The following is a 144,179-nucleotide window of genomic DNA, read 5'->3' on the forward strand; positions in this document are numbered from 1 at the left end:
TACGCTCCAGCCAGGTGTGACTCTGTTTACCGCCCCCTTTGTGCTTATGAACTTTCCATGAACTTCTAAGGTAACACTGTTGTGCTATAAAGGATCATACTGCACCCTTGATCTCTGCCACATGCTCTGAATCTCCCAGAGGGGGAGACAGGCGCTGTGGTCAGCTGGCCAGCTTAATAAAAGGCTCTTAAATTTAAATTCTGAGTCAGTGGTCTATCTCCTTGAGCCAACCCATAACACAGGGACGCCTCTACCCCGCCCATGGTTCCTCCGTCCCTCCGTAGCGTGGGTTAAACCACTGGGACGCCAGCCTTTAGCCCCGCTACAGGCCACGGGGATCGAGCACAGGGGGAATCCAAATTCCAAACCTGACCTGAGCACACCTTTAGGGTGCCAGCTCGCCGATCTGGCTAATGAAAACGGGACCCTGACTTTACCGTCACACCGATCTCAGTAATTTCTGCCAGTGAACTGGGAAATTTGCCCAAGTCTCTCTCTCTCTCAGCCTCTCCATCTCTCTGCGTTCCCCGTCCCTCCCCCAAAGTTCCTTCCGCCATCTCTTCTCCTCGCTCCTCCCTTCCTCCTCCCTCCGGGCTGTCCCTGAGCCGTGCCGCTCCCCGCACCACTGAGCCCGCGGTGTGTGTGGTGCATGTGGGAGTGGATTCATGTGCTGTGTGTGGGACGCAGCGACGGCACCGCCATCGTCTCCGCGTCCCCCCACCCCCTCCACCAGAGAACTCCACCGGAGAACTCCCCCAGCGAAAGGCGCCGCTCTCCCACCGGCCTCGTGCCCTTGTCCATCAACACCCTCTCTCCTCCTCCTCCCTGCCGGACCCTCCTCCAGCCACGCCTTCTTCCACCTCCTGACCCCGCCTCCCTTCTTCTGCCCGCCCCATTGCGGCCGAAACTCAAACCGCCTTTTACAACCCCAGTCCCTGCACGCTGCCGCCGCCACCGCTAGCACTGTGCCCCTTTCCCCGTTCAGCTGCCGCGCACCGGGTCCCTCCACGCACCGCTGCAGCCGCTAACGCCGTAGCCGCTGCGGGACCTGGAAACTCAAGTCCTCTGCCGCCCCTGCCCCTGCCTGCTTTCCCAGTCAGCACACACGTGTCCATAGGCTCTACCTTCCTTCTGTCCTTCCTCCTCCGTCCTGCCCCTGGGAGGTTGCGCCTTTTAAACTCAACTGCCGATACCTCTCCCAAGCCCACTCAGGCCACCTCTCCCGCGCTCTCCCCTTCCCTTACAGCCTGCCTTAGTAACCTGTACCCCATGCAGTGCCCCCTGTAAGGTTTAACCGCCCCCCTTCCTCTGTGCGCTCCGCCGAAACTCCGCCACCATGACTGCCAGCACTTTAGTTCACAGGTGGCCGGCCAGTTCCCTTTGCGAGAGGTTGCAGCTGTGCTCTCTTCAGACCCTCTTAATGAGAAGCTTCCTTCTCCCCTAGAGCCCAAATCCTAAGAATGTCGGCTCCAAAACAGCCTCTTCCATGTCTGCACCCATTCTACCCCTGCCATAGTCCCGTCAGGAGCTGAGGGTATAGTCTGAATCTATGCCCCCCCGCTCTCTAACACGACCTTTAAGGTCTTTATTGGTCCTCAGACCCAGGTCGGAGATCGAGTGAAAAATGGCCTTGAAGGTTCTTAATGCCATGGAGGAGCAGGCACAGTCAGAATGGGATGCCTACCTTCCACAGGAGGTAGACCTGCAGACACACCTTAGTTGTGGCCCTGTGGTTGATGCTGCCGCCATGGCCCTAAGGGGGCTGTGAGCGGTGGGGGTGAAACGAAAGGAATGCCACCAGAGAATGCTTCAAATGCGGAAATGAAGGCCACTGGGCAATGCAGTGCCCCTGGCCCCGAGCTCCGACCAAGCCCTGCCCGGCATGCAGTCAAAATGGTCACTGGAAGAGTGACTGCCCCTGGAAAAGTGGCGGGCCCTCTACGCCTCAGCGTGGGGGGACCACCCTTCCAGGCCAGGACGCACCGCCACTGGCCATGCTGGGACTGGCTGAAGACTGAAGACGCCCAGCCTTGATGACCCCGTCATCCTCGCCATGCTCAGGGCTGCACTGAAGGCCACAGGTCACCTTCCCGGTTGACACGGGGGCTGCCTTCTCTGTCCTGCTCTCCTTTTTAGGGCCCCTTTATCCTTCCAAGATCTCGGACATGGGTATTGACGGCAAATCCACCTGCCCTCTGGCCACCGGACTCCTTCCCTGCCTCCTTGATGATAGCATGCCCCTTGCCCCTGTCAGGAGGAGACATCCTCACCATCCTAGTGGCCACTCTGCAGCTCACTCTGAGCCCTTCAGCTTCCCTGCTCCTCCCACTCCTGGCCCCCTCCCTTTACAGGGACACCGATCCTCCACTGCCATGCGTCCTGTCATGGGGCCCTGTTTTCCCAGACCACAGTAGCCTAGCTCAGGCATCGCCTACCTCAGTCTTCACTGTGAACGCCTTTTCTCCTTCTCTCCACCATGAATGTCCCCTCCTCTGAACTGAAAACTGCTCTGACCTCGCCCCATCCCACTTCACCCCTCCCAAAGGAAAAATGAGGCAGTTTTAAAATCCAAGCGGCTAGAGGCCTGGGAACAGGCTGCGCAACCTGCTCCCTCCCTCTCCCCGCCTTTTCTCCAGCCTTCAGGTCCCTGGCTTCCACTGCTCCTTCCATTTTCCCTTGGATAACAGCGCATTCTAACATTTTCTCCTGTTTTCGCTGCAATACCTACCTCTCTCAGGCTCACCGAGTGCCTCCCACCATCCCCGAAGAAGATTCGGCGAGACCATCCAGGACCGGATCACCCATCATTCCTCACAGGCTCTTACCTGGCAAGGGACCCTCCGATTCTGCTCAGGTTTTTCATATTTTCAGGTAAAATGGGACGTGGAATGATGAGGGAGTCATCAATTCTACTGTCTGGATGGGAAATCCTCTAGTGTCACTCTCTATTTACAAACCCTGGACCTACTCTGATGCCCACTCTCATCAACACAACTTTCCATCTACTCTCTGACATCAGTCCCTCCTCCTCTACATCCTGCTGGATTTCTGTCACTGGCTCGAACCCTCATCATAGCCACTCAATTCCAACCTATTGAACCATCTAACTAAACTCTCTCTAGAAACTCGCAGCTCCTGGCCGGACCTCCTGCCCATGGCCCTGACCAAACTCCGGCTACACCAAGGAGCCCCATTTTCTTGAGCCCTTTTGACTCTTCTTGCTCAACCACCGTCTTCTTACTGATCCCCCTCCCCTGGGTACGTATTTCCCATATCTGTCTTTAACCAGGCAATTGCTCCGAGAACATGAGAACAGGTTTCTGCCCAAGCCAGAGCCGACTGACCAGGACTCCCAAGACCAGCCCTTCACCCTGGTGACTCGGTCCTCCTTAAGAACCTACAACCACAAGCCTTGGAGCCTAGGTGGACGGGACTTCACACTGTAATCCTCACAGCCCCCACTGCGGCCAAGCTGCTTGGCGACCCCAGCTTGACGACCTGTCCTGGCACCGCCTCTCCAGACTCAAGAGGACCCCGGAGCAGCATGACTTCTATAAATGTGAGATGTTGGGCCCCACTAAGGTCTGCCTTAACCGCCCTCCCCTCCTCCTTCCTTCTCCTCCCTGCCGTGTGCAACCTACACCCACCTCCACCCGCTTATGTGTGGAGGTTCAAGGTCCGTGAAACCTACTACCAGAACGGCAAACAAGTTACCCGGCAGGTCTTTGCTGGCTGCTGTCCCACTCACGACTTCTCCAAGAACCCAAGGGAAAGGTGAATGTCAGCCTCCCGTGGCTGGCATTCCCCTTTGGGAACCCGAAACTCCAGAGCCCATCCTGCCCCCAGGGATGTGCTACCAGACCAGTAATCCGGTAACCGGAGGGCAAGTCACGTGGAACTGCACCCAGAACTACACTGCATCCAGCCCCACCAAGGCCAGCCCAGGTACCTTCTTTTGGTGCAATGGCACCTTAAGCAACTGCATGAACTCCTCTGACCCCGGGCCTTGCTTCGTGGTCACAGTAGTTCCCCAACTAACCTTGTATGGAGAATCGGAGCTCACTGGTTGCTCCCTCCATCCCATCCCTGGACCCGCCGGGCTGCCTTCCTCCCTGTCATGTTAGGGGTGAGTATTGCTGCCTCAGTAGGCCTCACTGGGGGGCCCTCGGGAACAGTCTGGTCACTGCTCAGGACTTTAATGACAAGCTCCAGTTAGCCCTGGAGTCCACTACTGCTTCTTTAGCTTCCCTACAGTGGCAGATAACATCAATAGCCCAAGTAGCCCTGCAGAGCCCGCGCCTTAGACCTTCTGACTGCAGAAAGAGGAGGAACCGGCATATTCCTTCAGGAAGAATGCTGTTACTACATCGAGCCAGAGTAGTGGAGCAAAACGTAAATGTACAGACCCTGACTAAGCTGACTGAAGAACTACATGCAGGACACTTCCAGGACAACTCTCCTTCCGGCTGGTTCCAAAGCCCCTTAGCCACCTGGGTCCTACCCATGATAGGGCCCCTGATTCTCATCTGTGTCTTTTTTCTCCTAGCCCCCTGCCTCCTCAAGTTCATCCGCTCCCGGATCCCAGAGATGTCACGAGTGACTGTGAATCAGCTCCTGCTCCATCCCTACACTCGGCTCCCCTCCGACCTGCCTCTGCCTAACCCTGGCCTTTAAATGCCCCCCCTTGTCGCCCTTGGCCAGCTGGAAGTAGCTAGAAAGAGTCGCCATCCCTTATCACCAAAAGGCCAGGATGTTAGGTTGGAGAGAGCCCAGGATCAGATACATGTGATGAGACAATGGACTTCCCCTGGGATTTCTCACAGATCAACGTGCCAGACACAGATACCAGCTTCTTCTCCCTGAATCCACATACCCCCACACCCCCACCCATCCCCTGCGGCAGAGAATTCCTCAGCTCATGTCCCCACCCCTCACCCAACTGCAGTATAAAAAAAGTGCCCCCCTCCCTGTTGGTGTGAATCCACTTGCCCTGTCCTCGGGGTACATGGGTCTCCCGGGGACGCAGAATAAACCTTTTCCTTTCCTTTCCTTTTCTGATTCACTGGACTCTATTTCTTGCACTGCCTCCTGAGCCACCTAACCTAACAAGAACCCAATGATAAAATAATAATTATTTTTAAGACTTACTATGATCTAGCTAATATGTTTACAACTTTATTGTCATCATCACACTTAATCATTGAAATTTCTCCATGAAGTAGGCATTGTGTTCATTTTACAGGTATAAAACCAGCGAAAGGTAGGGCCACACAGGTACCACATGGCAAACATTTGACTGGGACTCATGTCTCCCTGACCTCACTTCCTGTGGCAGTGACAAGTACACTGCATGGCTTCCTCAACCCCATTCAAGGATCTGGCTATGGGAAGTGGAAATGTGTTCTAGAAATCCTAAGAAAAATCACAGGACTACGTGTGCATGGGTTACAGGGGATGGCGAGGATAAAAGAGGAGTAATGGATAGAGTGGAGCTTCTGTTCTAGATTCTGCAAAAGGAAAATTTGACTGATATTATTCACTGCACAGTAAAATTCAGTACAAAATTAGCCCACCTGGCATCTTATTAAAAGGCAGATATCCCTCGAGTGTCTGAAAGAACTTACGCCCATCAGATGCTCTGCTAAGGTGCTGAGGTTCCCTGTATGCACTCACATCTGTAGGAGAGTCCAAGGGGAAGGCATGCCAGGATCTCAGTGCCCCTTTAGTCCAGCCCATTCCTTTAAAATAAGTGGAGATGGAGGCACAAAACGAGACACTGACTGGCCATGTGGCATACGACTGTTCGACTGCTTGTGGTAGGTGCCAGACTAAGTGGCAATTTCCATTACATTATGAACCATGACACAATGGCAGGAGCATGCACTTTAGATGCAGACAGACCAGGATGAGCAACCTCTAGGGGGCTGGCCTGACACCTGCAGTCTGCAGATCTCCTGTTGACACCCTCTGCATCTCTAGGAGTGCAGAGAGCTTGCCCCTTCTAATTGACACCTTAACTCAAGTTAATTCACCATATTCCACTGAAGGTAATTACCACTGGCACAGTGCTTTATATTCTACAAAGCACCTACCACAATGGTTATTGTTCACATCTAACAGAGAAGGAAGTCTGAATGAAAAGAAATGAAGGGATTGGATCGAGGTCACCCAATAGGGCAGTGCCCTTTCTCCCACCTAGAAATGACTCCCAGTAAAGAAAAGAAGCATCACATGAGTTCTCATGGTTCGCCCAGCAGTGCGTGCGCTTTTCTTCCTTGGCGCTTTCACATACCATGACTAACATTTTCCTGCCACAATGGCAGAGCTGAAGAGGTGTGACAGAGACACATGATATTCAGCAACCTGAAATATTTATCATCCAGCATATTACAGACAAAGCCTTTCATGAGCCTAACACCTGTTCATGAGTCAGCGTCATTTCCAATTCCTGCTGAACAAACCTCCCAATTTCCCAAGTCAGCAGCGTGAAGTGAATTCTGTTGTACTTTCATTAGAAAAGTTTGAGTTCTTAAGAACAAAAACTTCATACTGTATTTATTCATTCAACAAACATGAGTGCACTCCTAAAATGTTTGAGAAGTTTTACCTGATTTTCATAAATTCTTGCAAGAACCCTCTGACATGAGCATCATTATCTCCATGTTGCACCTAAGTAAACTGAGGCTCTTCAATGGCTAAGTAACTAATCGAATGTCATAGTACTTGGCAAAGTCAGAACTCAAACGGCTGTGCTGCTCCTTCCTCTTAGGATGTTTTATCAAATCATTATGACAATGCAACAAAATTATTGGTCAAGTAGAATGATTCCCATTTGACCAATGAGAAAACTAAAATACAGAGAGACAAAAGCACTTGCTCAAACCACATAGTTAGTAAACTGTGTGCTAGGGTGAGGCACTGCGGCATGGAAGGGTTACAGAATGTTACAGAATGTGCTGGGAGGGGGGACTGATGTATGGAGGATTGTGTCAGGGTTAGGAACCATAGAAGACTTATACTAATGTTAACTATAGCCCCCTGCATTTTTAGGTCGATAGCTAACATGATTCAAGCCAGGACTCAGGACCTTAAGATCCTTGCTCTCCGTGTCCAGTACCAAAATCTCGCTATGGACAAGGAGAGTGAGAGCGAATCAAAGGTTTGATTCCCCCGTAAGAGGAGTGGGGAATGAGATAGAAATCGCAGGGTGGGGGGCTCAGCCAGGGTGGAAAAGTACTGAACATAGCTTGTAACTTGAATCAGACATAGGGGAAGACTAGACTTGAAAAACAAGTCAAGATAAGGGTGCCGGTTGGGGAATGAAGGAAGTTGAGCAAAGCCTGTCAGAGAAGAATAGCTTTAGCAAAACAGCAGGAATTCCGCCAGAGTGGCATCTGGGGAAAGAAGGAAGGTGGGCAAAGCCTGAAAAACAGCAGGAATTCTGCCTGGCCCTTGCCCGGGGGGTGGGCTGTTAGTTCAGTAGCCAAACAATAGGAATAGGACAGATCCGCCAAGGTCGGGAGGGGTGATAAAAGGAGGGACTGCCCCTCCGCCCTTCGCCCAGCGATTGCCTGCTGCTGTGTCAGCTAAGGCAGGGGCCCAGATTCGAATCTGTAATCAATAAATGTTTGCTTGCTCTAACTAATTATGAGTCGGTGGTCCGTCTCTGGGGAACTCGCTCCGTAACATGCCTCAGTTTATCTTTTAAGAGGGGATACAAACAAACTTTATTTAACATTTCATGAAGCACACAGTCTTAGTCCCAAGGGTCAGAGAAATGCAAGTGTGGCAGGAGTCTGGAAGTTTTCCTTCTATCCTTTGATAAAGAATAAGGAACAAAGAAGAGAAAATAGAAAATGAATAAGGGATATGGAAGTAAATACAGAGTTCTGGTCAGTGGCATCATTTGGAGGGACCTGAAAGTTATCCAGCTATAGGTTTGCTGACCTGGCATCCCAGGCAGGAGCGGCTCCATCTTGGGCCTAGAAATTTATTTCATCGTTAATTTGAATAACAAATGGTATTTTTATACCTTCCTGTGCAGCCCATAGTTCTCCAATTTCCTACATCTGAATATTTAGTTTCAACTTTATGTAATCTACCCTTGACCACAATAACTATCACTGTTCCCAGCCAAGTAAATAAATAAAAAAGAATTGCGTGTATAATTTTCTTTGCTTCTATCTTTAATGTATATGGTTTAAGGCAGTTTTAAGTTGAAAGTGGAATGACATACAAATGGAAAACATTTACCTGCCCCGACCCACGGGACAACAACGGGGGAACGAAGAGACACCCTAGGAGAATGAGACAAACAAGGGACACGAAAGAATGGAGGCAAGACAGTGCTCTGATCAAGCCTCAAATTTTATTCTCACAGCGGCAGGATATATACTGTTTTAGGGACGGGGGGTGGGTAAAGGGGTCTATGGGCAGTAACATATTACTAGAGATTTATTAGGCTCCTGATGGCTGTGCTTATCAGCGGAGATATGTGATTTAGCAGCTGTGTGAGGGTAGTTTATCTTTAACTGCTGGCCAATTTGCAAGACACAGGTGGTTTCTGGTAATTAGGAGTTTCTGGAGGAACCAGAAACTTATAGTTCTTAAGATGGCTTTGTCTAAGCCAATATCTTTAATGGCTCCCAACAGAATGACACACAAATGGAAAACATTTACCCTCTCTGTGAAAGAACAAACCCCCATTTTCTTCCCATGGCATCCATTCCTGAATAGCTGCCACTTATATGCAAAAGAGAGGCATGGACTGTTTTGGATGAGAGACAAGTATCCATCAATAGAAAGCAAATCATAGTGATAAAATGAGAGCAGTGCAAGTGCTGCAAAGAGTGGCCACTGAAAGAGAAATTGGCATATTTCATCCATGAAACCTAACTCGTAACTTGAACTTGGATTCAGTGTGCATTTCATTCCAATAATTTCAATATCCTTTAGATATTTTCTAATATATTTCTATCCCATATTTTGAAATGTTCTTTACTTTTTGTGTCTCATTACTGGGAGACAATCTCACACTCTGATTTTGCTTTTCAGTGTGAATTTATTTTTAAAGCAATAGAAAAACTGTCGAGTGAAACCCTCTATTTATGTTTTTTTCCTCTAATATACTTGCAAATGAGTCAAAGGAAATATAGTCAAGAGCGAATGCTTTAATTTTTTAATTTTAAGGGGTTGATATTTTAAGCTATTTATAAATATTTATTCATACAGAGAATAAAACAGTGCATTTGATAAATTTTATTTTAAAAAATCAAATTGTAATAGTCTTTATGATACTTAAAAAGATGAATAAAACTCAGTCAACCTTGCTTTATTAAGGCTTTAGTTCACATATATTATTCATTTTAAAAAGCAAGTGCATCAATAGTCCCAAAACATGAGTAATTTTTTTCCTTGTGTTAATTCTGAAAAAACCTGTCCAAAGTGAAGACTAGGAAGCAGCTCCTAATACAAATGAAGTAATTCAGCTTACCCACACTAAACTTGAGAGAGAGCTCTCTGAAAATGTTATTGCTTTCTTTGCCCTGCAGTCTAAGTTAAAAGAGATTGGTTGGCTCCAAAAATAAACATAATATATACCCATCTCTCTGGCATTGTCAAAAGCAATATGGGGAGGCTGATGAGGGTTCTTCTACAGAGTTTTAATGAACCTCCTTTTTTCTTGATTCAGGTCTAGTATCATTTATTTTTAAAGCAATTGGTCACCTCCTTCCACTAGGTTAATGGTCTTCTGACTGATTCTACTGAAATATAGAACAGTAATGGACAACAATTCCAAGTTGGAAGCCAGTGATGAGCTAAGTATGTTGTACCAAGTTAAAAACATGAGATAGAAAAGTGAAGTAGAGTATGAACTTAGTTCTATAATTTAAAGTACCTATTACCTGAGGATCAAAGAGAGTGAATAAATAAAAATGCCCTTACTCTTACATTACAGTTTGTTCCCATCTAGTACCTCCATTGTCAGGCAGACCTTTTGAATTACACACTTCCAGAATGCCTTAAAGCCTTTCTTAAAAACCTAATTATGTCCACAAACACAGAAATGTGAGATTAAAGTTCTATGATAAACTAGTAAGCACTCACCTAGACTGCATTCTTTGAGAATAATGTCTCCTAGCCATCAAGGTGGCTAAGAAACTTAGAACTAACCCATGGATAGTTTCTGAAATGGTCTCAGGCACTCAGTAGTACTGATAAACGTAATTATTAGTTTTACTTTCTGGATATAAATTTACCTAATTATTTCTAATTACATTTATAGATGTAAAGTTATGTTTTGGTGACATTTCATGATATTTGTAATTCCCTCAAGAATATCACCCCAATAAGTTCAATAATAAAAAGGAAGCACAATATTCCATCAACATCAACCTGAGTAGGGATGAAGATAGTGGTGTTCCCTGTGAGAAGCTGTACAGGGCCCAACAGGCACACGTCCCCCATTTGTATGTAACTGGTTATTTAAGAATGAAAAAATAAAAAATAAAACAGAATTGCTTGCATAATTTTCTTTGCTTCTACTTTAAATGTATATGGCTTACAGCAGTTTTAAGATGAAAGTGGAATGCTACATAAATGGAAAACATTTACCCTCTCTGTGAAAAGACAAGGAATCATTCCCCAGTATCTGTGTTCTCAGGCTGTATGTAAATAACTCACAATACTCCCCATTATAACCTATTTCTTTTTCTCTCACAGTCACTTTGCTCTAGCAAATGTTGCCACACCTTTTGGTACTATTCTCACTGCATCAATCCATAATTTGATTTTACTTAAAAAAATAAAAAAAAATCATCTTAACTTTAAATCACAAATACAAATGGCACTGCATTCCCAAAACAGTTTTGTTGGGGAGTGTATTTAATTAATTAATGGTATATATGAGCATCTCAATTTATCCACATAATCAATGTGCATTACATCAATTCATTAAATTAAATTTACATTCCAGTGGGCATTTACTGTTGTTTTTTTATAATACTATTTTATGTGAGTGTAACAGCAATTGCCTCCCCATAACATCATTAGAATTGAAAGAAATCTTTTAAAAATGTGAGATACATTTTTACTGCCATCATTTGTTCCTACAGATCTGATAATGGAGTACTGATAAAGTAAATTCACAAACAAAAACGTTGGTTCTTGAAGTATAGGGATGTCTTTAGTGACTCTTGTATGGGTACATCTGAGTTAATTTTTGAAAACAAATGATGGATTGGTTCTGAGTCATCCACACTCAGCCTTGAATCCATTGTGTATGGCTGTCCACACTCAGTCTTTAAACCACTGAGTATGATTGTCCACACTCAGTCTTTTAAACCAATATGAATGGCTGGAGCTATAAAACTGCCTATGAAAATCTAGCTTACTGAAAAGCACCTACCACTGCTTGGGAAAAGTAACATGCTTTGAAGCAACTCCCTCAATCACTTCACCAAAAATGTTTGAAATTATATCTTAACATCCTTATTTTAGATCAGTATGGAACTTCTATGGACCAAGAACGACGCCATGAGCCAGGGAAATGGAAAGCACAGCCCTAACTTCAATAAACTCTCAGTCAATTAACAGACGATTTAATGTTTATGTAATAGTTGCCATGATGAGAGCTCAGTGGAGGGACATCGGATTAAAAAGATGACCTGCTGAGGATGTGGCCTGAGGTAGCCCTTAAAGAATAAGAAAAGTTAAGAAGGAACAAGTAAAGCACTAAATGCATACATATACAGGATGTTCCAAAAAATGAATACATACTTTAACAGCTGATAGCTCAATTTTGAAAATGAAACATATTTGAATAAACACTGCCTTTATAATTATTCAAAGTGTGTATATACATTTTGGGACACTCTATATATATGTTATATATTTTTGAAGGCAATGATTTATCTTATAAATTAGTTTATTTACATTATTAGCCCAATATAAGTTCAATAATTATTAGAATTATTAACTAATTACTGCTTCAACACAGGAAGAGTTGCATTAATTAAAGGATAAATCAACACAGATACTAACAGAAACTAAGGAAAGCAAGAAACACAGTCAATTCTTGCCATTTGAGAAAGTTATGTTCTATGAAGTTGTTGTGAGAGCTGGCTGAATGAGCAATACTGGTCTGCTGCTCCTAGGGGCAGAAGTGTTAAGTGGTTTGCCTGAGGCCACTTCACTAACAGGCACTAGAATTAGGGTTCAAACCTAAACAACTGGCCCCAGCAGGACTTTTTGCCCTTCACTGCCTCCTATTTGCCTCTCTCATTTAGTCATCTCTGTACAAGTGAAATAAGAAAACAGAGCATCTCCTGTGCCACTTCAGCTGGGAACATGTGAATGAGGTAACTCAAAGTCTTATCCACTTTGCACATCTGAAAATTACCGTGAAAACCTGCAAGTATTGATTTTGGGGTTAAAAATAAATGTTAGTGAGCAGGTGAAATCTTGAATAAGGAATAGACAAATATTGAGGATCAACTGCAATATCAAAGGTCAAGCTACACTGAAATAATGGGAAGTATCAGGAATAACCACAGAATAAATAATAATTTAAAAAACTTCAGAATGTCATATTAATCATAAAACAAATGGGAAATATATTGTGAAGAGTATTAAACACTGAACTGGAAAGTAAAGAAAGAAAACGAAAAGAATACTGAAACCTTACCTACAAACAATGACAGTGTCTGTTTCTGTAGAAATATTAGGCAAAGAATACTACTACTATCGGGCAGCAATGATACCAAGTGTGCCCACAATTTATTGGGGAGGAATTATGCAATGGGATACAATGCCTGCATTAATTAGGTTATTATGGGACACTGTCTCAAATAAAGCTCAAATACTAGCTGTTTAAGGGATACAAGTGTTTTGTTTGCTTTTTTCTCATTAACATAACAGTTCAAGGCAGGTATTCTACTTGATGTAGTATACATTTCTTTTCTATGATAATTGAGAAACTTGGGCCCTTGAGACTTGTGGGACTACCATCCCTCAGGACCTTCTGTTTCTCTCTATCCCCCTGGCTGAAGAGAAAAAGAGGTTTCAGAGAGCACATCTACTTCCTAAAATCTTTGGCCAGGAATAATATGTGGTTTATGCTCACACTCCGCTAGTAAGAACCAGGTCATTAATTCAAGGGAATTGAAAAATGAATTTGCAAATCAGGGTGGCCACTGCCCAATATCAGTATGATAATATGAAAAAGGAAGTGTTCATTTTGAATTTAGCATTGACATTAAACTAGACATAAAAATATTGTTTAACATAAGTCCATAGTTAAATCTCCTTAACAGCATTTTAATTTTTTCTTCTGGTCCAGAATTCTCACCCAGGATCGTTGATAGACTCATATTCCGTCAGTCACCTTTAATCTAGAAATGTTTAGTGTGACTCTGCCATTTTTTTCTTACAAAACAGGTCTTCAAGCTGCAAATTACCCAACCAAACAGGATCATTTTAAATGGAAAAATGAAAACAATTAAGACACATCAGTTTCCTAGAGAATTGAAAGTTTATCAAAGTAACTCCATTTAGTTTACTAGTTATTCTTATGCAAATGAACTCATTAATCCATGAACCAGTTAGTGACTGAATAAGTATGTTGGTAAGTAATTTCAACACCTGGATAATGAAAGTCACCAAGTATCATTCATAGAATGGAGAACAGAAGATTAATGTCTAAGCTTGGAGACAAGAAAACTTGCAGATATGCAGTTTATGCTATTTCATGCTGATGATTTGTCATCCGGCAAAGAAAGGCAGTAGACTACAGAGATCTCAATCAGCTGAAAACATGCAAGTCCAAAGAAAATCCTTGTCACAGCAACCATTTCCAACTAAATTGCTTATCTTTACAAAGCAACCCTCCGGGGGCCATTTATTGATATGTTTCCTATCACCGGGAGTACAATTCTCAATGTTATATCACTTCTTGGGGAATCATTTTTCCTAAACACCAATCAGTACTTCCTCAAGTCTTATGTTGTTACCGCCCCACATCCAGCCCTTACAGTCCAAAGTGCTCTGGATGGTATCTACTGCTCCATTCCTATAATCCAGCCTATCAAAGAATTGCCTCAAGAAATAGCCTATTTAATATAAAGCTCCTCCAAACTTCATAACTAAAAACAAAATCTACCATACAAACTAACAGTTATTTATTTACTTTTAAATTTTATTTTATTTTTTTAGAAAGAGAGAGAGGTAGAGAGAGAGGAAGAAACATCAATTTGTTGTTTGAGTTATTTATGCATTCATTGGTTGCTTTTTGTATGTGCCTTGACCCAGGATCAAACCTGCAACCTTGGCATATCAGGAAGATGCTCTCACTAACTGAGCTGCATGGCTGACCAGGGCAGAAAATTAAATTTTAAAAATCATATGTGTACCTATTATATAAGTGAACATTTTTACAGATCTTATATTCCATGAACTTAGGGGTTCCAATAATTTCTAAAGTGAATGGCAATAATTTTATTTGTGTATTAGTGAATGGTGGCCACATGAAGACTATCAATATAAAAGGAAATTGTAAATTCAAAATAATGTGAAGAATTCTACTGTCTATGCAGAAACTTGGCAGGTATCAAAATATCCAAGGTTTTCGAAGAGGATAATACTGGTACCTGTGTTAGTGAACACAAGTGGCAATGAAGGAAACCTAGTTAATCTAGGAAAGACGTACATCTCAGATATAAATGACAAAAGATCACAAAGTTAACCAAAAATGAAGATGAAGGTAAAGTGGACATTTGTTTTTAAACAAGAGTAATTTTGATCTTTATCCTCCGAGTCAAGGACTGACTCCAAACACTTCAACAGGCAAAGGAGTTAGAGATGCTCCACCCCCAGAAATTAAGAGGTAACATTAACAAACAATAACATTAATGAACATAAAGTTAACCCATTCTTTGAACACCTGAAATTGCATCGTCTAACTGCAAATAGCATCATGGTTATATATGTGCATCTGTACAAACACAAAGCTTTTTTAAAATTATACATATTTTAAAGTTAGCATTTTTTCAAAATTAAATTCTAGAAGACATTCAGAGAAAGATTTTTCCCACTTCATCGGAGGGATAATTTCTACATCAATATTGACTAACTGCTGATTAGTGATTAAAACAACTAATAGAATATCAACACTCATTCAACTGTTGATTTTCGAAGGATAAAAAAAGATTCTGATAACTATCAGGCATCTTTCTTCGCAATATTTTCTGTGAATTAAAAAAAATCTAGATATTTGTTTGCTTCTTTACTCAGTAAATTATCACATACAATATCTGCATTCTCTGCCATCAAAATATATTGGACACACCTAAGAGCTCTTCAGTCTAAAAGCTTTCTCCACACTTCTTAGCAGGATCTAGTGCAGTGATGGAGAACCTTTTGAGCTCAGCGTGTCAACATTTTGAAAAACCCTAACTTAACTTTGGTGCCGTGTCACATATAGAAATTTTTTTGATATTTGCAACCATAGTAAAACAAAGACTTATATTTTTGATATTTATTTTATATATTTAAGTGCCATTTAACAAAGAAAAATCAACCAAAAAAATGAGTTCACGTGTCACCTCTGACACGCGTGTCATAGGTTCGCCATCACTGACTAGTGCAAAAGTCAGCAGCACAAACCACAAGATGTCTCTGTCTGCAGATCATGGCCTTTCGTTGGAAAATGTGAGGCAGGAGATGTGGGAAGCTCTTCACTAAGGATGAATGGCGAGAGTCTCAAGACAGAATGCATAATGCCACATGTGTCAGATTCCATGGTTCCTTTAGTACACTCATTCCTGCCTGTGTGATTGTGAGATACACAGCCCCTGGGTATGGAGCCTGGGTTTGAATGTTTTGTTTCTTGGTTATACTTCCTTTCAATCCCTTACCATTAACCATTACTATAAAGTCACTCAATCATAGTGAAAAATAAAATTACATATTGTCTATAATAAGGTCAAGATTCTAAAGTCATTTCCCTCTTAATAAAATTTGTTTGTAACTCTTAGAGAATACGTTATAAACCAGCCAGCCAGTTACCTTGTGTGCCATGTGGTTAAACAGGAGAGCAAAAGCTTACTGCCATCAAATAAATATCCCTGGCTGGCACTACTTCAGTAATTTACCTAGCCTAAGGTCATTCTAAAGCAGTTTAAATGCATCATTAATCCACAGTCCTCTAAAATACTAAAATGCTTAAATAAATTACAATGGAGTAGGAGTAGGATGAGCCTGAAGAGAGGAAAAAACTGTCAAGATATGAGACATTTAAATGATGCCAAAAAAAGTCTCTAAGACTCATGAATAAATTATTGCTAAAAGGAAGGGCATAATAAAGAGCCTAAAGGACATGATATATCCAGCTTTATTTGGTCCAGAAAGATTTAAGGAAATGAATCTTGGATTTCATCTTTTTGCTTGAGCATTTTCATTCATTTAGTATTAACCTTGGTAGTTCAGAATTTTTGTGTTCATTTTTATTACATCCTTTTTCTTATTCCAATCCTTGTTATTCTTTGATTGCTCTCCTTTTATTACTAGTGTTATGCAGTAAACATCAATTATGCCTGTGTGTGTGCATGTGTGTGTGACACATTTATGTGTGTGTTTTGAAAGTGGGAAACATAAGCAGGGTTACCATGATCAAAGTTCACATACATGTAGAATTAAGAAAGAGACAGTAAATTGAATATATAAATGTGTGAAATATAATTTTGGTCACCAAGGACTTTATTTTTACTTAAATAAACAGACACCCACAAAATATCTTATGATGTCTTGCCTTCCAGATAAATTCCTGACCCATCCATAAGGCAGTTAAAAAATCAGAAATTGTAAAATCATATGCAAATTGACAAACAAGCATAAAAAATGCATTAAGGCATGAACTCTGAGGAGGCAGATTTTAACAGGACTGGAAACATGCAGTACTGAACGAGTACTCGCTCATTCCCTAAATGATGATGTCAAGACTGCAGCCTTGCTCCTTTGTTACATGTGCCACCCACATGCCCGAGTCTGTGAGCCTTCCTCTGAAGTATGTTGTCTGAGTTAATACATAATTTTTTTCTTTTATTTCTTATGTTTGAGTCACTTAAATTGGTAGGTCGTGGCCTGGGCTTCTACAGACCAGAAAACTCAATATAGAGCAGGGAACCTGTGCCTGAGAAAAAAGAGGCTGGCTTTGGGTGGCAGAGGGTGGACCCTGGAGTATTGATGCAGCTCCGCCTGGCACAGCAGTGCAGAGAGTTGACTGGTGGTTGCCAGGAGTTAGGGGAAGAGGAGAAAAGAGTTGTCATTCAATAGGTATCAAAGTTCAGTTTTGCAAGATGATATGTTGTACAACAATATCAATAATATTGTGCCGGTAGTTAACAATATTCTATTATGCAGTTAAAAGTTTAAGATAGATCTCACAATAATGATAATAATAACAATAATAATAAAGCAACAGTGCCTGTGCTGTCTTTACTCCTGTTACTAATAACATATTCCTTACTACTGACCACCAAACTCTGGGGTTCTCTATAAAGAACTAGGGATCGCCCTAGCCAGTTTGGCTCAATGGATAGAGTGTTGGTCTGTGGACCAAAGGGTCCCGGGTTCAATTCCAGTCAAGGGAATGTGCCTTGGTTGCAGGTTCCTCCTCAGGCCCAAAGCCTGGCTGGGGCTCGTGCCGGAGGCAACCAATCGATCTGTTTCTCTCACATCGATGTTTCTCTCTGTCTTTCCCTCTCTCTTCCACTGTCACTAAAAATCAATGGAAAAAATACCCTCGGGAGAGGATTAAAAGAAAAAGAAGAAGAAAGAATTAGGGATCAAGGATATGTGACCATTCTATGTTCATTTCATGTTTATCCTTTATAGTGACAATCTTCCAACCTGGACCACCACTTTGTTGCCTAAGCTAACTTCTTTATACCTTATGAAGTAGGAAAAATGTACACAAAAGAAACCCACATCTATTATACATAAGAGCATATATTCATGTGATTTTGCCACAAGGTATAACAGTGGGATATATTTCACTCAATAGCCGTGTGTTCAATATATATGATGTGCATGACACAGGGGAAAGAGGGAAAATAATAATATATTTATTGTTAAATGCCTTTGTAGCTTCTTAGCAGAAAAATATATAATGAAATAAAGATAAGAACAATGGATTTTCACAATAAAAACAAAAAAAATGCTAAAAGAGTAAAAAGATAAACTATACAAAAAACTTTTAATAAGAAAGTTATATCAAATTAGCCTGGCATCTATCTTGGAATTTAAAAGGAAGAAAAATGCTTTTCTGAGAGCAATTTCTCAGGTATCATTTATGGGAGAGTTGAGTAAACTTTCCTAAATGGAAAATGCAATACATAATTAATAATATCCTCAGGGACATTTTTGCTTCATATTACTTTGAAACAATCCTAAACTTTGGGATAGTTGCGAGTACTTTACAATTATTTTCCTCTGCACCATTTGATAAGTTTTGGACATGATATCCCATGACCCTGAATATTGACATTCTCCTACATTATCAATATACACCCATCAAAATCAGGACCTAATACTGATTCATATCAATCATTGAAAGCACAAGTCCAATCGAATTTCACCAACTGCCACCCACAATACCCTTTATAGATAACCTAATCTTAAAAAAAAATGCATTGCTTATTTATCTCTTTTGGTCTGAATTAAGTTCTAGACCTTTCTTTTTACTTTAATTTATTGGGGTGACATCAGTTAATAAACTGATACAGCTATGCAATTCTATAATACATCATCTGTATATTGTATTGAGTGTTCGCCACCCAAGTCAACTCCCCTTCCATCACCATTCATTTCCCCTTTACCTTCTTCTACCTCCTCCAACCCTGGCAATCACCATACTGCTGCCCTAGACTTTTCTTGATTTTTATCATGTTGACTCTTCTAAAGATTTTAGGCCAGTCATTTTATGTCACTTTGGGTTTCTCCGCTGGTTCATGATTCAGTTCAGGTTATACATCTCTGGCAGAACTACCACAGAAGTAACTGTATTCTTCTAATGGCATCCTATCAGCTGGTCCACAATTTGAATTTTCTCCATTTCTGGTGGCAATTGTAATTGCTTACTAATTGTGGTGTCTGCCAATTTTCTCCACTGTAATATTCCTCTTTTTTTCCCTTTGTAATTATGAAGGCTTTACATTCACATGATCACATCTAAATTCATTTTACGTTTGTATTACAAAACATGCGGTCACACTGATATCTTCAGTTCCAACCAAACATCTCAGGATTCACTCTAGTTGTTTCCCCTTTACATATAAACTTCATTAAGTTATCTCCCCCTTTTCTTAATAAAAATATAAGTTTAATTCTCTTTTATATAAACAATCTTCCATCATAGCCCCTATCCAACAATACTCCATGGTCCACCACCTCTCCCAGGTCCTAACAAGTCAAGCCAGGTGGTACCAAGAATGGACGTCCCATCATTTGCGTGGGCTCTGAAATCCTGTTCGTGGCGGAACTAGGAAGGCACCAATTCCACTCTGCTTGGACTACAACAGCCTGTACGAGGCCATATTCCATACCTGGAAGAACACCCTCCTTCATGCTGCTTAGGATCTGACACCCTATGCCTAGCTTCTACCTCCTCTTGTAGGAGTGGGCACCCTTCTCACTCTGGAAGGGTTCTACCACGCTACTGTGCACAGTGCTGCTTTTCTCTACCTCAAGGTAATGCCTACTTTACCAGGCCCTGTCAATGCCTCTAGGTCTAAAGTATTTGGAAATGGAAAGTGGAAAGGAAGGAAATGGAAAGAGGAAGGTAAAAAGGAATCCTTTATTAGGATTTTAAAGAAATAAATGATGAACATATCCTAATTTTGTTCTTTTTAACTATCATTTAACCTCAGTAAATTCTAAGGGTATAATACTATATATTAAGTAATCAGAGTTCCAGAGTGCTGTGATTTAATTGTGTCCCTTCCTCATTGTATAATCAAGAATTTAATTGGCTTTTGTTTCCTGTTCCTGGGATGCAGCCTCAAAACTTTCCCAAGTGACAGGAGTATGTTTGTTACTCATGGTGAGCCCTGATAGATTGGGTGACTTTTCTCAGTCGACAAAACTCTGCACATTTATTAGGCCAATAGGATAATATGCCCTGACTCTATGAGAAGATAACAGAAGCTTCATTTTGGGGGATCCTCCCATTTCACATATGTGTCTCTCCTCTTGGCTAGTTCTAATTTGCATACATTTGCTCTAATAAAACTGTAATCAAAGGTATAACTCTTCCCCGAGTTCTGTGAGACATTCTAATAAATTACTGAACCTTGGGGGGTCGCAGGAACCCCTGAATTTCTAGGTAGCTGGTTAGAATTGAGGTGGCCTCCAGACCCCTGATCTTGAAGCTGCAGGTGCCTGAAGCGAGCACAGTTTTGTGGCAGACTGTATCCTTAATTTGTAAGTTTTGCCTATTTCTGGGTAGCTGGCGTGAGAAGTCATTTCACAGATAATTTGAATAAACTTTATATAATTCATAAATATATATGGTTTTGCTCCTACCTTCAGAATATGCTTATCTTACAAGGGCTATCTAAGTAGAACATTTGAAAACAGATTAACAAAGACATTTTAATAATAATATGTAAAAAAACATTAAGCATGTGTTTACATGCTTAAACATAGTAATTATGGGTGAAATGTAATAAAAGTAACAATAAATATTTATGTACATTAAAAAAACTGCTGCACTGATATATTCACATCTTATATAAATATATGTAGACTAGATTATAGATCATAAAATCCATGGGGAAGCACTAAATACACATGTCTTTTTGTGCAAATTTCTTAACCTTGCCATATTTATATAGTAATTGTCTTTACAGATTAAAGATATATGGTGCAAATCTATGATTTCTTACAAACTCAATTGAAAGTAATGTTGGAATTAATATGGTTTGCAAGTGTCTTTTGGGACCAGAGCCCAGTACATGTTTAGAGAATGCATATATATAACATATTGAGTTGTCTTATGGATTTAGGGCATTAACTCTCAACCCTGAGTACAGCTTAGAATGACATTGGGAGCCAAATAATAAAATGCCACTGACAAGATCCTCTCCTAGATACTATAATTTGATTGATCTAAGTGAGGCCCTGGACATTGCTGTTATTTAAAAGGTTCCCTAGGTGATTGTGATGCACCTGCAGATTGAGATGCAGTGCTCTACAGAAGAATACTTTCTATCAAAATTGTCCACCTTAAGGCTCTGTGATTAGCGATTGTTTTATAGGCACCAGATTCATTCTTTAAGTATATAAATAATCTGGAGGAGTCAGAAAAGAGGCAGAAAAGTGATAAGAACTGGGAAGTCATACCTGTAAAAAGATATAAAGGTCCAGAATGATATAGACCTAATAAGAGAACAATAATCTATAATAATAAAAGCCTAATATGCTAATTAGACCAGATGACCTTCCGGACGAAGCCGGGGCTGCAGCTGTGGAATTGAGGCAGCCACCGCGGCTGCGAAGGCCTACTCATGCACAAATTTTGTTCATCGAGCCTCTAGTACAAAATGAAAGGATAATGAGTTAATAATCTAAAAATAGAAAATATGTATTTTGCAAATTTCATTAATATTAGAAAGCTTTTCTAGTGTAAGCAAGTGATTATGACACAATTATCCCAAGTTTTCACTTAATTCAACTTCTCTATGGGATATTAATAACATCTTTAAATGGAATTTTAAAGTAATAAAAAACTAGACTAGTTACTTTTATTATAGGATAACAAAGTCCTGTCTATGTTCTAGCAGATGCACTACATCTACACTATCACTTATGCTGAGGTAAAATTGACCTGAATTTCAAATATTATAAGATATTTTGTATCCTATCTAATAAAAGAGAAACATGGTAATTAGCTGTACATCCGCTACCCTTCCCATTGGCTAACCAGGGTGATATGAAAATTAACTGCCAGCCAAGATGGCGGCTGGCAGCCAGGCAGCTTGAAATGAACATGAGGCTTACTTGCTTCAGTGACGGAGGACTCCAACATTCCCTGCCTGCTGCTGCCGGCCTCTGAGCTTGCAGTTTGAAACATTGTTACAAATATAGAAGCTAAACAAAACCCCAGAAACCTGCTTTCGGCCAGCCGGGATCTCAGAGCTGGAGTTGAAACAGTGTTTCGATTATAGAACCCAAACAAACCAGATACCTGCTTTCAGCTGTGGAGGCATAAGAGCTGGAGCCAAGCCTCACAGCTAAAGCTGGCCCAGAATAAAAAATAAAAATAAAAAAAAAAAAGAAAAGAAAAAAAGGAGCGGTTGGGAGTTTCAGTCACCCACCAGCCTGAAAACAGCCCTCAGCCCTTCACCCAGACTGGCCAGGCACCCAGTGGGGACCCCCACCCTGAAGGGTGTGTGACCAGCTGCAAACAGCCATCATCCCCTCATCCAGGCTGGCCAGGCACCCCAGTGGGGACCTCGACCCTGATCCAGGACACCCTTCAGGGCAAACCAGTTGGCCCCCACCTGTGTACCAGGCCTCTATCCTATATAGTAAAAGGGTAATATGCCTCCCAGCACTGGGATCAGCAGAGCCGTGGGGCGTCCCGGCACCAGGGTCAGCATGACAGGGGGCAGCATCGAAACCCCCTGATTGCCCTGCAGCTCTGTGTGTGACAGGAGGCAGGACCACAACCTCCCTATCCACCCTGCTCTGTTCGTGACAGGGGAAGGCACCCCAACCCCCTGATCAGCCCTGCTCTGTGCCTGATAGGGGGGAGCTCCCCAACCCCCTGATCACCCTGCGGCTCTGTGTGTGACAGGGTGCGGTGCCCCAGCCACCAGATCAGCCTTGCTCTGTGTGTGACAGGGTGCGGCGCCCCAAACTCATCCCCCCTCCCCCGCACGGGCCCTGCTCTGTGTGTGATGGGGTAGAGCCATAACCTCCCACTCGGCCCTGCCCTGAGTGTGAGAGTGGCGGCGCCCCAACCCCCTGATCTGCCCTGCTCTGTGGGTGATAGAGGGCGACGCCCAAACTGCCCCCATGGGCCCTGCTCTGTGCGTGACAGGGGGAGCTCCCCAACCCCCTAATGGGCCCTGCTCTGTGTGTGACAGGGTATCGAGCCCCAACCCCCCTGATGGGCCCTGCTCTGTGCCTGATAGGGGGCAGCGCCCCAACCCCCTGTATGGCCCTACTCTGTGTGTGACAGGGTACGGAGCCCCAACCCCCCTGATGGGCCCTGCTCTGTGCATGACAGGGGGCAGCGCCCCCAACCCTCTGATTGGCCCTGCTCTCTGCGTGACAGGGTGTGGTGCCGCAACCTCCCCATTGACCCTGCCTTGAGTGTGACAGGGGGCGGTGCCCCAACCCCCCAGTCAGCCCTACCCTGAGCGTCTGAGGGTGGCATCGTTACCTTCCAATCCGCTCTGCTCTGTGCATGACAGGGGGCAGCGCCGCAACTCCCCAATCGGCCCTGCTCTGAGCCCGACCAGGGGCTGCACCTAGGGATTGGGCCTGCCCTCTGCCACCCGGGAGCAGGCCTAAGCCAGCAGGTTGTTATCTCCCGAGGGGTCCCAGACTGCAAGAGGGCACAGGCCGGGCTGAGGGAAACCCCTCCCCGCCGAGTGCACAAATTTTTGTGCACCCGGCCTCCAGTTGATATATAATTATACATGCATATATGTACAAATAAATCATAACACTATGGTTAAGTATTAAAAGATGTCCCATTACAACTTGAACAATACTGTAAGCAAACAGTAGAGTTGAGGAATAAATATAAAATTTCTTCTTAGCCCTGCCAATGTGGCTCAGCAGTTGAGCATGGAACTATGAAGCAGTAACTGTTCAATTCCCAGTCAGGGCACATGCCTGGGTTACAGGCTCAATCCCCAGTAGGGGGGTTGTAGGAGACAGCCAATCAATGATTCTCTCTCATCATTGATGCTTCTCTCTCTTTCTTTCTTTCTCCCTCCCTCCCTCCTCTGAATTCAATAAAAAACATATTTTTAAAAATTCTCCTTAATATTGTATATAAACAAATGTTATATAAAATTTATAATACGAAAATGTACTTAAACAAACAAAAACTTTTGAAGTGAAAAATATGCAGAAATCACCACAGACATAGCTTGGAGCTATTGCAGGTTCAGTTCTAGATCACCCCAATGAAGGGAATATTCCAATAAAGCGATTCGTACAAGTTTTCTTTATTTCCCAGTGCGTGTAGTCTATTGACTGTGCAATAACATTGAGTCTAAAAATGTACATACTTTAATTTAAAAGTACTTTATTTCTAAAAAACGTTAACCATCATTTGAGCCTTCAGCAAGTGGTAATCTTTTTGCTGATTGAGGCTCTTGCCTCAATTTGATGGCTGCTGACTGACACAGGTGGTGGTTGCTAATGGCTGGGGTGGCCATGGCAATTTCTTAAAAATAAGACAACAGTGAAGTTTGTTGCCTAATTGCCTCTTACTTTCATGAACTGCCATCTCTATAGCAAGCAGTGCTGTTTGATACCATTTTACCCATAGAATTTCTTGTAAATTTAACCCTCTCAAGCCTTGCCCCTGCTTTATCAACCAAATTTATGAAATATTCTAAATCCTTAGCTCTCATTTCAGCAATCGTCACAGCATCTTCACCAGGTATAGATTCTGCCTCAAGAAACCACTGTCTTTGCTCATCCACAGGAAGCAGCGCCTCATCCGTTAAAGTTTGATTATGAGATGGCAGTTATTCAGTCAGCTCTTCAGGCTCCACTTCTAATCCTTGTCATTTTGGTATTTCCATCACATCTGCAGTTACTTCCTCCACGAAAATCTTGAACTCCTCAAAGTCATCCATGAGAGTTGGAATCAACCTCTTCCAAACTCCTGTTCATGTTGATATTTTTACCTCTTTCCATGAATCACAAATGTCCTTAATGGCGTATAGAATGGTGAATCCTTTCCAGAAAGTTTTCAATTTATTTTGCCTGGATCCATCAGAGGAATTACTACCTATGACAGCAATAACCTTACAAAATGTATTTCTCAAATGACTTAAAATCCAAATTATTCCTTGATCCATGGGCTGTGGAATGAATGTTGTGTTAGCAGGCACAAATCATGAATATTGTTGAGTGCTTAGGTGCAATGTAAATGAGCAGTAATATTTTGAAAGAAATCTTTCCTTCCTTCCTTCCTTCCTTCCTTCCTTCCTTCCTTCCTTCCTTCCTCCCTCCCTCCCTCCCTCCCTCCCTCCCTCCCTCCCTTCCTCCCTCCCTCCTTCCTTTTTTTCTTCTGAGCAGCAGGTCTTTATAATGGGCTGAAAATATTCAATAGCCATGTTGTAAACAAATGTGCTGTCATCCAGACTTGGTTCCATTCATAAAACACAGGCAGAGTAGATTTAGTAATTCTTAAGGGCCCTGGGATTTTTGAAATGGTAAGTGAATAGTGGTTTCAACTTAAAGTCACCAGCTGCCCCTAACAGGAAAGTCAGCATGCCCTTCGAAACTGAAGCCAAGCACTGACTTCTCCTCTCTACCTATGAAAGTCCTAGATGGTGCCTTCTTCTAATACGAGGCTGTTTTGTATACATTGAAAATGTGTTGTTTAGTGCAGCACCTTCATCAATGATCTTGGTTAGATCTTATGCATAACTTGCTGCTGCTTCTACATCAGCACTTGCTGCTTTAACTTGCACTTCAATGTTATAAAGATGGCTTCCTTCCTTAAACCTCATGAGTCAGCCTCCGCTAGCTTCAAACTTTCCTCTACAGCTTCCTCACCTCTTTCAGACTCCATAGAATTGAGGAGAGTTAGGGCCTTGCTCTGGATTAGGCTTTGGATTGTGGCTGGTTTGATCTTCTCTCAAGACCACTATAACTTTCTCTTTATCAACAATAGTACTATTTTGCTCCCTTATCATCTATGTGTTCCCTGGAATAACACCTTTAATTTCTTTCAAGAACTTTGCATTCGCAATTTGGCTAACTGTTTGGAACAAGAGGCCTACTTAGCCTTTGGCCTAAGCAGCTTACAACAAGCTTCCTTACTGAGCTTAAACATATGCAGCTTTTGTTTTGAAGTGAGAGATCTGGGACTCTTCTTTCACTTGAGCATTTAGAGCCATTGTAGGGCTATTAACTGGCCTAATTTCAATGTTGTTTTTCAGGGAATAGGGAGGCCCAAGGAGGGGGAGAGAGAGAGAGAGAGAGAGAGAGAGAGAGAGAGAGAGAGAGAAACTGCCAGTCCATGGAGCTCTCAGAACACACACATTTATCAATTAAAATTACTCTCTTACAGGGGTGTGGCTCATTGCAACGGAGACATGAAGTGAGAAAATGCTGTTGGAAAAATGGTGCCCATACACTGCCCAATGCAGGGCTGCCACAGACCAACCTGCAAAAAATGCAGTGTCTGCCAAGTACAATAAAGCAAGTGCAATAAACCAAGGTAAGCCTATATTAGTAATTTATGGCAGAATGGAATAATTTTTCCTCTAATTCTGTTTTTATTAACATAAATTACAAGTCCTTGCTAAAGGTAATGCATCTTTAATAACTGATCAAATTTGTGATAAGATACTTGAAAACTCTAAACATTTGCTCACAGATGACATTATTAGCAATAAGTATTTTAATAACTGGAACATAAATATACCAAAAAGTATGTCAATGACAATTCTATGTAACCACTGTATACTGTGATAAAAAAAGTATACTGTAATGCGCATTCATACATAAAGAAAACTGTTTTTAATATTACATCTTATGTTTAAACTACTATATCTGTGCACTTCCCCAATCCTAATATCACTCAGTATGCCACTATTCAGGCTATATGGAATAGGATTTATGGGAGAATCATCAAAATCAGATTTAGACATCCCACTGTATTTTATACTGATTAAAGTGAGCATGTACAGCAACCTTAAAATTTGAAAAGTAATCCCCAAACCTGTAACTTCACAGACGTGCACTGAAATGACAATAAGTGGTCTTAAACATATGCTTTGGTGACGGTAGGACTTAGAAGATTATTGCATGTTTATTATTCTCTAGAAATACACATATATCAGACTCAAATATTCGCCACCAGCTAGTGGAGAGACCTACTTACTTTTTATGCTTTACTTTATGACTCTTTTGCCTCAGCCATGGTGAAAAAGAATAAAATCATTCTTATTCACTATCCCTAAGTTATGTATTTGATAGTCATGGCTCAGTTTTTTATATAATAAACCAGGAAACAAAAGGACGTTTGCTAAAATGAGAAATGAAATATTATTCAATACTTTCTTTCAATGCACTCACATGTCTATCAATCCCGACAAGTGCAAAATTCAAATGTATACAAAATACATATATATGGATGTATATGCATATATATTCAATGCCACACTTGCTAGAAGGAAACCACAATCTAAAACCAGCCATAAGTAAAAAAATAAAATAAAATAAAAAATAGATATGGAATTGGTTTATCCATTGTATTTACTGCAGGCACATAAATTCTTTCCTTTTAAAAATTATCTTGCAATGGATGTGAAGATTAAAAGATCCCCACTGTTTATCATAGATGAGTACTTTCTAAAATAAAGCTTTTAATGGAGATGTTGCAAAAAAATGAATTGTTTTATAACAGTAAGTGTAAATTAATGGGATTATTCTACCTAACTAAAAAAATTGCATTGCAAAAACTAGTTAAAAGAATGAGATGGCTCTAACAAACTACTATTTTACATTAAAGGGGACAAATATCTGATTGTTATACTTGAATTAAAATAATTTTAAATTCATTCTTTGAAGATTTAATCAGAATCACTACATTGCATCAGTACAATGAATATATTTTCCATGTGAAAATATGACAGAAATTAGTGAGTGTATGTGTGTGTGTGTGTGTGTGTGTGTATGAAATATAGGAACTGATGAATCATTCAGAGTATATTACCATAAGATCACTGACAAAGATGAAATGTGTCTCAAAGTATTAGAAATATGGAACTAGAGATACTCAAGGAAATAATGTAAAAATCAGACAAAGTTATAAAGAGAAAAAAGATACCTTTAGTGTTCTGGTCAGACAAGTTGCTAAAAAAATGTATGCACATAGTTTCTCAAAATGATTAACTCAACATGCATGGATACATATTTGTCAGGTAAGAGCACCTAGAATGCAATCTTTTACCAACTAAATATTATGACACAAGTCAATGTTTAATAGCATGTATTGTTTTTGTCTATTTATAAGAATGTTTTTAAATGGTCTTTTGACTAATGGATGCCATTGTGCAGATAACATTAAGGGAAAAGATCCCATTTAAACAACTCCCTCTAATATTTCTTCACGTGTTTTTAAAGCTGAATATAGCCAATAAACTGTCTTTTATAGAAAATCATGTTAATATGCTATTGAGATTCACACAATAACAACTGAAATGAAAGAACACCAAAATAAGGTGACTAGTTAATAGAAATGTCAGAAAGAAAGGTTCAAAATTCCAAAGCTGACCGTCACACTAGTACAAACAAGAGGGTAATAAAATGAATGTGCTTGGAGTAATTTAGTCTTATGAAGAATGTGAAACCATCTCATCAAACACAATGCTATTTAACTATCAGAACAGTAAGACATTTCCCCCCAAGACACTGAATTAAATATGCCTCTACCAAATAAAGCTTGTCATATCATTTTTAGCTCTTATAATTTTTTCCTAATCTCTTTCATACATTTTTACCCTTGAATTTTCTCCCTTTTTCTCCCTTCTTCAACATCCCTGCTACATAACCGCTAATTAAAATAAACACAGGTAAATCAAGGTAGATTTCTTCAAAAGGAGAGGAGCTGTTCAAAGGAGGACCCATGCTAGAGAATCAAATGAATAGAAGTTTAAAGTGTGAAGCATTCAAATTAAAATCCGCCCCTTAAAATGTATCAATCTATACTTCCAAAATGACTTACACTGTGAATTGTGCTACTTAGTGCTCCCTTGTCGGTTGTATTAATAAACACAAACACAATTTTTTAAGTAAGTTAGTAAAGTTTATAAAATAAGCCTCTTCTACATTAGCACAGCCACTACTCAAATGTGGACACATATTGTGCCTAGACATTAAATTGATAAAAGGTATACCACAGGTGGTACTATCATTAGAGAAAGAGTAGATTCAATGATTATATTTTGTTCTTTATCTTATAGACTTGTTTGAATATGGCTCTCTTGTTTTCTTTAAAGTTAACTGAAGTTATGCATGTCTTCTATAGCATACTGAGATGGCTACATCATTGATGAAATCTCATGGTGATTTCAGTTTTAGGATCAGTCAAGTTTTCATAATATCATATGTATTAGGAAGAGATTGACAGAAAAAGCACATATTAATGTAACCTAAATTCATAAGTATGATAACAGTAATACCTACATAATATTTAAACATTCATACTTAGTTATACATAGTATTTTTACATAGATATAGTAAAGCTCAAATAAGTTATATATATATATATATATATATATATATATATATATATATATATATATAACAAATCATATTATCACTTCTCATTCTTTCAAAATATTTATTGAGTATCTAATTTGTGATCAGTTAATGCTAGACACTGGAATTAAAAAGTGTGAAAACATAGGAAATTCTTAAGTGTATTAACTTCCTGCAGCTGCCATAAAAAAATTACTACAAACTAGGTGGCTTAAAACAGAAATGAAGGCTAGAATTCCAAAATCAAGGTATTGGCAGGGCTGCACTACCTCTGGAAGCTCTTGGAAAGAATGCTTCCTTGACTCTTCCAAATTCTGGTGACTGTTAGCATTCCTTGGCTTCCTTGGCTTGTGGCCACATCACTCAAATCTCTGCCTCCATCTTCACACAGCATCTCCCTCTTCTGTCTGTGCAGTCTTCCTTTCTGTCCATCAAATATCCCCTGTATAGCTCTAATTGATTTAAGCCCACCCAGGATAATCCAAAATGATCTCTACATTTCAAGATCCTTAAATTAATTACATCTACAAAGAACATTTTTCCAAATAAGGTAACATTCACAAGTTCAAGGTGTTAGTACATGAACATATATTTGAAAGAGGGACATCATTCTACTTATTACTGAGTTTTAAGGAACTAACTGATTAATGGTGAATGAATTATCTAAGCAGAGAGTTAATAACAGACAAATAAATTCCATTAAAAGGGCCTAAAAAGAAGGCTTTTGTAGGACACACTTAGGTAAGGTAACAAAACCAAGCATGGAAGATCAGGGAAAATTTCACAGAGAGAAGTAGAATGACAGCAGAAATTATCCAGGCAAAACTGAAGGCTAAATACAGGCAAATTCCTGGAGGAGAAAGAACATAAAATTCTCAGAAACCTAAAAATGTTCAAAGTAGTTAGAACTTAGGAAGTTTGGCAGTGAAGTAGTAAGCAGTTGAGCTCAAAAACTGAAAAACACACAAATACATGGACTCTAAATAACATGTTACTAAATGATGCATGTGTTAACAATGAGATCAAGGAAGAAAACAAAAGATACCTTGCAACAAATGAAAATGAACACACAAAACACACAGCGAAAGCAGTACTACGAGGGAAATTCATAGCTTTACAGGCCTACTCAACAAACAAGAAAAATCAAATAAACAATCTAACTTTATACTTAAAGGAACTAAAAAAAGAACAACAAACAAAGCCCAAGGCGAGTAGAAGAAAAAAATATCAGAGCAGAAATAAAAATAGAGTCTAAAAAAATATATAAAAGATCAATGAAACCAAGAGTTGATTCTTTGAAAACAATAAGCAGGATTGACAAACCTTTAACCAGACTCATCAATAAATAAAAATAAATAAATTTCAGAAATGAAAAAAAAGAAGTAACAACTGATGCCAATGAAATACAAAAGACTGTAAGAAAATGTTATGAGCAACAACATGCTAACAAATTGGAAAATCTGGATAAATTCCTAAAAACATGCAATCTTCCAAAACTGAATCAGAAAGAATCAGAAAATCTGAACAGTCTGATTAAAACTAATGAAATCGAAGCAGTCATCAAAAAACTCCCAACAAACAAAAGTCCCAAACTGAATGAAATCACAGGTGACTTTTATTAAACATTCAAAGAACTAACACCTATCCTTCCCAAACTATTCCAAAAAGTGTAAGAGGAGTGAAGACGCCCAAGCTAATTCTAGGAGGCCAGCGGTATCCTGTCTCCCAGACCAGATAAAGATGTTACAAAGAAGCTCGGCTGCGGGGTTGCTCAGTGGCTGAGCGTCAACCTATGATTCAGGAAGTCCAAGTTCCATTCCTGGTCAAGGCACATGCCCGGGTTCTGGGCTCGATCCCCTCTCCCTCTCCCTCTCCTTCCTCTCTGAAATAAATAAAAATCTATTTTTTAAAAAATATATACTACAAAGAAATAAAATTAGAGGTAAATATCCCTGACTAATATGCATGCTAAAATCATGAACAAAATATTATCAAACCAGATCCAGCAATACATTAAAAAGATGATACACCATGACTACAGTGAATTTATTCTGGGATGCAAAGTGGGTACAATATCCACAAATCAGTCATGTGACGCGCCTCATAAATAAAATGAAGGACAAAAACCACATGATCATATCAATGGGTGCACAAAAAGCATTTGGTAAAACCCAGCACCCATTCGTGATATAACTCTCAGCAGCAAACTAACCTACTGGTTGGAGTGCCTGCCCCCTGGTGGTGAGTGCATGTCATAGTGAGCAGTTGAGTGGCCTTAGCATATCATTAGCATATTAGACTTTGATTGGTTGAAGAGTCGACTGGTCACCAGATGACCGGACACTTAGCATATTGGGCTTTTATTATATAAGATGTTATCCTAATAAATTAAACAAAAATTTTAAAAGACTCTAAAGAAAAAATAAAATAAGAGCTTAATATGGCAAAGCTGTATTAAAGAACTTGAACTTCAATATAAATGTGTGGGAGGCCAATGAATAGATTTAGGAAGGGCAGTGGGCTGTATGTACAATGAATCACTCTGAATAATCAACTCTGGCTGCTATGAGGTGGAGGGAATAAGGCGGCTGGAGGCAGGAGTACCAAGATGAGGGTCTCCTACACTCATCTATTGAAGTGTTTACGTTGGTTCCAACCAGGCCAGAGTCAAGGCAGATAAAAGAGATGAATTCAAGAGAGATGTTTCAGGAAGAATTGCTACTGCTTAGCAATCAAGTAAATTTGAGAGTAAAGATAATGAAAGTCCAATTACAATGAACACTGGGATGGATGACAATGAACTTAGTTAAGATGAGAGACACAAAAGGAGGACAGGTGTAGAGCATGGAAGAGAAAAATAAATTTCACCTTAATATTTAAAGTTTAAAATATGTGTCTCTAGCTTTCAGACTGGTATGTGGACCATAGGCTAAGAGGGAAATTTGGGTTAGACACAATGATTGGCAGTCATCAACTTAAATGTGATCGCTGAAATGAGGGGCTGGGTGAGATATCTCAAAGCAAAGTACAGAACAAGAAGTAATTCTAAAGACCTCTGAAGAATCTTCCATTTTAAGGAAATGATAGATTAGAAGTAGGAGGCTATAAAGGACACTGGCAGTATGTTTATGCATGGGTGGTAGTAGGGATGGGCAGTGGGCATAGGAGAATTAAAATAGGAGTTTGCACAGTCTGAATCACTCCAAGTTTACCTATTCAGCCCTCTTTCCTGCTTTTCTTTTGTTTTTTTAAATATATTTTATTGATTTTTTTACAGAGAGGAAGGGAGAGAGATAGAGAGTTAGAAACATCGATGAGAGAGAAACATCGATCAGCTGCCTCCTGCACATCTCCTACTGGGGATGTGCCCGCAACCTAGGTACATGCCCTTGACCGGAATCGAACCTGGGACCTTTCAGTCCGCAAGCCAATGCTCTATCCACTGAGCCAAACCGGTTTAGGCCTCTTTCCTGCTTTTCAAAGTTATTTTTCAAATTTCTCAAGTCTCCCACCCATCACCTCTTAGCCTGAGATGAAAATGATTGCTTCCAGTAAGATAGAACGCATGGTTAAATTCTGTCAAGTAATATGACTAATGAACTGACAAAGGATTTCTGATGACAATGGTGAAAGCAGTTAAAACAGATTGGATGAGTAGGATTTGGCCTGAGTTGGGTGGAAGTGGAAAGTAAGGAATTGGATGCATCCAGCTTGGTTATGACGATAAGAAGGGAGCCCAGCCAGTCTGGTTCAGTGGTTAAGTGTCAACCTAAGAACCAGGAGGTCATGGTTTGATTCCAGGTCAGGATACATGGCCAGGGTTGCAGGCTCGATCCCCATTAGGGAGTGTGCAGGAGGCAGTTGGTCAATGATTATCTCTCATCACTGATGTTTCTATCTCTCCCTCTCCCTTCCTCTCTGAAATCAATTTTTAAAAAGAGAGAGAGAAGGAGAGAGACAGACCAGTGGCTAAAGGGACTTTTTATTTTTGCTTTGCTCCCTTGCTCCCCACACCTCTTCAATAGTGGGAGAAACTTGAGCAAATTTAAATACTGGAATGAAGGATGGGTCAGAAAGGAAAAGGCTGACAATGAATAAATGCAAAGAAAAAAATTAATATGTGCAATCTTTAAAAACAAAATAGTTGTGATCCGTAGTCTGGATAGAGGTTCTGCATTTATCCTAAAAGTAGGGACATTTTCCCATAGTAACAGGAGGCAAATAGAGAAGTGGGAAATACACGCAGGTGCTTTTCTGATTTTATGGCATGAGGTCTTGGCTCTCAGTGAAGAGTGAGGCCAGGCTATCTGCTGAAATAGCCTGATAAGAGAGGTGGTGACAAGGGAGATTTGAGGAGAGAAGAGAAGGCTGGAAAATGGAGCTTTGGGAAAGACAGATGAAGAGCTAAAGGAAAAAGCATAGAATGGTTCTTTACTGGTAGTTTTGGCTTTACTGTGCCAGTTTTTACTTTTAACTTACAAAAAGATTGTTTCCCTTGAGGTGACAAAACTAAGCAATATTTAATTTCTGATTGCATAGTTTAAAATAAGATGGCAGTTCCCAGTATTACAAACAAAACAACAGCAACAAAGACTAACAGCAGAAGCCTTGAGCTAAAACATATTTCTCATATACACATTCCAATAACTGGAAATGCATTTGGGTTCAACAGAACCTTTTTTAAAATGCAAAAGACTCAAGTGTTTAAAATGTTTCAAGCCTTTCATCCATTCATAGGGACAATAATTGATGAAATCAATTCCTAGGTGAAATGTATCTTTAATTTAAAAAAAAAAACAGTCAAAGGAAAAGAAGGCGGGGAAGAACTCTGAGCAGGAAAAGGCAGGGAAGAGGAGTTAAAGTGATAAGAGCGACTTATATTTCTACCCTTTCTTGAATATTATCCACTTGGACTCCCTGATGTGTATCATTCCCTATACATTTCATACAGTATTGGAACTCAACATGTTTGCCTCGAAATGCTGAGGATCTTGCAGAAAATGCAATTTCCTTCAGCTTGTGAAAGAGAAGCTGAAAGTTTCTACAGAAGTTAAGAGGGGGGTCAATCCCATTATATAGTTGTTAATCTGACAGCCTTCTGCTAGGCGATCTAAAAAATATAAACTTCACTCAGCTAGGGATTGAAAGCATTTTTATCCTCTCTCACCATCTAGTTTTATACAATTTTCCATTCCTCAGTCTTCCCAGTCAGTTTATTTCTTAGAAGCACTAAAAGTGGAAATGAGACAGCCAGCTCTTACTCTGTCAAGTTACTCTCACTTAGCAGCATCATTCTTGATTTTCCCAATACCACCTCACTGTCAGAAGCAGCCAGGACAAAAGTGTTAAAATTCAAGTTACATAAAATATTAAAATATTTGACCCTGAAGACATTTTTAGATAATCTTCTTTGGAAGTTTAGACTGATTGAATGAAATAATTTATGAGATATAGCATATCCCTTGAGGGCAAAAATACACATAGAGAAATCAACACAATGTTGAGAGAATAGCACAAAATATAGGGGGAAAGGTCACCACAGTACATTTGGTTGCTGAGTGCATATGCTGGGAAGAACTGAATTCTCTGTTGAAATGTAGTTGCTTCCAATATGTAGGACTGCTGGAGCCCTTGGTTCAAGTTACAAAAACATTAAAATGAGTACTATATTATTTTCATATGGGCTACTAAGAATTAAAAAATGTGAAAAGTAAAGTAAAAGAAATCAAAGGTTCTTGGAACATTTTTTAGAAGCCTGTCAAAATTCAGAAATTTTTATATAACCTCATGATGGGTTTATGAACAAAAGGGTATAGGAACATATTTTACCTGTATGTCCAACTTCAATTATCTAGAAGCTTAACAGATAATGATATCTAACACTTTAAAATTTCTTTCTATGTACCATCATGCTTTTCAAGCATTTTATTCATATTAGCTTATTTAACCACTACATCACTCAATTAAATAGGCATTAATTTTATAATCATTTAGAAATGGTAAATCGGAAGCACAGAGTAGATAAGTAACTTGCTGAGGATCACTCAGCAACTAATAGAACTGGAACTAAAAATAGGCAGCCTGGAGCAAACAGAGGGAGAACCAAGATGGCAAAGCGCAGGTACTTGCAGCAAAATTACAACTAAACCCAGGATGATTCCTGTTTTGAGGGATGGGGGTGGGAGGGGGTGTGTGCAGGAGGCAGCCAATCAGTGATTCTCTCTCATCATTGATATTTCTCTCTCTCTCTTCCTTCCTCTCTGAAATCAAGAAAAATAGATATTTTTTAAATGCTTGTTTATAATTCATGCTTTCTTAGTTCTCAAATACTTGCTTGCAATCTATGTAGAGAAAAAATGCCTACATGTGAGTCATGGGCTTTATTTGTTACGGGACAGGAAGATAGTTCCTACATAGAAATATGGCTGTCTTTTGATAAAAAAGAATTATATTGAAAACTTCAACTTCTGAATAACTTTGAATACAATATATCAAAAATCATTTTTTGCAATAAGTGATATGAAAATTAAAATTGACAACTTGTCAAGTATTAGACCTAAAATTATAAACAAAGCCCTTTTATTTTCTAGACCTTATTTATTTGTTTATTCAACAATCTTCCCTTCCAGACTGAACACATCTGTGGCAATCCTCTATAACACCCACCGCTCTGCTATGCTCTCTTGACATTGCCTTGCAAAGACAGCCATTGATTAAACAAACCCTAACTGCCTTCCTTCCTAAAGGCAATTATTGCTTATACATGCATATACTATATATAACAATGATCTATGTCCATTAACCTTATATGCTGTTCACAGTACTATATATGTCGTCCTCACTATAACACTACAGGAAAGTATTATCATCTCCATTTGATTTAAGAAAAAAACAGACCTGGGGAAGATCAATGGCGCGCTCAAGAAATTACACAGAGGGCTGAGTGCTGGACACAGAATCTGAACCCCAATCCTTTGATTCCAGAGCCTACACACTTACATACTAAAAGAGAATAAGACAGCACAGAAATTCTGAAATTTCTCCTCAGTTCAATTGAATTATCTCACTGGGGAGACATGCCAAAAGGAAAAAGGAAAGCCCAACTCATTCAAACTTGGGTGGCAGCCCTGACCCATTTGGTCATTTTTAATATAATATAAATGTTCAAAATGATTGATAATAAAATGCACTGTTTCTGGCTTTCTAGACCTCGAGTACTGAAATAGCATGGCGTGAGTATTTGAGTACTTGAACTAAATTCAAAATTAGCCTTCCCAGCCCTCCCTGAGATACCACCACTCCTTTGTAACAAAGAACTGACAGACACCTGTTGGTAGTCTATGGCAACCACCACTGTATTGATTATATTACCAGATAACAATGGCTTACCCTGTGTATAAACTGTGCAACTCTAACAGGCTTAATCATTATTGTAATTCTCACACTTGCTAAATAGATATAAGTGCTCCTAGAGATGCATTTTCCCAGAATTATATTAATAACATTTAAGTGATGCTTCAAACTCAACTGACTAATAGTTTTGTTTTTTTGTGTGAATTCATCACAATGAAATAAGCAAGTAGTTACAAAAGTAAAAAAAAAATTGTGGGAAATGAAACAGTTGGGTGTGTTTATTTTTTTTATAAGTGAGACCACGTGTGTAGATGTATGTATATGTGTGTATTGCTAAATGAATATGTGAAATGAGTACATTTAATTTGAGAGTTCTGCTCATCCAGTCCACCTTGTGTTTTTTTTCCCTCACCACACTGGAAGTAGAAAAGTTGGAGAAAACACTCTTTTACCTATTACTCTAAATATACCTTCATTTTTTCACCCTCCTTCTGTTGGGGGCCAGATGTAAGCTGGCAAGGTCCTTGCACCTGTAGGGGCTAGCAAGGCTGGGACCCTTACCCACACAGTTTTCCCAGACTTGTTTGGATGGCGATTATCAGTAGAATGGGAGTAACATTTGTAGAATGAGAACAGCTTTTCATAGCTTGCCAAGAAGTCTGTAACTATTTTACTGAGATATGCTGTACTGAGAACTTGTCCTTCTGCTGTATCTCTCCCTTAGAGATTAAGAGGAACAAAGAATACATTCCTCTTGACCGACCTCTGATTCAGTGTGTTGTGTATAAATAGGATTGTATAGCTAATAAACTCGCTCCAGTTCATCAAGAGAACTGGGGTCCTCCCGACCCCGCTTTCCTGTCTTTCTTTCTTTTCTCAATTCCCACCTCCCTGCCTCAGCCCGGCTCAACCCTGTCAGGCTGGCCCTGACATCCTTCTGGCCACCTCACTGGAGTTTGGTAGGAACAGACACCAGCATATAAGAGAGAGATACTGGGGGTAAGCATGTCTTCACTATTTATGTATGCCTTGAGTCTTCTTTTCAAGCATTAAATAAACCCAGTATATGTATTGTTGTGCTTGTCTAAATACATATTCTCAGTGGCACAAATGTTTTCATATCTGTTCTGTCTTTGTTGTTCACCCAAGTATTACAACTACATTTTGAGATAATTTAGGAATTGTTAAGTATTGGTGTGACAGATGGAGGTCGTAAGGAGAGCAAGTGTGTCTTTATCTTTACTGTCATCTTCAGAACCTCCTATTTCTTTGCACATTTGCACCTTTGTTTCCATAATGGTATTTTTGTAAACATATATGCAATTATGAAGGAGATAGAAGAACAACATGGTCATGTCAGATGGTTTTAAGATTCTGAAGTATCCAGGACTTACCTCTTTATCCTAAGCAAGTCAAGCAAATGAGAAATGAGCATGACTGCTGGACAGAACTTATCCACACCTGAAACTGTATGCTACGCATATTGCGTAATGTCTTTATTTTAATTACTAAAGCAATTCTTTTTTAAAATATATTTCATTGACTTCAGAGAGGAAGGAAGAGGGAGAGAGAGATAAAAACATCAATGATGAGAGAATCATTGACCGGCTGCCTCCAGCATGTCCCACACTAGGGATCCAGCCTGCAACTTGGGTATGTGCCCTGACCAGGAATTGAACTCTGACTTCCTGGTTCATAGGTTGATGCTCAACCATTGAGTCATGCTGGCTGGGCTCTAAGGCAATTCTTGATGGCTCTCATCTTTATAAAAGTTCTACATGGGGAGACACAGTTGAAGATTTCTCTAAAGGCTCTCATGGCTACCTCTAACAAAACAAAGTTACCAAACAAAACTCATTTCTCTTCTCTAACCACTTAAATGGTCCAAACTTTCTCACCCTTTACCCTACATATCCCTCCCCTGATTTGATTTCTTTTATAGAAAAACAAAAACAAAAACAAAAACACATGGGAGGTTAAATGATCCAGCACAGCAATGAGCAGGGGGGAGAAACTATCTCATTATTTACCAGACTGTGTACAGAAGACTGTGTTTCATACTGTCTCCCATGGGGCAAAGTAATGAACTAGTCATGTTTCGATCTACTAGGTCACAGCAAATAATTAAGACACTTGTTACAGTCATCTGTGTGGTGTGATCCTGTAACAAGTCAGAATGGATTTTCTATAAATTCAAGAAAAGGTCCTTACAACCCTAATTTTAAAATCTACATCTTAGCTAATTAAAAACAGTCCCAAATTAATTCATTATTTCACATATAGTGTGTTGAGAATGTACCACCTGATTTCAAGAGGAGAGAAAAATCTTAATTTTTTCCTTCTTAGCTCTTCCAATATTTAAGGTGTTTACTGGAAAAGAAATATAGACACGCTCTAACCCCACCCCCCACCCCCATCCCCCCACACCCCCCCACCAAAGTGTGGAGTTAACGTTAGAAGAGTTGGAAAAGATGCTGAGGGATCTCTGAGGATATATATATAGCTTAAGTTTCACAGCTACCAAGTATAGCTTACGTGTGGATCTGACTAAAAATATCTTACCTCAAAATATTTTCCATATCCAAGGTGTGATCTCACAATTTTATGTACCTTCTTATGAGGCAAGCATGATTAGCCCTATTTCATAAATAGCAATTTTTAAGTACAAAGAAGGTTGTACAATTTTAAAGTGACTTTAGTGTCTATTTTTTGTTTGTTTGGTTGGTTTTTAATGTGGTAAAATATCCAGGCCAAACATGCTCCTAAAATCATTCTGAACAATTGTGAAAATGTCTTATTAAAAATTCTGAGATTTTCATCCTAGTTTTTATTTGCAAAAATCTCTTCATATTCTGATTACTTTTTAATCCTATCTAATAAAAGAGAAAAATGGTAATTGGCGTACGACGATACCCTTTTCATTGGCTAATCAGGGCTATATGCAAATTAACTGCCAACTAAAATTGGCAGTTAACTGCCAACAAGATGGCGGTTAATTTGCATATGTAGGCACAATGCAGGGAGGCGAAAGGGAAAGCAGGAAGAAGACCCCTGCCACTGACAGTGATCAGAAACCCAGGGGGGAGCTAAGAGCTGGGGGGCAGGGCAAAGGCGGCCCTGGGGCCACCTTTGCCCTGCCCCCCAGCCATGATCGGAGAATCAGGCGCCTTTTCTGCCCTGGCCAGTGATAGCAGGAAGTAGGGGTGGAGCCAGCGATGGGAGCTGGGCACGGTCGAAGCTGGCAGTCCCGGGAGCTAGGGGTCCCTTGCCTGGGCCTAAAGCGAAGCCCACGATCGCGGGGCTGCTGCCGCTGCAGGTCCCCACTGCCCGGGCCGGATGCAACCACGGGGAGCTGGGGGTCCCCTGCCCAGGCCTGACACCTCTGCCAGAGGCCTCAGGCCTGGTCAAGGGGCCGATCTGGTGATTGGTGATCGGAGGGTGATGAGGGTCAACTCCTCTGGCCGAGACATCAGGCCTGGGTGGGGGGCGGAGCCAGGGATTGGGGGGATATGATGGTCCCCTTGCCCAGGCCTGAAGCCTGGGTCAGAGGCGTCAGGCTTGGGCGGGGGGTGGAGCCAGCGATCAGAGGGAGATGGGGGTCCCCTGCCCAGGCATGATTCCTGGGCCAGAGGCCTCAGGCCTGGGTGGGGGCCAGAGCCAGTGATCGTGGGGAGATGGGGGTCCCCTGTCCAAGCCTGACACCTCTGGCGGAGGCGTCAGGCCTGGGCAAGGGGCCGATCCTGAGATTGGAGGGTGATGGGGGTCAACGCCTGAGGGCTCCCAGTGTGAGAGGGGGCACGCTGGGCTGAGGGACACTCCCCCCCCCCCACACACACAGTGCACGAATTTCGTGCACCAGGCCCCTAGTTATTTATATAACTCAAACTGTGCAACTTAGTTACTAAACTATTTTAAAGCTTTTTTTAATCAATTATTTCAAGAAAATAAAGTGTTTTGGAGTCATTTTTATTTACTTATTTTTTCATAAATGATTAGGAAAAGATATGTAATAATACTGAATGAAGTAGGTTTGCTCTGAAATAGTGCTTTGTTCTAATTATCAACCTAATGTAGTTTAATGAAGATCTAAATATATCATTTTAATTGCAGCTAAAACCAAAGAGGAGTAACTATTCAAATTATTTTATATGAAATTAGGAATTATTATACAATAATCATACAGTAATCATCCTTCGCTAAATATCACATTCATTACCAATAAATACTTTTGTAATATTTATGGTATGGCAAAAAAAGTGGCGAAATTAACTCAACTGAAAATAACAATGATAATTATGATTGATCATTTAATTAAATAACATCTAAACAAGAACTATAAAAATATTTTTAAATTTTTATAAAACCTTACAAATTGCAAAAGCTTAATATATAGCTCAGCCTGATTCCAATTTTGCAGAGCTCAAATAATAAGATAAACTTTTTATTATTGCATGACTAAAACTATTTCTCAATTCTCTCTGTATAAAAGGGAAAAAAACCTTTTAGATAAATAGAGAATTTTTAGATCATATTTTTTATTTTCTGTAAAACAGATGGGATAAATGTTTAAAACTTATGGCTCCTATAAATATTACTTTTAATGTAAATGATAATAAGTACAAAGAATTGATTTGTAAGCCAGAAGAGACTTGAGAAATATGTAAATACTAAACAACATGGAAATTATCATGCAGTTTGATCAGTGCTTTCTGTTTTTACGTCCCTTTAATTTACTTCCCATAAATTAAATTATTATGTGAATTATTATTTATATAATAAACACTATTTATACTGAATAGTAGATATGCAAACTATTAGTGATATGCTCTGATAAAATACAAATTAAGAGTATTTTAAAAGTACTAGCCATTCTGTGATTTTGAATTTCCACAAATTAAAGTATTTCCCTAAAACCCACTGTAACAATTTTTTATCTTGTCAATTGCATATGTGTGTATAAAACTCAACTTTTACTTATCTGATAGTTGTATAATGATGTCAACATACCCTATTTTTCTTTCCAATTACATTTAATAACATAATAAAACCAATAAAAGCTTACCTTTTCCTGTTTTAGAATGAATTCTTTCAGAAAGTAATTAATTTTACTTTTAAACTTGATTTTGTATCTATAAAACGTATTAATTTAAAAACCATAATTTAGGCTAACAATACTAAAATACATGACTGACATTCATTTTATGACATTTACTACTACCTTTTCTTTATTCTTGGTTCCAAAATTGTTACATAGAATTAGTAAACTGGAATGTCACAAGATATCTATCTTGTTACTCTACAACATAGGAACTTTGAGAAACTGTTCCTTCTCTTACCACTTCATCCCTTTTATACCCATTAACTTATTATCTGATATTAAGCATCATTTTACTACAGAAGAACAAGAAATAAGGAAACCATTTTTTGAAGATTATGATGAGAAATAAGAGAGCTGATTTGTCATTTTTATATTCTTAGTCCATTGAAGATACAAATTTCTCATTAAGGGTCAAAATCAATAGGCCCAGTTGATAGGTTGTAAAGATCTCATTAATAAGATTAATTAGTGTTTAATGTTATCGATACCAGCAAATATTTCAGGTAGTTATTGTTAATTGAATGAGCAAAATTCAAGAAAAAATATTTTTGTTTTAGGTGTTTTATCAATATTGGAATAGAAGTTTTACATAATAGTGTATTAACTACCAATGGCAATAAAATCTCATTTCATACCAAGGGTTGTAGAAATAAGTGATCTAAATAGAATAAATTTTTTAACATCCCAGGTATCCATGTCTTTTTTTATTGCAATTACCGAATACACTTTAAATCAAAGTTCCGTCTCTATAAGAAAGGATGATAGATATCAATAACTAAATGAAAATATGTCAGCATTTTCTGTCAAAATTCCAATCTACCAAAAATCCATAAGCAACTAGTTATCTTTAGAGTTTAGCAACTGGTAAGGATTACTTGCCATAATGAAAAAGCAGATTACTTCCATATATTTCACCAACTAACCACTCACTGTGTAAAAAGAAATTAAACTTTGTTAAGTCTAAGAACCAATATTTAGTTGCCATTACTATATATATTTATGTTGTTCACAACTGGACTTTAGCACTTCTATATGTGGAAGGTATGTAGTGTACATGGGTGACGACCCTTGAAATTAAAAATATTAATATTCCGAGCGGATGCACAGGACTAACTGGAAAAGTGTTATATCAATGTCATAAAGAAGACATTGTCAATTGTTAAAAGTTTAATTACAGGAACCGTTTCACTTATTAACAAACAATGAACTCAACAATATTGGATTTCATCAACATTTTGTGAAGGGTGTTTTGCACTATAGCTCACTAAGAAAGATAGTTATTTTGATCCATGTTAAGTCAACAGCAATGCACATACTAATGGATTGCATACTAAGTAAAAAGAAAGCATACCACACTACATGGTATTTCCGATCTGAGGGAAAGCTTTTAACAACGAACTGTTATCACCAGACTGTGAAACTGAAGGGACATGCTTGATAACTCTGCCTGTGTATACCCCACGGGACCACCTTAGCAACAGGGGAGAAGAAACAGAGATGTTAAGTTCCCCAAGGGTAAAAAGCTGTTGCTAAGCAAAAATAACAACCCAAAATACAGAAAGCTGCAGTTTGTTTTTTAATCACTACTTCCCTACTTTAATGCTTTAATTTGCCCAATTCAATATACACACCCAAAGCAGATAAGAGGCAAAGACAAATCTCTGAGAAACTTGCACCAAACCTACCCCCACATCCCACAAATAAGCACTTACCTTTCACCCAGATCAAAACAAAATCAACCTTAAAGACCAACTGTGAAAGATTATCTTTACTTCCTGAGCTCTCTTACCCTCCTTTTCAAGTTCATTTTACATTTCACCATGTCATTGACGGTGATCTTAAAACAACTACTTGCTTGCCGAAACCGGTTTGGCTCAGTGGATAGAGCGTCGGCCTGCAGACTGAAGGGTCCCAGGTTCGATTCCGGTCAAGGGCATGTACCTTGGTTGCGGGCACATCCCCAGTGGGGGGTGTGCAGGAGGCAGCTGGTCGGTGTTTCTCTCTCATCGATGTTTCTAACTCTCTGTCTCTCTCCTTTCCTCTCTGTAAAAACTCAATAAAATATATTTAAAAAAAAAAAAAAAACAACTACTTGCTTAAAACCCAAAGTAGAGAACCAAGATGGCGGCGATATAGGCAGACGCGTCCCACGTCGTGTACAGGAGCAAATGGAGTGAGCAGCTGAAACTAGTAACACCCACACCGAATTGGCGAAATTGCTCAGCTGGTGAGAGGGTTTGCAGCCGGGAAGAGCAGAACTCCCCTGGAAGGTAAAAAAAACAGGGATTTGGGCAGGAAAGTTTGCCAGACCTCTGAGCCCAGAGAGTCGGAGGGAGACCGCGTGGCAGACAGCCGCGTCCCTTGGGACAGGCACAGCCCCTGACGGGGGGGAAAGGAGAACCGCAGGATTCCTGGCCCTGCCCTGCCGGGGGAATTGAGAGCTGGGTTCTGTGATCACGGAGGACTGAGCCTAAAGGGGGCAGCCTGAAGAGCTGACCTGACCATGCAGTCCCGGTAAGAGAAGAAGCTTACAGAAACCAAGCCTTCCCCGTTTCCGCGGCCAGAGTTTGTTTGTTTGTTTTCACTGAATCCTGTTCATGGGACATTTCGGATACAGACACTCACCTGTGCTGAAGAGAGGGAGAGTGTGCGGAGGAGTGGAATCTGGGGAGAGACTGGGGAGAGAGGGGGAGCCGGGAGAGGTGGCAGTGAATTGAGTGCGGAGACACCCCTGAGCCCAGGACTGGGGCAGCCATCCTCTCCAGAGAGTGAGACTCCTCCCCCCAGCCCCCAGGCAAGGAGCACAGCCACACCCAGATTCCACCCTGTACGAGATCAAGGATTAGAATAACCTTATCAGTCCCTGGGAGTTAACAGGGTCTGGCCTATAGAGGGATTTTCAATCCCAGCAACAACATAGCGCCGGTAACTAACTATTACGCAGTCAGCTCTGGGCAGTGAACTTCCACTGGAAAGAGAGGCCCTATAGCCTCAGAGGCCAACCCCAGAACACTGCCACCCAGAGGCTGACCCACAAACTGACTCTTTGCTAAACACAAAATAAGGCAGTCTGGGAAATAAATGTGACCTGCTTTAAAATAAGGACTGTGGTTCACAATACAGAGGAACAGTATATCGCAGGGAAACTCAACACTCTCCTGAATACATGGAAGGTCTAAGGCGAGCCACACTGAAGAATAGAAGAACCGAAGGACCTTCACTACTGCATTTTTTTTTCTTTTTTCACTTTTTAACTAAGAAATCAATTTTTTTTCTTTTTTTTTTCTGTTCTTTTTTTTTTTCTTTTTCCATCATCTGATTCTACCCTTTTAATTACTACCTTCTTATTTTTAACCAGTATCATAACTGCTACCATTTTACCATTTTTTAAAGTGCCATTTTATTTTCTCTTTATTTTATTTTGGGATTAGTGTTCTCCATTCTATTTTCATCGTTATATTATTGGTTGTTTCTAGTTTGCATTCATATCCAGGGAGCTGTTGCTGGAATTTGTTGGGATTAATGGCTGTTCTATAGGAGTATTCTCCTCATATAAAAAGTCTCTTCCCCTCTTCCACTTCATTCTCTCTTTTCGCTCTTTTTTTTTTTCTTTTCTTTTCTTTTCTCGCTTTTATTTTCCCCCCTCCTTTTTCCCAATTTCATTTTTGCACTCCTTTTTTTGGTCCCTACTTTTCTTTTCTTTTTTTTCTTTTATCTTTTTCTCTTCCTTCTTCCTTATCCCCTAATTCTCTTAATTCAGGTGGTCTCCTTTATTTGGGGTTATTAATATCGTGAATATATTTGTGTATAGTGCCTGGTACATGGTGCCTTGTTGTGTTGTATTTTGTGCCTTTAAATCAATGCAGCAGATCCAAGCAACAGCAACCTCCTGAGCACCACATCCTCTGCTGAGGAACAGCAGCTGTACGTGAAACCTCGCCCCACCAGCCAGAAGAGCCACCACAGCTGTGAACAGCACCCACCAGAGGAGCTGCTGCCAACTGAAGAGCAGCTGCTACCGCAACTGCCCGAAGAGCAACCACAGACCAAGGAGTCACTGCCACCCAGGGAGCAACCACTGAACGACTCAACATCTAGATATGTCAGTGAGATCAAACATGGGTAGACAAAGAAACCCCAAAGGAAAGAGAAGGAGGAATCTCCAGAAAAGCAGCTAAGTAATACAGAGGCATGCAACATGACAGATAAAGAATTCAGAATAAGGGTCCTAGAGTGCATAAACCGGATGGAGGAAAAAATTGACAACCTCTTCAAGAAGCAAGAAGAAACAGATGAAAAAATCGATAACATATGGAAGAAGCTAGAAGAAACAGATGAAAAAATCAACAACTTAAATAAGACCCAAGAAGAAATGAAGAGTGATATAGCTGCAATGAAAAACTCCATTGAAAGTATCAACAGTAGAATAGGAGAAGCGGAGGACCGAATTAGTGAATTAGAAGACAAGGAAGCAAAACACACCCAAAATGTACTGCAATTGGAGAAAAAAATTAAAAGACAGGAGGAGAGCCTAAGGGAGCTTTGGGACAACATGAAACGAAACAACATACGAATAATAGGAGTACCAGAACAACAGAAGGATGAACAAGGATTAGAAAACCTACTCGAAGAAATAATATCAGAAAACTTTCCTGAGGTGGGGAAGAAAAAAGTCACACAAGCCCAGAGAGTCCCAAACAAGGTGAACCCGAAAAGACCCACACCAAGACACATCATAATCACCATGGCAAATGTTCAGGACAAAGAGAGAATCTTACAGGCTGCAAGAGAGAGACGGAAAGTTACATACAAGGGATCTCCCATTAGACTGTCAAATGATTTCTCAACAGAAACACATCAGGCCAGAAAAGAATGGACTGAAATTTACAAAGTGATGCAAAGCAAAGAACTGAATCCAAGAATACTCTATCCAGCAAGGCTATCATTCAAACTTGAAGGGGAAATAAGAAGCTTCAGAGACAAAAAAAGGCTAAGGGAGTTTGTCACCACCAAGCCAGCAATGCAAGGAATGCTAAAGGGACTGGTATAAAAATAAGAAATAAAAAGCTCAGAAAGAAAACAGCCACACAAAAAAAGAAATGGCTACAGACAAGTACCTTTCAATAATAACTTTAAATGTAAACGGACTAAATGCTCCAAACAAAAGACATCGAGTGGCTGAATGGATAAAAAAACATGACCCACACATCTGCTGTCTACAAGAAACCCACCTCATTAGAAGGGACTCACACAGACTGAAAGTGAAAGGCTGGAAAAATATCTTTCAGGCAAATGGAAAGGAAAAGAAAGCTGGGGTAGCAATACTTATATCGGACAAAATAGACCTCAAAGTGAAGGCCATAACAAGAGATAAGGAAGGCCAATTCATAATACTAAAGGGATCAATACAACAAGAAGATATAACCCTGGTAAACATATATGCACCCAATGCAGGAGCACCCAAATTCATAAAAAAACTCCTGGAAGATATCAAAGGAGAGATCGACAACAATACAATCATAGTATGAGACTTTAATACACCACTGACAGCACTGGATAAGCCCTCTAAACAAACAATCAGCAAAGATACAGCAATCCTGAATGACTCACTAGATCAGATGGACTTAATAGACATCTTCAGAACACTTCACCCCAAAGCCAGGGAATATACATTCTACTCAAATGCTCATAAGACATATTCAAAAATAGACCATATATTGGGTCACAAGCAAAGTATCCCCAAATTCAAGAAGATTGAAATCATAAAAAGCGTCTTCGCAGACCACGATGGCATAATATTAGAAATAAACTACAATAAAAACAACCCAAAATACTCAAACACCTGGAAGCTGAATAGCATGCTATTAAATATTGATTGGGTTACCAATGAGATCAAAGAAGAAATTAAAAACATCCTGGAAACTAATGACAATGAAAACACAACAATCCAAAACCTATGGGACACAATGAAAGCAGTCCTGAGAGGGAAGTTTATAGCTCTACAGGCCTATCTCAAAAAACAATAAAAAATGGTAGTAACTCATCTAACTCTACAACTCAAAGAATTAGAAAGAGAGCAACAAGAATTGCCCAGAGTGAGCAGAAGGAAGGAGATAATAAAGATTAGAGCAGAAATAAATGACATAGAGACCAAAAAAACAATACAGAAAATCAATGAAACCAAGAGCTGGTTCTTTGAAAGGATAAACAAGATTGACAAACCTCTAGCCAGACTCACCAAGAAGCAGAGAGAGAGGACCCAAATAAATAAAATCAGAAACGATAGAGGCGAAATAACAACAGACCCCACAGAAATACAAATGATTGTTAAAAAAATACTATGGACAGCTCTACTCCAACAAACTAGACAACATGGAGGAAATGGACAAATTCCTAGAAAAATACAACATTCCAAAACTCAATCAGGAAGAATCTAAAAATCTCAACAGGCCAATAACTATGGAAGAAATTGAAGCAGTCATCAAAAAGCTTCCATCAAACAAAAGCCCAGGACCAGACGGCTTCACAGGGGAGTTTTACCAAACATTCAAGGAAGGACTAAAACCTATCCTCCTCAGACTACTACAAAAAATTCAAGAGGAAGGAACACTTCCAAGCTCATTCTATGAAGCCAGCATCACCCTAATACCAAAACCAGGTAAAGACAACACAATGAAAGAGAATTACAGGCCAATATCCCTCATGAACATAGATGCCAAAATCCTCAACAAAATCTTAGCAAATCGGATCCAGCAGTACATCAGAAAGATCATACACCATGACCAAGTAGGATTTATCCCAGGGATGCAAGGATGGTACAATATCCGCAAATCAATAAACGTGATACATCACATAAACAAATTGAAAGAAAAAAACCACATGGTCATATCAATTGATGCAGAAAAAGCATTTGACAAAATTCAACACCCATTTTTGATAAAAACTCTCAGCAAGGTGGGAGTAGAAGGATCATACCTCAACATAATAAAAGCCATATATGACAGGCCCACAGCCAACATCATACTCAATGGACAAAAACTAACACCATTTCCCCTAAGAACAGGAACAAGACAGGGATGCCCCCTCTCACCACTCCTGTTCAACATAGTACTGGAAGTGTTAGCCATTGCAATTCGGCAAGAAGAAGAAATAAAAGGCATCCAAATTGGAAAAGAGGAAGTAAAACTGTCCTTATTTGCAGACGACATGATATTATACATACAAAACCCTAGAGATTCCATCAAAAAGCTACTAGACTTAATACATGAATTTGGCAATGTAGCAGGATACAAAATTAACCCCAAGAAATCTGAGGCATTTCTATACACCAATAGTGAACTTTCAGAAAGAGAGATTATAAAAAAAATCCCGTTTACCATTGCACCAAAAAAATTAAGCTACCTAGGAATAAACTTAACTAAAGAGGTAAAAGACCTCTACTCAGAAAACTACAGGACGTTGAAAAAAGATATAGAGGAAGACATAAACAGATGGAAGAACATACCGTGTTCATGGATTGGTAGAATCAACATCATTAAAATGTACATACTACCCAAAGCAATCTATAAATTCAACGCACTTCCCATTAAAATACCAACGGCATACTTCAGAGATCTAGAACGAACTCTCCAAAAATTCATCTGGAATAAAAAAAGACCCCGAATAGCTGCAGCAATCCTGAAAAAGAACAAAGTAGGTGGGATCTCAATACCAGATATCAAGCTGTATTACAAAGCCACTGTTCTCAAAACTGCCTGGTACTGGCACAAGAATAGGCATATAGATCAATGGAATAGAATAGAAACCCCAGAAATCGGCCCGAACCAATATGCTCAATTAATATTTGACAAAGGAGGCAAGAACATACAATGGAGCCAAGATAGTCTCTTCAATAAATGGTGCTGGGAAAATTGGACAGATATATGCAAGAAAATGAAACTAGACCACCAACTTACACCATACACAAAAATAAACTCAAAATGGATAAAGGACTTAAATGTACGACGGGAAACCATAAAAATTCTAGAAGAATCCAAAGGCAACAAAATCTCAGACATATGCCGAAGCAATTTCTTCACTGATACAGCTCCTAGGGCACTTGAAACTAAAGAGAAAATGAACAAATGGGACTACATCAAAATAAAAAGCTTCTGCACAGCAAAAGAAACCATCAACAAAACAACAAGAAAACCCACTGTGTGGGAAAACATATTTGCCAATGACATATCTGATAAGGGCCTAATCTCCAAAATTTATAGGGAACTCAAACAACTTAACAAAAGGAAGATAAACAATCCAATCAAAAAATGGGCAAAGGACCTAAATAGACACCTTTCAAAAGAGGACATTCAGAAAGCCAAGAGACATATGAAAACATGCTCAAAGTCACTAATCATCCGAGAGATGCAAATCAAAACAGCAATGAGGTACCATCTCACACCTGTCAGACTGGCTATCATCAACAAATCAACAAACGACAAGTGCTGGAGAGGATGTGGAGAAAAAGGAACACTTGTGCACTGCTGGTGGGAATGCAGACTGGTGCAGCCACTATGGAAGACAGTATGGAGTTTCCTTAAAAAACTGAAAATGGAACTCCCATTTGACCCTGTGATCCCACTTCTAGGAATATATCCCATGAAACCAGAAACACCAATCAGAAAGGATATATGCACCCCTATGTTCATAGCAGCACAATTCACCATAGCTAAGATCTGGAAACAGCCTAAGTGCCCATCAGTAGATGAATGGATTAGAAAACTGTGGTACATCTACACGATGGAATACTATGCTGCTGTAAAAAGGAAGGAACTCTTACCATTTGCAACGTCATGGATGGAACTGGAGAGCATTATGCTAAGTGAAATAAGCCAGTCAATAAAGGAAAAATACCACATGATCTCACTCATTCATGGACAATAGAGACCATTATAAACTTTTGAACAATAATAGATACAGAGGCAGAGCAGCATTGAACAGACTGTCAAACTACATGGGAAGCCCGGGGAGGGTTGGGGGGAGGTGGGTAAGAGATCAACCGAAGGACTTGTATGCATGCATATAAGCATAACCAATGGACACAAGACACTGGGGGGTATGGGAGGCCAGGGGAAGGTCAAGGGGAGAAAAAAAAAAGGAGACATATATAATACTCTTTGTAATACTTTAAGCAATAAAACAAAATTTTAAAAAAACCTAAAAAAAAAAAATAATAGATACAGAGGCAGAGCTGCCTCAAACAGATTGTCAAACTGCAGCGGGAAGGCCGGGGAGGGTTGGAGGGCAGGAGGTAGGGGGGTAAGAGATCAACTAAAGGACTTGTATGCATGCATATAAGCATAACCAATGGACATAAGACACTGGGGGATAGGGGAGGCTAGGGGACTGTCTAGGGTGGGGGGATAAAATGGATACATATGTAATACCCTTTGTAATATTTTAAGCAATAATAAAAAAAAAAGATGTCACCAGAAAAAAAAAAAACCCAAAGTAGAGTCTGGTCATGTCAGTTCTGTAAAGACTTGGGAGAAAAATCCACCTGCTTCCTGGCGCACCCCCCACTCCCACCCCCACCCAAGGGTCGCAACAAGCCTTACCAGCTTTCCTGTGATCTTTCTCTGGGTGGCACTTACCTGCTGCTCCCCAGGCTCCGTGGATTTCACCAGGTGCTTATCCTTGTACAGAGACCAGAGACCAATGTTGGGCAGGAATATTAAAGCCACCATGAATAACAAAGTCATCTGCAGAAATCTCTTCTGTTTCCTCTTCATTGCAAATGATAACAGGTAAGAAAATTTAAAGGAGATGGCTCCCTGACTGCTCCTGGTGTTGAATGCCAGTCCTTTCCTCTCCCCTGCCAAGCACCAGGAACTGCGGAGAAGCTACAAACTTTTGTTGCGTGCTCAGCACCAATCTGCACGATTCAGAGGGAGTTGGGCATCTGCAGAACAAACGCACAGTTACTCCCCCCCCCCCCCCCCCGCAGAAAACTATGAGGAGGGCACTATCTATTGGCTTAGAAGTAAATGACTTGACTGAGGGAATCATTAAGCCTATTGACCTCCATTAATGTAAAGCGATGGAGTAAATATAATGGTTTCATAGACTAATCGTAAGTTATGAGAAGTCAATGGCATGCTAGATACTTAAGAAAATGGGAGTTTTGGTGTGTGTGTGTGGTTTTTTCCCCACCTTAGTGTGGAGGGCTGGGTTGAGGAGGAGCGAGTAAAAACTATGTGGGAGCAAGCGGCTCAGCCGGCAAGTGTCAGGAAGAGAAGTGTCCGCTTTGGACACTGCAGCATCTCCTTCCCCGTCTTCCCGGAACATCGCCTGTTATGTTCCCCTGGGGAATAACCCACCTGAACTCAAGTTCAACTCCCTCCGAAGCCAGCGTGCTGGTGGGCGCTCAACTGGGATGGATGCGGGGACGCGCGGGATCCGGGAGAACTCCTGTTTGGATGGAGGCGCACCAACTCCGGTCAATGCTCCTCCGCAGGCAGAGGCTGGCGACCTGGGAGCCCGAGGTAACGGAGGCTACAGATGTCAGCGGCGTCCAGCCAGGAGGCGGAGGCGCCCACGGTTCCCCTGCGAAGCCCCAGGAATGTGATTCCTTGAAGTAAGCTCTCTGCCCATCAATCTCTTCCTTCCTCGGGTGACGGCGACGCGCTCACGCTCCGCTGTTCATGTTGCCATTATTTTCCGGCCACTGAGCGAACCCAGAGAAGCGCCAGGAGCGCCGAAAGAGCGCGGTCTTCAATCTCCCCTGGGGGAAGGGGACGGAGGGTGGCGAAACCCAGTCGGAGCTGGGATTGCAGTAAGTGAGGATGCCGGGGAGGGGAGCAGACCCTGAAGATGCGCCAAGCTCGCCCCCAGCGCTGCTCCTCGCTCGCAGCCTCCTGCCTTCTGCTGAGAAGGTGCTGATGTCGACCATGACCACGTGTGGGAACCCTGGAAGGCGGGGGGGGGGGGGGGGGGGGGCGCCTGCAGGGGGTGGGCAGTTCCTCCCAGCTCCCAGATCCTATATAAACAAACCTGGGTGGAGGAAAAGGAGGCGGCAAAGGCGCAGCTGGAAGAGGACTTGGAGCTCCCAGCCTCCGCGGATACTCTCTTTCTCTACCAGGCCTTTTCTGGGCAACTTCGGACCGGCTGAGATAGCACCTTCCCCGCTCGGCTCACCCCAAAGGGGCCAGGCCAGAGATTCCGGAGGAATAGTCACCGGCTGCTCGTGGGTTTACCCTGGATTCCTCCATGGTGCCTGCGAGCCGGGCCAGCCAGGCCAGCCGGGCCAGCCGGGCCAGCCGGGCGCAGTGGCAGGGGGAGGAGGCGAATGGTGGCTGAGCAGGTCCCGCTGAGAGGGGTTCCCCGGGCGGCGTGCCCTGCAGCTCAGGCCAGGTACGTAGTGGGAGAGGAGGAGGAAGAGGATCCCCAACCGAGGCAGGGGTGCGGTTCAGAGTTCTCGGGCAGCGGCTTCCGCGGCGGCACCATGGAGACCAGGGCGGCTGTACTTGGGTCTGCAAACACCAGGGGCCCCAGTTAAGATTTGGCAGTGCCACCCCGCTCCTCCCTGGCTCTGCTCGTCCGCACCCCGCGCTCCTTAATGAGCGGGCTACCTGTCCTTCACACTCCTCCCACGATCCCCCCGGAAAATGTGGGGGATCCAGATAAGTCTGTCCGAAGGGACTCCTTAGTCTCCCTAACGTAAAGATGCACCAACGCCCCTGACTGCAAGCGCATGGACCTGTGGCGGCCTCTCCAAGAGATCGGTGCGCCTAACACTGTGCCCCGGGGGGCCCTCTCTGGATCGGAGCTCCTGACTCCTGAAGGAATGGGGCTTTGAGGAGGCGACAGACATGCACACAGTGCCCGCTGTGTCGGCCTGTCTACAACTAAAAAGAAAGGACTCCATCATCTCTTTGTTAAAGCCTAGATGTGATGCTCACACGCTTGGGATAGATGAGACTGTGGGATCCACAATGGTTTGTTTCTCCCTCCCTCTCTTCCTCTCTCTCCCACCCTCCTTGTCTCCTCCCCCTCCCTCTGCCTCCTACTTCTAAGCTCTCTTTCCCTGTCTCACTTGAGACTCAAGACAGAGATGTGTGATATGCCTTCAACTCCTCACATTTTACATTGTAAATGTATTCGAACAGTTTGCATGAATAAAGCTTTGTGCCAAAATACTTGTTTTTGTGAGTCACTTGCATTTCAAGAGTATACAAACACATTCAATAAATGTTTTTGAATATGTCCTTTAGATAAAGACCAGTTACCTTTCAATTTAACAAGTGGAACTTCATAATCTAAAGTGCAAGGGACATAATTCCTCACCACCATACACATACATACACACACACACACACACAGCCTTTTGTACTCTGCATTTTTTTTTTCTAACCTCCTTTCTCTCTCTTAGCAAGCTTAGTTCTGAGACAGAAATATGAATCTTGGCAAGCAATAGATCTGGGAGAGATTTGCTGGGAGGATTATCTGATCCTCAATCAAAGGTTTTTGGAAAATTATTTAAATTCAGGGTGTACCAAAAATGCATACACACACTTTAAATATTCATAAAAGCAGTGTTTATTAAAATATCATTCATTTCCAAAATTGCTCTATCAGCTGTTAAAGTGTGTATACATTTTTGGGGACACCTGTATATTCAATTTGTACTCTTTTATGGATAGTAATTAATAATTATAAAGTAAAAGAACTCAAAAGTGCTCTAGGAATTAAAATATTAAAAAATCCCTTACATTTTTAATAATATCAGTTTCTTTAAACCTTAACAAAAAGTATTCATTCACAAAAACATATTCTTTTATTTACGAAATCCAGATTTTGACTTGAGTTGTACTTCATTATTACTGTTCCACTAGTAAGTACTCTTACAAACAATACACTTTTGTTGAACATTAGTTGCAGTAAATGGTTACAATAACTTACTTTTCACATAAAGTCCGTGAAGAATACATGGTCGAAACCGGAAGGAAAAAATAATTATGTTCATCCCTGCTTTTACAGTGTATTTCCAGATGATCACTCCCCCCCCCCCCGCCATCTGTTAAATTTATTTAATTTTTTGGGATCATAATTTGCCTCCGATCTGGTCTTCTTTCACAACTCCATGTGTAAACTTCCAACAGATGTCAATACTTCTAACTAGAATTGATATTTAGGTTGAGTGTACAAACAAACAAAAAACTCCTCAATGACAGTTAATCCCTTTGTTCAAATAATCCAGATTAAATGCATACACACTAATACACCACCTCTCTTTAAATTGGTTATTAAATTGGTTTAATCAAAAACCTTATGTCTTTTAAATTTGTCTTACATCCAGAGACACCCTTTTTACCCCCATTTGCTCCTCCATTTTGTTATGATTCAATGGGCAACCTCCTAAGTCCCACGTGCCTAGCGATGATTTACTACCTCTAAAGGACACAGGGAAATAAAATAGAGTAATATCTATGACCCTGAATAATTTAAAGCCCACCCGAAAATCTGACATAAAGGCAATTGGAATAAAGTACAAAAGCTTAGCTGTTTGTAGGAACGTTTACGTGAACCAAGCTTAAGCTCTAACTGAAAGAAGCAGAAGAATATTGCTTTAATTATGGCTGTACTCCAAGGTTGCATGACTTTAGACAACTATGTGACTATCTCTCAGGATTCTGTGCATTTGAATGGGCGCTGCTGGGTGGTTCTGCTACATGTGATGTAGTTTGGGGTCTGGGGGTTGATTGGCTGCACCAATCAACACCCTCACATGCTGGCAGTTGGCACTGAGTGTCAGCTGTAAATTCATCCGGGGAGTTGGTTATAGCCCCTCGGGTCTCCTCTCCATGGCCCCTCCGTGTGACCTGAACTTCTCTCAAAGCATGGTAGTTGGAACCCCAAAGGGAACCTCCCAACAATCTGTGTTCCAAGAGAAAGAAAACAAATCTGCAAAATCCTTTTAAAGGCCCATTATTGGTACAGCTTCACTTCTGCAATTGTCCAGAACCAGCCCTGAATCAAGGGAGGGGGTCAGAGATAAAATTGACACCTCAATGAGAGATTGGAGGGGGAAAAAAAGTGTGGCCATTTTTAATCCAGTATGGATATTCAAAGGCACATAGGTAGAAATTCACAGGAAGACTCAACCAGATTAGACAGTAGATAAGAGGGAGTAGGAGGAAAGATTTCATAGATTGGGTTGAGTCAAATTATTCAATTACTACAAAGATAGTAAAATGAATTTGTTTTAGTTTAAAAATAGGCTTAGCACCGCCCTGGCCAGGTGGCTCAGTTGATTGAAGCACAGTCTCATACACTGAAAGTTGGTGGGTTTGATTCCCATTCAGGGCACATACCTCGGTTGCAGGTTCAATCCCCAGTTGGGAGTGTACAGGAGGCAACCGTTAGATGTTTCACATCAGTGTGTGTTTCTCTCTCTCTCTCTCTCTCTCTCTCTCTCTCTCTCTCTCTCTCTCTCTCCCCCTCCTTCCCTCCCTCCCTCCCTTCTTCTCTCTAAAAAAGAAAAATCAATAAAAAAACATATCCTCAGATGAGGATTTAAAAATAGGCTTATGACTTCATGTGCTAGTTATAAGAAATAAGTACTAGCTATGTAATGTACAAGATGATGACTATAGTTAACACTGTTGTGTAATATACAGAAAAAATCTTTAAAAGCATATATCCTAAGAGTTCTCATGGCAAGGAGAATGATTTTTCTTCTCTTTCTATTGTATGTATGTGAGATGATGAACGTTAACTAAATCAGTTGTGGTAATCATTTTACAATATATGTAAATCAAACCATCATGCTGTATACCATAAACTTATACAGTGATGCATGCCAATTCTTTCTCAATGAAACTGGAAAAAAACAAACAGGTTTATTACTTCATTTTTTAAAATACTGATAGCTCTGGCCAGGTGGTTCAGTTGGCTGGAGCACTGTCCCATAAACCAAAAGGTTGGGGGTTCACTTCCCCCCAGACCTAGGTTGCAGGATACATACCTAGGCTGCAGGTTTGATCCCTGGTCAGATTGTATGGGAGGCCACCGATCAATGTTTTTCTCTCAGATACATGTTTCTCTCTCCTCCCTCTCTGTCTCTCTAAAGTCGATTTTAAAAAATACTGATAACATGATTGGTACTTAATTTGAGAGAAAATATTCACTCATGATTTTTTCCTATTAATAAGTATTTTAAAATTTAATAGTATAAACTTTACATCTGAAAAGACAATATAGGGAGAAGGTCTGTTGTTTCATAAACCAAAGAAAGGTCATCAGCAAATATCTTTGAGGTTTGTGTTTTTACCCAAACACTATACAGTCACAAACTAATAAGCATTTGTTAATAAATATAGGAACAAATAAGACTGCAAGATAACATTAAACTTAATTTATTTTACGTTTAAATTAGTATATTCGCTACATCAAATAATAATATTAAAATTTATCAATAAAACAATAGCCTATTCTACCTTGAATTTTAATATAGTAGGTTTTATTTTATTTTCAATATGAGTTTTTTTTAAGATGTTATCAGGAAGAACAGACACGAGAACATATATATGATGTGTCTAGACAGGGAAATATATTCATTTTTTTTTATCCACTAATGATGACTGAAATATGACATTTTCCACGGAATAAACTACTAGAATATTTTGTTATTAGCCTAATTTTGGCTAAGTTAACTCAGTTTGGGGGCAGAGTGATTCCACAATGAAAACAGGGAGGTGAGTATATTTTATAGTAATTTTAATAAGAGTAAATTTAAATTATATAATTCATTTTGGGTAATTAAATAGTTACATATTACAAAAACTTTCTTCAATTTTTTTCTAGAATTTTAACATTTGCCTCTACAAAATAGGGAAAAATAAGAGTCAACTTAAATATTAAAATGTGGTATTATCTAGTCTCTATTATTGCTGAAATTCTTCACCAAGAAAGCCCCAAGTTGATTGCTATACATATATATGCAAGTGCTATTGGGTAGAGAATAGGAAGATGAAAATTCTAACAGAATTTTCAGCACAGGAAGTTAAAAAGTGTTTGCAATAAAATGTGGTGCAACTTTAAAAGTGACAGATACTAAAAGAAAAATAAGGTTATTTCTTCTTGGACTAAATGTTTTCTAACTAGACAAGATCTTTATGGTATTTAGATTCTTAGTAATCAAATTTACCTCTAAATTGTTTTTCTACTAATGGAATATAGCATGATTCAGCTATTTTTTCTTTCCCTATATGTTTAGTTTTTTATTTAGTACTTACTATATGTTAGGCATTTATATAAGCGTTTCTTAAGAATTGTCAGGTAATTTTTAAAGTAATTCTATTGCATAGGTTCTATTATTATCTCCACTTAGTAGCTTAGAAAACTAAGGCAAATAGATAGTAATCATCTTGCTCAAATAAGTGCCAGTAAGAGGTAAGGCAGAAATTTAAATCAGGCATTTTGCTCCTTCATATTCCAAGATCTTACCTACTACATCATCTTTTCCTAAAATCTTATCTGTTCTCCTGGAAAAAGATGTAATTTTTCCTTTTGCTCTTCCTCTCTCTCACATTGTATCTTTATCTTGTGAGAAGATTAAAGGAGCTAAACAACAGAGCGTAGTTTGTGGGAGATGATAGTCTAGTTTCACAACCTCAAAGCCTCTCTACTCATGTTTTGCTTGTTTTGAAGTATAAAAAAGAAGGCTGTGCTGAAGGTAAAATTACATAATCAACTCTTCCTTTTTATGTATTTTATAAAGGTAACAACATTTTAGTTTGCATGGTTATAATTTTATATAAATCACAATCAGATTTCTGTTTAGATTTAACCTTTCTCTTCTCATATGCAAATATTTGCACCTTGTACCTTCTTTTAAAGGTTTTTAACCTATTTTATGCCTTTAAAATATGTATGTGGAACAGCCAAAACCGGTTTGGCTCAGTGGATAGAGTGTCGGCTTGCGGACTGAAAGGTCCCAGGTTCGATTCCGGTCAAGGGCATGTACCTGGGTTGCAGGCACGTCCCCAGTGGGAGATGTGCAGGAGGCAGCTGATCGATGTTTCTCTCTCATCGATGTTTCTAACTCTCTATCTCTCTCCCTTCCTCTCTGTAAAAAATCAATAAAATATATTTAAAAAAATAAAATATGTATGTTGAACAAATAAACTACATCCATTTATTTGAGAGAAAAGTCTACCGTATGCTTGGAATGATGGAATCAAGTGCAATAAAGTTAATAAATGTAAAGGAAATGTTTTTCATAAGAGCTCAATACAAAGTATCATAAATGAATATTTTAAAAAGATGCAATTAATATAATAAGGGAAGCCAGTAAAACATGATGAACAAGTCATTGAATGGTATATGGCATGTTCTACTTTTTTTGAAAAAAAAAAAAAAAGAATGACATGCACATATTTATGGGTATGAAATAAATACAATAAAAGTTTTAAGTGATTACATTGTATGATATACTGATATCAATTACAGACACTTAGACATACTTTATATGGCCCAGGCACTGAGAACACATAGTGAACACCGTAGGCAAAAACCTATGCCTTCAGACAATTGACAACAGAACACGTCAAGTATAGAGCATGACGACTAAAAATTAAGACATAAGGAAAAATAAGGCAGGGCAGAGGAATAAGAAATGCCACAAGGGGTAATTTATAACAAGATCATCCTGGCTATTGTGTTGAAAATCGTTTTTTGGGTAGGTAGAAAGAAAAGACCAGTTGTGACAACCCAAAAAAGACTGTATTTTATATCAGAGTGATAGCACTGAAGATGATGAAAAGTATTTAGACTAAGAACTAGTCTATAAAGCTATATTGAATAATTTTCAGAACAAATACCCTATGGTATAAGAGAAAGAGAGAGCCCGAGATGCTCCATGTTTTTGGTCCAAGCTCTTATAAGACTGGATTTGTCTTTAGTGAGAGAGGAAGACCTTGAGATAAACAGTTTTAAGGGAGAAAAATCAAGTGTTTGGTTAGACTCAGGAAATTGACATGATTAAAGTTGTAAATGTTGAATAAATGTTTGGATATAAGACTTTGTAATTTGACAGTGGTGAAAGTATGTGGAATCTATTTTGGTGGTATAAATCTAGAATTTCTTAGAGTATTTAAAGCCATAAAATGCTTTACCCAGGGAGTGAGTGCAGATAGAAAATATCCAAGGAGTGAGTGCAGATAGATGATAGAACAAGCCAAGCTACTCCAACAATAAGAGCGCTAGAAGCTGAAGAGAAACCAGCAAAGGTATTGAGAGAGAGTGGTCAGTGTGGTTTGAGCAAAAGAAAACAACAACAACAAAAAAACACAACACAGAACAATCAAATGAAGAAACTGTCCCAATAAAGGGGAGTAAGAAAAGATAGACTTGGAAAAATGACCAGTGGCTTAAGCCACTGTAAAAATTCCTTAACCCAACAGTACTTAGGAGAGATAGCAGCATCAAGTACAGCCAGAAGTAGTAGTGTGGACACTAGAAAAGATGATCTCCATAGAAAATCTTATAAGAGAGGATCATCTCTACAGAAAATCTGATAATACAGTTTTAATTAACATAATTATGTTAAGTACTTAAAGACCTAAGCAGGAAATATATTTAATTTTTGTGCTATACAAGCCTATTTATCTCTAGAAGTAATTATCAAAAGAAAATGAAAAGATTCTGAACTTTAGTAGTTTATGAGAATTTAAATTATTTTCTTCCTTATTGTGAAACTAAGACAATGGATTTTAAACTCACTGCATATTATCCTCTCAAACTTCTAATCAGAACATTAAAACAAGGCCAAAAATTGACTTAGCTATTCTTGCCTTCTGAACCTCTCTGATTAGCTTGAGGTTGATAGTCAGCTACTCATTAATGTGCTCAACAAATGTTATTGCAAAATTAATCTCCACAGAGTAATTGTCCTGTGCTGGACAATTTTCCTGTCATCCAAACAAACCCCAGTCTTGGAAGAACTCAGGTCTCATATATTTCTTCCCCCTTACCTCTGGAACTCTTTCAGGATCTAATTACACCCTACAAACACATTCTCTCTCTCTCTCTCTCTCTCTCTCTCTCTCTCTCTCTCTCTCTCTCTCTCTCACACACACACACACACACACACACAATTTATATCAGCATGAATATGCAGCAATGACTCCTACTACATATTAACAAATAAAAGAGCGATTATTGTACATGGGTAGATATATTGAGGTATTGTTAGGGGAGGGACCAGGGAGAGGGAAGTGGAGAGAGAGAGACTAGAGACAAATGCAAATGGACATGCACTGCATCTTAAATCCTTTATATGTTATAAAATCATCACTATGTATCGCTATCACATTCTGTTCAGTAGCCACTTTTCACTTTTCCCCATTCATTATGTGATTCTGTCTGAACATTTCAGTCCTGCTTTTCATTTATCTATCATCTCTCATCTGTTTTTTTTAAAAAATAACCCTTAAATTAAAGAGGGCTCAGGTCCATTAGGTCTGATATGCTTATAAATTACATCAATGATTCTGGCATCCTGAATCACTGGTAACCCTATCAGTTGGGATCTGTGATTTCATCTCCACACAAGCAACTATATCTTTTGAGAAGCTCTAAGAGTTATCTGCATGTCAGTAAAAAGAGCAAAAAGAACAGGAAAGTCTTGTGTTTGAACTTTATTTGTATAACCATCCCATCTGAATGACCTGGAAAGACATTTAACTATCCTGAGTATCATCTTATAAACCTGTGAAATGGGAAAAGCATAACTATTTCAAGGATTATTGTGATAAAATAGATAACATATAAAGGTACTTCCTGAAATGTTAAGACAGTTCCTAATATAAAGTTTTATTTATAAAAGTAGAATAGAATGAAAATAAGCACATAGATAATGGGATCTCATTCGATAGTTAACCTCTTACCATTACATTTTCTTTCCTTGGAAAATCACAGTGGAAATTGCATTTAATTAAAGAGTCAGTCTAGCCCTAGCCAGTTTGGCTCAGTGGATAGAAAGTCGGACTGTGGACTGAAGGGTCCCAGGTTCAATTCAGGTCAAGGGCAAGTGCCCAGGTTGCAAGATTGACCCCCCAGTAGGGAGCTTTCAAGAGGCAGCAATCAATGATTACCTCTCATCAGTGATGTTTCTATCTCTCTCTCCCTCTTCCTTCATCTCTGAAATCAATAAAAATATATATATTTTTTAAAAAGTCAGCCTACCCCTGAAAACAGAGGAGAGGCACCTTTCCTGACTTTAGCTTTAAGCAAAAAACAAAAATGATAATGAATCTTTTAGGACACTTCTAAGTAGTTAATGATTAAAGTTTTAATAATAATAAAATTATTATTACTAATAAACATTTATTATTAGTTATGGTAACAATGCTGTTTGGTAACTGCTTTTTATGTCAGGTGTATTGCTCAATATATTTTATATTTCTTATTTAATTCAATACTTACAAAACCTTTGTTTCATTGCTACTATTAGTAAGAATATCCATATTTTAAAGATAAGCTAAGCGGCCCTGCATAGCTCAACTGGTTGGAGCATTGTCCCCAAATGCCAATGTTTTAGTTCAATCGCCGGTAGGGTACATACAAGAATCAATCAATGATAACCAATGGATGAATCTGTCTGTTTCAATTCATGAAAAATTGCCAAAACAGTAGCATTCTGTCATAAACCTGCTAAAGAGGGGAATGCAAACAGATTCTAAAAATCATACTCACTGTCTACCAAGTCATGCCCCCCTTATGTCTTACCATTGGAAGAACTGACCAAATTAAAATAAAAACATTTTCAGTTATTCAGGTTTTCACTAGTACCTAAGCTTTAAAAAAGTTTATCTTATACCATGTAATCTAAATATGTATTTAAAAATAGTAAAGTTTTAATAGACATTCCTAAATACAAACATGTCTTCATATTAACATTGAAAGTCCAAAGTCTATTTGGTGCTTGAAAATATGATGCATTTCCCAAATACTGTATCTCTACCATAATCATCCAAGAAAACAAAACAAAACATCTTATTCCTAATACAGTAAAGGCTCAACACATAGCCGGTGACTGAATGAACATATAAACGAATATCCGAGCATTATCATTGCATGTAGAGAATCTATTAAACTTCTATAATCTCAGTGTTAGAAATATCCTTGAAAATCACACAAAATATTATTCTGTAGCTTGCACCACAACTACATGTGAAAATGGGCTGTCAAAATCTTGTTAAAAGACTTGTAATATCACAGAATGATCTACTTCGGAACTACCCATTCCACACTTGTACAACTCAGCTACAGAACTGTTCCATGTACTGACATAGTCCTTCTCTTGGTATGTTGGTCCTGGTTCTATGTTACACTCCATCTAGTATCAGTCCCAACACTTTTCCACATGACATGTCAATATTTGATGATGTTCTGTAAAGACCATCCATAGAGACTATGTAATTTTGTTGCTAACATTTACAGCATCTTTTAATTTTGTTCAAGAACAAGTTATTTAGCCTATTTTTATTAAAATATCAAAATAATTTTTCTAAACCAGACAAATATGTCCTCAAGTATGTAATAGGTGGCCATTCATCAGGTGATACATTTTCCTATCCTTAGCAGAAAAAAAGGAGCTGAAGTTCACATTCATAGGACAAGTAAAATAGTATACGTTTACATTTTCCTTCAGGGCTATGTGAGGTTTTATACTTTACATGGTTCTCACTGTCCTGTGGTTCTTATTCCTCACAATACAGCAGTCCTTCCCGTTAGTGTCCCTTTTCTATGTTTCCCTTGGAAGAGGGACCAATATGAACAATGGGCCAGTTGTTTGCAGGTAGGTGAACCCACTATTTGAAGCAACAGGTGCACGATGAGCTGTGTTGAGCCTCCCTGATCCCACTCGAGTCTCAGACTATCTCCAACTATCAGGAGTACTGGACTACGGGAATATCACACAGCTAAGTCCCTCCCTGGGAACTGCCATACCTCCTGTAAGGTTATGCACCCCACCATCCATACCACTATCCCCTTGGGAGGTTATTCAGCATAACCAAAGGTTAAATGTTGAAAGAGTACAGAGTCTTGGTTCCCTTTACTCAGGGGGGACAATTGTGAAGGGCAATAACAGTTCTAGAGGTGTTCACAAGATCAGTCAAATCAGTCAAAATCTCTCTTGCAACTTCCTCAGATTTCAACTTCGCCCTCTGCCCAATCCTCCCTCCCCTATCCCTTACTAAAGTATTTTCCTATAACACTCTCTATTAACCATCTATATGCAAGATGCAGTGAGAAAATCTGCTTTTAATTATGATTCATTCTCAGCTCATAATGTGTAGAATCATGTGTTCTATACTCATCTGTTATATTCTACAGAAACTATGCTATTTTCTTCAGATTATAAATATATATTAAGCTGTATTATAAAACCACTTTGAAGACATTTTCTAAAAATGACTTAAGGACTTTTTATAGTCCCTGTTTAATTAACATGGATAACATACTTTATAGAAAGGATTACTTGCGAATGAATAAAAACAATTTATTCAACAGCTATAATGAGTGCATTTAATGCCAAAACATTGAAATAAAATCCCCTTAATATTAAGTCTATAGTATTAAAACATCATATTATAATTAAGTCAGTAGCTTGAATGATTGGTTTCCCCCTTTGCCCCCCAATATTCATTTGGATAATCTGGTAAAAGGTGAGCCAGGAAAGGACAATCTTAACAACTAAAATAAAAGTATGCAGTTTAGATTCACAGTAGGTTCAGATTCAGAGTACAAGTAACATCAAATAATAATATTAATATTCTTACCATCTTATTTTAGGCTTCCTTTTAACTTGACTTTTTGCTAGGTAAGATATACCTTCTCGAGATAATGGCCCACTGTCCATCACTCACCTATCATGTTGGAGGGTGGACTTAATGAAACGGACAGTTTCCATGAATAACAATCATGCATCCAAAGATGTCTTGAGAAAAGGGCATTTTATTGATGTAAAAGAGACAAGAGCTTTTTACCATTTCCCCTTGCCTTGCCCTCATGCAAGACATAGTATAGATGAGATTATGTTCGCCTTCCTCACTGTTCAGAGATTCATTAGTCCTTATGTGAATATTTTTGGGATAGATTTTACTATTTTGTAAAAAAATTCCAAACATTCACTAAATAATAAAAAAAAATATGTACCTGTGCATAGCAACCATAATTATATGTATTATAATTATTATTACATATTGACTATATCTTCAGCCTCAGATTCCCTAAAATAGCTATACATTAATTTCAAAATACTTTGCATAAAGATAAAGGCCTATTTATACAATCCTACTCCATTCCCCAAGTCTCTAAATGTCAATCAAGAGCTCTACATATGATGTCAGAGAATAAGTGATCAACTGAATCAAATAGCTAATGATGCCTATTTATTTTAACTAAAATCCTAATTCTTTCAATCTTTGCATATAATTCTTAAGCTTCTACTATATATAAGCCAATTTTTTTTTTTAGATTTTTTTATTGAGGGAAAGGATAGAGAGCTAGAAACATCGATGAGAGAGAAACATCGATCAGCTGCCTCCTGCACACCCCCCACTGGGGATGTGCCCACAACCAAGGTACATGCCTTTGACCAGGATCGAACTCGGGACCCTTCAGTCCGCAGGCCAATGCTCTCTCCACTGAGCCAAACCGGTCAGGGCTATAAGCGAATTTTTAAGGTAATGTGGATACAGCTGTAAACAAAACAAAGTTTTCTATTGAGATGGATCTTATATTCTAGTATGGGGGGAGAGAAAATAAATAAAACACTATATAGTAAGCTACACAACATAATAGAAAGTGACTAGTAGAAAAAAAATACAGCTGGTATTGGAATACTAGAGGCATCAAAAACCTCTCACCAAATTTGAAACAGAAACTCTCACAACCTGAAAATGTATAAAGGACATCTTGTTTATAATTTAAAATCTCAATATTTTAAAGACCTACTTTCCCAAAATTAATATACAGATTCAATATAATCTCTACCAAAATTACACTTGGCTTCTTTATTTGTAGAAATTAGCAAACAACATAAAATGTATATGGAAATGAAAAAATGTTTGTAAAAACAAAGTTTGTAAAAAAAAAACAAAAAACAAAAATGATTAATTGCTCAATTGTAGGACTTACTATAAATCTATGACAACTGAAACAATGTGGTACAAGGATAATATTGAAATAGTGCAAAGGAGGAGATAGACCAGAAGTTCAACCATACATATATGGTTAACTGATTTTCAACATAGATGCCATGTTCATTTCATGGGGGGGAGGGAGGGGAGATAGTCTTTTCAATCACTAGTCCTGAGCCAACTGAACATCCATATAGAGAATAATTCACCTTGCTACTCATCTCATACTATACATAAATATTGACTCTACATGCATCCTAAATTTAATGGGAAATTTTGTAACTATAAAGCTTGAGGTAGGAAAGGATATCTTAGAGGACAACAATCACTAATCATCAAAAAAAAGAAGTGATAAATTGGAAGGCAACATATCAAAAATGACTAATATTTGAAAGGCACCACTAAGAAAATGAATAGTCAAGCTACAAACTGAAGAATACTTGCAATGTATATATCTGACATAGTATTTATATCCAGAATATGTAAGGACTGAACTTAATAAGACATATAATCCAATAAAAATTGGCAATAACTCTGAACAGATACATCTGAAAGTAAACATATGAATGTTAACATATGAATGTGAAGTTTCTCACGTAGTTAGTCATTGATAAAATTTAAATTAAAACCACAATAAAAGTCTATTACACCTCCATTAGAATGGCTAAAAATTAAAACACTGACAAGTGTTGATGTTGATAAACTGGAACTACCATACATTATTGCTGAGAAAGTAAAATGAAAAAAACCATGTAAGAAAAGAGCTGGCCTGTTTATATTGAACTTAAATATGCATTTCCATCTGACCAGGCAATTTCACCCCTAGGTTTTTATCGAAATGCAATGTAAACACATGTCCACATCAATACATGTACATGAATATCCACAGCAGTCTTACTATAACAGCCCCAAGTTGAAAACAATACAAATGTCCATCAGTAGCTGAGGGGGTAAACATACCTGGTACAGATCCACACAATAGGATACTGCTCAGATAATAAGGTAGGATCTCCTAATGCACACAATAACAGATGGATTTCAAAATCATAGGCTGGATGACAAAACATATACAAAAGGGTATCTACTGTATGCCCCTATTTTTGTTAAATTCTAGAAATGGGAATAAATTTTCTAGTGATAGAAAACCAATCAGATTTTGCTTGGGTCCAGGTTTAAGAGAATTGATTGAAAAGAGCCTTGAGGGAAGCTTCCAGAATCATCAAAACATTCAAATATTTATTGGGTTGGCAATTACACTGACGTATATATATTTGTCAAATTTCATCAAACAGTACAGTAACAATGTGTGCATTTAATTTTATGAAAATTGATTTTAAATTAAGTTCTCCATTTCTGCCTGATACCTATGAAATCACTTCAAAATTTTGTTTGTCAGGGGACAGAGATATTATAAATACTTTTATTTGGCTTAAGACTGTGATCAAATAGAGTGCAGAACTAAAATGTGTACTAATGCACTTAGTCTCATTACTGCCTTAGGTGTCCACTAAATCCCAGTTGTGTTCCATTAGAATGATATGTTAAATAGTTGGATAAAGCAGTAAATTATCTAAAAGTCAGTTAAAAAAAACCTTCATGTTTAGTCTACATTCTGCTGACGTAAGTTTAAACAGTTTACGTCAATGTTCTCATTTTAAGTATCTAATAACAAAAGATTTCCAGCTACACTGACACATTCAAATGTTAGTGCCCTTTCAAATGCCTCTAATTTATATTATTCCAATGAAAATATAAAAAAGAGAAAGAGTGGAGAATTTTTTTTATTCTTAAGGGGATTTAAAAAATGTCATCAAGGTGGAACTGATTTAAAGTTTATTTTTTTCAGTCAATATAGAAGAATCTGTTTGTGGTGATAAGACAGAAACATATTTTGCTGTTTGGACTCAAAGTGGCAGAAAGCAGAAGTCATAGGTTGAAGTATAATCAAAAGTATCTTCCACTTTTTTTTTCTTGAATGCAGCTTCCATCAATAGTCTTGAAGCTCCAGATTATCTATCAAACTGAGAAAACCTGTCTCAGGTAGCTAGATCTTCTAATCAAATATTGGCAGATGAGATCCTCTGGGTGATAAAAAAGATTTAAAATCCAGAGTGACAGTATTTGATGAGTATCACAGCATACTTATTCAAGTCAAGGTGAAACATATATAGTAAAGATGTAGCTCTCAAGTTATTACTATTCTTTAATAATATAACTACTAGTATACATAATTATTACTGCTTTCATTAATATATATTTACAAGCTAAGGTCAAACCTTTTATTGTTGCATAGCTAAGATATTTAATCTATATCTGTTAACACAAAATACATTACATACAAAAATGTATTACATAAGAAATGTTCAGATTGTGGAAGTAATATTAAGTCAGAGTTTTAATATATGAAAATAATTATTAAAATATTAATAGGCCCTATTATCTTATTCTAGTTCTTGTGAAGTCACTACCTGGAACACTAAATTACTTCAAAAATTAGCTAGCATAAAATTAGTAATTAAATGTATATTACCCAATAGTAAGTATTTCAGAGAAACAGAACTTTTTTTTTCAGTTTAGAAATATTTAGTGTGCTAATATGCTGTTTATAGTGGTGCATGGCAATTCAGGACAATTTTAATGTGTTTTATGAATTAACTAGAGGACCAATGTATGAACATTGGTGCAAGAGTAGGCCTTCCTTCCCTAGGCTGCTGGCACCAGCTTCCCTCCAGTACCTGGGACCCGGGCTTCCCTTCTCCACCCGCAGGCAGGCACCTGGGACCCAGGCTGGCTTCCTTGGGCTGCCCACAAGCACCTGAGAAGTGGGCATGATGTCCAGAAGGACATCTGGTCTAATTAGCATGTTACCCTTTTATTATTATAGATGAACAGATATTAGAAGGTGAAGTAAGCACTATGGGTAGGTATTAGAATATAAAAATGATTTTAATACCTAAGGGTATCTATTTATGTAGGATTGAAATGCAGTAATTTTCCTCTAAAATATTGCATGTGGCCTGCTGTGGGCAGAGCAGAATCAGGTTGTATTCATCGCCTAACAATGAAAAATTAATAAAGTATTTAAATGTGTAATACATTGCATGAAGGGATGCAATAAATTAGCACTCTGTTCACCATGCTTGCCGATAAGTCAGAATCCTTGGAAGATGAAAACCTGGAGTTAGGCCTAGTTTTAAATCAAAATTTTGTAATATTTCAAAGACCCAAATCACATCTTGACTCCCCACTTTATTGTTGGAATTGTCAGCCAATATCAGCACAATTTACTACTATAAAGCTCTTAGCATTTCAATAATTCTGACATTTCTTTCTCATTTCCATCCCCTAACTTTCCAAAAGTGAGAGAAGTCTGAGGAAAGCTTATTCTGCGAAAGATGGGTTCTATGAGCAACCCTTTCAGGATAGTTCTTCACCAGGAATAAGACTCCTCCATCAGTACCACCCTAAAGTACCACCCTGTATGACTCCAGAAATTCAGAGGAAATGAATATACTAAAATAAGTCTCAAGGCTTTTGCATAACTAACAGTATCCACCAATATCCCTAATTAATATAAAGAATAGAGGGTTAATTTGTTAAATGCAAGTAAGAGCAGACATATAAAAGGATATTTTCTTAATGGATTATACAGTCCAGAAAAATACTAGTACTCCCTTTACTTTGTGGTACTGATAATTGCTCAAGAGAGAGAGTTGGGTATTCTAACTAGATTGTTCTAAATATTTTTAATTTTTTAAAGATTTCTGATTATCATGGGAGATAAGATCATACATGGCACTCTATTACAATCTGTGCTTACTTCCCTGCTGTATTGTGTGAGATTCAAGTCTTAAATAACAACAACAACAACAACACACACACACACACACACACACACACACACACACACACAGTTTCTAACAGCATTAATCCTAGCTAGAAATTGATTTCTGGAAATAAAATCACAAAAAACTGGGCATGCTCAAATCATAACTCAAATAAGGAAGTAAAAGTTGTATGCAAGCCCAGAGAAAAGCTCAGTAAAATTGATAGCCCTATAGTCAGGATAACTAATTTAAAAAAGAGAAAAGACACACATGACTAATGTCAGAAATTAAAAAGGAGCCATCATTCAGAACCCATGAACATTAAAAAAATTATAGAAGTGTACTATGGACAAATTAATGCCACAAGTTTGATAATATAGATATCCTGGATCAATTCCTTCAGAGATAAATCTTCCAAAATTCACACAAAAAATAAATAATCTGGATAGGTGATTATCTAATAAAGATCTTAAGTTAATAATTAATAACCTTCCAAAAGAGAAGGGATCAAACCCAAATGGGTTCACTGGTGAATTCTACCAATTATTTAAGGAATAAGTTATACCAAGTCTCTGAAGTGTTTTACTAAAGGTAGAAGTACAGGGAGTACTTCCTAACCTATTCTATGATGCCATAATTAACCTAGCTCAAAAACCAGACAACATTGTTTCAAGACAACTACAAATCAGAATCTCTAATCAGCATAAATGTAAAAATTCTCAATAAAACATTAGCAAATTGAATCCAACAATGCACAGAAATAATTATATTGCACAACCAAATGTTATTTATCCCGAGTACATAAGGCTGTTACAAAATTCAAAAATAAATTAATATAATTCATATCAAGGAGCTAAAAATGAGAAATCACATGATCATACAAATAGATGCAGAAAAAAATAACAATGTTCAAAACCTATTCATGATAAAAACTCTCAGCAAACTAGGGAGAATAAATTTTGTAAAGGTAATAAAGAACATCTACAGAAACCCTACAGCCAACGTCACACTTAAGGATAAGAAAACAAAAGTTTTCTACTAATGTCAGGAACAAGACCAGGAATAGTGCCAGACAACAAGGCAAGAAGCAGTATCAGGAACAATCTTACCACTGCTTTTCGACATCATACTGGAAAGCTTAAGTAATGAAATAAAATAAGAAAAATAAAAGAAAATGTATCCAGGCTTTAAATAAATACAATTATCTTTGTCCAACGATGACATAATCAGAACAGTCAACTCAAAATTTAAGGAGAACAAAGTTAGACGGCTGACAATACTTGTCTTCAAGACTCATAATGAAGCCACAGGAGCCCATATAGTGTGCTATTGGCAAAATAATAAACAAACAGGCAAATGGGGAAAAAAAATAGAGAACCCAGAAATATATACCCATAATATATTCAAAGACCTTTCACAAAGAAATAAAGGCAATGCAATGGAGCAAAATGTCTCTTCAAGAAATGATGCTGGAATAAGTGGCATCTACATGCCAAATAAATGTATTTAGACACAGGTCTATAACACCCTTCACAAAAATTAACTCAAAATACATCATAGACCTACAAGTAAAATGCCAGCTATAAAGCTCCTAGAAAATTTCAGAGAAGAAAACCCAGATGAGATGTGTAAGGCAATGACTTCTTAGAAACAACACCAAAAGCACAGTCTCTGAAAATAAATGACTGATAACCAAGATTTCATTAATAAAAGTTTCTGCTCTGCAAAAAACACCATCAAAAAAAAAAAAGCCACAAACTGGGAGAATATATTTACAAAACAGATATTTGACATAGAAATCTTATCTAAATATACAAAGTGCATCTAAAACTCACCGATAAGAAAACAAACAACCCAATTAAAAATGGGTTAAAGATATGAACCAACACTTCACCAAACAAGATATACAGATTACAGAAAGAATCTGAAAATCTGTTCAATGTCATATGTCATTAGGGAAGTGAAAATAAAAAACAATGAAATATTTTTGCATATCTATTAGGATGTCCAAAATCCAAAACACTGAACACCAAATGCTAGTGAGGATATGGAATAACAGGACCTCTCATTCATTGCTAGTGGGAATCCAAAGATAGTTTGGTGGGTTTGGGAAGGCGGAGGTGAGGGGTTTGGGGGAGAGATTGCCAAAGACTGTATATGCAAACTAGAGGCCCAGTGAACAAATTTGTGCATAGGTGGGGTCCCTCGGCCTGGCCGGTGATCAAGGCCTAGTGGCCAGGGGGAGGAACCCCGGGAGGTTGGTTGGCTAGCCCCCTGATCAGGGACTATTGAGAGGGCAGGCTGGCAGGGTGGGGGGACCGTGGGAGGTTAGCCAGCCAGGAGGAGGGGCTGCTAGAGGTTGGCTGTGGGAACACACTGACCACCAGGGGGCAGCTCCTATGTTGAGCACATGCCCCCTAGTGATCAGTGTACGTCATAGCAACTGGTTGACCGGTCGTTCAGTTGTAATGGTTGCTTAGGCTTTTATCTACACTAATAAAAGAGAAACATGGTAATTGGCGTACGACCACTACCCTTTTCATTGGCTAATCAGCGAGATATGCAAATTAACTGTCAGCCAAGATGGCAGCCGGCAGCCAGGCAGCTTGAAACTAACATGAGGCTTGCTTGCCTCAGTGACGGAGGAAACCAACGTTCCCCGCCTGCAGCTGCAGGCCTCTGAGCGGGCAGTTTAAGAAACTCTGTAACAAATACCGCTGGACTTCAGCCAGCAGATTCGCAACATTGTAAGCAAAGGCCAGAAACCTACTTTCAGCCGCGGAGGCCTAAGAGCTGGAGCCAAGCCTCAAGCTAAAGCTGGCCCAGAATAAAAAAAGAAAAAAGAAATAAAGGAGCAGTTGGGAGCTTCAGTCACCCCCAGCCTGAAAACAGCCCTCAGCCCCTCACCCAGACTGGCCAGGCACCCCAGGGGGGACCCCCACCCTGAAGGGTGTGTGACCAGCTGCAAACAGCCATCATTCCCTCATCCAGGCTGGCCAGGCACCCCAGTGGGGACCCCCACCCTGATCCAGGACACCCTTCAGGGCAAACCTGCCGGCACCCAACCGTGTACCAGGCCTCTATTCTGTATAGTAAAAGGGTAATATGCCTCCCAGCACCGGGATCAGTGGAGCCATGAGGCCTCCCGGAACCGGGATAAGCGTGACAGGGGGCAGCGCCCAAACCCCCTGATCGTCCTGCGGCTCTGTGTGTGACAGGGGGTGGGGCCACAACCTCCCTATCCACCCTGCTCTCTTCGTGACAGGGGAAGGCGCCCCCAACCCCCTGATCGGCCCTGCTCTGTGCCTGATAGGGGGGAGCTCCCCAACCCCCCTCCCCCACGGGCCCTGCTCTGTGTGTGACAGGGTAGAGCCATAACCTCCCCATTGGCCCTGCCCTGAGTGTGAGAGTGGCGGCGCTCCAACCCCCTGATTGGCCCTGCTCTGTGGGTGATAGAGGGCGGTGCCCCAACCCCCTGATGGGCCCTGATCTGTGTGTGACAGGGGCAGCGCCCCAACCCCCTGATTGGCCCTTCTCTGTGCATGACAGGGTATGGAGCCCCAACCCCCTGATGGGCCCTGCTGTGTGAGTGACAGGGGGCAGTGCCCCAACCCCCTGATTGGCGCTGCTCTGTGCGTGACCCAGGGTGGTGCCGCAACCTCCCCATCGACCCTGCCTTGAGTGTGACAGGGGGCAGTGCCCCAACCCCCCAATCGGCCCTACCCTGAGCGTGACTGAGGGTGGCATCACAACCTCCCAATCTGCCCTGCTCTGTGCATGACAGGGGGCGGCGCCCCAACTCCCCAATCAGCCCTGCTCTGAGCCCGACCAGGGGCTGCACCTAGGGATTGGGCCTGCCCTCTGCCACCCGGGAGCAGGCCTAAGCCAGCAGCTCGTTATCTCCCGAGGGGTCCCAGACTGCGAGAGGGCACAGGCCGGGCTGAGGGACCCCCCCACCCCCCTGAGTGCACAAATTTTTGTGCACTGGGCCTCTAGTATATATATATATATATATATATATATATATATATATATATATATATATAGACATGCATAACCCATGGACACAGACAAAAGGGTGGAGAAATCAGGGGGAGGGATGGAGGAGGAGATTGAAGGGGTCAATGGGGGGAAAGTAAGGGGACATAGGTAATACTTTCAACAATAAAGATTAAAAAACAACTATATAGTCATCAAAAGATCCAGCAATTATACTCCCAAAGGAGTTGAAAACTTACGTGCACACAGATGTTTACAGAAACTTACTCATAATAGTTAAACTTTGGATGCAATCATTAAGATGTTCTTCAGTAGGTGAGTGTATAAACTGTAGATATATCCAGAAAATGGATTTATTTAGTACCTAAAAGAATGAACTATCAAGCAATGAAACTATATGGAGGAAATTCAAATGCATATTACTAAGTGAAAGAAGCCAACTTGAAAAGGCTCCATACTGTGTGATTCCAACTATAGGATATTTTGTAAAAGGCAAAATTGTGGAGACTAAAAAATCAGTGGCTTCCAGGGGTTAGGGGGAGGAAGGAACGAATAAAGAAGAGCACACAGGATCTTTATAGCAGTGAAGCTGTTCTGTATGATCTTACTGTACATTATACATTTGTCAAAAACCCTTAGAATGTAGAGTGAACTCTAACATAAACTATGAACATTGTGTGATAATGATCTGTCAATATAGGTCCATCAATTATAAATTATGTACCATTCTGATGTTGAATGTTGATATTCTTGGAGATTCAGGGTGGGAGGGGTAGGGGGAGAACAGGGTGCATATAGAAACTGTGCTTTCCACTGAATTTTGCTATGAACCAAAATCTGCTCTAAAATCTAAAGTTTATTAATTTAAAAAATAATTATCACAGTAGGGTAATAGTATTATTCCATTTGTATATTGGTTTAACCACTAAATAAAGTAATCAATGTAATGTACTTAATCCAATGTCATAATAATCTCTCAAAAATGTTTACTATTTATTTATGATGAATATCTTTTTCCTCCTTTATGTGCAGTATCTGGGGATGTTTAGAACCAAGAATGATATTAAACAAAAACTACAGTATTAAAATAAGTTTAGATGATTATTGTCAATCAAAATATTGAATTTATGCTAATTGGTTAAATCTATTTGGAAAAATTTCACCCAATGAATAATCCCAAACTCATTAATTCATAGTCACAAGACACTATTCCTTGTCTTTTACTCTTTTACTGCTTTCTTTAATCAACTAAACTTTTAAAATATCCAGTCCCCAAACTCTTTCTACCTTTCCTTTTGAATCACTTAAAATATATCCAGGGAATTAATTAAGGTTAATTTTGAAGAGAAAAGCATAGTACAACAAGGCCAGATAGTGGTTGGAATTAATAGATTATCCCATAGAAAGGTAATGAGAACCAGAACAATTTATGTTCCATTCTCTTTGCCATCTGATAAAGAGAGCTATATTTTTGTAATAGGAGTATGAATAGCTAAATGACTCCAATATAAATCTCAAGAAGTCAACTAGCCCTAACTGGTTTGGCTCAGTGGATAGAGCGTCGGCCTGCGGACTGAAGGGTCCCAGGTTCGATTCCGGTCAAGGGCATGTACCTTCGTTGCGGGCATATCGCCAGTGGGGGGTGTGCAGGAGGCAGCTGATTGATGCTTCTCTCTCATCGATGTTTCTAACTCTCTATCCCTCTCCCTTCCTCTCTGTAAAAAAATCAATAAAATATATTTTTTAAAAAAAGAAATCAACTAACTCAATGTATAGAATTTTAGCTGTTATACTGTACTAGTGGCCCGGTGCATGAAATTCATGCGGTGGGGGGTGGGGGGGAGGGTTGTCCCTCAGCCTGGCCTGCACCCTCTCCTATATGGGACCCCTCGGGGGACATCCCTCTTGCAATTTAGGACTTCTGGCTCCTAACCGCTCACCTGCCTGACTGCTTGATTGCCCCTAACCACTCTGCCTGCCTGCCTGATCACCCCCAACTGCCTCCCCATGCCAGCCTGTTCACCCCCAACTGGCCCCCTGCTGGCCTGCTCGCCCCCACCTGCCCTCCCCGCCATCCTGCTTGCCCCCAAATGCCCCCCTGTCAACCTGCTCACCCCCAACTGCCTCCCCCGCTGGCCTGATTGCCCCCAACTGACCCCTAATGATGGCCTGATCACCCCCAATGGTCCCCCTCACCGGCCTGATCACCCACAACTGCCCTCCCCTCTTGGCCCCTAATCTCCTCTACCTCGGCCTGGTCACCATGGCTTTGTCCAGAAGAATGTCTGGAAGGTCTCCTGGAAGGTCTCCCAGTCTAATTAGCATATTACCCTTTTATTAGTATAGATAGAGGCCTGGTGCACAGATGGGGGCCGGCTGATGGGTGTCCCAGATCAGGGTGGGGATTCCCTTGGGGGGCGGGCGGCCTGGGTGAAGGGCCTGTGGTGGTTTTCAGGCTGGCCATGCCCACATTGGGGTGGGGGTCCCCACTGGGGATGGTGCTGGCCTGGGCAGGGGGCTGGGGCAATTTGCAGGCCAGCCACGCCCCATGGGGTGAGGGTCCCTGCTGGGGGAGCATGGCCAGCCTGGGTGAGGGGTTGATGGCTGTTTTCAGGCTGGCCACACCTTCTTCAGGTTGGGGGTCCCTGCCATGGGGGCCTGATCAGCCTGGGTAAGGAGCTGAGGGCCGTTTCAGGCTGGCCACACCCCCTTCAGGGTAGGGGTCCCCACTAGGGTGCCTGGCCACCCTGGGTGAGGGGCTGAGGGCTGTTTGCAGGCCCCTCCCTTGGCGGCTGGCTAGGCGACCCAAGCCTCCAGGAAGCTCAGGCTGGCACTGTGGCCACCGTCCACAGGCCCCTCCTTCAGCGGCCGGCCAGGGAGGGAGGGAAGCTTGGGTCTTCCTCCGTCGCCAGGGGTGACCCAAGCCTCTCGCTCGCTCCAGCCTACTCCATGGTCACCTCCCACAGGTCCCTCCTTTGGCAGCTGGCCCAGGCGGGTGGGAAGCTTGGCTTCCTCCATCGCCGGGGGCAACCCAAGCCTCCCGCCTGCTCTGACTGGCTCTGTGGCTGCCACCATCTTTGTCCCACTGATTTGCATATTCCCTCCTGATTGGCTGTGTGCCATCCCTGAGGTATGGTCAATTTACATATTTATCTATTATTAGTGTAGATTTTAGCTGGCGTTCTACACTCAAACAAGAAATAAAACATTCAATTGTTGGAGAAAATTTAATGTGTAATTTATCTGTACAGATATATTACATGCAATAAATAAATAATTTTATAGAAACATATATTTAAATACAGGAATAGACACATTTGAACTAATATCAGAGATCTTTGTCTCAACGTAACTGAATAGGTTGTCAGATAGTCCTCTGCACACAAGAAATAAAGACCATCAATTATTTAATTGATAGTTGAAAATAATACAAAAAAATTGCCTTATGCTTCAAATTTGAGAATTGGTTCTTAAAGTTAGCAAATTTAATCCAATGATGACAGTTTTTGTTGAATTAGACTTAAATATTTTATATATTATTTAATAAAAATGTTATGTTCAGGATATTTACCTTATCTTTTAAGTTACATGGTTCTATGATATATTAATGCTGCATTTTCAGTGCACAAAATTTAGTGAGATAATCTTGTCATAAAAATAACCATTTCTTAGCACTTGATTTATGCTAGGGATTGTAGGTAAGAACTTTATTAGCATAAATTCTATTTTAATCTTGAGAGTAACCCTAAAAGAAAGGTCCTGTTAGCATTTCCAAGTGGGAACTGAGACTTAGTACGGTAATTTTTCTAAGAATAAAGAACAAGTAAGGGATAGAGCTTCCTAGTCATTTTAGAGCTTTTGATTTTAATCACAACATGCTACATTTTATAATAACATATACTTATCTTTCCTATTAAGTGGCCAGAGTTCTTGGATATCCACAGCACAGTGAGAGGCACCAGAAGTTACCCAATATTTTCATTTTATTGGATACTGGATAGCATTATGTATATTTTATTCAAAACTATTTGAACTAAAATATATTCACCATGAAGATAGAGGAGAACCCATCAAATCCAAATTGTATTTCAGAGTCTCGGTAAATATAAAGTGGTAGCAGATTTACTTAAATAAATTTCAAGGTGTTCTTAAATTTTAGAAATACATATTGGAGAAATTAGAGTCAATAAAAGTGATTCTGCTCTGCTGACAAAGGTATTATAAAAGCAGTTTCTGTTACATTTTTGTGTGAAATAATCCCTAATATTCCCTTTTTTCAAATATAAGTGGTGCTCTGAAATGTAGTCGGGATAAAGAAAGAAAAAAACAACCTAACGTTTAAAAACATGCTGCTTATGGTAGTTCAAACCAGAAAAGTACTGGAGATACTGTACAAAAAGTTTTGGTTGAAACCAAGTTAATATTTTAATAGGCATCGCTTCATACCAAAATTAAAAGCAATCTTGTGTTACTTGTAACTTATATATATTTTTAAAATGATTAAAAACCACTAGAATAATAAGGAAAGGTCAAAATTGAGGAAAACAATATGAGTAATTAACTATCTTGCTTTTATATTATTCTTTGTCCTTAGAAAATGTTATTGTATAACATTACAGAACACACAGAATCCTTTGACTAAGTTTTGAGCATTCTTTAAATGGTCCTTATAAAAATACTAGAGGCCCAATGCACAACATTCGTGCACTGGGGGTGGGGCGCGGTAGGGGTCCCTCAGCCTGCCTGCGCCCTGTCGCAGTCTGGGATCCCTTGGGGGATTTCTGCCTGCTGGCTTAGGCTCAATCCCCTGGGGGATTGGGCCTAAGCTGGCAGTAAGACATCCCTTTCGCAGTCTGGGCTCTCGCAGTCCGGAACCCCTTGATCCTAACTGCCCAACTGCAGCAGAGGTAGGAGAGGCTCCTGCCACTGCTGCTGAGCCTGCCATCCATGAGCCTGGCTTCTGGCTGAGTGGTGCTTGCCCTGTGGGAGCACACTGACCACCAGGGGCAGCTGCTGCATTGAGCGTCTGCCCCCTGATGGTCAGTGCACGTCATAGTGACAGGTCGTTCCACTGTTTGGTCAATTTGCATATTAGGGTTTTATTATATAGGATTAATATTCCATGCACTATCATTGATGCTTAAATAATCTGAGTAGTATATTTAATATTATTCTTGAGAAATCTGTGCTCAGCTCAAGTATTTATATCTTATCTTTTTCAAATACAAGTGGTGCTTTGAAATATAGTCGGGATAAAAAAAGAAAAAAACAACCTATAATTTTTATACTTAAATTTATTATAAAATAAAATGTTTGCTAACGAAGTATCATAGAGCCTAAAAGTCTCCCATGTCTTATGAAGAAAACATATTCTATTTATCTATTAAAATGGAATTTTTTTCAGTTTATATTCATTTGCATTGTTATAATTGTTATCTATAAACCGTAATTTTTGCTCTTTCATAAAGTTTTATAGTGCAAATTTCAAGAAATATCTAAAAACATTTAACAGCTCCTGTTACATTTTTTTGTGAAATATTCCCTAATTGCAAATTAGGTGATTAGTGATTTGAAAGAGTTAATGTGCCTCTAAAATCTCTCTTATTATCTGGGAATAATTGTAGGCACAGGGCTCATTAAGCAACACATTGACCCGCCTCTACTACTACAGAAACTTCACATTTATGGGTTTTTTTTTTCTCTTTAGCCTTTATTTTATTTCCTCCTCTTCATTCTTTTTCGGATTGACTAGATTCAGTTCAGTAATGTCATCTTACAATTTAGTTTGGAACTGTCTTTTAACATTAACATTTGATGTGCGTATGTGATTTTGGCCAAAGCCTTTTTGAAAATCTTTATTTTTTTATAAATATGCTTTTATTGTTTTTAGAGAGAGAGGAATGGAGAAGGAGAGAAGATAGAAACACATCCATCATAGAGAAACATCAATCAGCTGCTTCCTGCATGCCCCCTACTGGAGATTGAGCCCACAAACCAGGCATGTGCCCTTACCAGGAATGGAACCAGCAACCTCTTTGTGCATGGGATGATGCTCAATCCACTGAGCCAGGACAGCCAGGCTGAAATCTTTTTTGAGTGACATGACATTATTTAGATGAATATGTTTTATTCCATATCATCAACAATCTCACCAAATGGTAAATACAAGTAAATAACATTTATGGCAATACTCCTAAGGTCAAGGTTATGACCTTGTTACTATGCTCTTATCAAGATGTCCAACCATTTTATCCTGACCCCCTACCTGTAAGTATTTCTGGTAGGATTTTTTTTTTCATTAATCCTCAACTGAGGATATTTTTTCCATTGATTTTAAGAGAGAGTGGAAGGAAGGGAGGGAGGCGGGGAGAGAGATAGATATTAATGTGAGAGAGACAAACGCCTCCTACAAGTGCCTTCTACAAGCGCCCCAACTGGTCAGGATTGATCCTGAAACCCAGGCAATTGCCCTTTGGTATGAGGGCCAATGCCCTAACCATTGTGAAACACCAGTGAGGGCTACCATAGGATTTTATGAAGGGGGTTGCTGGAGTTACCATATATTTTAACTCTATGTCCTTTCGTGTTCACTGCTCACATCATCTTGCTTCATTACTATCAGTAACTATGCTTCTCCCGTGTTGTGTATATTGTTATTAATTGAATGGTGTGTATATTGTTACTAACCTCAGTCAAATATTTTGTATTGTCAACTGGAAAGACTCTTGTACTCTTTTTGAAGTACTTTCCCTAAAGAAGTTATACAATTTTTTTTTCTGCCACAATTTACAGAACTTCAACAGCAGGACTAGTTTTGGAGATGATCAACACAGATCATGTTCTCCTTTCTGTCACATTCTCTCCAACACACAGGCTCTAGCGTTAACTCCTTTTAATGCAAGTTTCTCAGGATCTCTCTCTCTCTCTCTCTCTCTCTCTCTCTCTCTCTCTCTCTCTCTCTCTCCCTCCCTCTCTCCCTCTCTCCCTCTCTCTTTCTCTTCATTTAAATCTTGAGTCCACATGATAGCTCTGTGTGTTTCTGAACACCACTGTGGCCTGGGGTAAAAGTCTATATTCCATCCCTTGAAAATTATAGGAATTACCTGTAGGGTTCAGGAGCAGCCTCTAACTCTGCATAATATTATCAATTTCAAATCATACATACATGTATGATCAGCCGTTGATTCTAGGTGTTTACTAAAGAGGAAAAATTTATTATGGAACCCTAACTAGTATAATATAAAATTTAGAGTGGTCAAGAGTAATTAAAATTTAGCTTTGTTTCAAAAAATCAAATAACATATAACTGTTTGGAATCAAGAAATACAAAGTTCACTATTTTCTTAAGAGAATTGCTCTGACAAAAGAAATGTCCTTGGGACCAAAGGACATCAGGCTAAGAAATCCTCTTAGCAACAAGGTAAGACATATTTTCAAGCAGCTATTTCCTTTGTGGCCAAGCTGAACATTGGGCCTGGAGAAGATTCTTAGAGGCAGGTTCACAAGAGTAATGAATTGGTGATTCTATCTAAATGAATGAAATTGGAGCCTAATCACAGCACATTAGCCATTCAGGACAGAGAGTCTTGAGAATTCTGCAGTGTTAGATTTCAGAATAGTTACAGTCAGTAATTTCTGTGGGTCTCTTTCATACATAAGATAAACAATTATACTATGTAAAATTAAATGTCAAAATTATTTCCAAAGGTTTACAAACGCAACACTTTATACACCATGACAATGGCCAAATACTATTTTTAGAAATTACTAAGAGCTCAGTCCATGCAGTTCACATAGGGGATCTAATTTATTCATCACAATAGCTTAAAAAGTTAGGATAAGAGGTATATTCTTATCCACTTAATAAAGATAAGAGGACTTAGAATCAGAACTTCAATAACAATCTTACTACACTGTTAAGGAGAAAACCAAGGCTTTGAAATGCTTACATTTTTCTTCAAAAGTCAGATTCCTTATATTTCATGAACTACTCTGTTTACATGTTAGTTTTGCTAAATTACTTAAGAGGCTATACTCACAAATATTGTTTTGAAAGTAGCATATACATATAATAAAACTTAAATATAGTACTTAAAAATAAATTCTTTTGAATTTCCTGATTATAGTTTGTATAATTTCCTAAATCAATTAATTTTTATGACTCAAAAAACAAAAGAAACCTTTGGTAGTATGGAATTGAAAGATGTACAGTGAAGTGTTATTTTTCCACCTACCCTTCTTCTGCCTCCAGGAAACATTTATGTACTATTTTTGTAAATGTATTCACATGAAATTTAGAATCAAGGTAAATAAAATGGATCTAAATATAAAAATAAATAACCAAACTGATTTGTAAATGACATGAAACAAGGTACTATGCTATGAATATTCAAACATGCCTGTCACAAAATATTGTGCAATGTTCTTTAGATTATATTTTGTTAGGAGGATACAGTAAAACATGTCTAATTTCTACTTTTTCATATTTTTATGCATATTGTGTTGGTCATAAATAATTAATTGTATATGAGTCAAAGAAGACTTGAGGGAGACTGAGAAAAAGGCAAATGTATATACATATACTTAACATACAAATAATTTCTGAAAATATTATGACTATGCTGAATTTGCCTCATGTCCTTCCAATTACTGTTACCACCTATATTTTCAATGAGTCTTGCATAAAAATACATTTATTACTAAAACTAGTGGCCCAGTGCATGAAATTCGTGCACATTAAAAGGAAATTAGAGGAAATATTTTAATATTGCTATTTGCCCTTTCTCTATAATAGAAGTGTCAGAGATAAAAGAAAATTAGTAAAATGTATATGAAAATCTTCCTCCTGTCAGATTCTGGGGCGTGCCACAGGACCCAAAGTCAAGTCCCTGCCCACCCACGTGTGCCTCGAAATTGTGTTAGACCCAGACCTGGCTGGCCCCACCCCCAATGGGCAAGATCCAGACCTGGCCGGCCCCACCCCCATCAAGCTCTGCTGGGCAGGGGGTGCACCCTCAATTTCCCCAGGTCTAGCGCCAGGCGGGAGGTGCAGACTCAGGTTCCCCGGCCTGGTGCCAGGTGGCGGGCACAGCCTCAGGTCCCCCGTCAAGCCCTGCCAGGCAGGGGGTGCAGCCTGAGGTCCCCTGTCAAGCCCCACTGGGTGAAGGACGCGGCCTGAGATTCCCTCATCTAGCCCCGCCAGGTGGGGGGGGGGCGGAGCCTCAGGTCTCCCACCCCGGTCGGTGACACACAGCCTCAGGTCCCCGCTGATTGCTCGTTATGTCTCATTAAGGGAACCCCGCCTCCACTGTGGGCACAGCCATCTTGTGATGGCATGAGGGTTAATTTGCATATTACCACTTTATTATTTAGGATAGTGGACAGCTGCTCCTCAAATAGAAATAAAAGTTTTCCCTAAAAAAAGTAAAGGGCACACATTTGTAATATCTTATTCAATAAAGGAATAAAAAAGTAAAAGGCAATTAGTATACTTTGCAGTATTCCAAAAATATCCATATTTTAATAAGGACAGTAACATTTGAAATTTTCTTTCCTCCAAATTACAAAATAAGTGTTTCTCCCTTAAACATACACACACACACACACACACACTACACACACACACACACTACACACACACACAACACTACACACACACACACTACACACACACACAACACTACACACACACTACACACACACACAACACTACACACACACACACACACACACACACTACAAGCTTAGTGTTTGAATATGTATATATTGAGAAACTCAATGGCAACTTTTTCTTGGTGCCAAAATCCAGAGAAATACTTTTCAGAAATCAAATTATTCTGCCTTTCTTATAACTATACTGTCTCTACTACTTAAATCCAAAAATTAGAGAGATATGTTTTGAAAGAAATGTGGATGAGCAAAGGAGATAAAAATGTCTCTTTTTTGCTTTTATTGTCAAAGGCTGAGAGACACAAATCAATTTGACCCATGAAATGATAAGGCTGACGTTCAAACGTATGTACCTAATGCCATGAGCTTATATCAGTAGCATTCATTTAATGTTTGGGATTGCCCTACTTTAATGAGTGTCAGGTAATGTATTTCTAATATGCAAAGGTTGTGCCACGTATTACAGAGACTAAAAATTTATTTTAATTCAAGAACTAAACGATTTCATTAAAATTCTACACAGTACTCTCCAAAAATTCTTGATTAACATTTGGCATCAATTTTGAGTTTTGAAGCATTGTAGTCGAGGGTACACAGGACTTAATATCTTGGAACATACACTTAAGTCTATTACCTAAGAAGGCATGAGGACCTCGCAGTAGGAAGTCATATTTTGATATGTTAAGTTGATTTAGTGCCTTGGAAGCAGTATTAGAAAGGCTTACTAATGAAAGAAGACAGGAAGGGCAAATAAGATGCACTTGCTCTCCTACTATTTTATTTAATTACTTTCATAGAGTTGCCTAATTCACTAGATAACAATCAAATTTGTCCATTTAATTTTAGCTGTTTGATAGGATTTTTAATTTAGCAATAGAAATAAAAAATTAGGCAATACATTCTCATCTGTCGCTATCTCTATAAAAATGTATCACCTATTAAATATTGTAGATGCATTTTCTATTTATAGCCATATTTCTACATAAACAGAATCATATTCAATAACAATTACTGAGCTAATATTCATTTTTATTTGCAAGGATTATTGAATGACCTCATAAAAATAATTTTGGTAAAAAATAACTGTAAGTTTAATAAAACTCATCTGAATTGTTTCAGGTAATGAAACCCTTGTGTTTTCATTCATTCAGTACATATCAGAATTAGTATAATTTATTGTTTGCTGCCAAAGGTTTTATATATATATATATATATATATATATATATATATTTTATTGATTTTTTACAGAGAGGAAGGGAGAGAGATAGAGAGTTAGAAACATCGATGAGAGAGAAACATCGATCAGCTGCCTCCTGCACATCTCCCACTGGGGATGTGCCCGCAACCCAGGCATGTGCCCTCAACCAGAATCAAACCCAGGACCCTTCAGTCCGCAGGCCAACGCTCTATCCACTGAGCCAAACCAGAAGGGTCTGAAGGCAATTATTAGAAGAATTCTATTGACCATAATACTGAGAAGTAATAGGATATAGAAAGAGTGGGACATATCTCAAAGAAAATATTTCCCTGCAACATGTGAAGTAATCTAGGAAGTCTTTGAGAGCACAGCTTGATAGTAAACGTTATACAATAATTCATTTCTAGCCATCTAATGCTGCATAACAAATTATTCCAGAACTTACTGGCTTAATCATTTTTTGTTGTTGTTGTTGTTTTTAAATCTCTTACAGCTTCTGTGGTTAAGCAGTTTCTCTGTGTTAACAGCTTTGGTTTTTAGAGTCTCATATGCAGCTGCATTCATACATTGGCTGGAGATAGATAGGCTAGGCATTAGTCTCTCTTCATGTGGTCACAGGGCCTCTCTATGGAGTCTTTCCACATGAAACCACATGAAATCTGGATGGTGCCTTTTGGGTAGTCAGAACCTTTACATGGTGGCTCAGGGCTTCAAAAAGAGTGTTCTAGCAAGTAAGGCAGAAGTGGCATTGCCTTTTCTAACTTATCCTCAGAAGTCATACAGTGGTTAAGTGGTTACAAGTGAGTCACAACCCACTTTCCTCCCCTCTCTGTTATTCCAGTATATATATTGGGTTGATGAGATTGTCAAGGTCCTAGGGTAGAAGAGTTTGTAGAACAAGACATATGTTGCAACCATAACTGTAAAATAAAACCCACTACAACAACCTTCAGAAAAGCAAGAGACTATGTAAAAGAAGACAAAAAGAACTGAAGAAGAATTCTCATGGGACATTACATTCATGTTCCACTGACAATTGCAGGTATATAATTGGAGGATCTTAAGAAAGCTTATAGGGGCATGAAGTTTATACAGCTGTCCCAAGCTAAATGGGATACTAGATTCCTTTTTGAAGATGATGGTTCAAAGGGGATTATAGTGTGTAGGAGAAGGCAGAAGATGAAAGCTATAAAAAAAGGCATTGCCCTGGATGGCCTGACTCAGTGGTGAGAGAGTTGGCCTGCACACCAAAGGGTTTAGGGTTCAGTTCCCGGTCAAGGGCATGTACTTGGGTTGCAAGTTTGATCACAGGCCCTGGTCTGTTGGGGCATATGTGGGAGAAAACCAATCAATATGTCTCTCTCATGTTGACACCTCTCTCTCTCTCTCTCTCTCTCTCTCTCTCTCTCCCCCCCCCCCTTTCTATCTCTCCTGCCTCCCAGCCACTTACTCTAAAAATCAATGGAAAAAAATATCATCAGGTGAGGATTAACAAAGCAAACAAATAAAAATGCATGTTCCTTTTAGGCTTGGCACTGATGATAATCACTTGGAATTAAAATATATATTTGAAATGCAGAGAGGGTAAAGGAAAGACAAAATGAGCCACTCCTCTCCACCTAATGGAAGTGACAGGATATGTATTTATAGAGTATTCCACTCTATATAATTATAGTGAATCTATAATGATAAAAGGGTAATATGCTAATTAGACCAGGCATCATTCTGGACGTCCTTCCTGACCAAGCTGGGGCCAGAGGGAAGCCAGCCCAGTTCAGAGGTGCCTGCTGGCTGCAGGAGAAGGGAAGCAGCCCGGGTCCCGGGTGCCGGAGGGAAGCCGGTGCCTGGGGGAAGGAAGGCCAATTCTTGCACAAATTTTTGTGCATCAGGTCTCTAGTTTCCAAATATAATCCTAGTTTTTTTCTTGGTCTCCACAACTTTGCTTTAAATGGGAAAACACAACCAATTAGTCCTCCTATTTATAAAAATTAAGTTATTTAAAAGATAAGTAAATTGTATAATGGTATCTAGTAATTAATTAGCACAAAATGTTATTTATTTTTAGTTATATATCATCATCACTATCACCATAGTCACTATCACTTCTCAGAAACTTCAATAATCCCTTAGTTACAATATAGGTTTTCCCATTATATGCACCAGTTGTCAGCCACATGTTGGCAATTAGAATGTTTTGCTTTTCTCTTCTGCCACACTATAATCTTCATAAATAAAGATATAATCTGCCATGTTCTACATTTTATTCCTAATTGATATATGCCACTTTTCAAATATCTCAGTTCAAACATAACCTTTTTCTGTTCCTCAAGGCATGAATAACTTGCTTTAAATAATATTAAAAGTTGTAGTAAATTAATGTAGTTTTGTCTTCTTAATAAGATAAAAGTCAGTATATATATATATATGCATATACTATATATGTTTGAGTTCAGGCTTTATGTAAATTACAATGGCTGACTTTGGAGAAATGCTCTGTGATAAATGTGATTTATGAAGCATCTCACCTGATTGTTGGTAAAATATGAATGTTCCGTGTTTTACGTACCTGCGCTCCACAGAGGATTTTATGTGACTACTAAACTGGCTTAAATAACCTTTCAGTTTTTCAAGTCATAAAAACACATTCTGTCCCTGAAAATATAAATTATACAAATTTACTATGATTTTGTGGGACAACAATCTTTTCAGGTCACTCCACTCATAATTACAACTAATTAAAATGTGCCAAAGAAAGGATAGGAATTTATCACTGCTCATTACACCTGTAAAGACTGTGTTAATTAGATGTCAGGCTCAGTAACTCACATGAAGGTTTGCCACCAGTCTAATTTTAGAGAAAAAGGAAAGTGAACTGCAGCATATTCTAGCTGGAAGTCTAAAGTGTATAAAAATCGGTAGTTTTAGAGAGACAAGTGTATAGCATTTTCATGAATATCATTATCACCATCCATCGGCCTACACAAGTGTAATAAGTAAGTGTGATATTTGTTGACTTTTAACTGAAGTTTATAGTAACCCAAAGGCAGGACAATGAACAACCCTGGCTCATTTGCAAAAGTAAAGAACCTTGGTAGCCTATGTGTATTAAACATATCATCCTTCCATAAATGGAGCAAAATATACTTAGTGTCATTGTACTTAGAAAAGCAAGTGTTTAAAAGAAGAAAAAGTGTTTTTCTATGCAACACACATGAGGCATTTTATATATAACCCAATCTAAATTCGTCTATAAAGAGCATGCTTTGTATGAATGTACATTCCATAAGAAAAACAGAGCAAACTTGCTGGAGACCCAGGACATGGCTGTGTACCATGAGGCCATGGTATGATAATAGGAAAAATATAAAAGTGGCTCCTTTCTGTTACCTAAAAAGAAGATGTACGGTAAGGAGTGCAGCATTATGGGCAGATCATGGAGAACTCTAGAACTGTGGCTGTTTCAGATTTCAGACAGAAAAAAATTGAGATTCTTTAGATCGCTGATTAACCAATGTCTCTGACTTTTTAGATCCAAATACTTCATATATTCTACCAGAGTTCCCTACCGTTTTGTCCTATATCTTGTCATCTATGTCTTAAACAAGTTAAAAACCATTTTGCTATTACTTTAATAGAAATCTTAACAACAAACTTCTTATGGAATCATTTTATTAAATTTCTGTTTCAAAGGGGCCTCTGTACATGGTGTGCAGGCAGGAGAGTCAGTGCCATCATGAAACTTATACCAACAAAAATACAAATTCCCTCTGAAAATATTTTTTATATATTTTTGTTGATTTCAGAGAAGAAGGGAGAGGGAGAGAGAGATAGAAACATCAATGATGAAAGAGAACCACTGATTGGCTGACTCCTACATGCCCCACACTGGGGATCGAGCCCAAAACTGAGTCATGTACCCTGACCAGGAATAAAACCATGACCTCCTGGTCGATAGGTCATGCTCAACCACTGAGCCACGCCAGCTGGGCCCTGTGAAAATATTTTATCAAGAAGACTACATTCAGGAATTCCAGCATTGTCATACCCTTGACCTTTATAGAAGTGAATGAGCACGACTTTTTACATTTTAAACAATTGTAAGACCTGTGGCCATAATTTTGCATTGAAGGGTAGCTGAATAATGCCAACCCCAAAACAGTGATTTGGCAAATTCACTACTTTGAGTTGAAGACATTTGAAAACTGCAGATACAAAAGGAACACTATGATCTCTCCTCTTCTTCCTGAAAATATGAGATGAAACTCCCATGTGAAACATGCCCCTTCCAATTCCGGGAGAAAAGAATAATCTTATTAACAGAGATGGAGAGCTGAGGCGAAGAGAAAACTGTACGGATAGACCTTGTTATCATAGTCCTAATTTCCTTTAGTCCCCACATACATTTCAGTTACTCGTTGACAATTGCTACTCTTTGTTCAGTCTAGTATTTAAGCACTTGGCCATATCTTCTTTTTGAGTCTTCATTTTTTTCTGTGAGGCCTATAAATATATATGTTGTTCTCCTGTTACTATGTTTTTAGGTCAGCTTAATTCTCAGTACAAGCAGAACACCTGGAGGAGACTGGAGGTAAAGTTTTGTTTCCCGTATGCCAATGAGGATGGGATATCGTTGCTGAGACATCCACTCACCCAAGAGACTGTAGCAGATGTGGGACAACTGACAAGTACCATCCTGTCCAGAGAGGAAGGCTAGAATTTCTCCTTTTCCTTTCCTTTCCAAAGGAAAAAAAAATAGCAAAAGAAAAAAATTCTAAGAATAGCTCATTGGATTGTGAAGCCTATTGATTTGGTTGTGGGTGCTTACTGGTCATTGAGCCATACATGGGAATGAATAGTTATGGTTTCCCTTTGCTCTCTCTTGTGCCATCTATTATGAGGAATAAAAGAGAGGTTGGTGTCCCTTTTGTGCCTGCTGTTTTTCAAATGGCTTTAACTTAAAAGAGTCAATTATGCCAATTAGCCATATTTGGGGATGGCGCATTCTGCTACCCTTCAGTACCATCCACACAGTCATTTCCCCACAAGTATAAGGAGCCCCACAAGGCATCACATTATCTAAATATGTAAGTATGAGGCTGCATACCGACAGAACTCCATGTAACGCAACATATTTCTCCATTTCAGCATGGTTCTCACAGCTGAATTTCATAACCTAACTCATGGTTTTCCTCAATTTGGATGACGTGGATAAAGGCAATATGATGTCAGAAAAGGGCAGTCAACCTTCATTTGTTGATTGTATTTCAATTTCTTTTATGTGTTTATCTAATTTAAAAATGCCTAACTTTCAAAATGACAACTTCCATTCAACTGACTTTCTCACATAATAATTACTTTTCTAAAAAAGTCTCAAGTGTAAATTGTGATATAAGAATCAATTAATTCTCCTTTGTTTTAAAACCTGTCATCCTTTAAAATTACATTTTCTTAAGGACAAACAAAAGACAAAAGAGGTGTTAAAATTACTGCCATGGGACTTTTTTTTTTCTAAGGTAGTAACTTCCAACAGCAGCAAAGTATTAATCACCTAAATTTTCCTTTATTCCGGAAGGATAGCATGCTTTTAGTTTACTGACCTGATTTTGGTTTCAACCCCCACCTCTTAACTGTTCCTTTAGAGGTCACAGTGACCTTCCTGATGATATATTCCATGGACCCTTAAATAATAGCAACTTTTACATTACTCTATCTGTTAGTATTATTTAACAGGTAATACTCCTTTCTTCTTAAAACATTCTCCTACATTAGGTGAACCAGATCACCCTCTCTGTGTGCTCTTCCCTGACCATTTTCTTCTAGCCTCAATTGCAGATTTCTCATATACCCTATTCAATGTGTAGATGTCTCAAAACTGACAAGACTTGATACTCAGCATTTCTCTCTGAAGGTCTCTACCCAGGTAATCCCATTATTGCCCCAAGGTTTGATCCTATATCCTCCTGGAGAATTCCAAATGAAGACCTCCAGCCCAGATCAACTTGAATATCTCAAAAAAACACAAGTTACAAATGAAACCCATATTCCACACCCCCTTTTCACCCACCCAACATCCTCTGCAGGGAGGTGGGGAAATCTCAGGAGATGGGTATTACATTTATGTCCATTTTAATATAATAAAAATGAAGCATGCTTAATTAAAAATGTATGGATCATAGTTCTGGTAATAACAAATATGGAATACCTGCAGATCTATCACTCTGTGTTTTTTTTATTACTATGACATGATGCATGTTGCTCATTGTGAGGAGTATAATAGAGACTTTTTTATCTCAATAGTTCCTTCCCATTATTTCTTAACTAGAGGCCTGGTGCACAAAAATTTGTGCACTCGGGGGGGTCCCTCAGCCCGGCCTATGCCCTCTTGCAGTCTAGGATCAGGCCCAAGCTGGCAGTCAGACATCCCTCTGGCAGCCTGGAAGCCCTCGGGGGATGTCCACTTGCCAGCAGGGGGCAGGCCTAAGCTGCAGTCGGACATCCTTAGCGCTGTTGAGGAGGTGGGAGAGGCTCCCACCACCACCGCTGTACTGGCAGCCATCAGCCTGGCTTGTGGCTGAGCAGAGCTCCCCCTGTGGGAGCACACTGACCACCAGGGGGAAGCTCCTGCATTGAGCATCTGCCCCCTGGTGGTCAGCGTGTGTCATAGTGACCAGTCAGTCCCAGTCTTTCTGCTGTTAGGGTCAGTTTGCATATTACCCGTTTATTATATAGAATAGAGGCCTGATGCACAGGTGGGGGCCGGCTGGTTTGCCCTGAAGGGTGTCCTGGATCAGGGTTGGGGTCCCGCTGGGGTGCCTGGTCAGCCTGGGTGAGGGGTTGAGGGCTCTTTGCAGGCTGCCCAAACCCCCTTTAGGGTGGGGGTCCCCACTGGGTTGCCTGGGCAGCCTGGGTGAAGGGCTGATGGCTGTTTTTAGGCTGCCCAAACCCCCTTCAGGGTGGGGGTCCCCACTGGGGTGCCTGGCCAACCTGGGTGAGGGACTCATGGCTGTTTTCAGACTGACAAAGCCCCCTGGAGACTGAAGCTCCCAGCCTTTCCTTTTTTTTTTTTTTTTTTTTTATTCACTCCAGCTCCATGGCTATGGTGACTGGAAGCAGATATCTGGGGTTTATTTACCTTCTATAATTGAAACTTTGTTGCCTTAAGAGGAGGCAGCAGCCGCCAGGAAGCTTGGTTTCTTCCATCACAGGGGCAAGCAAACCTCCTTGCTCCAGTTCCGTGGCCATGGCCTGCTAAAAGCAGGTATCTGGGGTTTATTTACCTTCTATAATTGAAACTTTGTTGCTTTGAGCTTAGCTCAGAGCTGGTCACGGCAGGCTGGTTTCCTCCATCACTGGAGCAAGCAAGCCTCCTGCTCACTCCAGCTCTGTGGCTGCTGGCTGCCATCTTGGTTGGGTTAATTTGCATATAGTCGCTGTGATTGGATGGTGGGCATGGCTTAAGGCGTAGCAAAAGTATGGTCAATTTGCATGTTTGTCTATTATTAGGTAAGATTGAAACACTTAATAGAAATACATTCACAAAGAAATGGAAGATCTTATTACAGAAAATATATTGGAGAAAATTCTTACCATTCCATGAGCCCTGGATCAGCTTTCTAAACAGTGTTAGAGAAATACTTGGAATACATCTTGCCATACAAGCAGATTATCTTAACTTTAACTTGGAAATATGTTTCTAATATATTTCTTATTCATTTTTTTCTCAGAATGATACTTCACATGAGAGAACTTAGAAGATGGTGAAATGTTACCAGGATTTAAATTATGTTTAATTTCTTCTCCTCCATGTGTAGTACAAAAAATTTATTTATTTACTTCAGTCCATATTTATTATCTTTTATAGCCATCTAACTGTTAATTGGTACATGGGTCATATTAAATTATTGGCAAACTAAGAGAAACAAACAAAAAAATACACACAAAAAGAAACAGACATAAATCATGCAGAATATAGGTCCATTTACTAGCAAAGAAAGGAATGAAAAAGCTACTTCCAGACCAAGCTTAATGTTTTGCTCATTAATATTAGATTCTCTTGGACATGTATATCTACATTTTAGTATGTATGCTTTTGTGTTAGTGTGTGTGTGTGTGTGTGTGTGTGTGCATGTGTGTGTTAGTGGGGAGGGAAAGGGATATATTTCTTTCCAAACACTAACTGTATCATTTTCTACTGCTCTCTAACAAACCTCTCCAAAATTCAGTGGTTCAAGCATCTATGATTTATTATGCCTCACAATACCACCTGGGTTTTTGTTGTTGTCTGGCTTTTTCCTCTGCTGATTTTACCTAAGACTCACTTATGTGGCTAAAATTAGCTGGAGATTTAGCTAACTGGAAGGCCGAATGGCATAATTTGCATTTCTGGCTGTGGGTGTGGGCTATTGGCTGGATTGACTCACTTCCTGGCTTCCCACCCTCAAGTATGACTAACCATTTATTCACATAGTTATACTAGGGCAGCAAATATGGATGGTCCTTTGACATGTAGACCTGAAAGTTGTAAAATGTTACTTCTTCCACATATTGCTAGTCAATGTAAGTTTAGAAGACTATCCTAGATTTAGCACACTGTAAAGATGGGAGGAGAATCTGTGGCCATGTTAATCTATCACAGCCCATCCTCTAGCCACAACTGTATCACACATGCTCCCAAATAGAAAAATAGAATCTATATTCACTCCCCAAATCCCACTCAATCTCTTTCCTGACATCAAAGTCAAACTCAGTACCTTTTGATCTGCATATGATCTACATGTGGAAGAAACATCTTGGGAACAGCTACATGGAAGCAGAGAGCTGTGAAAATGAAAGAACGGCTCTTCCAAGCAAATAGAGAAACATAGTGATAGAGGACATTCAATTGTGAGACTGAGATGGACAGCAACAACAGATAATCCCATTTAAAAATGGGAAGGAAAAATATAAGTCACTAGTCCTTAAGAATTCCTAAATTTATCCAAATACATGTCTCCAGTTCCCTGCCACCCCCCCCCCCCCCCCCCAGTAGGGCTCATTTCTGTCCCTGAGTATGGTTTCCTGAACATTGATTCTACTCAGCCTTCTGAGCTTTCTGTTCTGTGCCCTGAAGTTACATTTCCTTTTCAGGAAGGGTGACTGACCCAGTGCAAATGGCCAAGGTTTAGAACTATAAAAATGTGTATCCTGTTTTGAGGTTTTTAAAAATCCAATCTGGATGTTTTATTAGTACCACCTAAAAGCAAGATCCCTAATATTTTTTTGAGACACCAGGTGAAGTTTTGGAAAGCCTGTGTGGACCCTGGGTGCCCCTTAGTTATATGAGCACACTTTTTATCTGCTGACAAGTTTTAATAGGTACCCGCTTTTTAAAAAATATTTTAATTGATTTCAGAGAGAAAAGGAGAAGGAGAGAAATATTGAAACATCAATGATGAGAGAGAATCATTGATTGGCTGCTTCCTGCACACACCACCACTGGGGATCAAGCCACAATCACAGCATGTGCCCTGACCTGGAATTGAACTGGTGACCTTCTAGCTCATACTCAATGCTCAACCACTGAGCATTAAGGTACCCTCTTAAAACCTTTCAGAGATCTGAAAAAAGGTATTAAAGTTGCACTCTTGACCTATAAATTTAGTTCAGGTCTGATTTCACATTGAAATTTTTTTCCCCACCAGAGACTAATATTTATATATTAGTAATATTGATGAGTAATATTTTTATTTTTTATTGCCGAAATCATCTAAATTTTGCTTGCAACTACAAGTTCCTTCTTTGGTTCATCTCTCTTCCTGTGTTTTAACACATGGAGCTATAAAAATGTAAGGTGACTTCCTTATTATTCTGTGTGAAATCTCCTAAACCAGAACTGCAGGTGCATTAAGTGCACTTTCTATCTTCCTAGTTGTTCATTGTAAGTAAGGTTTTGCCAATTGTTCTTCAATTAGACAATGTGAGTCACCCTTTCTCCAACTCCCAAGAATAGTTAACTGAGAACAGTATGCTCTCCTAAGCTTCTTTTGTAGTCTCCTCATCACCCTCTCAGCTCTGCCTGTCACACTGCCTCAAAGCCAAGGATGCATGTTTAGGTTTTTGTTTTGAAATACTGCCAATGTGACACACCACCATGTGCCAATTTTTCTATCCGTTATTATGAAATGACTCCAAAACTCTGCTTTAAGGTAATGGAAAATTATGATTTCTCATGAACCTCAGGGGTAGGTAGGCAGTTCCTGACTGGTTTCATTTAGGCTCACTCATGGAGCTGAATTTATCTGGAAAATCAGCTGTACTGGATTCTCCAAAACAGCCAAGAGTCTGCTTAGATTCCAGAATCTTAGGATTTTATTTATACTAAAAAGTGGGAAGCAAAGTCACTACCATAAAATTTTATGAATAATAATAGGTACCTTAAATATAGGATTCAAATATTTATCCTGAAAATGAACAAAAGGAGGTATAGAAGGCAAGTTTCACATATATTTTGCTAAATGAGATATTCTTAAAAGCATAAACTGTGACATGAAAAAACTGACTGAGGTAAAAAGAATAGTGGTGTGAAGTTGCATACATTAAAAAAGAACAGAGCATAACAATGTTTATAAAAGTATAAAATATTAAAAGGGAATTTACTTATAACCTCATATGTACTAATATGTAATAATGGAGAAAAATGATCATAAAATAGATATAGGAAGAAAAGTTGCAATAACAGCTGTCTATATTCCAACTTGTCTAATAAAACTGCCAAGTTGAGAGGTTGATTCTGTGTAATTCCCTAAGAAACATGTGATATCATTTCATTTAAACTTCACATTTGGCTCCATAGCTTCCCAGCTACAGGAAGAATGATTCTTGATGACATTTATAATAGTACTTGTAGGATTACGAACCTAATGGTTTCTTTTCCCAAATGGTGACACTGGGTAAAGTAGTATTTGCCAATTTAATGCATTACTGCTAAGGAATTAGCGTTTCAGCCACTAAATGGGGCATTTTAAATATATTTTCTCATTCCTGCTTATTTTAGCATTTTCTGAAAAAGCAAGTGGCCAAATAGAGATCCCCTTGCAAATATGATACACTTTTAAAGGAAGCTGCTTTGCAAATATATGCTTCCTACTATTTTCTCAACCTCCAAATCCATCAAAGAGAAAAATAAAAAAAGGATTATGGGCATTCCTGTAAGGACTGTATCAGTCGCTGCATGGAGCTGGGGATATGATGATGGCCCCTCTCCTCCAATAGGAGTCAATTATTTGCTTCATGTACCTCTAAAGCAGTGGTTCTCAACCTTCTGGCCCTTTAAATACAGTTCCTCATGTTGTGAGCCAACCATAAAATTATTTTCGTTGCTATTCATAACTGTAATGTTGCTACTGTTATGAATCGTAATGTAAATATCTGATATGCAGGATGGTCTTAGGTGACCCAAGTGAAAGGGTCGTTTGACCGCCAAAGGGGTCGCGACCCACAGGTTGAGAACCGCTGCCCTGAACTCTCTTACCTGGGAATTTTTAGATTGTGAGTTTAGGGCTTCTGGGAAGCCTGAGTCTGGGATAAGTGGGAGTATTAGTAGGCTTTAAAAAAAGTTTATCCCCAGCCTACCTGTTTCAATTTTTAAAGAATATCTTAAGTGACTTGGGATTGTGTGAAAAGACATTAACCATACTCTTCTCAGCATTTTCTTTCCAAATGGACGTGTCTTTACTCAGAATAATCAGCTGTGGCCTTCTTGGCCCCCTTTGTCATTTTCTGTCAGAAACTCCTAGCATGCCTGTTTAAAAGAGATGATATATGTGAAGCGCTTAGCCCTGACTCTTTGTTCTCCTCCCTCCTCTGTCTGATAGCAGGTTTCAAGCTCACTTGCATATGTAGCCTTGATCCCACAGCAAATATGTTTTGGCTTAGCGAGGAGTCCACTGAAAAGAAGGGAATTATTTAAATTATTGAAACGCCTTAATCCAAAAGCTCACATAAGTATTGTTTTGAACTAATAGTTTTATGTACTTCAGCACCTGTGTTCCATCTTATGGGTGGTTAATGTCTCTTGCTGTCACATACTTAAAAATTTCAGACTTTTGAAATATTTTGTGTGTGTTAAACTTGCAATGGAGTATTGGATTCCTTGGTTCCTTTAAAAAACACACATACCTCTTTATCAAAATGTTAAGCTTGGTTAATTTGCATAAAACATTTCCTCTGCAATTTATTCTCTATTACTTTTGCAACGCAAATTGCCTCTGCTGCAGTGTGGGATGGTTGTAACAGCACGCAAGCTATTATAGCTCGTGGTTCCAGGGATGAACAAGTCTCAGGTTTGAAGCTCAAGGACATAAATTGGAATCTTACCTCACCTCATTCCCTTGGGTGATCTGAGCTCATCCTAAGAGGAAAAGGGAGAAAACGAAGCAGGGGTCACATAGAAAGGGTTCAAGGCCTGGGTTAACAATTTAGAAGTGTGTGGTTGGGAGCTGGGTGTGGCTGTGGGCTTTCTGGTGTGTGCTCTCAGGGAGTGGCCGGAGGAAGGAGCGCCTTGGGGAGTCTCCAGGAAGAGACTCAGTGACAGCAAACCTAATGAGCATACACAACACAGCCTACAACAGAGCTCCCATCCCCTTATTCCTCTGCTCCACAGCCTTGACTGCCTCTCTACCAGCCAAGAATCAACTCTACATTCAAACAGGGTATCAGAGTAGCTGGTGGATGCCAATTCTGAGGGAAACAAACAAGTGCCAGTGCATCAAGCAGGCTTTTGGGAGACCAGAGGCCTAGAGACTTTCCTGGGAGGTCCTGCCTTTGCTCAGAGGCCCCTACCCCCTCAAACCTGGGTGTTAACACCTCCCGCTCCTTTTCTTTTTTTTTAAATATATTTTTTATTGATTAAGATATTACATATGTGTCCTTGTCCCCACGTTACCCTCTCCCCCCCGCCCCGCCCCCCGCTCATGCCCTCACCCCCCGCCCCCGTTGTCTGTGTCCATTGGTTAGGCCTATATGCTTGCATATAAGTCCTTTGGTTGATCTTTCCCCCTTACCCCCACCTTCCCCTACCTTCCCTCCAAGGCCCCACAGTCCAATCAATGCCTCTCTGTCTCTGGATCAGTCCTTGTTCATCAGTTTATGTTGTTCATTATATTCCACAAATGAGTGAGATCCTGTGGTATTTATCCGCTCTCCAGTTCCATCCATGCTGTGGCAAATGGTAAGAGTTCCTTTTTCTTCTTCCTCTTCTTAAAGAATACCTTTCAGCATTTCATATAATGCTGGTTTGGTGGTGATGAACTCCTTTAGCTTTTTCTTATCCGTGAAGCTCTTTATCTGACCTTCTATTCTGAATGATAGCTTTGATGGATAAAGTAATCTTGGTTGCAGGGTCTTGCTATTCATCACTTTGAATATTTCTTTCCACTCTCTTCTGGCCTGCATGGTTTCTGTTGAGAAATCAGCTGACAGTCGTATGGGTACTCCCTTATAGATAACTGACTGTCTTTCTCTTGCTGCTTTTAAGATTCTCTCTTTATCTTTTGCTCTTGGCATTTTAATTATGATGTGTCTTGGTGTGGTCCTCTTTGGATTCCTTTTGTTTGGGGTTCTCTGCACTTCCTGGACTTGTAAGTCCATTTCTTTCACCAGGTAGGGGAAGTTTTCTGTCATTATTTCTTCAAAAAGGTTTTCAAAATCCTGCCCTCTCTCTCCTTCTGGTACCCCTATAATTCTGATGTTGGTATGCTTGAAGTTGTCCCAGAGGTTCCTTACACTATCTTCATATTTTTTGAATCTCTTTTCTTTTTTCTTTTTCGGTTGGGTCTTTTTTGTTTCTTTGTATTTCAAATCTTTGACTTGATTCTTGGGATCCTCTTGTCTGCTGTTGGATCTCTGTAAATTATTCTTTATTTCAGTCAGTGTATGCTTAATTTCTAGTTGGTCCTTTTTCATGTCCTCCATGGTCTCACTATACTTATTGAGGGATTCATTAAATTTATCGGCGGTTTCCATAAAATTCTTGAAAAACCTTATAAACGTGGCCTTGAACTCTATATCCAGTCGTTTGCTTTCCTCCATTTCTGCCATTTGTGACCTGTTTCTTTGTCTCCGCCTTTTGGCTGCTTCCCTGTGTTGATAGAGTGGCCCTGCGTGCCAGGAGTCCTGTAGGGCCCAGTGGCTCAGCCTCCCCAGTTACCTGAGGTGGACACTCTTGGTGCACTCTTGGTGCCTTGGTTGTTGTAGGATCACTGGGAGGAATTGACCTCCAGGCCAATTGGCTGTGAGAATCAGCTGTGTCTGAAGTGGGAGAACTTCTGCGTTGAAGACACCCTTCTGGGGCAAGACTTGCTTCAGTGGGGCTTTGGTGCTCACTGAGTCTGCTCCCTGAGTGTGTCCCTTATGGATCTGAGGAGCTGCAATCTGGATGGTCCCCCTCTGACCACTGGGTACAGTGGCTCCTGGATCTTAGGAGGTGCTAATTCAGCCTCTGCCTGAGGCCACACAGCAGGAGCCACGAAGAGGCTCAGCTGTGAAGCAATGCAAGCCGCTGCGGGGCCTTGGGCCTTCTCTTGGAAGTTCTGGGACTGCCTGGCTCGGCTGCAGTTAGGTACATTCACATGCAAAAGCCTCTGCCGCAGTCTGGGTGGGGCGGGGTCTCAGGGAATCAAAGGGCGTAGCAAGCAGCTATGGCTGATTCTCTGCCCAGCCCTAAGGAGTGGAGCATCTCAGTGACCCGATAATTGCAGCAAGCACCTCTGAGGGAAAGCCGCCCTCAAGTTCGCCCGCTGCCCGACAGTGCAGCTTCTCCCCGTATGAGTCCTGGGTCCCCAGAGACTTCCTGGAACCGGAGTTCAGAGCAGTCTGGAGCTTGTGATTCAAAAAGACAGCCGCGTCTTCAGGTGCCACCCCCTTTCCGCGGGCATGAGCCGCTGTACCTCTGCACTTCACCTCTGCAGCTCCTCTGGCTCTCAGTGTGCTTTTCTTTCCTTCTAGTTGTAGAATTTACACTCAGCCAGCCTTCCTGTTGTTCTGGATGATGTCCGCTCTGTCCTTTGCGGTATTTTTCAATTGTTGTGGGAGGCGGCAATTTCCCGGTGTTTATCTGTACCGCCATCTTAGTTTCTCCCCTCCCCCTCCTTTTCAGAGTAGCAGAGTGGAGCCTGTCTGATCTTAGTAACAACCTTCCATTAAGGCAAAGGGGTTCAGCCTTAAAAACGCTGATATTCACAAAGAGCAGATGGGCAGGCTGGGTTGAGATTAGGCAGCTGCTGGCTTTTCGTACTCCCTTTTCTTAAAAAGGGGAAGACTCACAAGAAAGAGGGAGGGATTCCTTGTTGGGAAAGGGTCTTTGCACACAAGAAGTTCCTTCCCTGACTCACCATAGGCCTCGCTCTGAAAGCTTAGAAGGAGCTAAGCTAACGTTAGTAGGAGCAAATGAATGTATTCAATGAAAGGTGGGATTTGTGTGAAAGGGTTTATATTTAGACCCATGTAATTAAAGATCCATTTATGAGTGAGCATCCTTAAACAGACAAATATAAAACTCATGAATACCAAATTCTATCTGGGTAACTGGCTGGAAGCACACACACTCACATATACATACTCTGAGCCTGCCTCAGTCCATTCAAGTAGAAGGAAATGTCACCATCAGTCTCCACTCAGGTTTGATGAATTTTGAGCCTCATTACTTAGGGCTACAATAAAGAACTTTGTATTTTGGACTCCTTTAAAACATGTGTATACTTTTTGTTGTTGACAGTATTACAGATGTTCCCCATTTCTGCTTCCCTTTACTCCCCTCCACCCAGCTTCTGCCCTTCCTAGGCCTTTACCCCACTATTGTCTGTGTCCACGGGTTATGCATACATGTATGTAAGTTCTTTGGTTAATCTCTTCCCATCCTCCTCTTCCCTCTGAGATCTGTCAGTCTGTTCCATGCATTCATGCCTCTGGACCTATTTTGTTCGTCAGTTTATTTTGTTCATTAGATTCCACATGAAGTGAGATCATGTGATATTTGTCTTTCTCTGACTGGCTTATTTCACATGACATAACAATCTCCGGGTCCCTCCATGCTGTGGCAAAGGGTAAGAGTTCCTTCTTTTTTTTTTTACAGCTGCATAGTATTCCATGGTGTAACTGTACCACAGCTTTTTTATCCACTCATCTACTGATGGGCACCTAGGCTATTTCCAGATCTTAGCTATTGTAAATAACACTGCTATGAACATAAGGTTTCATATATTCTTTCTAATTGGTGTTTTAGGATTCTTAGAATATATTCCTAGAAGTGGAATAAATCAAACAGCAGTTACATTTTTAATTTTTTGAGGAAACTCCGTACTGCTTTCCATAGTGACTGCGGCAGTCTGTGTTCACACCAGCAGTGCACTAGCAGTGTGCCATTGGTATTTCCTCCACATGCTCACCAGCACTTGTTTGTTGATTTTGTGATGGTAGCATTCTGACAGGTATGAGGTGATAACTCATTGTCGTTTTAATTTGCATCTCTCTGATTAGTGACTTTGAGCATTTTATCATATGTGTCTTGACCATTTGTATGTTCACTTTGGAGAAGTGTCTATTCAGGTCCTTTGCCCATTTTTATAATCCTCACCTGAGGATATTTTTCCACTGATATTTAGAGAGAGTGGGAGAGGGGAAAACAGAGAGAAATATCCACTTGAGAGAAATACATTAATTAGTTGCTTCCTGCACAAGCCCCAACCAGGGCCTGGGCCTGGGAGGAGCCTGCAACCAAGGTACATGCCCTTGACCGGAATTGAACCCAGGACCCTTCAGTATGCAGGCTGATGCTCTAGCCTGGAATTTAAAATTCGATTGTTTGTCTTCCTTTTGTTGAATTGTATGAGTTTTTAATATATTTTTCAACTTAACCTTTTATCAGATGTATCCTTGGCAAATATATTCTCCCATACAGTGGGTTCCCTTTCCATTTTGAGGATGTTTTCTTTTGCTGTTCAGAAGATTTTTATTTAATTTATTTTTTTAAATATATTTTTATTGATTTCAGAGAGAAAGAGAGAGGTAAAGAGAGATAGAAACATCAATGATGAGAGAGAATCATTAATTGGTTTCCTCTTGCATGCCCCTTACTGGGGAACAAGGCATGTATGTGCTCTTGACCTTGGAATTGAACCCAGGACCCTTCAGTCGACAGGCTAACGCTGTATCCATTGAACCAAACCAGCTAGGGCTGTTCAGAAGCTTTTTAGTTTGATTGAGTCCCATTTATTTATTTTTTTTCATTTGTTTCTCTTGCTCTAGGTGTATTGGTGAAAACTCTGCTACATGAGATGTCTGAGATTTTGCTGCCTATGTCTTTTTCTAGGATTTTTATGGCTTTGTGACTAGCATATAAGTCTCTTATCCATTCTGAGATTATTCTTTTTTAAAAATATAGATTTTGTTGATTTTTTTTACAGAGAGGAAGGGAGAAGGATAGAGAGTTAGAAACATCGATCAGAGAGAAACATTGATCAGCTGCCCATCGATCAGCTGTCTCCTGCACACCTCCTACTGTGGATGTGCCAGCAACCAAGGTATATGCCCTTGATGGAATCGAACCTGGGACCCTTTAGTCCTCAGGCCAATGCTCTCTCCACTGAGCCAAACCGGTTAGGGTCCGAAATTATTCATGTGTATGCTGTAAATTGGTGGTCTAATTTCATTTTTTTTGCAAGTACTTGCCCAATTTCCCCAACGCTATTTTTTGAAGAGGCCGTCTTGAATCCATTGTATGTTCTTTCTTCCTTTGTCAATATTAATTGACCACAATGATGTGGGTCTATTTCTAGGGTCTCTATTCTGTTCATTTGATCTATATGCCTGTTCTTGTGCTAATACAGGGCTGTTTTGATTACAATGGTTTTGTAATCTAGGTTGATATCTGGTATTTTTATTCCTTTAACTTTGTTCTTCTTTCTAAAGATTACTATGAATATTTGGAGTCTTTTTTGGTTCCATATAAATTTTTGGAATATTTGTTCCAGACCTGTGAAATATGCCATTGGTATTTTTTAAAAAATATATTTTTTACTGATTTTGGAGAGGAAGGGAGAGGGAGAGAGGTAGAAACATCAATGATGAGAGAGAATCATTGATTGGCTGACTCCTGCATGCCCCCCACTAGGGATCAAGCCTGCAACCTGGGCATGTGCCCTTGACTAGAATCAAACTTGGGACCCATCAGTCTGCAGGCCGACGCTCTATCCATTGAGCAAAACCAGCTAGGGCGTGCCATTAATATTTTAATTGGGATTGTGTTGAATTGGTAGGTTGCTTTGGGTAGTATGGACATTTTAATCGTATTAACTCTTCCAACTCATGAACAGGGTATATACTTCCACTTGTTTGTATCTTTCTCTATTTATTTTTTTCAGTGTCATGGTTTAATCACAGGTATTTATTATGTTATTCAAGTTAGTCATGATAAATATATATTGAACACTTTAAATAACCATAGAAACGCATGAAGAAATGATTCTAACAAGTCTGATGCTCAAGGAGCTTTCATTCAGCTTGGGAGACAGTATCTAGTATGATTAAATGTATAACCAATGTATAGTGTGATTAAAGCATTAAACAACACAAGAGAAAACACAGTGGCCATGAAACAGAAGTGAACTTTAGGTGCAATATACACATAGGAGAAAAAGATCACAATTGCTAAAAGTCCTTATATCATTCATTTACTTACACGAACTCTTTAATTTAAAGGGAGGGAAAAAAAATTGCTCATTTCTTGAATACTTTCAATTCTTTCAGGCTTTCTATAAAATTTTTTTTTACACTTGATCTCATTTCCCATGCACAATTATATGAATTAAATGCTATTATTTCCATTTTAGAGACAAAGAAAGGGAAGCAAGAGTTAATAATTTACCTGCAGACAGAGGACTATAAGTGGTGAGACTGGATTCAAACTCAAGTCTATCTGTCTCAAACCCGGCTTTTATACTAGACCACCCCCCTCCCTGAAAACTTTTGGTGAGCGTAAAACTAGGTACTAAGCATATAATTATGAGAATAGTCCATGGGTTGGCAGGTTAGACATGAATATACATGCTGCCTGATTAGTATCAAATTGAGGCGCTCTTCTAAACAAATGGTATATCCTATTTCCTTTTCCACAGAACCTGAAGGATTTCGATGCCTTATTTATTTATTTATTTATTTATTTATTTATTTATTTATTTAAAATATGTTTTTATGGATTTTAAAGAGGGAGAGAGAGAAACAATGATGAGAGAGAATCAGCAATTATCTGCCACCTCCATGCTCCATATTGGGGCTCAAGCCCACAACCCAGACATGTACCCTGACCTGGAATGGAACTGAGCCACACCAGTGGGGTATTGATGCCATTTTTAAGTGTAAGGGACTCAAACAATTTACAGAACTAGTACCTGATGCAAAGATGTTCCCATTTGAAGACCTTTGTAATGAGCCTCTCTATATACCCTACACCTGCCTATTTGAATTGTGCTCATAGGAGTGACTGAAAATGAGTATTTCCATTTGTTTGGATTCATCCTTTAGAGTGTGAAGAGAAAGATGTATTTCCTTGGCATGTGTAGTATACTATGCTTTGCACTCAGTGGTTGCTCAATAAAATTTGATGTTGGCTGAATAGGTGGGGGTGATGGTACCCAGAGTTGTTTTCTTTCAAGTCAAGACCATGGGCTTTTGGCCAATTGTCAATGTAAGAAACTTTCAATCCTGTGAAGAATTTTTGTGGGTTTATTTGAGCCAAACTGTCAACAAACGCTGGGAAACAGAATCTCAATGGACTGCGATAATGCTCCAGAGAACAGCAGTTTTGCATCTTATTTGATACATTACAATCAACAGAGGAGATGCAAGTGGGTTACATGAAATCCACTGGTGATAGATTAGGAAGGTGGGAGAAAGCAAAGCGGGGAAACTTCTCAGATTGAATAAAAAGTAAAATGATAGTCACAGACTTCTTTTACTTAGGTGGGTGCAGGAGACTTAACAGTCAACAATTACCTATAACAATGAGGGGATTTGTGGTCTCCACTGAGTGGTACCTGAGCTTTGAGGGGTCCTGAAAAAGAAAAAATTATTTTGACATTGCAAGAATATGTTATCAAAGATGCAGAAAGATAATGGACCAGCTCAGTTAAGGTAAAGATTGACCTTTTTCAGGGAAGATGCTGGCCTAGGACAGTGGTCGGCAAACTGCAGCTCGCGAGCCACATGCGGCTCTTTGGCCCCTTGAGTGTGGCTCTTCCACAAAATACCACGTGGGCTGCGCACGTACAGTGTGATTGAAACTTCGTGGCCCATGCACAGAAGTCAGTTTTCGGCCTGAGTGAGTCTGTTTGAAGAAGTACTGTTGATATTTGGCTCTGTTGACTAATGAGTTTGCCGACCACTGGCCTAGGACATGACTACTCACAATAAGCTGCTGTTGTTTTAAAAAGTTTTAATTTCAGACCATACTTTGTGGTTACTTGAGGTCTCTGAGTTTGCAAGGCCACCACGCAGGCTTCCCCTGAACTAGTCAAGTTAGCATGTGGACGCCTTTCATCCACACAATCAAAAAGAAAACAAACGTGTTCTGTAAAACCCTAGAGAAAGCCCTGCAGTCATTAAAAAAAGCCACTTGTTTTTCTTTTCTTTTCTTTTTTTTTAAATATATTTTTTATTGATTAAGATATTACATATGTGTCCTTGTCCCCACGTTACCCTCTATCCCCCCCACCCCCGCTCATGCCCTCACCCCCCCGTTGTCCGTGTCCATTGGTTAGGCCTATATGCTTGCATAAAAGTTCTTTGGTTGATCTTTCCCCCTTACCCCTCCCCTCCCCTACCTTCCCTCCAAGGCCCCACAGTCCAATCAATGCCTCTCTGTCTCTGGATCAGTCCTTGTTCATCAGTTTATGTTGTTCATTATATTCCACAAATGAGTGAGATCCTGTGACATTTATCCGCTCTCCAGTTCCATCCATGCTGTGGCAAATGGTATGAGTTCCTTTTTCTTCTTCCTCTTCTTAAAGAATACCTTTCAGCATTTCATATAATGCTGGTTTGGTGATGATGAACTCCTTTAGGTTTTCTTATCCGTGAAGCTCTTTATCTGACCTTCTATTCTGAATGATAGCTTTGCTGGATAAAGTAATCTTGGTTGCAGGTTCTTGCTATTCATCACTTTGAATATTTCTTTCCACTCTCTTCTGGCCTGCATGGTTTCTGTTGAGAAATCAGCTGACAGTCGTATGGGTACTCCCTTGTAGGTAACTGACTGTCTTTCTCTTGCTGCTTTTAAGATTCTCTCTTTATCTTTTGCTCTTGGCATTTTAATTATGATGTGTCTTGGTGTGGTCCTCTTTGGATTCCTTTTGTTTGGAGTTCTCTGCACTTCCTGGACTTGTAAGTCCATTTCTTTCACCAGGTAGGGGAAGTTTTCTGTCATTATTTCTTCAAAAAGGTTTTCAATATCTTGCCCTCTCTCTCCTTCTGGTACCCCTATAATTCTGATGTTGGTATGCTTGAAGTTGTCCCAGAGGTTCCTTACACTATCTTCATATTTTTTGAATCTCTTTTCTTTTTTCTTTTTCGGTTGGGTCTTCTTTGTTTCTTTGTATTTCAAATCTTTGACTTGATTCTTGGGATCCTCTTGTCTGCTGTTGGATCTCTGTAAATTATTCTTTATTTCAGTCAGTGTATGCTTAATTTCTAGTTGGTCCTTTTTCATGTCCTCCATGGTCTCACTATACTTATTGAGGGATTCATTAAATTTATCGGCGGTTTCCATAAAATTCTTGAAAAACCTTATAAACGTGGCCTTGAACTCTATATCCAGTCGTTTGCTTTCCTCCATTTCTGCCATTTGTGACCTGTTTCTTTGTCTCCGCCTTTTGGCTGCTTCCCTGTGTTGATAGAGTGGCCCTGCGTGCCAGGAGTCCTGTAGGGCCCAGTGGCTCAGCCTCCCCAGTTACCTGAGGTGGACACTCTTGGTGCACTCTTGGTGCCTTGGTTGTTGTAGGATCACTGGGAGGAATTGACCTCCAGGCCAATTGGCTGTGAGAATCAGCTGTGTCTGAAGTGGGAGAACTTCTGCGTTGAAGACACCCTTCTGGGGCAAGACTTGCTTCAGTGGGGCTTTGGTGCTCACTGAGTCTGCTCCCTGAGTGTGTCCCTTATGGATCTGAGGAGCTGCAATCTGGATGGTCCCCCTCTGACCACTGGGTACAGTGGCTCCTGGATCTTAGGAGGTGCTAATTCAGCCTCTGCCTGAGGCCACACAGCAGGAGCCACGAAGAGGCTCAGCTGTGAAGCAATGCAAGCCGCTGCGGGGCCTTGGGCCTTCTCTTGGAAGTTCTGGGACTGCCTGGCTCGGCTGCAGTTAGGTACATTCACATGCAAAAGCCTCTGCCGCAGTCTGGGTGGGGCGGGGTCTCAGGGAATCAAAGGGCGTAGCAAGCAGCTATGGCTGATTCTCTGCCCAGCCCTAAGGAGTGGAGCATCTCAGTGACCCGATAATTGCAGCAAGCACCTCTGAGGGAAAGCCGCCCTCAAGTTCGCCCGCTGCCCGACAGTGCAGCTTCTCCCCGTATGAGTCCTGGGTCCCCAGAGACTTCCTGGAACCGGAGTTCAGAGCAGTCTGGAGCTTGTGATTCAAAAAGACAGCCGCGTCTTCAGGTGCCACCCCCTTTCCACGCGCGCACCGCGAGCCGCCATACCTCTGCACTTCACCTCTGCAGCTCCTCTGGCTCTCAGTGTGCTTTTCTTTCCTTCTAGTTGTAGAATTTATACTCAGCCAGCATTCCTGTTGTTCTGGATGATGTGCACTCTGTCTTTGCGGTGTTTTTCAATTGTTGTGGGAGTCGGCAATTTCCCAGTGTTTATCTATGTCGCCATCTTAGTTTTTCCCAAAGCCACTTATTTTTCACTGGCCAGTGGTACTAAGTCGTTAGAGCGTAGGCCCATGCACCAAAGGGTCTTGGGTGTGATTCCTGGCCAAGGGCACATATCTGGGTTGCAGGTGTCATCCCTGGCTCCAGGGGCACCTGCGGGAGGCAGCCAATTGATGTGTCTTCTTACATGGCTGCTTATCTGTCTGTCTGTCTCTCCCTCCCTCCCTTCTACTCTTTCTGAAAATCAATGGGAAAAATATCCTCCGGTGAGGGTTAACAAAAACTAAACATTTTTTAAAATCCACTTAATTTGAAATGCCAAACATTTGCCTTATAGCACCCTAGTCTCTGTTTAGGATGCTTAGACCAGAGAAATTTAGTGGTTCAACTGTTTTCTGTCATATTATAATGTTTAATACTATATTGTCAGGTGATGAGTCAGAGGGTAGGAGTTTACAAATCAGTCCCTAGGGTCTTTGCATTTCATCTTTCCAGGCAACCTGGAGTGATAGGCCTCCCTTAAGAAAACTAGTTCAAAAGCTAAGAAAACTTTGGCACAAAAAGAGGAAATATGAGCTAGGGCACTCAGCGGCCAGTGAATAGAATGGCCGCACCGCATTCACATAGTTCATGTATGAGGAGACAAGAAGAAATCCTAAGTCCTCAGGCTGGATGTGGGCAACCTCTCCTGTGGCTCCATGCGTGGTACCATCTAACCAGAACCTTGGCTGAGGTCGAGGAAGCGCCCCGTAATGAGCTGGTGTGGGCTCATGGACACATGCAGGACTGGCCCTGGAAAGAACGCAACCTCGCATGGTCTCTGAGCAGCAAGAAGGGGCCCTGCTACCTCCTGAGGAAGAAGAGATTTTGGAGGTAAAGCAGGTAAAGAAAATCCCAGGGGATATGATGAACAGAAAAGAGCATCAAGGTCTGAAGGAGCAGTTTCTAGGACTTGTCTGGACCCATTGAAAAGGTCAGGAAGCTCAGTCCTTGTTCAGGAAGAGCCAGGCACAGTAAAGCAAAAAAAATCCTTCTTACACCTGAGAACAAGTAGTAAAATTATTTACTGCCCACCTCCCTCCAAAACTAAGCAAATTACAAGGAGAAAAAAAACATAAGAAGGCTAAATGCGCATTTGGGCACAATCACAAGCACATAACTGATGTAGCATATTGAAAAAGATGATAGCCTGTTTCTTCTTTTTTAAAGCTTGGCTTTTGGTTTGACAGTTTTACGTTAAATGTCTTATCTTTGAGTATGCATTCACCTTGCTGAAAGGGATCATTATGCTAAGAAAATGATCTATTCTATTGGTATTATTTATTAAGTAACTACCAATACCACTTTTTATAAATGGATACAATTAAATCATAGAGTGGCAGCTTTTGCTGAAATTCTCTTCTCCTTTCTGAGCTTATTCTAATCTCTGACTGGAACTTGTGAACAGCTGTCTAGAATTGATGAGATGACCCCATTTGGGTCCCAATCAGCTCAGCAGGAGAGACTGTCATGCTTAGGAGCTGAGTGTCACTGATGTAGTAAAAGCAACAAACTAAAAAAGTAAAAGTGCAGTAGAGGGAAAAACTCACAGGCTAATCCCTCTAATGATCCCTTTACACAGAGCTGAGACTTGAGGAGGGAAATGTTAAAATAATTACTAGAATAATAACTTATACATGTGGTTAAAACACTCAGTGTACTGAAAGTAGGGAGCTTTCTTTGAAGATTAGTTTGAAACATAATGTGCCAGAGGCTCCCCCTAAGTGTCCCCAAGCCAGTCTGTTCCCTCTCTGCCTCCATAACGGGTAGAATTTGCCCCAACATACTACCTCACCCTTTGTACCCATGCAGAATGTCTTCCATCCAGAGGTTTCAGTGTTTCCACAAATGTAAATTAACAAGCCCCAGCATCACTTCTGTCCACAGAGATGGTTCATTTAAGGACCACAGAAATTCACCTAAATGGCCCTCTCGGGGTCACCTGACAAGTCCTTTGTGTCATCTGATATTGGATATTCAAAGTGTAAAAATACTTGCAGCCTCATTACGGTTCCAAATTTATTGCATCCTTAGCAAGTACCACTGGAAGGATAAATCATCTTTCATCTTGATCAAGGCTCCTACCACTTGGCCTTCCTCAGTCTCATGGAGCGACCACATTCCTGGGAAGCCAGACTTCAGCCCTCCTCTTTCCTATCTTATCTGCCCCCAAACCTAAGTGAGGACAGAACATGATGGTTTTTTAAGATGTTTTAGGAATCACTTTGATTAAATAAATAGATGGCCATATATTTTTTTATTCCCCAAACTCATTATTAATCCAGTGAACAAATATTGATTAGAAACTTACTGTGTTGCCTGCCACTCATGTGCTAGACACAGGGAACACTTCAGTCATGCTCCTCCTTTCATGGGAAGGACAGACAGTAAACAAGAATCAGCCACACTGTGGTCAGTGCTATGAAGATGACAAACATGATGGGCTGGGTGAGGCAGGTAGGAATGGATGAAGCAGGGAAGCTCACTAAGCAGGTGATATTTGAACTGAAACCTGGAGCATGAGAATAAGTCAGACTTTCCCTTCCTTCCTTCCTCCCTCCCTCCCTCCCTCCTTCCCTCCCTCCCTCCCTCTCTCCCTTGCTCCCTTCCTTCCTCCCTTCCTTCCTTCCTTCCTTCCTTCCTTCCTTCCTTCCTTCCTTCCCTTCAGATTTTCATGTCTAAAAAAGTATACATCAATCTTTAATATTCCACATTCAAAAAAAGCTCTTTTGTGGTCATTTTATTTTTCCCCAGAGTATAAGGATCATGGGACCAAAAAGAGAGAAAACCACTGTGGTCCATCCCCAACCCTGATTGGTCCATTTCTTGCTCTGACCTCATAGGGCACCATTGTGATCCGTTGCAAACCAATCCTATATAAGGTGCTGGCTGAGCCCAGAAGGCTGTGGGTGTAGTAGTGTTTGGTTGGATTGGTTAGTAGTAGTGGGTTGGTGGATTGATTGGTTGTCGCTTTTTACCTCTTCCTTCTCCTTCTCCTTCTCCTTCTCCTCCTCCTCTTCCTCTTCCTCCTCCTCCTCTTCCTCTCCCTCCTCCTCCTGCTCCCCTCCTACCACTGATCCCCTTCAGTGGAAATTTTTAAATCACTATGTGTGATTTTTTTGAGGAGAACCCGTCCAAAGTGGACTGCCAGTTTGGCAATTATGCCCTCCTCAGTAATATCGGGAGGGGCTCCTTTGGTGAGGTGCGACTGGCCCGGCACCTCCTAACCAGCATGACGGTGGCGGTGAAAATAGTCAACTGTGAAGATCCCGGAGATGTGGCCAATGAAATTTATTGTCTGAAAGAACTAAACCACCCGAACATCATCAAATTATTTGAGGTGGTCAACACCAACCACCAGGTATACATGTTTATGGAATATGCCTGGGGAGGTACCTTATACAATTATCTAAAGAAGTGGGGCCCTTTATTGGAGACGGCAGCACGAGCCCCATTCCGGCAGCTGCTGTCGGCCGTCCAGTACTGTCACCAAAAACATATCGTCCACCGGGACATAAAACCCGAAAACATCCTGCTGGACATCGGGTTTAATATAAAACTGGCTGACTTTGGACTGAGTGCTGTGTTCATGGAGGAAAAACTCAGCACGTTCTGTGGCACTCCCAACTATAAGGCCCCAGAGTTGTTCCGGCTTGAACCATACGACGGCCCAAAGGTGGACGTCTGGAGCATGGGGATCGTGCTGTATAAGATGCTGACCGGAGTACGTCCGTTTGTGGGAGAAACCTTAGAAGAACTCATGGAGAACATCTTGAGTGGGGAATTTTCTATTCCATCTTTGCTATCTATACCGTGCCACACACTATTAAAGACGATGATCGACATCGACCCCGACCGAAGACCGACCCTGGGAAGTCTTATGCAACATGACTGGGTAAATATCGGGGAGGAAGAAGAAATGACCCCATACATAGAAACACCGTGGACTGACATAGACCCCCAGGTCACTGACATCATGAGAACCCTGGGGTATGAGCCAGCGGAGATAGAGTCATCCCTGATGGAGAGGAAATTTGATAGTGTGATGGGGACCTACCGGATTTTAAACATGAAACTTACCACCGGCATCCGTACAATAAAAGTAAGTGCCAGGTCCTCTTCTGAGTCCAACAGAACAGTCTGTACAACCGAGGGGTCTTGGGGAGCAGAGAGGAAGGGTGGACACCCTCGGAATCCACCACCGAGCCCGGAGTTCAGTGTGCCCACCACCACACCACCGGGGGCCCTGGACTGGAGTATGGCCACCCCTCCAATGAGAGTGGAGGTGAAGAGAATCATGCGGCCACCCAGTGAGCACTTGCCGAACATCAGCCAGCCTGGCAGTGCACACCTGCAGAACATCAGCCAGCCTGGCAGTGCACACCTGCAGAACATCAGCCAGCCTGGCAGTGCGCACTTGCAGAACACCAGCCAGCCTGGCAGTGCGCACTTGCAGAACACCAGCCAGGCTGGAAGTGCGCACTTGCAGAACATCAGCCAGGCTGGCAGTGTGCACATGGAGAACATCAGCCAGGCTGGCAGTGTGCACATGGAGAACATCAGCCAGGCTGGCAGTGCTCACTTGCAGAACACCAGCCAGCATGCCAGCGAACAACTGGAGAGTACTTCCCAGCCAGACACCAGGGGGGAATTAAGGAAACAGAAACTGAAGCCAGAACTCCAAGGTGACAGTAACATGTCCCCTGCCACCCAGAGCAGTACCAGCCCCCGAGGCTGTAGTGGAGGCACAGAGGAGAAAACCACCAACCAAGGCCAAGCTAGGTCATCTTGTGAGGAGACCGGAGGCTCTTCACCTGACCATAGCCAGCGCCGAAAAGGGATGGCAGGGAGGATATTAAGATTTTTAAAAAGATGCTTCTGCTGTACGGGAGAAACTAAAAAACCACGCGTGAAAATTACACGGGTGGTACCAATTTAACATTCATGCACGGAGTGTCGGTGGCCACACTTCACCGAGCCAGACGATGAGAATAAGAGATTCAATTGGCCAGAAGTGAACAGAAGAAACTTAACCGAATTAGACCATGACCAGACAGTACCCCACAGCACACTAGACCAAAAGCTAGGGGAAGCCTGTTCACCAACGCACACCGACCACAACCTGAGTGGAGGACAGCTAACCACAGCTCACTTGGGCAAATGTGCGGGGAGTTCACTTCACCACCACTCACCGCCCAGAAACTGAGGGGAGGTCAGTTTACCACTGCTCAGCGCCCAGAAACAGAAGGGAGGTTAGTTTACCACCGCTCACCACCCAGAAACTGAGGGGAGGTCAGTTTACCACCGCTCACCGGAGAGGAAACTGAGGGGAGGTCAGTTTACCACCGCTCACCACCCGGAAACTGAGGGGAGGTCAGTTTACCAACGCTCACCGCCCGGAAACTGAGGGGAGGTCAGTTTACCACCGCTCACCACCCGGAAACTGAGGGGAGGTCAGTTTACCACCGCTCACCGCCCGGAAACTGAGGGGAGGTCAGTTTACCACAACTCATCGCCTGGAAACTGAGGAAAGGTCAGTTTACCACTGCTCACCTCCCAGAAACTGAGGGGAGGTCAGTTTACCACCGCTCACCGCCCAGAAACTGAGGGGAGGTCAGTTTATGACTGCTCACGGCCCAGAAACTGAAGGGAGGTCAGATTACCACTGCTCACCACCTGGAAACTAAAGGGAGGTCAGTTCACCACCGCTCACCACCCGGAAACTTAAGGGAGGTCAGTTTACCACCGCTTACCGCCCAGAAACTGAAGGGAGGTCAGTTTACCACCGCTCACCGCCCGGAAACTGAAGGGAGGTCAGTTTACCACCGCTCACCAGCCGGAAACTGAAGGGAGGTCAGTTTACCACCGCTCACCACCCGGAAAATGAAGGGAGGTCAGTTTACCACCACTCACCGTCCAGAAACTGAAGGGAGGTCAGTTTACCACCGCTCACCGCCCGGAAACTGAGGGGAGGTCAGTTTACCACCGCTCACCGTCCAGAAACTGAAGGGAGGTCAGTTTACCACCGCTCACCGCCCAGAAACTGAAGGGAGGTCAGTTTACCACCGCTCACCAGCCGGAAACTGAAGGGAGGTCAGTTTACCACCGCTCACCGCCCAGAAACTGAGGGGAGGTCAGTTTACCACCGCTCACCGCCTGGAAACTGAGGGGAGGTCAGTTTACCACCGCTCACCGCCTGGAAACTGAGGGGAGGTCAGTTTACCACCGCTCACCACCCGGAAAATGAAGGGAGGTCAGTTTACCACCGCTCACCGTCCAGAAACTGAAGGGAGGTCAGTTTACCACCGCTCACCGCCCGGAAACTGAGGGGAGGTCAGTTTACCACCGCTCACCGTCCAGAAACTGAAGGGAGGTCAGTTTACCACTGCTCACCGCCCGGAAACTGAAGGGAGGTCAGTTTACCACCGCTCACCGTCAAGAAACTGAAGGGAGGTCAGTTTACCACTGCTCACCGCCCGGAAACTGAAGGGAGGTCAGTTTACCACGGCTCACCACCCGGAAACTGAAGGGAGGTCAGTTTACCACTGCTCACCGCCCGAAAACTGAAGGGAGGTCAGATTACCACCGCTCACCGCCCGGAAACTGAAGGGAGGTCAGTTTACCACCGCTCACCGCCCGGAAACTGAAGGGAGGTCAGTTTACCACGGCTCACCACCCGGAAACTGAAGGGAGGTCAGTTTACCACTGCTCACCGCCCGAAAACTGAAGGGAGGTCAGATTACCACCGCTCACCGCCCGGAAACTGAAGGGAGGTCAGTTTACCACCGCTCACCGCCCAGACTGAAGGGAGGTCAGTTTACCACCGCTCACCATCCAGAAACTAAAGGGAGGTCAGTTTACCACCACTCACCGCCCGTAAAGTGAAGGGAGGTCAGTTTACCACTGCTCACCGCCCGAAAACTGAAGGGAGGTCAGTTTACCACCGGTCACCGCCCAAAAACTGAAGGGAGGTCAGTTTACCACCGCTCACCATCCAGAAACTAAAGGGAGGTCAGTTTACCACCACTCACCGCCCGTAAAGTGAAGGGAGGTCAGTTTACCACTGCTCACCGCCCGAAAACTGAAGGGAGGTCAGTTTACCACCGCTCACCGCCCTGAAACTGAAGGGAGGTCAGTTTACCACTGCTCACCACCCGGAAACTGAAGGGAGGTCAGTTTACCACCGCTCACCGCCCAGAAACTGAAGGGAGGTCAGCTTACCACTGCTCACCGCCCTGAAACTAAAGGGAGGTCAGTTTCCCACCGCTCAACGCCCAGACTGAAGGGAGGTCAGTTTACCACTGCTCACTGCCCAGAAACTGAAGGGAGGTCAGTTTACCACTGCTCACCGCCCGGAAACTGAAGGGAGGTCAGTTTACCACTGCTCACCGCCCGAAAACTGAAGGGAGGTCAGATTACCACCGCTCATCGCCCTGAAACTGAAGGGAGGTCAGTTTACCACTGCTCACCGCCCGAAAACTGAAGGGAGGTCAGATTACCACCGCTCACCGCCCTGAAACTGAAGGGAGGTCAGTTTACCACTGCTCACCACCAGGAAACTGAAGGGAGGTCAGTTTACCACCGATCACCGCCCAGAAACTAAACGGAGGTCAGTTTGCCACTGCTCACCGCCCAGACTGAAGGGAGGTCAGTTTACAACTGCTCACTGCCCGGAAACTGAGGGGAGATCATTTTACCACTGCTCACTGCCCGGAAACTGAAGGGAGGTCAGTTTACCACTGCTCACGGCCCGGAAACTGAAGGGAGGTCAGTTTACCACCGCTCACCGTCAAGAAACTGAAGGGATGTCAGTTTACCACCGCTCACCGCCCGGAAACTGAGGGGAGGTCAGTTTACCACTGCTCACCACCCGGAAACTGAAGGGAGGTCAGTTTACCACTGCTCACCACCCGGAAACTGAAGGGAGGTCAGTGTACCACTGCTCACCGCCCGAAAACTGAAGGGAGGTCAGATTACCACCGCTCACCGCCCGGAAACTGAAGGGAGGTCAGTTTACCACCGCTCACCATCCAGAAACTAAAGGGAGCTCAGTTTACCACCACTCACCGCCCTGAAACTAAAGGGAGGTCAGTTTACCACTGCTAACCGCCCGAAAACTGAAGGGAGGTCAGTTTACCACTGCTCACCGCCCGAAAACTGAAGGGAGGTCAGATTACCACCGCTCACCGCCCTGAAACTGAAGGGAGGTCAGTTTACCACTGCTCACCACCCGGAAACAGAAGGGAGGTCAGTTTACCACCGATCACCGCCCAGAAACTGAAGGGAGGTCAGCTTACCACTGCTTACCGCCCAGAAACAGAAGGGAGGTCAGTTTACCACCGCTCACCGCCCAGAAACTGAAGGGAGGTCAGCTTACCACCGCTCACCGCCCTGAAACTAAAGGGAGGTCAGTTTTCCACCGCTCAACGCCCAGACTGAAGGGAGGTCAGTTTACCACTGCTCATTGCCCAGAAACTGAAGGGAGGTCAGTTTACCACTGCTCACCACCCGGAAACTGAAGGGAGGTCAGCTTACCACCGCTCACCGCCCTGAAACTAAAGGGAGGTCAGTTTCCCACCGCTCAACGCCCAGACTGAAGGGAGGTCAGTTTACCACTGCTCACCGCCCAGACTGAAGGGAGGTCAGTTTACCACCGCTCACCATCCAGAAACTAAAGGGAGGTCAGTTTACCACCACTCACCGCCCGTAAGTGAAGGGAGGTCAGTTTACCACTGCTAACCGCCCGAAAACTGAAGGGAGGTCAGTTTACCACTGCTCACCGCCCGAAAACTGAAGGGAGGTCAGATTACCACCGCTCACCGCCCTGAAACTGAAGGGAGGTCAGTTTACCACTGCTCACCACCCGGAAACTGAAGGGAGGTCAGTTTACCACCGATCACCGCCCAGAAAATGAAGGGAGGTCAGTTTACCACTGCTTACAGCCCAGAAACAGAAGGGAGGTCAGTTTACCACCGCTCACCGCCCAGACACTGAAGGGAGGTCAGCTTACCACCGCTCACCGCCCTGAAACTAAAGGGAGGTCAGTTTCCCACCGCTCAACGCCCAGACTGAAGGGAGGTCAGTTTACCACTGCTCACTGCCCAGAAACTGAAGGGAGGTCAGTTTACCACTGCTCACCGCCTGGAAACTGAAGGGAGGTCCGTTTACCACTGCTCACCGCCCAAAAACTGAAGGGAGGTCAGATTACCACGGCTCATCGCCCTGAAACTGAAGGGAGGTCAGTTTACCACTGCTCACCGCCCGAAAACTGAAGGGAGGTCAGATTACCACCGCTCACCGCCCTGAAACTGAAGGGAGGTCAGTTTACCACTGCTCACCACCAGGAAACTGAAGGGAGGTCAGTTTACCACCGATCACCGCCCAGAAACTAAACGGAGGTCAGTTTGCCACTGCTCACCGCCCGGAAACTGACGGGAGGTCAGTTTACCACTGCTCACCGCCCAGACTGAAGGGAGGTCAGTTTACAACTGCTCACTGCCCGGAAACTGAGGGGAGATCATTTTACCACTGCTCACTGCCCGGAAACTGAGGGGAGGTCAGTTTACCACTGCTCACCGCCCAGAAACTGAAGGGAGGTCAGTTTACCACCGCTCACCGCCCGGAAACTGAGGGGAGGTCAGTTTACCGCTGCTCACCGCCCAGAAACAGAGGGGAGGTCAGTTTACCACTGCTCACCACCCAGAAACTGAAGGGAGGTCAGTTTACCACTGCTCACCGCCCGGTAACTGAGGGGAGGTCAGTTTACCGCCGCTCACCGGCCAGAAATGAAGGGAGGTCAGTTTACCACCGCTCATTGCCCAGAAACTGAAGGGAGGTCAGTTTACCACCGCTCACCGCCCAGAAACTGAAGGGAGGTCAGTTTACCACTGCTCACTGCCCGGAAACTGAGGGGAGGTCAGTTTACCACTGCTCACCGCCCAGAAACTGAAGGGAGGTCAGTTTACCACCGCTCACCGCCCGGAAACTGAGGGGAGGTCAGTTTACCACCACTCAGGGCCCAAAAACTGAACGGAGGTCAGTTTACCACCGCTCACCGCCCAGAAATTGAAGGGAGGTCAGTTTACCACCGCTCACCGCCCAGAAACTGAAGGGAGGTCAGTTTACCACTGCTCACTGCCCGGAAACTGAGGGGAGGTCAGTTTACCACTGCTCACCGCCCAGAAACTGAAGGGAGGTCAGTTTACCACTGCTCACCGGCCAGAAACTGAAGGGAGGTCACTTTACCACGGCTCACCGCCTGGAAACTGAAGGGAGGTCAGTTTACCACCGCTCACCGCCCAGAAACTGAAGGGAGGTCAGTTTACCACTGCTCACTGCCCGGAAACTGAGGGGAGGTCAGTTTACCACTGCTCACCGGCCAGAAACTGAAGGGAGGTCAGTTTACCACTGCTCACCGGCCAGAAACTGAAGGGAGGTCACTTTACCACGGCTCACCGTCTGGAAACTGAAGGGAGGTCAGTTTACCACGGCTCAAGGCCCTGAAACTGAGGGGAGGTCAGTTTGCCACTGCTCACCACCCAGAAACTGAAGGGAGGTCAGTTTACCACTGCTCACTGCCCAGAAACTGAAGGGAGGTCAGTTTACCACCGCTCACCGCCTGGAAACTGAAGGGAGGTCAGTTTTCCACCGCTCACCGCCCAGAAACTGAAGGGAGGTCAGTTTACCACCGCTCCAGGCCCAGAAGCTGAAGGGAGGTCAGTTTACCACCGCTCACCGCCCGGAAACTGAGGGGAGGTCAGTTTACCACAACTCATCGCCTGGAAACTGAGGAAAGGTCAGTTTACCACCGCTCACCGCCTGGAAACTGAAGTGAGGTCAGTTTTCCACCGCTCACCGCCCAGAAACTGAAGGGAGGTCAGTTTACCACCGCTCACCGCCCGGAAACTGAGGGGAGGTCAGTTTACCACAACTCATCGCCTGGAAACTGAGGAAAGGTCAGTTTACCACCGCTCACCGCCTGGAAACTGAAGTGAGGTCAGTTTTCCACCGCTCACCGCCCAGAAACTGAAGGGAGGTCAGTTTACCACCGCTCACCGCCCAGAAACTGAAGGGAGGTCAGTTTACCACTGCTCACCTCCCAGAAACTGAGGGGAGGTCAGTTTACCACCGCTCACCGCCCAGAAACTGAGGGGTGGTCAGTTTACCGCCGCTCACCGGCCAGAACTGAAGGGAGGTCAGTTTACCACCGCTCATTGCCCAGAAACTGAAGGGAGGTCAGTTTACCACCGCTCACCGCCCGGAAACTGAGGGGAGGTCAGTTTACCACCGCTCACCGCCCGGAAACTGAGGGGAGGTCAGTTTACCACTGCTCACCACCCGGAAACTGAAGGGAGGTCAGTTTACCACTGCTCACCACCCGGAAACTGAAGGGAGGTCAGTTTACCACCGCTCACCATCCGGAAACTAAAGGGAGGTCAGTTTACCACTGCTCACCGCCCGAAAACTGAAGGGAGGTCAGTTTACCACTGCTCACCGCCCGAAAACGGAAGGGAGGTCAGATTACCACCGCTCACCGCCCTGAAACTAAAGGGAGGTCAGTTTACCACTGCTCACCGCCCGAAAACTGAAGGGAGGTCAGTTTACCACTGCTCACCGCCCGAAAACGGAAGGGAGGTCAGATTACCACCGCTCACCGCCCTGAAACTGAAGGGAGGTCAGTTTACCACTGCTCACCACCCGGAAACTGAAGGGAGGTCAGTTTACCACCGATCACCGCCCAGAAACTGAAGGGAGGTCAGTTTACCACTGCTTACCGCCCAGAAACAGAAGGGAGGTCAGTTTACCACCGCTCACCGCCCAGAAACTGAAGGGAGGTCAGCTTACCACCGCTCACCGCCCTGAAACTAAAGGGAGGTCAGTTTCCCACCGCTCAACGCCCAGACTGAAGGGAGGTCAGTTTACTAATGCTCATTGCCCAGAAACTGAAGGGAGGTCAGTTTACCACTGCTCACCACCCGGAAACTGAAGGGAGGTCAGCTTACCACCGCTCACCGCCCTGAAACTAAAGGGAGGTCAGTTTCCCACCGCTCAACGCCCAGACTGAAGGGAGGTCAGTTTACCACTGCTCACCGCCCGGAAACTGAAGGGAGGTCAGTTTACCACTGCTCACCACCCGGAAACTGAAGGGAGGTCAGTTTACCACTGCTCACCGCCCGAAAACTGAAAGGAGGTCAGTTTACCACTGCTCACCGCCCGAAAACTGAAGGGAGGTCAGATTACCACTGCTCACCGCCCGAAAACTGAAGGGAGGTCAGATTACCACCGCTCACCGCCCTGAAACTGAAGGGAGGTCAGTTTACCACTGCTCACCGCCCTGAAACTGAAGGGAGGTCAGTTTACCACTGCTCACCACCCGGAAACTGAAGGGAGGTCAGTTTACCACCGATCACCGCCCAGAAACTGAAGGGAGGTCAGTTTACCACTGCTTACCGCCCAGAAACAGAAGGGAGGTCAGTTTACCACCGCTCACCGCCCAGACACTGAAGGGAGGTCAGTTTACCACTGCTCACCGCCTGGAAACTGAAGGGAGGTCAGTTTACCACTGCTCACCGCCCAAAAACTGAAGGGAGGTCAGATTACCACGGCTCATCGCCCTGAAACTGAAGGGAGGTCAGTTTACCACTGCTCACCGCCCGAAAACTGAAGGGAGGTCAGATTACCACTACTCACCACCAGGAAACTGAAGGGAGGTCAGTTTACCACTGCTCACCGCCCTGAAACTGAAGGGAGGTCAGTTTACCACTGCTCACCACCAGGAAACTGAAGGGAGGTCAGTTTACCACCGATCACCGCCCAGAAACTAAACGGAGGTTAGTTTGCCACTGCTCACCGCCCAGAAACTGACGGGAGGTCAGTTTACCACTGCTCACCGCCCAGACTGAAGGGAGGTCAGTTTACCACCGATCACCGCCCAGAAACTGAAGGGAGGTCAGTTTACCACTGCTCACCGCCCAGAAACTGAAGGGAGGTCAGCTTACCACCGCTCACAGCCCTGAAACTGAAGGGAGGTCAGTTTACCACTGCTCACCACCCGAAAACTGAAGGGAGGTCAGATTACCACCGATCACCGCCCAGAAACTGAAGGGAGGTCAGTTTACCACTGCTTACCGCCCAGAAACAGAAGGGAGGTCAGTTTACCACCGCTCACCGCCCAGAAACTGAAGGGAGGTCAGTTTACCACTACTCACCGCCCGGAAACTGAAGGGAGGTCAGATTACCACCGCTCACCGCCCAGAAACTGAAGGGAGGTCAGTTTACCACCGCTCACCGCCCGGAAACTGAGGGGAGGTCAGTTTACCGCTGCTCACCGCCCAGAAACTGAGGGGAGGTCAGTTTACCACCGCTCACCGCCCAGAAACTGAAGGGAGGTCAGTTTACCACTGCTCACCGCCCAGAAACTGACGGGAGGTCAGTTTACCACTGCTCACCGCCCAGACTGAAGGGAGGTCAGTTTACCACCGATCACCGCCCAGAAACTGAAGGGAGGTCAGTTTACCACTGCTCACCGCCCAGAAACTGAAGGGAGGTCAGCTTACCACCGCTCACAGCCCTGAAACTGAAGGGAGGTCAGTTTACCACTGCTCACCGCCCGAAAACTGAAGGGAGGTCAGATTACCACCGCTCACTGCCCTGAAACTGAAGGGAGGTCAGTTTACCACTGCTCACCGCCCAGAAACTAAACGGAGGTCAGTTTGCCACTGCTCACCGCCCGGAAACTGACGGGAGGTCAGTTTACCACTGCTCACCGCCCAGACTGAAGGGAGGTCAGTTTACAACTGCTCACTGCCCGGAAACTGAGGGGAGATCATTTTACCACTGCTCACTGCCCTGAAACTGAGGGGAGGTCAGTTTACCACTGCTCACCGCCCAGAAACTGAAGGGAGGTCAGTTTACCACCGCTCACCGCCCGGAAACTGAGGGGAGGTCAGTTTACCGCTGCTCACCGCCCAGAAACTGAGGGGAGGTCAGTTTACCGCCGCTCACCGCCCGGAAACTGAGGGGAGGTTAGTTTACCGCCGCTCACCGCCCGGAAACTGAGGGGAGGTCAGTTTACCGCCGCTCACCGCCCGGTAACTGAGGGGAGGTCAGTTTACCGCCGCTCACCGGCCAGAACTGAAGGGAGGTCAGTTTACCACCGCTCATTGCCCAGAAACTGAAGGGAGGTCAGTTTACCACCGCTCACCGCCCGGAAACTGAGGGGAGGTCAGTTTACCGCTGCTCACCGCCCAGAAACTGAGGGGAGGTCAGTTTACCGCCGCTCACCGCCCGGAAACTGAGGGGAGGTCAGTTTACCGCCGCTCACCGCCCGGAAACTGAGGGGAGGTCAGTTTACCACTGCTCACCGGCCAGAAACTGAAGGGAGGTCACTTTACCATGGCTCACCCTCTGGAAATTGAAGGGAGGTCAGTTTACCACCGCTCACCGCCCAGAAACTGAGGGGAGGTCAGTTTACCACCGCTCACCGCCCGGTAACTGAGGGGAGGTCAGTTTACCGATGCTCACCGCCCGGTAACTGAGGGGAGGTCAGTTTACCGCCGCTCACCGGCCAGAACTGAAGGGAGGTCAGTTTACCACCGCTCACTGCCCAGAAACTGAAGGGAGGTCAGTTTACCACCGCTCCAGGCCCAGAAACTGAAGGGAGGTCAGTTTTCCACCGCTCACCGCCCAGAAACTGAAGGGAGGTCAGTTTTCCACCGCTCCAGGCCCAGAAGCTGAAGGGAGGTCAGTTTACCACCGCTCACCGCCTGGAAACTGAAGGGAGGTCAGTTTTCCACCGCTCCAGGCCCAGAAACTGAAGGGAGGTCAGTTTACCACCGCTCACTGCCCAGAAACTGAAGGGAGGTCAGTTTACCACCGCTCCAGGCCCAGAAACTGAAGGGAGGTCAGTTTTCCACCGCTCACCGCCCAGAAACTGAAGGGAGGTCAGTTTACCACCGCTCACCGCCCAGAAACTGAAGGGAGGTCAGTTTACCACCGCTCACTTGGCCAAACGCGAGGGGAGGTCAGTTCACCACAGTCTATTCAGCCAGAGTGCAAGGGGGCTAGTCCCCTCTAGTTTAGCAGGAATGGAGGACAGTGCTCCACAGTTCACCCGTCCAGAGCACTAGGGGAAGACGGTTCACCAGGACAGAGCCTAAAAAAGCAGGACAGTTCCTCTGGCCAGAGCCCAAAGATTAGGACAGTTCATTCGGCCAGAGCCCAAGACAGGAGGACAGACAGTTCATTCAGCCATGGTTTGAGAGGAGGACAGTTGTCGGGCCAGAGTACAAGAGAGGACCACCGTTCAGCCAGCCAGCATTGCAGCCAGGAATTCCATTCCCTTAGCCAGCATGGAAGGAAGGACCACAAGTCCCTCATGCAGTCTAGAATCAAGTACTGCCATCTCAAGCCCCGCCCTCCAGCCTGACCCTGGGGGCTCACCCACCGCCCTCAGCAACAGTGTCACCAGTATCGGTGGTGGAGCCCCAGAAGGAACCACTAATGTAAACAGCCTTCAAGAAGTGTAGCCTTTTAGGGGCACCCCAGCCTCTTCCTCTGGCCGCAGGCAAGGCTGGCTAAAGGGGTGGTTAGAAGGTTCTTCAGATTTTTCTTATAATTCCTATGCTGTACGCCACCCACCGATAAGCCATGTATCAAAAGAACAAGAGTGAAGTCAAAATAATGTTTTTGCAATAGTGGCAGCCAAAGCAGGACCACGGCCAAAGATGCTGGGGCAATCAGGCAGCACTCACTTCATTTTAAATGTTGAACTTTAAAGATGCTGAGCTCCAGGGAGGCGGGCCATGTGGCGTGGGACATGAGCCAGAGGCTAGATACAAACAGCTGTGGTCAGAGCTGTGCCAGAAATACACGCTGTGTGTGCAAGGTGAGAGGGCTTGTTCCAGTGGACCATGGAGGTGTGCAAACTGCGAGGCGTTCTCTGCATGGGATTCACCTCAGGACAGTATCCGGCATCTCCATCCATGACCTTCAGAAGCATCTTATCCAAAATGCCTTCTGAGCTTGGAGGACTGCCTGGAGCCCCCTGGGGGTCAAGAGGAGAAGCTGCCTCCCTGTGAGTCCCGCCCCTAGGCCCCCACTGGAATGAAACTTCAGAGACTGGACTGTTTTTCCTGGGCCCTTCTCCCTCCCCTGCTCTCCTTTGCTCCCATGTTTTTGGGGGTTCTTATTTAAGTATTTGATTCTTTCAAGTTCTTCAATAAACTTGATTTCTAGAAAGATGTATTGGATACTCTGTTTTTCATCCTCTGCACAGAACTGGGCATGTGCATCCTCTGGTATGAGAAGCATGTAGTGATGTAGTACTGGGACTTTATGAGGGAACTCCAACAGCAACCAACGTGGTTCCGCAGGGAAAAGGCCAGCATCCCCAGCATGCTGGATGGGCTCCAGACACCAGGGCACAGCAGTGGGTGAAGCAGGCAGAGGTTTCCATTCTCATGCAGCTGATGGTCTGGGTGCTCTATGACCCCAGCAGGAATCATCTCTGCTGACCTCTTGGCTTTGCTCACTTCCCTCTGTGCTGGTGTCATTCTTAGGTGGGCTTTCCCTTCATTTAAGTCAGACTTTTATAATACTGAAGGAACAGTGCTCCCGGTAGAGGGAACCGCAAAGCTTAAAAGAGAGCTCAAGTGGGAAAGAACTTGGCTTTTTTCAAGGCTGCCAAAGCGCAGTGAGCTAGTATGAGAACAGTGGGAGTTGTAGCTGCAGATGAAGGGCAGAGCTTGTGGACCATGGGAAGGAGTGTGAAGTTTATTCTGAAAACAGTGTTCAACCCATGGAGGGTTTTAAGCTAGGAAGTAACATGATCCGATTATGTTTTAAAACTACTAAATTGTGGACTATCTTTCCTTTGCAATCATCTTTATCTCTTCGTATTACGTGATTCACGAGGCAGGGCAGGTTTTCTTATAATCACTGAAACAATGTGAGTCGGAAACTGTATGTATTCTCCCCACTTTTATCCTTTCCACATCAGTTCCCTGGACATGTAGAGACACAAATGAATACATTGTATTAAAAGGGAAAGAGCTACCTGCCTCTGTGGAGCTGATTCATTGTCTGGGATCACTGATGAGCTGATCTGCTTGCCCTTTTCCCTGAGGAACCTGGTGGTCCTCTGATTCATCTGCCCTGACTTCCCTGTGATCCCAGCAGTTTATGGTGTAGACCAGCGGTGGGCAAACTGTTTGACTCGAGGGCCACAATGGGTTCTTAAACTGGACTGGAGGGCCGGAACAAAAGCATGGATGGAGTGTTTGTGTGAACTAATATAAATTCAAAGTAAACATCATTACATAAAAGGATACGGTCTTTTTTTTTTTTTTTTTTTTTTTTTTTTTTTTTTTTTTAGTTTTATTCATTTCAAACGGGCCGGACCCAGCCCATTCAGCTGTTCTATCCGGCCCTTGCTCTCCACTCCACTCCTTCACCAGCAGCAGTGTTAACATGGCAACATCGGGAAACACGGCCGCAGCTCCTCCTTCTGAGTCCAGTTTAAGAACCCATTGTGGCCCTCGAGTCAGAAAGTTTGCCCACCCCTGGTGTAGACCTGTGTGTGACTTTCATCACTTTTGTTGTCATTAAGTGGTTCCTCTTCCCTCCTTGCCCTGGTCTTCCATCCCTGAGTCCTTGGGGGCTGGGAACTATCTTACTCATCTTTGTATTTCCAGTCATTATCACAGAGCCAGGTCCAGAGTAGGTGCTCAGAAAATGATGGACAGGTGAATGATCAACCTGGTGACTATATACTGAATTGTCCCAAATGAGAACACACTGGAGTGTGATTAATGATTTTGCTAGGACAACAGTGTAAAGTTGGACTGGGACTTTCTGGGATGTATAGTCACCTCAGTAATTGTAAATAATTATGAACAAAATTATGAACTCTGCAGTTCTGGAGATCTCTTAGAAGGCATTACTACTTGATTTTCCCAAGCTGGTTTAGAGAAATAGTTGCCAATGTGAGGGAGACATGATAGCATAGGAAGTGTGTGTGTTTAATCCTCACCTAAGGATTTTTTAAAAAAATTGATATTATAGAGAGAGGAAAGGAGAGAGAGAAACGTCAGTGTGAGAGAGAAACATTGATTGGTTGCCTCCTGAGCATGCCTAACTGGGAATGGAACCCACAACCTAGGTATGTGCCCTGACCAAAAATCGAACCCACAACCTTTTGTGTGTGTGTGTGTATAGGGTGACACTCCAACCAACTGAGCCACCTGGCCAGGGAAAAATAGGAAATGTTTTACCTTCACTTATTCCTGCTCTAATGTTCTTCCTTTCTTTCTGGAGATCTGAGTCTTTGTCTTATAATTTTCCTTTTCTCTAAAGAATTTCTTTTAACATTTCTTATGTTAAAGGAAGGTCTACTGCTAGTAAATTCAGTTTTTGTTTGCTCAATAAAGTATTTCTCCTTTACTTTTTGAAGGATAATTCTGTAGGATACAGAATTCTAGTTTGGTGGGTTTTTTTTTCTTTTCTCAGCAGTAAATATTCCACCCCATTCTCTTCTTGTTTGAATGGTTTTTGAGGGTGTAACATTTAATTCTTATTTTTCTTCCTTTATAAGCAAGGTGTTCCTCCCTTCCCTCCCCCAGCTTCTTTCAAAAATGTTTCTTTATCTTTGATTTTCTTTAGTTTGAATATGATACAGTATACATAGGTATAGTTTTGGGGACATTTACCATGCTCGGTGGTCTCAGAGCTTCCTGGACTTGTGGTTTGATGTCTGACATTAATCTGAGGCAAGTTCTCAGTCATTATTGCTTCATATATCATTTCTGTCCATTTCTCTCTTTTTCTTTTGGTATTCCCTGTTCCATGTATGTAACACTTTTTGTTGTTGTTTTACCATTCTTGGATATTCTGTCCTTTCTTTTTCAATCTCTTTTAAATCTTTGCTTTTTCAGTTTTGGAAGTTTCCATGGACATATCTTCAAACTCAAGATTTTTCATGAGCCATATCCAGTTTTGTAATAAGCCCAAAAAAGGAAGTCCACTTTTCTGTTACAATATATTTGATCTCCAGTATTTCTTTTTGATTTTCTTAAAATTTCCTTCTCTCTGCTTACATTACCCATTTTTTCTTTCATGTATTTTTCTGTTTGAGCTCTTAGCATAGAAATCATAGTTTTAAAAATTTTTCTCATCTTATAATTCCAGAATTCCTGCTCTATCTGACTCTGGTTCTGATTGTTGTTTGGTCTCTTCAAACTATGTTTTTGTATTTTAATGTCCCTTGACAATTTTCCCTTGATAGCCAGACATGATGTTCTGAATAAAAGAAACTGTGATAAATAGGCCTTTAGTGTATTGGTGGGAAGGCGTAAGGGGAGTCCTACAGTCTTATGAGTAGGTCACAATCTCTTAGTGAACCTGTCCTTGAACTTTGATCTTCACAATGTTTCTTAGATTATTTTCCCCCTTATGTGGGAGGATGATTAGAGGGTCTGTGTTGTGCATTTTCCTTCCCTTAGGTCACTCGGGCTCTGATAAAATCTCAATAGTTTAGACTCCAGGAAATTAGTTTTTCTCGTGGGCAGTCCTTGTTAGACAGAACAGAATGCTCTGGCATATTTTAAATTGGTTATTTTTTTCCTAAACACTGCCCCCTCTCCCACCCCTTTCTAGCTGGAAACATGACAGGATTTTTCTCCCACCTTCACTGTGAGAACCTGGCAGGGTTCTGAAGGTAAAACTGACTGGCCCCCTCTGGAGTTTTTAACTCTCAGATTCATCTACAATGAACCTTCAGTGATTCACCTCTGATGATCAGCACTGTTTCTGCAGAGGTCTCTCCTTGAGGGTTTCTATCCCAGGAAGTTTGATGTTCGGTATCTGCTTGTTCATGTCTTCAGTTTGGGGCAGTGGTTTGTCCTATGACCTTACTTCTCTGATGGCTCTAAGACGAGTTGTTAATATTTCATGTTGTCCAGCTTTTTACTTGTTAGCACCGAGTGACGACTTCCAGCTCCTCATATGCAAGAAACTGGAAGTCAGATGAGGGCCTGGTAGCATTAAAATGAGTACAGTGCTGGGCAACCAGGGTGGTTTGGGACTCTACTTGGGAGTAAAGAAATCTGGGATCTTGTCTTGGCTCTGGTGAACCCCTCTGTGTTAGAGCTTCAGTTTCCTTTTTTATCAAAAGAGACAGGGTTGACTATGGGCTTCTTTCCAGCTACCTTTTCATCGCACAGGATCTGATTTCCTTTATGCTGGGTGGTGTTAAGGAATGGCATCTGGATTTAAAATAATGAAGCCTCCTTTCTGGGAGATGAAACATAAATTATCTTGTTAATCGTTTTGTTTTCTTTTGACTTGGGATACTCTTGGCTTGGAAGGCACAGTGACCTGTGCTCTCAGAGAAAGGGCTTCCTGCTGCTTTCACCCATTGTGATGTTTGTTACGCAGCAGGGAGTTTTCTTCCCTGTACACCACCTGTTGGACAACAGAACGATCCGTGCTAAAGACAGAAATATGATATTCCGTTCCTTTTGGTTGACTTTCACTTAAAGCAGTGGTTCTCAACCTTCTGGCCCTTTAAATACAGTTCCTCATGTTGTGACCCAGCCATAAAATTATTTTCATTGCTACTTCATAACTGTACTGTTGCTACTGTTATGAATCGTAGTGTAAATATCTGATATGCAGGATGGTCTTAAGACGACCCCTGTGAAAGGGTCATTCAACCGCCAAAGGGGTCGCGACCCACAGGTTGAGAACCACTGACTTAAAGGATCCAGAGTAGAATTGGAGTGAGGTTGGTGTAAACTTCTGGCGCGGACTGTGAGACTAGGACACAAGTCTTAGACTGGTCACTGGTTCATTTCTTTCCAAAAACCTTTTAGTCTCTGCTTCTCCAGTTAATCAGAAACATTAAGCACATCAATATCTTCCTAAGTCCACAGCAGAGAAACAGCTGAGACAATTTTTATGAAATTGTAATGTGCCCACTTGAACACAAACCCTCATTTCCTGAAGTCTAACTCTAGTTTGAAAAATTGCCTGATTTAATTTAAAATTGAACTTTGCTTTTAGAGAAGATGCCAGTACTTACTGCTGGCATTGTTATTTTTTTCTTTACATATTTTAGTCTTAGCTCTTGAGAATAAAAAGCCCTTTCCTTTCTTTCCTTTCACGAACTGAGTTTCAACTGCATGACCAGATAGTACCATTGCACATGAGTTTAAGGTTTTCCAGGGAAGTGAAAGGTGTTGCTGGCTCATTCTCTATTTTTTTTTAATGACAGATTTTCCCTTGGCAAATAAACACCGGGAGAGGTTAAACAATTCTAAAAAGTAGAAAGGGCCTTAAGAGGTCTGCTCTAGCTCTCCATCCACTGTCAGGACTATATTCAAATCATTTCATTAGGAAAAGGGGGTGTCACAAATGTCCTTTGGGAATCATTTCATTCTCAAGAGGTTCTTGTGTAGAAGGTCTTTAATTTCAAGCCAATTTAGTCAACAACTATAGAAGACAACATTATGTATCAGCTGTGATTTCAAGGACTTCCAATACAGCAATGAGCAGGGCAGGTGAATAAATAAGACAATCAGGCATATGTTTTATCAAGAAAAGAAAGCAGGGACATGTGATAGAGAGGCCAAGGGATTGATAACAACTTGAGAGGGAACAGTTGGGTTAGAAAAGTAGTGATATTTAAAATAAGATCTGGATGACAACTATTTGGACTCAATCCTACAGACATCTTGGAACTAGCAAAGGTTCCTCAATTGGGTGACCATGGTCTAGTACAATCAATAACCTATTACCACACTAGATAACTGTGCATGTCTTATTTTCTTAAAAGAAACTCTGGTAGGTGACTATCATTTCCATTTTACACATAAGCACACTGCTATTCAGAAGTCCCCAGGGACCTTGTGCCTGAGGAGAACTGCAGTCCCTTATTCCCATTGATTTCAAACATTGATATTCCTTTTTCTTTGCTCAAAGTCACACAGGTGGTCTAAGAAACTGGCTCTTTCACACACGTTGGCTGTTTGACCTGGAGTCAGCTACCTTTGGGACCTGTTTGTCCATCTGTAGGTGGATGTGGTGCCCTTAAGAGACCTCAAGACCTTAGATATTTTGAGTTGGAAATTCATCCTTATACGGGGTTTCCCTTTCAGGCCCCCAGGAATCAGGATGTCTGTATGGAGCCCTCTGGCTCACTTTTTGAGTTGTTTTCTCCAGTTAGTGATGATAAAAATGGGAGGCCATTGCTTCTCCTGTGGGCCTGAAGGAGAACCACAGAATGTTTAGGGGTCTTTGCTGACGTCTGGCCAGCCTGCTTTGGAATGTTCATCCTCTTTGGTGAGTCCACATTCCATCTGGTCCTTGAAATAGATACCCACACCTTTATTTCTCTCCTCACCACCATCCTCATTATAGTGGGTTTAACACTGACCTACTAGGCTGTTTATTAAAAGTGGTGAGTAAAAAATAAACCATTGTTCAATTCTCAAGAAGTAGGCCAAACATGCCAGAATCTGCTATCCTGTTATTTAATCTTCAGCTATTAACTCTCATCTAGTTTGTAACCTCCCGTGGGGAGCCTGCAATGAGAAGGGATATTTTATAGCTTGAAATGTGTGTCTGATGATCTCTGCTTCATTAAATTGGAACAGAACCCCCCATTTGCTCTTCTAGTAGATATTTGAACAACACACCACGTATTAGCATTCTTTGTTATAGTTTTTCTTTGAGACACCTAAGCAGAAAGCAGTCAAGGCTTCTAAGCTTGGTTTCAGCCTCCTGCCCCCGAATACCCTGGAGTTTTCTGGGACTGTTTACAGCAGGTGTGGAAGATTTACCCCTGTGCCTCAGAACAATGGCTCTACCAGAGAGATTTACAGCCCCTCAGCTCCTTTCTTATTTGGGGGTGGGGGTGCTTGGTGATTACTTAAAACATTTTTTATTGTAGTGAAATCCAGATGATATGATATTCACCACAACCACCTTTATGTACAGTTCAACAGCATTAAGTACATTCATATTGTCCAGTCATTGCCATGATCTATCTCCATAATTCTTTACATCTTGCAGAACTGAAACTCTATATCCATTAAATAATAATTCCTAGTTCCCCTTCTCCAAAGCCCCTGACATCCACCATCCTACTTTCAGTCTCTATGATTTTGACTATTCTATGTACCTCATATAAGTGGATTCATACAGTATTTGCCTTTTTTGTAACTGGCTCATTTCATTTAACATGTCCTCAAGGTTCACCCATGCTGTAACTATGTCAGAATATCCTTCCTGTTTAAGGCTAAATAATATTCCACTGTATGTATAGATCACATTATGCTTATCCATTCATCTGTCAATGGGCATGTGGGTTGCATTCACCTTTTGGTATTGTGAATAATATTGCAACCACGAGTATGGGTGTGCAAATATCTGTTTGCATCCCTGCTTCCAATTATTTTTGAGCATGTACGTAGAGGTGGAATTGCTTGGTTATATGATAATTTTGTTTTTATTTATTTATTTATTTATTTATTTATTTATTTATTTTTTATTGCTTAAAGTATTACAAAGGGTATTACATATGTATCCATTTTATCCCCCCGCCCTAGACAGTCCCCTAGCCTCCCCTATCCCCCAGTGTCTTATGTCCATTGGTTATGCTTATATGCATGCATACAAGTCCTTTAGTCAATCTCTTACCCCGCTACCTCCTGCCCCCCAACCCTCCCCGGCCTTCCCGCTGCAGTTTGACAATCTGTTTGAGGCAGCTCTGCCTCTGTATCTATTATTGTTCAAAAGTTTATAATGGTCTCTATTGTCCATGAATGAGTGAGATCATGTGGTATTTTTCCTTTATTGACTGGCTTATTTCACTTAGCATAATGCTCTCCAGTTCCATCCATGACGTTGCAAATGGTAAGCGTTCCTTCCTTTTTACAGCAGCATAGTATTCCATCGTGTAGATGTACCACAGTTTTCTAATCCATTCATCTACTGATGGGCACTTAGGCTGTTTCCAGATCTTAGCTATGGTGAATTGTGCTGCTATGAACATAGGGGTGCGTATATCCTTTCTGATTGGTGTTTCTGGTTTCTTGGGATATATTCCTAGAAGTGGGATCACAGGGTCAAATGGGAGTTCCATTTTCAGTTTTTTAAGGAAACTCCATACTGTCTTCCATAGTGGCTGCACCAGTCTGCATTCCCACCAGCAGTGCACAAGTGTTCCTTTTTCTCCACACCCTCTCCAGCACTTGTCGTTTGTTGATTTGTTGATGAAAGCCAATCTGACCGGTGTGAGATGGTACCTCATTGCTGTTTTGATTTGCATCTCTCGGATGATTAGTGACTTTGAGCATGTTTTCATATGTCTCTTGGCTTTCTGAATGTCCTCTTTTGAAAGGTGTCTATTTAGGTCCTTTGCCCATTTTTTGATTGGATTGTGTATCTTCCTTTTGTTAAGTTGTACGAGTTCCCTATAAATTTTGGAGATTAGGCCCTTATCAGATATGTCATTGGCAAATATGTTTTCCCACACAGTGGGTTTTCTCGTTGTTTTGTTGATGGTTTCTTTTGCTGTGCAGAAGCATTTTATTTTGATGTAGTCCCATTTGGTCATTTTTTCTTTAGTTTCAAGTGCCCTAGGAGCTGTATCAGTGAAGAAATTGCTTCGGCATATGTCTGAGATTTTGTTGCCTTTGGATTCTTCTAGAATTTTTATGGTTTCCTGTCGTACATTTAAGTCCTTTATCCATTTTGAGTTTATTTTTGTGTATGGTGTAATTTGGTGGTCTAGTTTCATTTTCTTGCATGTATCTGTCCAATTTTCCCAACACCATTTATTAAAGAAGCTATCTTGGCTCCATTGTATGTTCTTGCCTCCTTTGTCAAATATTAATTGAGCATATTGGTTCGGGCCGATTTCTGGGGTCTCTATTCTATTCCATTGATCTATATGCCTATTCTTGTGCAAGTACCAGGCAGTTTTGAGAACAGTGGCTTTGTAATACAACTTGATATCTGGTATTGAGATCCCACCTACTTTGTTCTTTTTCAGGATTGCTGCAGCTATTCGGGGTCTTTTTTTATTCCAGATGAATTTTTGGAAAGTTCATTCTAGATCTCTGAAGTATGCCGTTGGTATTTTAATGGGAAGTGCGTTGAATTTATAGATTGCTTTGGGTAGTATGGACATTTTAATGATGTTGATTCTACCAATCCATGAACACGGTATGTTCTTCCATCTGTTTATGTCTTCCTCTATGTCTTTTTTCAACGTCCTGTAGTTTTCTGAGTAGAGGTCTTTTACCTCTTTAGTTAAGTTTATTCCTAGGTAGCTTAATTTTTTTGGTGCAATGGTAAGCGGGATTGTTTTTATAATCTCTCTTTCTGAAAGTTCACTATTGGTGTATAGAAATGCCTCAGATTTCTTGGGGTTAATCTTGTATCCTGCTACATTGCCAAATTCATGTATTAAGTCTAGTAGCTTTTTGATGGAATCTCTAGGGTTTTGTATGTATAATATCATGTAGTCTGCAAATAAGGACAGTTTTACTTCCTCTTTTCCAATTTGGATGCCTTTTATTTCTTCTTCTTGCCGAATTGCAATGGCTAACACTTCCAGTACTATGTTGAACAGGAGTGGTGAGAGGGGGCATCCCTGTCTTGTTCCTGTTCTTAGGGGAAATGGTGTTAGTTTTTGTCCGTTGAGTATGATGCTGGCTGTGGGCCTGTCATATATGGCTTTTATTATGTTGAGGTATGATCCTTCTACTCCCACCTTGCTGAGAGTTTTTTTCAAAAATGGGTGTTGAATTTTGTCAAATGCTTTTTCTGCATCAATTGATATGACCATGTGGTTTTTTTCTTTCAATTTGTTTATGTGATGTATCACGTTTATTGATTTGCGGATATTGTACCATCCTTGCATCCCTGGGATAAATCCTACTTGGTCATGGTGTATGATCTTTCTGATGTACTACTGGATCCGATTTGCTAAGATTTTGTTGAGGATTTTGGCATCTATGTTCATGAGGGATATTGGCCTGTAATTCTCTTTCATTGTGTTGTCTTTACCTGGTTTTGGTATTAGGGTGATGCTGGCTTCATAGAATGAGCTTGGAAGTGTTCCTTCCTCTTGCATTTTTTGTAGTAGTCTGAGGAGGATAGGTTTTAGTTCTGCCTTGAATGTTTGGTAAAACTCCCCTGTGAAGCCGTCTGGTCCTGGGCTTTTGTTTGATGGAAGCTTTTTGATGACTGCTTCAATGTCTTCCATGGTTATTGGCCTGTTGAGATTTTTAGATTCTTCCTGATTGAGTTTTGGAATGTTGTATTTTTCTAGGAATTTGTCCATTTCCTCCAGGTTGTCTAGTTTGTTGGAGTAGAGCTGTCCATAGTATTTTTTAACAATCATTTGTATTTCTGTGGGGTCTGTTGTTATTTCGCCTCTATCGTTTCCGATTTTGTTTATTTGGGTCCTCTCTCTCTGCTTCTTGGTGAGTCTGGCTAGAGGTTTGTCAATCTTGTTTATCCTTTCAAAGAACCAGCTCTTGGTTTCATTGATTTTCTGTATTGTTTTTTTGGTCTCTATGTCATTTATTTCTGCTCTAGTCTTTATTATCTCCTTCCTTCTGCTCACTCTGGGGTTTTCTTGTTGCTCTCTTTCTAATTCTTTGAGTTGTAGAGTTAGATGATTTACTACCATTTTTTCTTGTTTTTTGAGATAGGCCTGTAGAGCTATAAACTTCCCTCAGAGAGGTTTTTCTAAGGTGTCAAAACATCATAATACACAGGAAATTAAAACTATATACCAATACACAGGCATTTAATTTTAAATAGATAGATGAGAGACAAAGAGATAGATATAGATATAAAATTAGGAATCACCTTTACCTTTATATTATAAAAGATAGTTGAGAACTGGGAATTTATTGACATCTCATAACTCATGCTCAGTCCAGAACAAATACTCTAGATGTTGCCGTAAGGCAAATTGTCTTGTAAATTTACAATCAATTTCTAGCTCTCATTCTCTCTGCATATAAAAGTGAACTAAGTTAGGTTGACTCTATCCAGGATGGGACTCCTCTCCACTGATAAATGGAACTGAGAGAAAATGCAGGGAAAGGTTTCTCCCGGCTATGTAGAATGGGGGGTATCTTGATAATTCTTTGGGCTTTGAGAAGAACTAGAAATATGAATATAATTGTTTCTATGAACAGAATCTTTTGGAAGAACTCACTTTTGCTATCATGTAACTTCACTAGAAGTGTTTTTTTATGAGACTGTCCTAAAAATGGCATTCTGCTACAAACTAAATCTCCCTTTATTAGCCATTTTTAATTACCTAATTTCATATATGTAGCATACATCTTCAAATTCCAGCTTTTTTAAAGTGAGACTCCAACATTAAAATTATTTGTTAATTCAATCTTGACCAATCTAATCTAATCTAATATATAACCAGTAATAGCTCACTGCTAGAAATGCCTTCTCACTAATCCCTCCTGTTTCACTGACATACATCTCCACTACCATCCATGCCCAATCTTCTGCCGGGATGGTCAATGTAAATAGTAAAAGAATTTTTTTTTTCCTGCATAAAATATTTAAATGTTTACCTCAGGTATCCAGATTATGTACTTTATCATTCTGAGTCCCATCAACTCTATTCCCTTACTACCTCAAAATATATACTTGCACAGTATATATTGTGAACATCAGACTATAAACTAGCTGAAATTACCTTACTGCATATGTGCTTGGTGAATCTTTATTCATCCTTCACACCTCAGTTCAAGATTCTTTTACCATCTTTGAATCCTGAGATCAGTATTAGAGCTCCTTACTATGTGCCACCAGTGTGGCTTGCAAATGCTCCTACTATACTCAATAAAGATCAATTGTCTTTATTTCTCTCTATGAGATTAGGAATTATGAATTCTTTATGTTCAGGGATCGGTTCTTGATAAAATTTCAATCTGTGCCTAGTAGAGCATAGGGACTGACTGTCCTATTATAGGTACTAAAAGGGTGTTTGCTTGAAGGATTAATGTTTTTGGATTTTTCCCTAAACTAAAGAAAACCATTTTTTAATATACACTTTTATTAACTTCAGAGAAAGGAAGGGAGGGGGAGAGAGAGATAGACACATCAATGATGAGAAGAAGTTATCAATTGGCTGCCACCTGCACTGGGGATCAAGCCTGCAATGCAGGCATGTGCCCTGACCGGGCCTGACCATGACCTCCTGGTTCATAGGTCAGCCCTCAACCACTGAGCCACACCCAGTTGGGCAAGACAACCATTTTAACCTTACACTTAGAGAAGATATAACAAGTATAAATTAACCAAAGTACCTAAGCTCAGCCTGTTAATTAATAAAACTAGTCCAAACAGTGTAATTTTGTGGGAAGAGCTCAGGAGATTTATCTCAGTGCAGTGGCAAATGCAATGGCATGAGCGCACTCCGCCTATGCAAGCTTCCTTGGCACACTTGAGAAATCATAACTAGATTTTTACAAGGGTTATATAACTATTCCTAATTTAGGGATAATTAAACTAGGGCTCTGAGAAGTTCATTTATGATCTAAAGTTACACAACTACTAAGTAAGATCATCAGACTCTTGCTGTTTTCACTACATGGATTACTTCTAAACCTACTATTAAGTAAGGTTGTTTATACCAAATGCTGAGTGAGAAAAATTTGAAATGCCTGACTTGACATTGCATTTAAAGTATACAGGATATGAGACAACTTGTGCTGTACTATTTGAAAAACACATGTAGTCTCATCCATAAAGAATGCTTTCTTGCCAGTAATATAGATGAATATTCATTTTCAGACCTATTTTTATGAACATATGCATTGTAGAAATGTCTGTATAAGTAAATAAATGTATTTTATAGTACAACTTTATGTTTGCAAATTAAATTTTATACCATACCTATATGTCCTACAAATAAATAATAGTCACTTTGTAATAATCATTCTAAAATAGTAATAGATCTATACATATTTTCTAGATACCCCCTATATTTCCATGTTATGGGCTAAATTACATCTCCCCAAATTTTCTCTGTTGGAGTCCTAAACCCAAGTACCTCAGATGTGATTGTATTCAGAGATAGGTCTTTCAACAGGTAATTAAGTCATAATGAGGTCATTAGGGTAGCTCCTAATCTATATAACTAGTGTCACTGCAAGAGATTAGGACACAAAGACACAGTGGGAACATATGAAGACACAGGGAGAAGACACCCATCTACAAAAATGGAGAGAACTCTGAAGAAACCAACACTGCTTATACCTGATCTAGCCTGTATAGCTCCAGAACTGTGAGAAGTATATTTCTTTTGCTTAAACAACCCATTCTGTGATGTTTCGTATGGCAACCCTAGCAAACTAGTTCTCTCCCAACTCATTACAGATCCATGTATACTTCAGATGCAGTATATACTACTGGCATATTTCCAAACACTCCTACATTATCTTCCTTACATTTACTGTCATATAACTTCCCCTTCATTAAACCCCAGCATGAGATCCCTTGCCATCAAATATCTGTAAGAATTGAGTAGAAAATGGCAAAGTCAGTAGCTGTCATTTGACTGGATATAACAGATTTTCGAACATGTTTCTATGGTAGTTGATCCTTAGTTAAAGACAAGTAGACATTTAAGAGAATAATTTTTCCCTAAAATATTAGTAAACTATAAAAACTCAAAGAACACTGACTATATAACTCAAGACATGCTCTCAAATTAGTACTCCACCCTCTAGTGGAAAATGATTGGTGATATTTGTTGTCTTACCAAAAATATCCCTCTTATCAGTATATTTGTCTTTTAAGACATATTAAAAGAGTGGGATGTGCTTTTGGTCTGTCACAAATGAAAGGGATATTCTGGGTGATTAGAGAACAGGGGTATCTTCGTGGTTTGCAAAAGTGTTTTTGTTTTTTTTAAATGTTAACTGAGATAGAATTTTCTAAAACTGAATTGATAAGATGGTATGTTAAACTTAACATATTTATCATATCTAGCATTTTTCAAAATAAATAAAATGGGAGGGAGATGATACAAAATAACTTCTAGTCACATCAAGTGTTTAACATGTTAACTCTGAGTACACCAATTTAACAATTTGAGAATGAATATTAAATACTGATGACATGAACTTATATTTTAGATTATAGCTTATGTGGTTTCAAATAAAAAAAATCTTCCTAACTTTGAGTAAAATACCAACTCATGACTGTAAAATGAAACAAATTGTTGCTATACCAAAATTAGAAAACTATTTTATTTGCTTTGTATTTTATAATATGACAAATCATCACTTAACCTAGGATACAATAAAACTTGGAATAAAAAGAAATCAATATTATTCAAAGTTCATATTACACCTAACAATTGCCTAATTTTATTCAGATTATACATGTCCAAAACAATCTTTGTGGAACCTCCCCTAAATTACCTGTTTTCTACAAGTTCTTATTAAAATAAAGTCATTTAATATATATTTAGCATCTACCAATAATTTTTCCTCCCTATAAGAAGGTAATTCATGAGATTTGAATTATATCTAACACTAAATACGCTCCTGAATTATTAATTTCAATTATTTTTTCTTTTCGTTAAGAAATAATGTTCAGGCCTCCTAACGCAAACATTTTAGCCTATCCAAGCTAGAGTTGAAACTTACCTTTTGACAACTGCACCCACCTCCACTTTCACAATTTCAGTCCCTGCTTGCCTATTATATTTTCCACTTCTGCAATGTCTCTCTTTATCACCACACATATTTCTTCTCTTTTTTTTTAATTGATGTCACAAGACTTTTAAAGGCAAGCTTTCTCTCATATGTCAAACATAATTTAACACTAAACGTGATACACCAGTAATATCTGAAATAATTTTGAGCTCAAATCCTTCATGGCATTAAGAGAAGAAAAATGGCATAAGCTCTCCATTACAAATATTAACTGAACACTATAGAAAGATAACTATTGCAAATGCCAACTTCCATAATTATAAGTATTTGCATAAATACTTGAGAATTTCATTAATAATCTGCTTACACAACAGATGGTACCTAAAAAAATCCTTTGAAACTTCTGAGAGATAAAAATGTAGTACTTCTTGTTTCAGCTCATTGGTGCAAAGAAGGAATGCACATTGCTTCCAGCATTACAAGAAGGAAAAAGCTAGAGATAGGAAAATTAACAACTTTTTACAAAATCTATTAGGGAACTGAGGTCACAAAGAATATAATAGGGAACCCAAAATATATTGCCATGGCTGTGTGATTTTCAAATATTAAGTTTGCATAAAGAATCATCCTGAGAGTGTGCCTTCTCCAGAGCCACCCCAGAAGAGGTAACCCAAGCTGGAGGAATTCTTTCCCCTAAATCCTACATGGCTGGCCATTAGGATTATGGCCTCCCAAGGGCAGCTCAACAGCCACATGGAGACCTACCACCAAGAGCCACAGGCCAACTTTCTACCCGGCTTTGCCCTGCACCATCTATGAGGTCGTCACCAGGAACATGTAGCAGACATCCATGAATCAGACAGGCTAGAACGGCATCATCATGGAGTAGCCCTTCAGGAGGAACCGAAAAGCACTCCAACCAGCTTCCCACCCATATCTCTCCCCTATTCTGCGAGGATTAGATCTACCGCATCAACCGCTACCTGGGCAAGAAGATGGTCCAGAATCTCATGGTGCCGAGGTTTGCCAACAGGATCTGGCCCTATCTAGAGCCAGGACAACATCGTCAACAGCACCCTTACCTGCAAGGAGCGTTTCGGTACTGAGAGCTGCGGAAGCCACTTCGATGAATTTGGGCTCATCCTACACGTGATGCAGAACCGCCTCCTGCAGATGCTGTGTCTGGTGGCCATGGAAAAGCCCGTCTCCACTGACTCAAAAGAAGGCCAAGGTGTTGAAATGTATCTCAGAGGTGTAAGAGAATAACGCTGCCCTGGCCCGTGCAGGGGGACTCTAACAGAGGACGAAGCCACCGAAGGGTGCCTGGACCTTCGTGCAGAGCTGTCCTTCATCCCCCTCCGCTGCAAAGCCCTGCATACGTGCAAGACTGAGCCGTGGCTGCAGTTCCACGACGCTGCTGACAGCTCCCAGCAGCGGGCAAGGGCAGTGAGCTGCAGGCCCGTGGGCAGTGCAAGGGCCTGCACAGCCACACGAGGGCCAGGAAGCCCGGCGGGTTCTTCCGACCTGAGGATTCAGAGCCGGACCTGACAGGCCGCAACAGTAACAAGAAATGAAGCTCGCCTGTCCGTTTGAGCGCCTGGTGCTGGACTAATGTAACAGAAGCCACGGTGTGTGCCTGTGTGCCGTGAGGCGCTCCGGACCACCTGGCAGGTCTTTACGCCACTGCTGCACGAGGCGGAGCCTGGGAGGCGCGCCCGTGGCCTACTTTATGGCAGCGGAGGCCAACAAGCTGAGGAAAAGGGGGAGCTTCCTCTACCAGGACGCCTGCAAGTAGGTGAACCCCCAGAAGCGCGGAGTCCCTGGACCCCCATCTCTGCTTGGTCCTGTCTGTCGCTCCCAGCCCCGGAGGGTTTCAGAACCTCAGGCTGGGTGCTCGGTGCATAGAGTGTCCTTTCCAGGCACCAAGGTTGCAGGTCCCATCCAGGTCAGGGCACATACAAGAATCAACCAATGAATGCATCAATACATGGAGCAACAAATCTATGTCTCTTTCTCTCTCCTCCTCCCTCTCTCATCAATTAAAAAAGAAGTAAAAATTCCCCAGCCTGCCCAGGCCAACACCGGCTGCCCCTTGCAGCTGCAGCCCAAGCCCAGCTACATTCCTCCAGCACCGAGCGCTGGAACTGTGCCTGTCCGCAGCCCTGACTGAGCCAGCTCTGCCCACAGGACTGAGCCCCAACAGAAGGAAGGAGAAGCATGGTCCTTCTGTCTGCCTCAGCCACCTGGACCTAGGACAGGAGTTAGTAAGGACAGGGAAGGCCAGCGGGTAGACCTCAGGGGCATGGCCAACCACACCCCCATATGTCGTTCAATGGGGAATATATAGCCTTTGTCTATCCATGCAAATAATATTACACAGGAATAGAAAGAAGTAAACTGTTGTTTCACACAATTGAATTTTGAACGCATTTTCTAAGATCCAAAAGGCTGCATATTGCTCTCTTGCTTTGAACTTTACAATAGCTGTGTGAGTAAAAAGCAGTTGCCCAAAAGTATATTAGGGCAATGGAACTGTTCTTTTGGGTACAGTCTTGTGTGCTTGAGGTTAGAATAAAGAAAAATGATGAACAGGATTTCTGGTGAGTACTGGATTGGGTGTGAGAACATGAAAAATTAAGATTAATCATTTCAAGTAAGTAACTATAACTCAGGTTTAATTCCATGCCCCAATCACTTGTAAGATTAGTGAGCTTAGAAAAATAATTTACCCTCAACACTTCAGTTTTTCCATCTGATAAATGTGACAATAAAAATACCTGCTTAATAAGGTCAGTATGCAATTTGAACATTAAAATAAATAATGAGGATGATGCCGAAACCGGTTTGGCTCAGTGGATAGAGCGTCGGCCTGCGGACTGAAAGGTCCCAGGTTTGATTCCATTCAAGGGCATGTACCTGGGTTTCGGGCATATCCCCAGTAGGAGATGTGCAGGAGGCAGCTGATCGATGTTTCTCTCTCATGGATGTTTCTAACTCTCTATCTCTCTCCCTTCCTCTCTGTAAAAAATCAATAAAATATATTTTAATAAATAAATAAATAAATAAATAAATAATGATGGCAATAAAAAATAACCCATTAAATAAAATAGGAAATCAAAACCACATATAGATATAAAGAGTTGAATAAATTGAAATTTTAATGAAGTATGGGGAGTTCTATGATTATGATATATCTACCAGAAAAATGCTTATTAATTGTGATAGGGAAGCATAACTTTATAGTGAAGTCTGGCAGACAGCAAGTACCTTAATAAAGTGAGCAAGGTGAACTTAATCAGTAACAAAGCAAATTGAAATATCGAGCCAACCGATAAGATGCAAGAAGTATACAACAACAGATAGAATGACATTTCTCTGATATTCCTACCTAAGATACACAGTTAGAATCTAGTCTTGATGAAACATCAGGCAAATGCGGCTTGAGGGACATTTTCCAAAATAACTAGCTTGTAACCTTCAAAATATCAAGGTCATAAAAATCAGGAAGTGCCTGAGGAACTCACCCAGACTGAATAAAACCAAAGAGCTAAGGCAACAGCTCTCTTGAGCTGGAACCTTCGCTCTAAAAGGCATCGCCAAGACATGAATTCAGCCTAGGATCAGAGAGTATTTATAACAACTGATTTTGACAGTGTTTTTTAGTCACATAGGAAAATGTCCCTGTTTGTAAGAAATATATACTGAAGAGGAAAGATGAGACATCCAGTCAGCAAATTACTCTCAAGTGGCACAGAATGGACTGTTATTCTGTAATCGCAAGATTGTAAGTTTAAATGATAAATATTAAAATAAGATGGACAGCAAAGACTTCCCCTTCAATTCTTAAGTACAACTAGTACTGTTATAATTGAATTTGTGGAAATTCAAATGAAAAAAAAATACAAAGTACAAACTCATTTATGTGACATATATTTTCAATCTTTTTCCATCCTGGAAAGGTGGGTCCAACCTCCATAAAATAGTGGAGTATTTGATAAATTGATGTTGACTTTTCTTTGCTCTCATTTTGCTAAACTCACTTCATATTCAAGTCATTTTAAAAAAATTTAAAGTATTTCATACCTGGCCAGCTAGTGTGGCTAGCTGGTTGGAACATAGTCCTATACATCAAAAAGTGGCAGGGGCAAGTTGCATTCTCTGTCAAGACACTGAGCCAGGTCGTGGGTTGGATCCCATGCTAAAGACAACTGATCTCTCTCTCTCTCTCTCTCTCTCTCTCTCTCTCTCTCTCTCTCTCTCTTTTTCTTTCTCTCTCTCTCTCCCTCAAGTCACTAAAAAAAATTTAAGTATTTAATTTATTACTGGCATTTGTTTTGTATAAATAACTTATGTATCTTACCTAATTTAATTTTCTAGATATAACCACATTCTAAGGAGTACCTATATAATTAAACAGATATCTATACCTACTATATGTGTAGATATAGGTATAGATAGATATATATGTAGCTCACACATATATTCATATACACAAGTATATTTATAACGTAAGTATACATGAATGTAAACATTTTATATATATATATATACACATACACATTCATGCATATATAGTGTATGCATACACACGTATATTTTCCCAAAAAGGATTATATTGGATAGTTTTTTAAAAACTTGCTACTTTTACTTAACAGGTAATTATATACACATTTCTCATACCAGTTTCTCCAGATGTTTAAAACTTTGTTTTACGTATTAAGTGGTATACTTGAATTCATAACTGGATGTGTTACAAATTTTAATGTAACGGATATGCTTCAATCATTATCTTAGTTTGTGTATACTTAGTATATACTAACATATATGTAATGATAGCATTACAAATGTAAATATATCTAGACATATGTACTACTATCTGTAATATTTTAAACAATAAAATAAAATTAAAAAAACAAAAATAAAGAAACAAAAATCATAAATATATCTTATAGAATAAATTGCATGATGTTTCTAGGTTAGGAATTTATATATATAAGTATATATATGTATATATATGTGTGTATATATGTACATATGCTTATATATACATATATAATACATACTAGTATATATACATATAAAATTATTGCCAAACTGATATTATAGAATTTGTACTCATGAACATTCACATTAACAATGATAAAGACCAGGTTCTCAGATAACTACCAACACTGGCTAGAATCAATGTTTTAAATATTTACCAAGCTAATAGTTGAGAAATATTATCCATTATAGTAGTTTTCATTTATTTAAGTACAATATAGCCGGCCTCAGAAACTTTCATTATTTACATAGTTTAGGGATTGTCAGGGATCATTTTAACTATTGGTTCTGAAAGTTTGGGGGAAAAATGTCTATTTAGCTTTTCAGTGTTAGCCTAGCATACTTTTTAATTACACATTTCTTTGTTAACTTTCTCAGCTGTCAGATATTATCAACTAAATTAAAATATTCAGAAAGAAGATCAGAGTATTGTCTCCTTGTTTTTTGGGTTTTTATTAAAGAACATCCTTGATATATACATATAAATTTTTCTTTCAGTCAGTCAACACATATTTACTAATATCTTAGTCTAGGTCAGGTACTAGACTGGACACTAGGAATACGGCAATTATTGTAACAAGACAAAAATCTTTCAAGCTACCAAGGATAATCATTGAAGTTCTTTTTAGAGGT

Source organism: Myotis daubentonii, chromosome 1 (genome assembly GCF_963259705.1).
Source record: "Myotis daubentonii chromosome 1, mMyoDau2.1, whole genome shotgun sequence".
In the NCBI taxonomy this organism is placed as follows: Eukaryota; Metazoa; Chordata; class Mammalia; order Chiroptera; family Vespertilionidae; genus Myotis; species Myotis daubentonii.